The following is a 144,179-nucleotide window of genomic DNA, read 5'->3' on the forward strand; positions in this document are numbered from 1 at the left end:
ACCGCTTGTGGGGTGGTTCTCCATCTGCAGGGGGTGGGGTGGTGGTGTGGTGGTCCTGTGATGGTGCCTCCTGTCCACTAGCGCCGGCAGAGGTGGTGGGCAGCTCATCCTCCAGGCTAGTGTCAGGGGCCCCTTGTTGTGCCACAGTGTCCCTCCTGGTGTTGACGAGTTCCTTCAGCACCCCTACAATGGTGCCCAGGGTGGTATTGATGGATTTGAGTTCCTCCCTGAACCCTAAATATTGTTCCTCTTGCAGCCGCTGGGTCTCCTGAAACTTGGCCAGTACCATTGCCATTGTCTCCTGGGAATGGTGGTAGGCTCCCATGATGTTGGAGAGGGCCTCGTGGAGAGTGGGTTTCCTGGGCCTGTCCTCCCCCTGTCGCACAGCAGCCCTCCCAGTTCCCCTGTGTTCCTGTGCCTTTGTCCCCTGAACTGTGTGCCAACTACCACTGCCCCCAGGTCCCTGGTGTTATTGGGGTTATGGGTAGCCTGGGTTCCCTGTAGTGGTGGACACACTGCTGCTTGACGTGTCCTGGGGACAGAGGTATGGGCCCACTGGGTGGGTGATGTGCTGGTGTTTCCAGAGGGGGGAGGCTCTGTTGTGGCTTGTGCCAGTGTGAGGGGAACCGACTGTCCTGAGGTCCCAGATGGGCCGGGCTGGTCATCTAGATCCAGTTGGACAGAGCTGCTGTCATCACTGTGGGCCTCTTCTCTGGGTGGAGTGGACATGTCTGGAACATCCTGTCCGGTGACGTTGGGTAGGGGACCTGCAGGGGTGTAAAGGCATGATTATTGCATCTGTGTGTGCCATGGTGTGTAATGGGTGGGTGACCCTGTACCCCAGTGCTTACATTGTTGTGTAGGACCTTGTGTGCTAAATGTTTAGGGGTGTGTGTGGGTATGTGCAATGGCCATGCATTGGTGATGGGTGTCCATGCTTTGTTGTTGCATGCAGGGCTTGTGTTGGGATGTGTGGTTTTTGATAGTGGGACATGTGTGAGGAGTTGGAGTTATGGGGGTGAGGGTGGGGGTATGTGATAGCATGCAGGTAGGGTGGGGGATGAAGTATTTAAAGATTTGCCTTACCAGAGTCCATTCCTCCAGCTACTCCTGCAAGGCCCTCAGGATGCAGTATAGCCATGACCTGCTCCTCCCATATTGTTAGTTCTGGGGGAGGAGGTAGGGGTCCGCCTCCAGTCCTCTGAACTGTAATCTGGTGTCTTGAGACCACGGAACGTACCTTCCCCTGTAGGTCGTTCTACCTCTTCCTGATGTCATCCTGTGTTCTTGGGTGCTATCCCACTGGGTTGACTCTGTCCACTATCCTGCACCATAGCTCCATCGTCCTAGCTATGGTGGTGTGCTGCACCTGTGATCCGAATAGTTGTGTCTCTACCCGGATGATTTCCTCCACCATGACCCTGAGCTCCTCCTCAGAAAACCTGGGGTGTCTTTGCAGTGCCATGGGGTGGTGTGGGTGATGTGTGGGGTGGTGTGTGTTGTGATGTGTTGGGTAATGTTTAGGGGTGTGTGGTGTTTTGTGCGTGGATGTTGTGTGAGTGATGGTGTTGAGTGCCTGTGGATGCTAGTTTGTGGATGGTGGTGTCTCTCTCTGTCCTTCTGTCGCAATTGTGGTTGTAAGGGTTTGTGGGTGATGTGGGTGTGTGTTTTATATTGTATTGGATGTGTGGGAGTGGTATGTGTATCAGGTGTGTGTATTTGTAATTGTCCAATGTGGTTGTGTTTTGTAAATGTGTGTGTATTTTGAGTGCAGCAGTGTGTACTGCCAATGGAATACCGCGGTTGAAAGACTGCCGTGTGGATTCGTGGGTCATGATAGTATGGGCGTATTCCTGTTTGCGTGATGGTGGAGGTTTTGTTATCGGCAGTTTATCACTGACCTTTGGTGTGGCGGACTTGTGTGGGTATCTAGATTTTGGTGGATTCCGGGCTGTGGGTCGTAATAGCTGTGGTGGAATTCCGCGGCCGTGTGTTGGCGGTCTTTTGCACGGCGGTAAGCAGCATTTACCACCAATGTTGTAATGACCCCCAAAGTTCTTAAACTACTTAATGACAATAGGGGTGGTTTGGAGTCTACAACTAGCGAGGAGGAGGAAATTCTAAGTGTCTCCAATGTTTCTAAATTAAGCGAAGGTAGTAATCAAGGAATATTTTCCAATAAGTCTAAAAGGCCTTCCTGCAAATTATTAATCAATGGCTGTAAAGTTGTTGTTGTGGCTGATTCAGGTTTGCCCTTGAGTGAGAGGAAATGGAAGGAGTGTGTTGGCCATATTGAGCCTAGGAAGTCTCACATCAGGCCAGTGGGTTATGGAGGAAAACCTGTTGAGGTCTTGGGTGAATACGAAGTTGATTTCAGTTTTCAGGGAAGCACTGCTAAAGGTATAGTGCATGTGGCAAAGGATGACACATGCTTGTTGGGTTGGGAAGATCAAAAGAATTTAGGAATTTTGTTGGATCCTAATAACCCTGAACAAGAAATTTAAAGCAAGAATTATAAACGTGCTGTCGGTCGGATCTACATGGGTTGATACTTTTCCTGATGTTTTCAAAGAAGGACTTGGAATGTTCATGGTTTTTTCTCACAAGATTAAGTTAGCAGATGATGCTGTTCCTAAAGTTCATAAAGCACGTAGAGTACCTTTAGCGCTAAGAGTGGAATTGAGGAAGGAACTTGACAGGTTGTATGAACAGCACATAATTGAGAAAATTGAAGCGTCTGATTGGGTCGCTCCCATTGTGCTTGCTCATAAAGCTAATAGATCGATGTACATGTGTGTGGATTTGTGTGCTCTCAATGCACAAATTTGGGTGGATCGCCGTCCCTTGCCTAACATTGCTAAATGTTGTCTACACTGGGCAATGCTAATGAGTTCAGTTTGTTGGACATGACTTCAGCTTATCATCAAATCAATTTGCATCCTGATTCAGCTTTTGTTATGCCTAAAGGGTTGTTCCAATTTAGACGCATGCCATTTGGCTTAGCATCAGCTTCTGCTGTGTTCCAAAGAGTGGTGGATAGATTATTCAAGGATATGGAAGGAGTTATTGCTTTCCAGGACGATATTTTGATTTTTGGGAAGGATCAAGAGCAGCATGATGAAAGGATAAAACAAGTGTTGTCTGTGTTCAGTGATAGAGGCATCGTTCTCAGTGCGAACATATGTAAGTTCAGTACTTCATGTATTGATTATTTAGGTTTTAAAATTTCAGAACGAGGGGTGGAACTGAAGGAGAGTTTGATTAAAGCCATTGAGGATTTTCAGTCACCATGTAATAGGGATCAAGTTAGATCTTTTATGGATCTGATTGAGTTTTATTCCAGATTTATTCCCAATTGTGCCAGTAAAACTGATAACATTAGGACTCCTTTAAAAAAAAAAAAAACGCTAAATTTGATTGGTGCCACCAATGTGAACAGGAGTTGGCAGCTATTAAAAAAGAAGTTGCACTGGCCATTCCTTTGAAGGTGTTTGATACTAAGGATGAGATTATAATTATGACGGATGCCAGCCAACTACGTTCGGGGGCTGTTTTGCTGCAGAGGAGGAATGGTAAGGATGAAGTGTTAGTTTTTGTCTCACAAAGTCTTAGAGGGGCTGAAGCTACTTATTCAAGTATAGAAAGAGAGGTTGGTGGGGAATTATGCACTTCAAATCTTATCTTTGGGGTGTGCATTTTACGGTCAGGATGGATCATAAAACTTTTGTGCAGTTGTTTTTTACCACAGGTGCTCAACGTGCTACTCCAATAATTGTCAAATGACAATATAGATTGCAGATGTATGATTTCCATGTGGAAAATGTGCCCAGTGTGAGAAATTTGCTTGCTGATTGCCTTTCTCGTCTTCCTCATAGAAGTGTGCATGATGAAGAGGGTGCGGATGAGGATGATGTTTTGGTATGCTCCCTAGAGGGTGCGGTGATGGAAATTGAAAGGAAGGAAGCATGCGGAAGAGATGAACAAATAAAGGAGGTTATGGAGGGTATATTGCAAGGGTGGTCTACCTGCAAATCTGTTCGGTGTGAGGCATACAAGCAAGTCTTTGAAGAATTGTCTGTAGTGAACAATATTTTTATGCGTGCTGGTGTTCTGGTTGTGCCGGAAGGGATGAGGAACAAAATATTAACTTTGGGACATGAAGGACACATTGGAATGTGGGTCATAAAGAGGAGGATTCAGGAGAATGTTTGGTGGCCTGGGTTGGATAAAGGAGTGGAACACTTTGTGAGAGATTGCTCGGCCTGTGCGATTAGTGACAAATCTCAGGTCACTCTGCCTTCTCATGTTGAGGCAACTGAGGTGCCCAATAAATCATAGAGTAAGATTGCTGTGGACTTGATTGGTCCTGTTAGCCTGTCGGATGGGGTGGTTGAATATGGCATAGTGTTAGTTGACTTTTATAGTTGTTGGCTGGTGAAATTACCTAATTTACAAAAAGTCATTGAGTTTTTAGAATCTGTTTTTGAGAGGGAAGGTATTCCTGATGAAATACTCACAGACAATGGAAGTCAGTTCATGTCTGCTCAGTTTTCTAGTTTTCTGGTGCACATGGGAGTTAGGCATGCTAAAACTTCACTATATTACCCTAGGAGTAATGGACCGGTTGAACTTTTCAATAGGATGATCAAGGAGAATGTATAACTGGCTAAGGCAAGGGGTTTGAATTGCAAGGTGAAGTTGAGGAAGATACAGGTGTGTCCCCTTTTGTGTTTTTGAGAGGTAGAGTTCCTGCAACCAAGTTGACAAGACAATGGATGGGTGAATTCCCATTTAAGGAAGGATTGATTGAGAAGGGGAATGAGAAAAGCATGTCTACTCAAAATAAATATAAGGGGGAACTGAGGAAAACAATTTGTGTTGAGGTGGGAGATTATGTGAAGATTAAAAGTGTTCGCATTGTCCAGAAGGGTAAATCTACGTTTTTTCGTGCCCTAAAAAGGCCATCAAAATTTGCAAAAATACATTCAAATTGGAAGATGGTAATTGGTGGAATAAGGAGAAGTTATCCTTAGCTCATGATGTGGAGCTGTTGGGTAAGGCATTGGATGGATCTACCATGGTGAAGCATGAAACAAAGGACATAATACGAAAGACTGCGCCTAGGAACAAGATGCTTTCTAGCAAATACTGTGATTATGTACTTTTTGTATGAAAGTAGGATTATTATTCCCTGTTGTGTCCGAGTGTTGATGTTACATTGTAGTGCAATTTATTTTTATTGTTGATAAAGGGGAATATGTGTTGGGTTGTTCAATCGAGTCTCATGCTTATTGTAGAATCTTAATGGCACGAGACTCGACGGAATGGAACAGACGGGAGGACGGTTGGGCGAATCGGATGGAGATGGATGCAGGAGTTGTGCTGTCCTGCTGATGAAGGTAAAATTAAACTTACCTGGTTAAACCAACTCAGTAGAGGACACTACAACTGGTGACAAGATAGAGGATATGTAACCTGAAGAAGAAAGTGCTCTCCAGAAGAGTTTCCTGTGGTCCAAGCAAACTGCTCATGTGTGACACGTGCTTTTGTTGACGTGCTGAGTAACGGTTGGTGTATGTGGAGGCAAAGTGCAACTCTAGCTGGAATGAAGCTTTTGAATCAGAATAAAGCTTGACTAAGAACTCTATGCATCATTGGTCAAGATGCTATGACCAAGAGCATACTAAAAGTTACAGTGCTGCCATGCCAAAAAAAGCATACAGTGTGCAGAGTGTTAACATTCAAGGTGGATACAACCAGGCTTCCAAAGCGCTGCAAGGCAAAGATCAGCCAAGTGTCAGAAAATGTAAACTGATGTATGGGAAGGAGGAAACAAATAACTCACCAAGCATGCTAAAGAGAGTCATAGTGCCACAGCATTTGACAGAGTAGCTCAAGGAGAAGTGCTCAGGGTTGTGCTTAAGGAGCTGTCCACACCCAAAGCAGCTGTGCACCTGGCTGCTGAGTGGGGCTCAGAACAACTTCATAGGTCTTCAAAGAACAAAGAGATGAAGGCAACAGTTATTTTTCTTTTAAATTTCGATGATGACTTCTGTGAGAGAAGACCAATGAATGTGAAAGATGATCCTGTGGCTCACACATCAAAAGACTTTAAAGAAAGTTTGCATAAACATGATCATCCAACAGCATCAGGAAGCACACTACTCTCAATGTCAGAAAGTTCCAAACTGGTTTCTAATGCTGCCGCCTTCCTGAACCCACCTCTCAATACCGCCAAATGGCAAAATGTTGGCGATAGATGGACTGCTTGGATAGACATTTGAAGATTTCATTCAAGCACTTGAAGAGACTGATAATAGAAAGGTTATCAAATATATTAAAAGTCTTGCTGGTGATGGTGTGAGGGAAGTCAAACAGAAAATGCTGGGATCTGATGAAGAAGTCACATATTGTCAGATCAAAGATGCTTAGAATCTCAAGTTCAATACAATTCCTAAGAATAAATATGAATGACACATTTTCAGTCAAGAACGTCAAAGATTTGGTGAAGCTATCAGTGAGTTTGTGGAAAAACTCAATGCACTCTTCAAACACTGTAAGTTCAATGAATTTAATAATGAAGAAGTTATGCGTCTTAGAATTACTGATGGATGCTTGTCTGAGTCATACAGACAATGAATGCTGAGTGAAACACTAAGCCTGGAGCAAGTGCTAATGGCTGCCAGAGCTGAGGAATGTGCTGAGAGACAAGCTGCTGACATATAGGTAGGAGTTGCCCAAAGCGAGTCAGTCATGAGTGTGAAACGTAGTAAGAAGCAAAAGACTGAATAACACAAAGTGATGTCTGCATGTAAAAAGAAGCGGTGGTTTAGATGTGGATTTGAGACAGTGTGTAAAGCAAAGGAAAAAGTGAGTGCAAAATGGACAAAATACAAATTGCCATTGCCATTGAAGACCAAAGTGTATACATGACTGCATCGATGCCCATAAAGAGTCAAGGTTCATTTGTAACAACAATAAAACATAAAAAAAACAAAGAAACAAGCACCGATCCATGTGCTTCAAGGTACAGCGTCAAGTGCCCGTTTACTCAGCTTCAACAAGGCTGATGATAGGGGACTGATCTCTGTGAATTACAGAATTAACGGTTGATCACACAGTAGTACGTCAATTCCCTTTGTTGTTTCATGGTTTAGGAAAGTTAAAACTCTGAAAGTAAAACTTCATATTAATGAGGATGTCCATCCTGTTGCTCAGAGTCATTTACAAATGGCTTTTCATTTACAAGAAGCTGTTGAAAAAAACTTGGATCTTTCCCGAAACATGACATTATTGAGCATTCCACGGGTCCAACACCATATTTTTTTTCCATAGTAGTAGTGCCTAAATTGGACCGTGAAGAAGTTGCGTGCATCTGCATAGATATGCGTCAGGTAAACCTGGCAAATGAACGAGAATGACGTTCAGGTCCACATATTGCTAACACAAATAAATGGTGCAAAGGTTTTCTCTCACCTGTACTTAAATAAAGGTTTTCACCAGTTGGAACTTGAAGAACCTTTTCTACACATGTTAGTTGGTTTAGATACAGAAGCCTTAGTGCCTGATTTAGATTTCAGCAGATGGATGATGTTTTTTGTAACATCAGCCAAAATCTAAATCAGGCCTTCAGTTTTGGTGTGTCATTGGCTGCAGCTCTTTTCCAAGACGTCTTTGGACATATCATACAGCCAGTTGTGAATGCATTCAATTACAGTGATAACATATTGTTTCTCAGAGCTACACAGAAGGAGCATGATAGACCTCTCACACAAATATGTTGTTTAGCCGCTGATGCAGGTTTGACTTAGAATACTGCCACACGTAAATTAAACAAGACAAAGTTCTTTGGCCACATCTTTTTTGATGGGGGTGTGACTCCTGATCCTGAAAATGTACAGGCTATGTTAAATGCTGATCCCCCATAAGATGTTTCAGTGGTACGTTCTTTTCTTGGCGTAGCCAAATACTATTCAAGACACATACAGGACTTTGACACTGTTAGTACTCCATTATAAGAGTTGATGAAGAAAAATGCTCCTTTTCAATGGTTACAATGTGAGAGAAGTTTCAAGTGGATTAAATAGGCCTTTGAAAATGAACTGAAATGGCATACTTCAATCCAAAACTTCATACAGAGGTTGTGGTTGAAGCTAGCTTGGTTGGGTTAGGTACTAGCCTTGCACAGCATGATGGATGCCTAAATGTTCAACGGCATATTGTGGCCTGTACTAGTCGAAGCTTGTCTCATAGAGAACATGCTTAAGAAAGAAAGCTTGGCTGTGGTGTGGGCTTGTGAACATTTCCATGTATTCCTGTATGGAAGCCTTTTACGCTGCTAACTAATCATCAGGTTTTGCTGACCATTCTTGCCAACCCAAAAGCCAAGATGCCTACTCGCATGAAAAAATGGGGACTAAGATTACAGGAGTACGATTATACAACTGTGCATCATATAGGAAAAGACCAGAATTTTACTGACTACTTTCTGAAGTGTCTATACACGGTGAAGGTACTCCACCCATGATGGCTGATGCCTACATTAATTCCATCGTCAAGTCAAGCACACCAGCTGCTATATCGTTAGCCCATATTATCACTGCCACAAGCCGTGATAGTGACATGCTGAAGTTAAAAGACATATTGACATATTGGTCATAGAAAAAACACACCTGAGCTCTCAATAATGATGGTGAATGTCAAAAATACAAACATTTCAAAGATGAATTGTCCATAACTCAGGATGGGCTTACCCTGTGGGGGTCACAAATCCCAATTCCAGAGAGTCTGCAACAGAAAGTAATTGAACTGGCTCACAAAGGACATTGTGGTATTGTTGCCCCAAATAGAGCTCTCTGAGTCTGAGTTTGGCTGATGAGTGTTATGTAGGATATGTTACCACTAATATGTCATTAATTGTTGGTTATGAGTTCAAGGTGACTTGTGTGTGGACTACACAAATGTCTGACATGTGTATATATTTGGTACATACTGTGTTTGACACACTGTGCCTCAATTCCACCAATAAAATGTTTGGTACACGCCAGTTTGACTCATTACTATTAGCTATGTTACTTGTGTTGCTGTGGTGGGCCTGCTACCCTGGCTGCATATGTTCACATATTTGCAGATGTGCATTCCACAGAGGTTTCCAGTTCAAGTGTGTGGGCATGTGTACCCTGTGTCAGGAATAGGCTCCATGGTGTCACGGTTTCAGGCGGAGTGGGAAAGCACCCTCCTGCCTGGCATGTTACCCCCATTTGTACATGTATGTCACTTTGTTTTTGCCTGTCTCACTGGGATCCTGCTAGCCAGGTACTGCCAAACCAGCTCTCTGGGGTTTTCTCTGCAGCTATCCGCTGCTGCTACCCCACAGACAGGGTTCTGCCCTCCTGGGGTCTGGAAAGCCCAGTCCCAGGAAGGCAGAACAAAGAATTTCCTCTGAGGGGGGGTGTTACACCCTCTCCCTTTAGAAATAGGAGTTAAAGGCTGGCGATGGGTAGCCTCTCCCAGCATCTGGAAATGCTTTGAAGGGCACAGATGGTGCCCTCCTTGCATAAGCCAGTCTACACCGGTATAGGGATCCCCCAGTCCCTGCTCTGGCGCGAAACTGGACAAAGGTAAGGAAAGTGACCACTCCCCTGTCCATCACCACCCCAAGGGGGGTGCCCAGAGCTCCTCCAGTGTGTCCTTGACCTCTGCCATCGTGTTTCTAGAAGTGTGAGAGCACTCTGGAGGCCTCTGAGTGGCCAGTGCCAGCAGGTGACGTCAGAGACCCCTCCTGATAGGTGCTTACCTGACTAGGAGGCCAATTCTCCTCTCAGGGCTATTAAGGGTTACTCCAGTGGGCTTTTCCTCAGATAACAATGTGCAAAAATTCACCAGAGTTCCTCTGCACTTCTCTCTTCAACTTCTGCCAAGGATCGACCGCTGACTGCTCCAGGACACCTGCAAAACTGCAACAAAGTAGCAAGAAGACTACCAGCAACATTGCAGCGCCTAATCTTGCTGGCTTTCTCAACTGTTTCCTGGTGGTGCATGCTCTGGGGACTGCCTGCCTTCACCCTGCACTGGAAGCCACAAAGAAATCTCCAGTGGGTCGACAGAATCTTCACCCTGCTTCAGCAGGCACCAAACATCAGCTTTACTGGTACTCTGGGACCCCTCTCATCCTGACAAGCATAGCCCCTGGAACACAGGTGATGGACCCAAGTGACCCAGACTTTCCAGTGGTCAAACTGTCCAAATTTGGAGGAGGTAGGTCCTTCCTTCCCCATGCTGTACAATAATCCTGTGCACCATGCGAACTACAGCTACAAGGGCTTCTGTGCACATTTTCAAGAAATACTGCAAGCACAGCTGAGCCTAGGTCCCCAGCACTTTGTCCTGCGATGCTCAGCTCCCTGAGTTTATCTCCTGTGTTGTGGGACCTCCTTTTGCAGTGTTGAGATGACTGCTGTGTTCAGACTTCTTGAACCCATGTTCAAGGACTTCTATGGGTGCTACCTTCTTGTGCGTGGGCTCTCTATGTTGCTGAGAGCCCCCTCTGTCTCTTCTGCCAAGTGGTGACATCCTGGTCCTTCCTGGGCCTGGGCAGCACCCTTTTTCTCTAACTGTGACTCTTGCAGCTATCAAGGCTTGTTTGTGGTATTTTGCCAAGGAAACAACACTGCTTCATCCACCATGTCGTGGGACATCTTCTGTACAAAGGAGAAGTTCCTAGCACCTTTTGTTGTTGCAGAATCTTCAGCTTCTTCCATCTAGAGGCAGCCATTTTGCACCTTCATCTGAGGTTTAGTGGGCTCCTTCCCCCGCGGGCTCTTTCGCGACTCTTGGACTTGGTCTCCTTCCTTTGCAGGTCCTCAGGTCCAGGAATACATCTTCAGTGCTTTGCAGTCTGTTGTGGTCTTTGCAAAATCCCTTATCATGACTTTAGTGTGTTTCTGGGGAAATAGTAGTACTTTACTCCTACTTTTCAGGGTCTTGGGGTGGGGTATCTGTGACTCCCTTAGTGTTTTCTTACACTCCCAGCGACCCTCTACACACTACACTAGCCTATGGGTCCATTTGTGGTTTGCATTCTACTTTCTTAGTATATGGTTTGTGTTGCCCCTCGGCCTATTGCATCCTATTATATTCTACAGTGTTTATACTACTTTCTGATCGTGTTACTTACCTGATTTAGTTTTCTGTGTATATTTTGTGTATTTTACTTGCCTCCTAAGGGAGTATATCCTCTTAGATATTTTTGCCACATTGTCACTAAAATAAAGTACCTTATTTTTAGTAACTCTGAGTATTTTCTTTCTTATGATATAGTGCCTATCTGATATAAGTGGTATAGTAGGAGCTTTGCATGTCTCCTAGTTCAGCCTTGGCTGCTCTGCTATAGCTACCTCTATCAGCCTAAGCTGCTAGAACAATACTACTCTAATAATAAGAGTAGTAGAGACCTGGCAGAAGGTGTAAGTACCATTGGTACCCACTATAAGCCAGGCCAGCCTCTTACAGGCGGGTCTAGTCAGGACTCTGTTAGGGGCACCCCTTGAGCTCACAGAGTATCTCCAAAGGAGGTAGTGTACCAAAGCAGAAGTGCAGCTAAAGGGATACAAGGGTAAAGGACAGCTATGGTGAGGCAGAGAAAACAGGAAAGTAAAGGCAGAGCAACCTCAGTGTGAACAAACAAGGAATGGATCAGTAATGGCAAACACACTGGGTTTATCACTAAGGTTGTACACAGGGTAGGGCTCAGAACTTCCCACAGCAACAGGGAACGTCAATGCCTCTGTGCAGATTACTCTTACAGATAGTCACCCTGCAAGCCCCATAGAAAGGAGGCAGCAGAAGTGATTTTGTCTCTGGACCCTTAGGGCACAAACAAGGATTGCACTTACATACACAAGACTAGCCCTTGTGGGTCCAGCTGGAGACACAGTGGCAATTCCTGGAAAAGAGCAATGGCACTCTGTCACTGTTTGGCAATAATGACTACATGCAACACTAGACAAAGGATGGGGGCTGGAATTGCCCCCTGGAAACCAGGAGCCAACCCCAATACAAAGGAAAACACTACTACACTTTCAGAAAGGCCTTCTGGTTCACCACAGACCTCCAAGAATCTAAGCAAACATGTTGAAGACTCTAAAAGAAGTGGCACCAAGATCAGACACTGGACAACCACACAACCTTCAAAAAAGCCATCTGCAGACACCACCATCTCATCTGAACCACCAAGAGAACCACCTTCAAAGAACGCATTAACAACAGTGCACACAGCCACAAGTAGCTCTTCAACATCGTGGAGGAGCTCTCCAACCCCGACTCCAACGTCATTGACATTCCACCATCACAAGACCCCTGCGACTCCCTAGCCACCTTCTTCCACCACAAGTTCGCAGACATTCATGACAGCTTCCGCACTCAGACGCTACGCTACCGAACTTGCTCCAGGGAACCTGGCTAACTGCCTTGTGGGGGTGGATGTATCTGTGCAGGAAGGGCCATCTCCCTGTACATATGCTATTTTGATGGACAATTGTCTCTTTCAGTGTGTGCAGCAGTGTGCAGTTTGCATTGGTGGCACAATAATATGTGTTCATAGCACAGTGCACTTCCTTATTGCAACCTGGAAACGGCACCCCAGGAGTGATGTATGATGTTGGGACTGACTCAGTATTTTCATGCCACCTACATCTGAGTCTGCATCATCATGCAATGTGCCTCATGGTGTAAGACCTGCTGCAACACACATTGCACACCCCTTCCACACTACATGCTGCTTAGGAGGGTGGCCGATTGACTATGTGGCCTACTTTAATTGTAAATGGTTCATCTTCCAAGTTGTACTTACAGTGTAGGCCATGTCATTGCCACTGTAGACTTTGACATTGGTACTAAGGCCCAAATTTACCAGAACTGATGCACAACTGTGCTAAGGCAGTTGTTCATCAAAAATGTTAACGCCGGATACCATCACTTTATACCACCATGCTTGCGCCATATTTATAAAATGGTCAACATGGTCGTAAGAAATGCTTATCATTTAAAAAAATGACGCTAACCCTTGTGACATGTTGCAAAACAAATTACCCTAGTGTCGGAAAAGTGCCACTAACACTATTTGGGGCATGTTTTTTTTAAGCTAATCGTGCTAGTGTCACTTTTTCCTTAAAGATGGCAAAGAACTCTAGCAAAAATGTCAAACAGAAACCATGAGGTAGAAAAATTAAGAAATCAGGACAGGAGAGACCTAATCAGCCCAGTACAAGCCAGGATGGACAGACAGACTCACAGGAGAAGGGAAAAGGAAGAGGAAGTGTAGGTTCAGTGAGGAAGACAACATTTCCTCCTCAGTGAACTATTCTGTTTAGAGAGGTGGCGGAGAATCAAGACCAGCTCTTTGTCACCTCTGAAGGGCCAATGGGTAGGAAGAAGGACATATGGCAGTCCATAGTCAATAAAGTCAACAGTGTGGCACAGGTGAGGGGGACTATCATCAATTGTAAGAAGCGCTGGCATGATTGTAAGTACAGGACTAAAGAGAAACTGGCCAGCAACCGAAAGGCAGCACTGCAGACTGGAGGTGGAAGTCTGGAACCCCAGGAGGGGCTGGATGAGCTGAAGGAGATGGTGGTAGCAGTCATCCCAGAGGAGGTGATCACTGAAGTCCATGGCTCTTGATGAGCGACAACAAACACAGGGTAATTTGCAGTGGGGTGGAACCTAATGGCACATAGGAGGCACTATATGCATGTGAAAAATGGTTGCATGGGGCACAATAATGGTGAAACGCCAGACAGATGCATTGTGCACTGACCCCCCCAAATATGTACACACAACCTCACTACCATCACACAACTCCCCTCACCATATCAGCTGAACCACCTGGTCAAGCTTAACTTTCATATGTCATCATGTTCCAGGCTTGTTGTGCAGGATGGGCCACAAAAGACAGAGATATGCCTTCCTTCGCCACTGGGACAGGCCACAAATGTAATATTGACTCAACATATGGGGCATTTCTTTAATTACTGTTAAACTGGTGCAAATGTAGCTGCCATGTGCCTACGCAGGCACACCTACACCATGCTGAAAGGGTGCCTGTGAACTGGGGATGATTGATGTTGGCTATCAAGGCCACATTCTGGCACAAAACACAATCAAGAGAGGAATTCACCTCTTTCTGTGTGTGCTGTAGAATGCAGCACACATAGGGCCAGATTTATCAGGCCCTACTGCCTATTCGCTCAACACTAGTGAAATTTTTTCCAACGTGGCATTGAGGAGGCTTTTCTCTGCACCATAAATACAAATTGGTGCAAAGCTAGTTTTATACAACTTTGTAATCCCTTCCGGCACATTATACATGCGCTAGGTATAATGTTGCAAGGAGGGTGTTCCCATGCAGGGGAATGGCAAAAAATGGCGCAGTGAAATACAGAATGTTCCTCTGCGACAACTTTTTCCATTATTTTAAATGCCTGCTTGGGAAGGGGTTGAAGTGACTGGCCAATAGGAGCATGTGGGCCTCAATATTGCTTTGCTGCACTAGTGCCATAAGTTATGGCACTTATCTAGTAAGGCACCACAGTAGCATCATAAATTATGATGCTATTGTGGAGACGCGATCCATGGTGCTCCCATAGTAAGATGCAACCACCTTCCTGCATGACATCCCTGCAACAGAGCAACACTTGCACCAATGTTACAAGAAGGCCTGTGATGCAGGGATGAGTGTTGTCATGCAAGAGGGTCATCCTTCCTGTATAATCCCATACATGAGAAGTGGTTGCATCTTACAATGAGCAGTTCAGGATGTAGCACACATGGTAAGAGGTACAAGGAGAATGCATGTGGACAGTTTCACCCCTTACATCACTGTTACAACACACATGGGTTGGCTAAAGATAGTGACACACTAAAAGTAACTGATCTGGCAATGCAAATGAATCTGTAAGTTTCTGTTGGTGCTGCATAGGAACATTCTAAGCAACACCCATGCCACACAACTGCCATGCAGTGTAATGCATGTAAGAGGTCTACATGCAGTTGTGCCTAAAGAATAATTACACAACATGTCTTACATTGGACTATGAATCCTGGTCTGAAATATTGTTCTAACAGTGTGTTAAAAATATCACAACCTGATGGCATATTATGCCTCTGGGTGCCCTGAAATGAGGGAATCTGATGTGTGGCTCTGCACCATGTCATTGAGGCACCATGTGTAACCATCTATTGACTCATGTGAACCATTAACACTGATAAACATTGTAAGGAAATTCCATCCTTGGCATGGTTACCCCTTGACTTTTTGCCTTTTGTTGATGCCAATTATGATTGAAAGTGTGCTGGGAACCTGCTACCCAGGCCCCAGCACCAGTGTTCTTTCCTAAACTGTACCTTTGTTCCCACAATAGGCATAGCCCTGGCACACAGATAAGTCCCTTGTAAATGGTATCCCTGGTACCAAGGGCCAAGGGAATGTATCTAAGGGCTGCAGCATGTCTTATACCACCCTGGGGACCCCTCACTCAGCACATGAACACTGCCTCACAGCTTGTGTGTGTTGGTGGGGAGAAAAAGTCAACATGGCACTTCCCTCAGGGTGCCATGCCCACCTCTCACTGCCTGTGGCATAGGTAAATCAGCCCTCTAGCAGGCCTTGCAGCCCTAAGGCAGGGTGCACTATACCACAGGTGAGGGCATAAGTGCATGGGCACCATGCCCCTACAGAGTCTAAGCAAAACCTTAATCATTGTAAGTGCAAGGTAGCCATAAAGAGTATGTGGTCTGGGAGTCTGACAATTACGAACTCCACAGTTCCATAATGGCTACACTGAAATCTGGGAAGTTTGGTATCAAACTTTTCAGCACAATAAATGCACACTGATGCAAGTGTGGGATTTATTGTAAAATACATCCAGAGGACATCTTAGAGATGCCACCTGAATACCAGTCCAACTCCTAGTGCTAGGCTGACCAGTTTCTGCCAGCCTGCCACAACCAGCCGCATTTCAGGCCACATGAGGTGAGCGCCTTTGTCACTCTGTGGCCAGGAACAAAGCCTGTACTGGGTGGAGGTGCTTCTCACCTCCCCATGCAGGAACTGTAACACCTGGCAGTGAGCCTCAAAGGCTCATGTCTTTTGTTACAGCACCCCAGGGCATCCCAACTAGTGGAGATGCCCTTCCCTCCGGCCACTGCCCCCACTTTCGGCGGCAAGGCTGGAGGAGATAATGAGGAAAACAAGGAGGAGTCACCCACCAGTCAGGACAGCCCCTAAAGTGCCCTGAGCTAAGGTGACTCCTGTCTTTAGAATTCCTCTATCTTGAGTTTGGAGGATTCTCCCAGTAGCAATAGGGATGTGCCCCCCTCCCCTCAGGGAGGAGGCACAGCGACGGTGCAGCCACCGTCAAGGACAGTAGCCATTGGCTACTGCCCCCCTGACCTAAACACACCACTAAATGTTGTATTTAGGGGTGTCCCTGAACCCAGGAAATCAGATTCCTGCGACCTAAAACAAGAAGAAGGACTGCTGACCTGAAAGTCCTGCAGAGACGATGGAGATGACAACTGACTTGGCCCCAGTCCTACCAGCCTGTCTCCAGACTCAAAAAACCTGCACATCGGCGCGTCCGTCAGGGACCAGTGACCTCTGAGGTCTGAGCGGACTGCCCTGCACCCGAAGGACCAAGAAACTCCCATGAAAAGCGGCACTGTTCTAAAACTGCAACAACATTGCAACTTTAAAGCAACTTTTAAAGAACTCTCTCTTCCTGCTGGAAGCGTGAGACTTCTCACTCTGCACCCGACACCCCTGGCTCGAGTTCAGGAGAACCAACACTGCAGAGAGGACTCCCAAGTGACTACGATGACGTGAGTACCATGAGTCGACCCCACTGCACCCCTACAGCGACTCCTGCAGAGAGGATCTAGAGGCTCTCCAACCGCGACTGCCTGGTAATAAGGAACCTGACGCCTGGACCAAGCACTACACCCGCAGCCCCCAGGACCAAGAGGAACCACCTTCCAGTACAGGAGTGACCAGCAGGCGGCCCTCTTCCTAGCCCAGTCAGTGGCTGGCCCGAGAAGCCCCTCTGTGCTCTGCCTGCATCGCCTAAGTGACCACAGGTCCCTCCTTTGCTTTCAATAGCAAACCCAACGCCTACTTTGTCCACTGCATCCGGCCGCCCCTGTGCCACTGAGGGTGTGTTTTGTGGGCTTGTGTGTGTCCCCCCCTGTGCTTTACAAAACCCCCCTGGTCTGCTCCCCAAGGATGCAGGTATTTACCTGTGAGCAGACTAGGACCGGATCACCCCGTTCTTCACAGGCGCCTATGTGTTTTGGGCCCTCCTTTGACCTCTGCACCTGACCGGCCCTATGTTGCTTGTGCGGTGGCTTTGGGGTTGCCTTGAACCCCCAATGGTAGGCTGCCTATGCCCAGGAGACTGACTGTGTAAGTGCTTCACTTACCTGAGAAACGTAACCAATCTTACTTCCCCCAGGAACTGTTGAGTTTTGCAGTGTTTCCACTTTTAAAATAGCTTATTGCCATTTTTACCAAAACTGTGTGTACTACTGCTTTGAATCAAAGTTCTATACTTACCTGTGTGATGTACCTTGCATTTTATGTACTTACCTCAAATCTTGAATCTTGTGGTTCTAAAATAAATTAAGAAAATATATTTTTCTATATAAAAACTATTGGCCTGGAGTAAGTCTTTGAGTGTGTGTTCCTCATTTATTGCCTATGTGTGTACAACAAATGCTTAACACTACCCTCTGATAAGCCTACTACTCGACCACACTACCACAAAATAGAGCATTAGTATTATCTAATTTAGCCACTATCAATCTCTAAGGGGAAACTTGGACTCTGTGCACACTATCTCTCACTCTTGAGATAGTATATACAGAGCCAAATTCCTACACTGACGGATCAGCGGTGGGGTCTGATACTTTGCATTTTCTGGACTACTGAGCTAAAACCTGATCACATGACTAAATTCCAAAAAATGTCCTTAGAAACTGATTTTTACAATTTGACTATTTTTCTAAATGTTTTAAATGTCCTGCTAGGGCCTTGTGTAAGTCCCAAGTAGCATTTCTTTTAGAACTTAAAAGTTTGTAAACGTTTGGATTTTATTTCTAGAAATAGTTCTTAGATTCTTAAAAGGTAATCCCAACTTTTAGAGTGATAATGTCTAGCACAGATGAGATGGTGGTGAAACTCAACCTCACCCTTTATCTGCATCAAGGGATATCAGAGTTAAGGATTCTCTGTAAGCTAAAAAAGATAAAAACTGGGTCCAACCCTACCAAAGTAAAGCTCCAGGAGATTTTAGCAGAGTTCACAAGGGACCACCCCTCTGAGGATACTACTTCAGATGGGGAAGTTAGTGACCAGGAGGAAGATCTTCCCCCTCCTGTCCTAACCAGGGAGAACAGGGTTCCTCAAAACCTGACTCCACAAATCATAGCAGAGAGACTGGTTCTTCCACAGGGGAAACCAGTACCTCTGGAAGCATTGAGGGCAGCCTCAATAAAGAGGGCCTCCTGTTAGCCAAAATGGCAAAAAGATTAGATTTGGAGAAGCAACTCCTAGCCATAGAAAGGTAAAATTAAGAGATGGGTTTAACTCCCATCAATGGTGGCAACAACATAAATATGGTCAGAGAGAATACTGACATCCTAAAAATCCCCAAAGAGATTGTAACATAATATGAAGATGGTGCTGACATCACCAAATGGTTTACAGCTTTTGAGATGGCTTGTGCAACCAGAAAAGTAAGCAGATCTCACTGGGGAGCTCTCCTTTGGGAAATGTTCACTGGAAAGTCTAGGGGTAGACTCCTCACACTCTCTGATAAAGATACAGAATCTTCTGACCTCATGAGGGCTACCCTGATTGAGGGTTTTTGATTCTCCCTGAGAAGTACAGGATTAGGTTCAGCGGGGGCTCAAAAATCCTCGAGCCAGAGATAGGTTTATTTTGTTGAGTTCTCAGTCAAAACACTAGATGGTTGGATAACTGCCAGTGGTGTAAATGATTATGATGGGCTGTATAAATTGTTTAGGAAAGGAACATCTGTTAAGTAATTGCTTCAATGGCAAACTGCATCAACATCTGGTAGACCTAGGTCCAATTTCTCCCCAAGAATTGGGAAGAAGGCAGACCACTGGGTCAAGACTAGGGTGGCTAAGACTTCCACAGGGGGTGACCAAAAGAAAGGGGTCACAAAGCCTTCCCAAGGGAAGAGTGGTGAGACATCCGAGGGCAAAAGTAAAGAGTCTTCTACAGGGCCCCAAAAACCTGCTTAGGAGGGTGGGCCCAAGCCCCTTCACAGTCCACAAATGGGTATAAGGGTAAATACTTTCATTCCAAGAAGGCCTGGTGTCGAATCTGTAGTCAGCATGGACACCAAACTGGAGACAAGGCCTGTCCAAAGAAAAGTCCCACAACAACAACTACTCCGGCTAGTACTGGAATAGTCAGTCTCCAGGTGGGATCAACAGTGTGCCCAGAGCAAATCAGGGTTCACACTGAAGCTACATTAGTCTCTGAAGGTGGGGTAGATTTAGCCACACTTGCTGTCTGGCCGCCTAACATGCAAAAATACAGGCAGCAGCTCTTAATCAGTGGGACTAGAGTAGAAGCACTGAGGGATACAGGTGCTAGTGTCACCATGGTGAAAGACAAACTGGTTTCCCCAGGACAGTACCTGGCTGGACAGACATATCCAGTCACTAAAGCTGACAAACAAACTAAAGTCCATCCCGTGGCTATGGTAACTTTAGAATGGGCAGGGGTCACTGGCCTGAAACAGGTGGTAGTCTTCTCTGCAATTCCAGTAGAATGTCTGCCAGGGAATGATCTGGACTCCTCAGCATAAGCTGAGGTAGAGCTCAAGACCCATACAGCCATGCTGGGTATCCCTGAACTGGTGTGTGTCAAGACAAGGGCACAAAGCAGGGCTCAGGGTGAAAAAGAAGTGTTGGAGTCTGGAATAATGGCCCTACCTTCTAAGAGAAAAAGAAAGAAGACTGGGGAACCAGCTTCAACACAGCAGAAGAAACAGAACTCCTCTTCCCAGGAAGATGTTCTATCCCCTGAAGGAACTGAGTCCATGGAGCTGCAGCCTTACCAGGTTGAGCTCTTGAGCCCAGGGGGACCCTCAAGGGTACAGCTGTGTAAGGGGCAAGAAACTTGTCCCTCTCTTGAAGGCCTAAGACAGCAAGCAGCTGAGCAAGAAAAAGTAACTGTCAGTAGAACCCACAGGGTCTATTGGGAAGATGGACTTCTTTACACTGAGGCAAGAGATCCCAAACCTGGTGCCTCAGGAGTTTAGGGAGTTCATTCTGACCTTAGCCTATGACATTTCCCTTGCTGGGCATTTGGGACAAACCAAGACATGGGAGAGATTAGTCAACCATTTCTACTGGCACAATTCTTAAATAGGACTGCCACTGCAGCCTGAGTGAAATAACGTCCACGTTATTTCACAGCCATTTTTCACTGCACTTAAGTAACATATAAATCACCTAAATGTCTAATCCTCACTTAGTGAAGGTTAGGTGCAAAGTTATTTAGTATGTGGGCACCCTGGCACTAGCCAATGTGCCCCCACATTGTTCAGGGCAAATTCACCGGACTTTGTGATTGCGGGCACACCATTACACGCGTGCACTACATATAGGTTAATACCTATATGTAGCGTCACAATGGTAACTCTGAACATGACCATGTAACATGTCCAGGATCATAGAATTGTTACCCCAATACCATTCTGGTATTGGGGGGACAATTCCATGTATCCCCGGATCTCCAGCATAGAGCCCCGGGTACTCCCAAACTAACTTCCCGGGGTTTTCTCTGCAGCTACCACTGCTGCCAACCCTCAGACAGGTTTCTGCCCCCCTGGTGCCTGGGCAGCCTGGTCCCAGGAAGGGAGAACAAAGGATTTCCTCTGAGAGAGGGTGTTACACCCTCTCCCCTAGGAAATAGGTGTGAAGGGCGTGGGAGGAGTGGCCTCTCCTGGCCTCTGGAAATGCTTTGAAGGGCACAAATGGTGCCGTCCTTGCATAAGCCAGACTACACCGGTTCATGGATGCCCCCCGGCCCTGCTCTGGCGCGAAACTGGACAAAGGAAAGGGGAGTGACCATAGCTCCTCCAGTGTGTCCCAGACCTCTGCCATCTTGGATGCAAATGATGAGGGCACAATTGGCAGCTCTGAGTGGCCAGTGCCAGCAGGTGACGTCAGAGACCCCTCCTGAAAGGTGCTTACCTTTCTCTGTCGCCAATCCTCCTCTGAGGGCTATTTAGGGTCTCTCCTGTAGGTTTCTCACCAGATAACGAATGCAAGAGCTCACCAGAGTTCCTCTGCACTTCTCTCTTCGACTTCTGCCAAGGATCGACCGCTGACTGCTCCAGGACCCTGCAAAACCCCAACAAAGTAGTAAGATGACTACCAGCAACATTGTAGTGCCTCATCCTACCGGCTTTCTCGACTGTTTCCTGGTGATGCATGCTCTGAGGGCTGTCTGCCTTCACCTTTGTAGGAAAGTACCATCTTGCCTGGCATGTTACCCCCATTTTCACTGTTTGTATGTTTGTTTTTGCCCTTGTGTCACTGGGATCCTGCTAGGCAAGTCCTGCCAGTGCTCATAATGTATGCCCTATATGTGTTCCCTGTGTGGTGCCTAACTGTATCACCGAGGCTCTGCTAACCAGAACCTCAGTGTGTATGCTCTCTCTGCTTTATAAAATTGTCACTGCAGGCTAGTGACTAATTTTACCAATTCTCATTGGCACACTGGTACACCCATATAATTCCGTTGTATATGGTACCTAGGTACCCAGGGCATTGGGGTTCCAGGAGATCCCTATGGGCTGCAGCATTTCTTTTGCCACCAATAGGGAGCTCAGGCAGTTCTTACACAGGCCTGCCACTGTAGCCTGAGTGAAATAACGTCAACGTTATTTCACAGCCATTTTTCACTGCACATAAGTAAAGTATAAGTCACCTATATGTCTATCCCTCCCTTGGTGAAGGTTAGGTGCCAAGTTACTTAGTGTGTGGGCACCCTGGCACCAGCCAAGGTGCCCCCACATCGTTCAGGGCCAATTCCCCGAACTTTGTGAGTGCAGGGACACCATTACATGTGTGCACTATACATAGGTCACTACCTATGTATAGTGTCACAATGGTACCTCTGAACATGACCATGTAACATTTCTAAGATCATGGAATTTTAACCCCAATACCATTCTGGTATTGGGGGGACAATTCCATGATCCCCTGTATCTCTAGCACAGAACTCGGGTACTGCCAAACTGCCTTTCTGGGGTTTTCACTGCAGCTGCTGCCAACCCCTCAGACAGGATTCTGCCCTCCTGGGGTCTGGGCAGCCCCAGCACAGGAAGGCAGAACAACGGATTTCCTCTGAGAGGGTGTTACACCCTCTCACTTTGGAAATAGGTGTGAAGGGCTGGGGAGGAGTAGCCTCCCCCAGCCTCTGGACATGCTTTGATGGGCACAGTTGGTGCCCATCTCTGCATAAGCCAGTCTACACCGGTTCAGGGATCCCCCAGCCCTGCTCTGGCACAAAACTGGACAAAGGAAAGGGGAGTGATCACTCCCCTGACCAGTACCTCCCAGGGGAGGTACACAGAGCTCCTCCAGTGTGTCCCAGACCTCTGCCATCTTGGATTCAGAGGTGTTGGGGGAACACTGGACTGCTCTGAGTGGCCAGTGCCAGCAGGTGACATCAGAGACCCCCTCTGATAGGTTCTTACCTCTCTTGGTAGCCAAATCTCCTTTCTTGGTAGCCAAACCTCCTGGAGCACAGGAGCTAGATCGAAGTGACCCCCACAGTCCAGTGATCCTTCAGTCCAAGTTTGGTGGAGGTAAGTACTTGCCTCCCCACGCCAGACTGCAAACCTGTGTACTGCGTGATTTGCAGCTACTCCGGCTTCTGTGCACTTTTCCAAGGATTCCTTTGTGCACAGCCTAGCCTGGGTCCCCAGCACTCTGTCCTGCAGTGCGCTACCCTCTCAGTTGGACTCCGAAGTCGTGGGACCCTCCTTTTGTGACTCCAGTTTCACAAATCTTCTAAGTGCCTGCTCTGGTACTTCTGTGGGTGCTGCCTGCTTCTTTGGGGGCTTTCTGAGTTGCTTAGCGCCCCCTCTGTCTCCTCCTCCAAGGAGCGATATCCTAGCCCTTCCTGGTCCCCAGAAGCACCCAAAAACCTCTACAGTCACCCTTGCAGCTGGCAAGGCTTGTTTGCAGTATTTCTGCATGGAAATACTTCTGCAACATCCAGCACACCGTGGGACATCTTCCATCCAAAGGAGAAGTTCCTAGCCCTTTTCGTTGTTGCAGAATCTTTGGCTTCTTCCACCCAGAGGCAGCCCTTTTGCACCTTCATCTGGGGTTTCCTGGGCTCCTGCCCCCCCCGGACACTATCGCGACTCTTGAACTTGGTCCCCTTGCCTTGCAGGTCCTCAGGTCTAGGAATCAGTCTTCAGTGTTTTGCTGGTGCTTGTGTTTCTTGCAGAATCCTCCTATAACGGCTATTGTGTCTTTCTGGGTTAGTAGGGTAACTTTACTCCTACTTTCTAGGGTCTTGGGGTGGGGTATCTTGGACACCCTGACTGTTTTCTTACATTCCCAGTGACCCTCTACAAGCTCCCATAGGTCTGGGGTCCACTTGTGATTCGCATTCCACTTTTGGAGTATATGGTTTGTGTTGCCCCTAGGTCCATTCTTCCCTATTGCATTATATTGTGTTCTACAGTGTTTGCACTACTTTTCTAACTGTTTACTTACTTGATTTGGTTTGTATGTGTATATTTTGTGTATATTACTAACCTCCTAAGGTATTATATCCTCTGAGATACTTTTAGCATATTGTCAGTAAAATAAAGTACCTTTATTTTTAGTAACTCTGAGTATTGTGATATAGTAGGAGCTTTGCATGTCTCCTAGTTCAGCCTAAGCTGCTCTTCTATCGCTACCTCTATCAGCCTAAGCTTCTAGAACACCTCTAATCTACTAATAAGGGATCACTGGACGTGGCACAGGGTGTAAGTACCACAAGGTACCCATTATAAGCCCGGCCAGCCTCTTACCGGCATCTACTACTGGGCAGGGTCCTGTGGGTTTCAGGTGTGCTGCTATTGGCGTTAGCCATTGTACCCCATGGCCTGGTGACTAGCATTGTAACTAGTAGTGCATGGCCTAGTGCATAGTGCTGTTCCCTGTGTGTTGTGTACGCCAACGGTGGTGTTGTTGCTGGCATTGACCAAGTGTATCCTGTGTCTCTTCCCCCCCTTTTGTGTTTTGTCACCCTGTCCTTTTGATGCTTCAGCATCATCTGGTGGAGGAGCGGAGGCACCAGCAACGTAGGGAGCTGCATCCCACATGACCCATGAGGCTGAATCCACCAACGGTGAGGGCACCAGTGGGATCACCACAGCGGAGACTGGGGAGGACAGGTCGGACAGCGACACCTCCTCCGATGGAAGCTCCCTGGCGGTGGCGAACACCTCGGTGCCCACCCCAACTACAGGTACAGCTACCACCCCTGTACCAGCACTGCCCTCCCAGCAGCCCCTCAGCATGTTTTCCGTGACCGCTCACCCAGGAGAGTGGGCATTTCCTTCGCTCCAGACACCTGAGGCCCGGCCCCAATCAGCCCTGCTGCCCTCAGTGAGGAGGCTATTGACCTCCTGAGATCCATATCCGTTGGGCAGTCAACCATACTGAATACCATCCAGGGTCTGGCAGGGCATTTGAAACAAACAAATGCATTCCTGGAGGACATTCACTCTGGCGTGGCGTGGTGGTCCAACAGAGATCTGTCCAGGCTCTGGCCAACTCACTGATGGCAGCCATTGTCCCTGTCTCTAGCCTTCCACCTCCAACTTCCTCTACCCACTCCCAATCCCCTCACCCCCAGCCTATCCCAAGCACACCTTCATATGAGCATGCACCCAAATCAACACACAGAAGTGGCTCAGGCAAACACAAGCAGCACCCAGATGCAGACACACCAACATCCACTGCCTCCACTGAGTCCCTCTCCTCTTGGTGATGGGGTAGGTGGTTACACCCCAATGCAGTAGAGGTAGGTGAAACCCTGGTCCTGTTGGAGTATAGGGTGATGGGAGTATGTGATTACACCCCAGTGATGCGTATCAATCCTTCCTATGGGGTTAAGGATGTGGGAGCAGTGTGTTAAGCCCAATGTTAAGGGAGGTACACCCCAGTGATATTTGTCAATCCTTCCTATGGGGTTAAGGGTGCAGTAGCGTCTCCACTCATACCTGCATGCACTACATTCTCATCTACTACCTCCATCACCATCACGCTTATCACTGCACGCCCCTCACTGGCAGTCACCACCCCCACATCCATGCACATAAGCCCTGTGTCCTCTCCCACTGTGTCTGTGGCCCCTCCTCCCAAAGTATACAAACGCAAGCACTCAGGCACCCAACAGTGATCCACCTCACAACAGCATCCAGCCCATGCACATGTACCCAAACACAGCAGACAGACACCTCCTACAACCACTCCCTCTTCCTCCACTCCCACACCTTTACCCTCTTTAAGCCCCAGTGTCCCTAAAAGGCTTTTCCTCTCCACCCTTGACCTATTCCCTGCCCCTCCTCCCCGTCCTTCACTTTGGGCCAGGGTGGGCAGAACCCAGGCCAGCATCTCAGCCACCCAGCCCACGGCCACTGTAGTTTCTGCAGCTACTGCAGGTGTGAGAGGCTACAAGGAGACACCCTTCAGCACTGCCAGTGTGCCTGCACCACCTACCAAGGGCAAGAAGGGTCCACCAGCTAGCAAGGGCAAGGAGGCACCACCAGCTAGCAAGGTCAAGGAGGCACCACCAGCTAGCAAGGGCAAGGAGGCACCACCAGCTAGCAAGGGCAAGGAGGTACCACCAGCTAGCAAGGGCAAAAAGGGACCACCAGCTACCAAGGGCAGGAAGGGAACACCAGCTGGCAGAAGCAAGCATGCACCACCAGCTGCCAAGGGCAGGAAGGGAAAACCAGCTGCCAAGCGCAATGTAAAAGGCACAGACGCCGCAGGCAGGATGGATCTGGTGCCTAGTGCTGGAGTAGCATCTGAGCAAACAACACCAGGCATGGCACTTCAGCCATCCGCCACCACTGACAGCACCGCCACCTGCACCGCCGTCAGCACCGCCACCACCGCCACCTGCACCGCCACCTGCACCACTGTCAGCAGCAGCAGCCCCAGTGGGCAGCCATCTGAGGCTGTAGGGGGAGGGCTGGAGCCTCCCCCCACCACTGAAAGCCCCGCCACCTGCACCACTGCCAGCAGCAGCAGCCCCAGTAGGCAGCCATCCGAGGCTGCAGGGGAAGGGCTGGAGCCTCCCCCACCACTGACAGCCCTGCCACCTGCCCTGCCACCTGCACCACCACCTGCACCACTGCCAGCAGCAGCAGTCCCAGTAGGCAGTCATCCGAGGCTGCAGGGGAAGGGCTGGAGCCTCCCCCCACCACTGGCAGCCCCACCACCTGCACAGCCACCTGCACCACTGTCAGCAACAGCCCCTGTGGGCAGCCATCCAAGGCTGCAGGGGAAGGGCTGGAGCCATCCCCCACCACTGGCAGCCCCGCCACCTGCACCGCCGCCTGTACCACTGCCAGCAGCAGCAGCCCCAGTGAGCAGCCGTCCGAGGCTGCAGGGGAAGGGCTGGAGCTTCCCCCCACCACTGGCAGCACCGTGGCCAGCCCCGCAACTGCCATCACTGAGCAGCCGTCACCGCCGGCGAGCAGTATGTAGTCACGCCTACATGGGCTGTAGTGCGTCCTGGCCCCTGCAACAACTTTAGGTGTGACACCCTTGTGAGAGACTGTGACCTTGCCCCACCCAGGATCTGCATCGCTGGGCACAAGGCCCCCTCCAGAACAAGTGGAAGAAGGCATCCAGTTACCCCCTCCTTGCCACGATGAAGCACACTGGGCACAAAGCCCCCTACAGAACCAGTGGAAGAAGGCATACACTCACCCCCTCCTTCCCAGGATGAAGCACACTGGGCACAAAGCCCCATCCAGAACCAGTGGAGAAGCCGTCCACTTGAGAGACTGTGGCTTTGCACTCCCCAGGACCAAGCAGTTGGCAAACCACCCACTAGAGAGACTGTGGCTTTGCACTCCCCAGAAATAAGCAGTGGCTTTGCACTCCCCAGGACCAAGCAGTGGGCAAACCACCCACTAGAGAGACTGTGGCTTTGCACTCCCCAGGACCAAGCAGTAGGAAAACCACCCACTTTAGAGACTATGGCTTTGCACTCCCCAGGACCAAGCTGTGGGAAAACCACCCACTAGAGAGACTGTGGGTTTGCACTCCCAAGGACCAAGCAGTGGGGAAACCACCCACTTCAGAGACAGTGGCTTTGCATTCCCCAGGTCCAAGCAGTGGGAAAACCACCCACTTGAGAGACTGTGGCTTTGCACTCCCCAGGACATCTCTGATGGCATGTAGCCCCCTCAAGAAGCAGTGGCATTTTACCATCTTCCAGCTGAGGTGCCCCCCTTCGCCTTCCACCTGAGGTTCCTGTGTATCTTCGACCTGATGCCCCAGCAGTGTTCTCTCCGTATTGAGGCAGAAGTCAAGTGTGGCCTTTGCCTATGATTTATGGCCCTGTGGGCCACGGACATTTTGGACTGGGCATTTTCCCTCCATTTGTATGTATTGTAGATACTGTTTTGTGCTTTAAGGATGTATTTCTCGAAATGTACATTATTACACTGTCTTTACTCACAACCTTTTGCCCTTGCGTTATTCCTGAGTGGTACGGGTTGGATATGTAATGTTGTTGCTTCTGTTTGTGTGTATGGTGTTGGGGTTGGGGGTGTTGTGTGTTGCGTATGTATGCAGAAAAGCTGGTGGATTGGCCTCTGTTAATACAGTGGGCGGTACATTGTCTTCCGCCTGGCTGTTGGCGGTTACCGCCGCAGTGCTTGTTGCTACTGCCGTGGCGGTCGGTGTGTTAAAGTGGCTGTCTGTGTTTCCACTGTGGTCAAAATTAAAAAAATGTTACCGCCGGCCTGTTGGCGGTATCACCGCCGCTTTATCACCGACCACCAGGGTTGTAATGAGGGCCTATGGAACATAAAACAGTTGTTTGACATTTGGGGGAAGATTTACAAGCCTCTAGCGGCACAGTACACCACCAAAGCATATTTTTTCTTGATGCTCCGATGGCTCCATGTTCCATTCCATAATTACAAGGCCATGCAAAGCCTCCTTATGTAACTTTTCATGGCCTTGAATGTATGGGTCCTTTCACGCACATTACAGCCTAAAAGGGGCATCCCATGGGTGTTGCTGTGTGTTCCCATAGCAACACCCATGGAATGCTAAAGTATCTCACACATACCCGGATTAACAATGCTGGGAAAGGGTCAGATTTCTACACCACCTCAGAGGTGGCATAGAAGCAACGCAGTGGGGAGACATTTCTCTGTCTCCTTATTTTTCACACTTTCTGTGTGTGCTGAATTCTTCCTGCACAAAAACAATTATCCCCACAAAGCAGGCACACTTGTACCATGGTGCAAGTGTGCTTGCGTTGGCACTATGCAGCAACTTGTGTGCCAGAGCAGAGGGTAAGGACAGGAAGTCACCCTATCTTGTAGATGCAGCGCGGACCTGCCCTTCAAAGGTGGTCCAGCACAGCAAGACACTTGCTGCACTGCACCACCTGGGGTTTTAAAGCTGTCCCTAATCCTCCTTTTGTCTTCCCAGTGGTGCAGTGTTGCTATTGTCATGGTTGCTCTTTTTTCCACCAACTCCATACTTACAACCCTGCCCTTTGCCTTGATTTGCCGAAGGCCAACAGACACGTACCAGCAATTGCGCAGCAAAAAGTCAATCACAAAGTTTGTTTACTCACCAACAGTTCCTCAATGCCAATGTGGTCCAGAAGTCCTGCTCCCTGCTGACAATGTTTGACCAGCAAAGTTTCAACTGACAGTCAGTCCACTCCACCTCAAAGATACGGGTCATGTGGGAGAGGACCTTCCCCTACTGCAGCTTCCTCGCATGGGTCATGTAACCCTCTATCACTTACCCACCCATAGCCACCATGTTGGGCTGATAATGAAACACCAGCCATAAAATTCCTCCTAACTTCCCTGTGCTGAGGTGATGTGCTATTTCCCCCCAACATATTGTCACACACACTCCGTACAATAACCCTACAACAAAATGTTACCCCTACAAACCCTAAATATCCTAAATGATTATGCCACCCCAGAGAAAGACAGCCAACAATAAAATGACACCACAATATGAAAGTATAATGGACAGGAAAATACAGAGGTCAAGGACAAAAAGACACAACAGCAGACAGCACAAAATTACAGCTCCAAATAAAACTCTCTCAAAATCAACTTCTCTCACCAACACAGACAAAAAGCATGTGCTTGTAAGAGAAAGTGGTTTTGCAGTTCCTGGCATGCCTGGTAGATCCATTACCTCACTCCCCACGATGATGTGTCATGTTTTTCAGGATGTGTTATTTTTTTTGCGAAAAACACACGTGTGATTTTTGGTTGCATGTCAAGACAACATTAAAAATTTTTAGTGTATCGCATGGTATGCGTAATTTTTAGTACACACAATGCAATAGAAAATTGACGCATATCAGAAATCTGTTGATTTTGTTTATGTAAGGTATGTTAAATTTGCTAAAATGTATGGTATGTTAAGAAATATTTTGTTTTTCCATTTCATCAATCATGTGTAGTGTTGTGTTACTAGCGGATATGTAAGATCAACATCGAACTCTCTTTCCATGTGTCTAAGGAATGCCTTCATATCAGTCATGTCAATGTCAGCTGCATTGGGGTTGCTTTATGCGGCTACTTTGTGGCATGTATAAAGGTCTGTGTGCACATTTGTGCTTGTTTTGCCACACAATTTTATATAGCACTGGCGCTAAACAGGGCCACACCGTGGATCATTTATGTTTGAACTGGCTCAAGGCTAGCATTGTGCCAATTTGTAAACCCATTGTGACACACCATACCTGTGCAAGGTATGATTTGTTTAAGATGGGCATACCTCCGCAACAGCCATAGCATTGTGAAAGTGACTAACTCTCTTTGCAACAATTTTTACTATATTTTGTAATGGATAGGCACAGCAGGTGTAAGACTGATGCTACTGCTCTTGACTATGGGTTGTCCTCACCTTTCATAAGTTAGTAGAACAGATTTGAGTGTCAGTCCAGCGAAGCGCCACAACTGCGTCCATTGTATTTATCAAACCTGTGCTTTGGTATGCCATGGAGTACTGTATTTGGATTACCCCACTACCATGGTGTGGTTTGGGGGTCGCTGGGCAATCCAATGACAGTTAGACATCATAACCAATGAATTAGGTTCATTGGGATTATAGCTGTATGTGTGGTGACCTTAGATCATTGATTAGTTCACACCCAGGGTGTGCATGGAGTCACCACAGAATATGGCCCATCCAACAACATGTAGGACTAGACACATGTCTGACAAAATGCGCTTGGTCAAAATGTACAGACAGCAAGCTGTCATGCAAGGGGTGGTGTTTTTGAACTGTATTGTCTTAGCAAGTGTGGAGATCAAATTGTCCAGCCACTTGCATCACTGGAACTTCACTATTTCACACCTACCTGTTGTCCCATGCCCTCAATATGTTTTCTGTAAGTGCCTCTAAGTGGAGGTACATGCATTTTTGGGATCTGACTACACGGATAGGGCATTTACAATGATGATGTAGCTATACTGCTTATGATAGTTAGCCAATGTGTTCAACATGTTCACTCACATGATATCCTTGGTATATGTTCATCCTGGGATGCATTTGACTTTACCTAGATCGTGAACACCTACGTGCATTTGTGTGCTACTTTGATGTGTGTCCAAAGGAGGAGACATCAGCCTGTCATGCAACATGGATACAGAACAGTTCCCCATGCAGGCAAGTGTGGTGATGTTTACGACAGGCATGTCCTACAGATGTTTTAGTCATGCCATGAATGTGCTTGGTTTGTGTTCTTCATGAGTGATGTCTTCAACCAAATATAGTGGTATGTCAGGGACACCAGTGCTACAAGCTTTGTGATTCTTTTTGACTCATTCTGCTCCTTCAGAACAATATACTTACTCATATGAGTGACTAACATGTTACACTCTGTACATACATTGCTATTGCTTGCCAGTTGTAGGAGGCTGGCCTGGCTTGTAGTGGGTACCAGAGGTACTTACACCCTGTGCCAGGTCCAGTTATCCCTTATTAGTGTAGAAGAGGTGTTTCTAGCAGCTTAGACTGATAGAAGGTAGCCATGGCAAAGCAGCTTAGGCTGAACTAGGAGATATGCAAAACTCCTACTATACCACTTGTGTCATATGCACAATGTCATAAGAAAACACAACACACAGAGTTACAAAAAATAAAGGTACTTTATTTTTGTGACAATATGCCAAAAGTATCTCAGTGAGTACCCTCAGTAAGAAGGTAAGTACTATACACAAGTTATATGTACACAAACCAAAATTAGGTAAGTAAGAGCAATAAAAGTAATGCAAACAGTGTAGAATTACAACAGGTTGCAATAGGAACACATAGGTATAGGAGCAACACAAACCATATACTCCAAAAGTGGAATGCGAACCACGAATGGACCCCAGCCCTATGTGAGATTATAGAGGGTCGCTGGGACTGTAGGAAAACAGTGAGGGTTAGAAAAATACCCCACCCAAGACCCTGAAAAGTAGGAGTAAAGTACACCTACTACCCCCAGAGAGCACAGAAGTCATGATAGGGGGATTCTGCAGGAAGAACAAACACCAGCAGTGCACTGACAACGGATTTCCGGACCTGAGTACCTGTAAGACAAGGGGACCAAGTCCATTAGTCGCAACAGTGTCCAAGAGGGGCAGGAGCCCAGGAAACCCCAGCTGAAGGTGCAAGGAAGCTGCCACCGGTTGGAAGAAGCTTAGAGTTCTGCAAGAAAGAGGAGGACTAGGAACTTCTCCTTTGGAAGACAGATGTCACACGTCGCGATGAAGCTTGCAGAGGTGTTCCCACGCAGAAACACCGCAAACAAGCCTTGCTAGCTGCAAGGGTCGCTGTAGAGTTTTTTGGGTGCTGCTGAGGACCAGGAAGGACCTCCGCCTTTTGGAGGAGAAGACAGAGGGGGCGCTCAGCAACTCAGAGAGAACTCACAAAAGCAGGCAGCACATGCAGAAGTACCCCAACAGGCACTTAGAAGAAGAGTGTACCGGAGTCCACACGAAGTCACAAAAGGGGGTCCCACGACATCGGAGGACAACTCAGAAGGTTGTGCACTGCAGGACTGAATGCTGGGGACCCAGGCTAGGATGTGCATGAAGGAAATCCTGAAAGAGTGCACAGGAGCCGGAGCAGCTGCAAATCACGCGGTACACAGCTTTGCAGTCTAGCATTGGGAGGCAAGGACATACCTCCACCAAACTTGGACTGAAGAGTCACTGGCCTGTGGGAGTCACTTGGACAGAGTTGCTGTGTTCCAGGGATCACGCTTGTCAGGATGAGAGGAGACCCAGAGGATCAGTGTTGCAGTCTTTTGGTGCCTGCGTTAGCAGGGGAAGATTCCGATGACCCACGGGAGATTTCTTCAGAGCTTCTGGTGCAGGATCAAGGCAGGCTACCCCCAGAGCATGCACCACCAGGAAACAGTCGAGAAAGCCAGCCGGATTAAGCGCTACAATGTTGCTGGTAGTCGTCTTGCTACTTTGTTGCGGTTTTGCAGGCGTCCTGGAGCAGTCAGCGGTCGATCCTTGGTAGAAGGTGAAGAGGGAGATGCAGAGGAACTCTGGTGAGCTCTTGCATTCGTTATCCGAAGAATTCCCCAAAGCAGAGACCCTAAATAGCCAGAAAAGGAGGTTTGGCTACCAAGTTAGGAGGATTGGCTACCAAGAGAGGTAATAGCCTATCAGGAGCCTCTGATGTCACCTGCTGGCACTGGCCACTCAGAGAAGTCCAGTGTGCCCCCAACACCTATGTTTCCAAGATGGCAGAGGTCTGGGACACACTGAAGGAGCTCTAGGCACCTCCCCTGGGGGGTACTGGTCAGGGGAGTGGTCACTCCCCTTTCCTTTGTCCAGTTTCATGCCAGAGCAGGGCTGGGGGATCCCTGAACCGGTGTAGACTGGCTTATGCAGAGATGGGCGCCATCTGTGCCCATTAAAGCATTTCCAGAGGCAGGGGGAGGCTACTCCTCCACAGCACTTAACACCTATTTCCAAAGGGAGAGGGTGTAACACCCTCTCTCAGAGGAAATCCTTTGTTCCACCCTCCTGGGCCAGGGCTGCCTGGACCCCAGGAGGGCAGAAACCTGTCTGAGGGGTTGGCAGCAGCAGCAGCTTCAGTGGAGACCCCGGAAAGGCAGTTTGGCAGTACCCGGGTTCTGTGCTAGAGACCCGGGGGATCATGGAATTGTCCCCCCAATACCAGAATGGTATTGGGGGGACAATTCCATGATCTTAGACATGTTACATGGCCATGTTCGAAGTTACCATTGTGATGCTATACATAGGTAATGACCTATGTATAGTGCATGCGTCTAATGGTGTCCCCCCACTCAGAAAGTCCAGGGAATTTGCCCTGAACGATGTGGGGGCACCTTGGCTAGTGCCAGGGGGCCCACACACTAAGTAACTTTGCACTCAACCTTCACTAAGTGAAGGTTAAACATATAGTTGACTTATAAGTTACTTATGTGCAGTGGTAAATGGCTGTGAAATAACGTGGACATTATTTCACTCAGGCTGCACTGGCAGGCCTGTGTAAGAATTGTCAGATCTCCCTATGGGTGGCAAACGAAATGCTGCAGCCTATAGGGAGCTCCTGGAACCCCAATACCCTGGGTACCTCAGTACCATATACAAGGGAATAAAATGGGTGTACCAATATGCCAATGTGAATTGGTAAATTTAGTCACTAGCCTGTTAGTGACAAATTTGGAAAGCAGAGAGCAGAACCACTGAGGTTCTGGTTAGCAGAGCCTCAGTGAGACAGGTAGCATCACACAGGGAACACATACAGGGCACATACTTATGAGCACTGGGGCCCTGCCTGGCAGGGTCTCAGTGACACATATACTAAAACAACAGATATACAGTGAAATAAGGGGGTAACATGCCAGGCAAGATGGTACTTTCCTACACCAGTGTTAAAGGTGGTTCCCCCACACACCATGTGCTATGATGCATCATCGATTTTGGATGGATATGCTCACAATTGTGGGCCACACAGAGCCAGGGACACATGGGGGGTAGTAAGGTCACAATTTGTGTCAATGTATTTTCAACATACAACCTGACAGCACAAATCCTCACCAAATCATTCAATTCAAGATTGCCTTCTAGCACACGCTATGCATGGCAGAGGTGCAATCAGATAGGGATGTGTGGCTAGACATCAGTACACATACAAATGCAGATTTCCTAATGTCCATCTACACTCTCCTGTCCTATTATCTGCTAGGGTCTTACAGGATTTAGAGGTCAGCCTTCCACAATTATCAACTAGGGACTTACATGGCATTTCTGTCATCCTTGCCTGTCATACATAGGTCTGTGCACAGATTGACACATGGATTTTGTCAAGGAAATGACGGATGAAATAACATTTTTAGACATACATGGGAGATGATTAGTTATTTGAGTGGGACAGGCCTAGATATTGGTGCTTAGTCCTTTGACTTCTTTACATGCATCTGTGTGTCACTGACGAATATGTTCTAATTTTTGTAATGTGATTGGGATGTGAAGAAATTGTGTTGTCACATTGCTGACAGTGACCAAATGTTGTGGGCAATGACTACTCTTGTCCTACCAGGGGTGACATCTAGATGACATTCATCACAAGGCATACCATTGTGACTGCTATGATATTTCAAGCCAACAGACTTGCGTATATGTTTCAATGCAACATGTTTGTGAAAATGGCAGATCAAACATGACACACACCATATCCATTCCATTGCTGTGTGTGTAAATGAACGGTCTTGCTGAGTGTGTTCCTACTTCTTTTAAAACTGTTTTGGTGTAGTCTCACTTTCCACAATGTATATAATTAGCTTTTGCATTTGCATGTGACAGATACTCCAAGAGACTTGTGTGATTAAGGCCCTCATTACGACACTGGCGGTCGATGATAAAGTGGCGGTAATACCGCCAACAGGCTGGTCTAACTACCTCCAAATTATGACCATGGTGGAAAGATCTCCGAAAAATAGCCAATTTACCAGGTCCGCCAGGTCGGAAACAATAGCCACCACGGCGGTGGCTGCCTACATCCAAGCGGAAGTCAAAGTTCCACCTACCATATTGCAACTACACAATCTGGGGTTGTACCAACGACATCAAAAGCCTGCGGAACCAGACCTTAGAAGTGAAGGCACTCACCATTGGAGACAATGGGAAGAACCACACTGCAGTGGAACCCGAACTGCATGTTTTTCAGATGATATTCTACGTTCTGCTCCATCACGAACGCGGGCGAATACGACGAAGGTGAGTACAGCCACCCAGCACACAAGGGAGAGGGGAGGAAAACAAGAGTGACACACACACGCACAAAACACACCCATACACACACTCCATGCACACAACCAGCTGCACAAGAAAACAAGTTAATCCCCCTAAATAGGCAGAAAAATGCAAGGACAAAACGATTTCGCTAAAGTGTTTATAATAAGATCAACACAGTAGAAATAATAATTCAGGCAATATAAATATATATACAAATTTACAGAACAAGGGACACAGCCTAGTCCTCATTTTGTGTAGGCCACATGGCCACAGGCCAAAGTCCAAGGCCCCACTTGTCACCTGCTTCAACACGGAGAGAACACTGTAGGGGCATCAGTTGGTAAATTGGCAGGCACCTCAGGGTGAAGTGGGGCACCTACGCTGGGAGCTGAAACAAGGCCACCGGTTCTGGAGGGGGCAACATGCCCTGTGCTTGATCCCCGGGAGTGCAAGGCCACAGTCTCTCAAGTGGGTGTCTTGCCCACTGGTTCTGGAGGGGGCAACATACCCTGTATTTGATCCTGGGGAGTGATGAGCCACAATCTCTCGAGTAGGTGTCTTGCCCACTGGTTCTGGAGGGGACAACCTGCCATGTGCTTGGTTCTGTGAAGTGCAAGGTCACAGTCTCTCAAGTGGGTGTCTTGATCACTGGTTCTGGAGGGGCCGGCCCACACAGCAGCCCATGGAGACAGGATAACATTGCGTCAGCCGGCGGTGACGGATGCTCTGTGGTGGTGCTGCTGGTAGTGGGAGGCTCCTGCACATCCCCTGCACCCTCAGACTGATGCACTGTGGTGGTACTGCTGGTGGTGGAAGGCTCCTGCACATCCCCTGCACAACCATGGTTGGTGGTGGGGGCTCCGTCACAGCTGCTAGTCCAGGCTCCTCACACTTCCTGCCTGCTGGTACAGGCTCCTTGGCCTTCCTGCCAACTGGTGCAGGCTCCTTGGCATTCCTGCCTGCTGGTGCAGGCTCCTTGCCCTTTTGGGTGGCAGGTGCAGGCTCCTTGGTCTTTCGGGTGGCAGGTGCAGGCTCCTTGCCCTTCCTGCCTGCTCGTGCAGGCTCTTGGCCTTTCGGGTGAGAGGTGCAGGCTCCTTCCCCTTCTGGCCTGCTGGTTAAAACTCCTTCCCCTTTAGGCTGGCTGGTGCAGGCTCCTTCCCCTTCAGTAAATGTGGCGTAGATCTCTTTCCACCATGGGTAGGTGTGGATGGAAGCCCATGGACTGTGTGGCTGAGGTGCTTGGCTTGGTTTGTGATACCCAGGCCATACGTGGAGAACAGGGGGGGCATGGGTAGGGAAGAGGTCAATGGTGGATAGGAACAGTTTTTTAAGAACATTTGGGTGGGAAGAGGGAGAAGGAATGGGAGTGGAGGATGAGGGAGTGGTTGTTGGAGGTGTCTGTCTGTTGGATTTGGGTGTAGGTGTATGGGCTGTATGCTGTTGTGAGGTGGATGGCTGTTGGGTGTCTGAGTGCTAGTGTTTGTGTACTTTAGGAGGGGGGACAGACACAGTGGGAGAGGACACAGGGGACATGTGCATGGATGTTGTGGAGGTGTCTGCCTGTGAGTTGTGTGTTGTGCTTGGTGTGTTGATGATGCTGGTAGTGGATGATGATGTAGTGCATGTGGGTGTGAGTGTGGAAGTAACTTGGTGGGAGGAGGAGGAGGAGGAAGAGGGGGAGACAGTGGAAATAGTGGATGTTGTTGTGTCTGCAACTGGATGGTGTTTGTGTGAGTGCCTGTGGGATGAAGTGTGGTGCTTGTGTTTGCCTGTGTGCATGCTCATCTGCATGTATGCCTGGGATGGGTTGGCATTGAGTGGAATGGGACTAGGCAGTGGAAGTTGGAGGGGGGACGGTAGAAACAGGGACATTGACTGCAATCAGAGAGGAGGCTAGAGCCTGGATTGATCTCTTTTGGGCCACCGATCCAGTGTGAATGCCCTCCAAGAATGCATTAGATTGTTGCATCTGGGCTGCCAGCCCCTGGATGGCATTCACAATGGTTGACTGCCCTACAGACATGGATCTCAGGAGGTCAATAGCCTCCTCACGCAGGGCAGCAGGGCTCACTGGGGCAGGGCCTGAGGTGCCTTGAACGAAGTAGACGCCCACCATCCTGGGTAAGTGGGCACAGGCAACTGAATGAGGGGCTGCTGGGAGGGTGGTGCTGTTACAGAGGTGGCAGTTGTTCCTGTAGCTGGGGTGGTCACAGAAGTGTCCTCCACCACCTGGGATCTTCCATCTGAGGAGGTATCTGTCTCTGAAGTGTCCCCTCCAGTCTCCGCTGTGGTGCTCTCCTCGCCCTCCGTCCGACTAGTGCCCTCACCATCAGTGGACTCTGCCTCCTGGTTCCTGTGGGATGCAGCTCCCTCCGTCGCCGGTGCCTCTGCTCCTCCACCAGATGATGCTAATGCACATAAGAACAAGATGACCAAACAAGAAAGGAGGGAAAGAGACAAAGGATACACTGGGTCAATGGCTGCACCAACACCACCATTGGCGTACACAGCACACACACAGGGAACAGGCCTATGCACTATGCATTGCACTACCAGTGATATTGCTAGCCACCAAGGCATGGGGAGGGGCACACACCGGCAAATACAGCACACCTGGGACCCACGCAGCCCTGACCAGTAGCGGATGACTACGAGCTAGGTAGCAGGATTATCCCTTCAGAACCCTAGCCACCAGGGGACCTACGATGCAATGGCAGGCCTGGCTTAGGGGCACCCACTCACGCACATCCACCACCCGGATACCACCCTACCATGCATACGTTGTAATGATGGGCACTGTACTCACCCCTTTGTGGCTGCTGTGATGCCCTCAAGCACCCATCCAGCTCTGGATAGACCACCACTAGTATGCAGGCAATCAGGGGGGTCAGGGTTCGACCATCTTCCATGCCCAGTGTCTCAGTTCCTCCCACCCTTTGCGACAGTGGGTGCTCCGCCTGCCATAGACCCCCAGGGTCTGCACCTCCTTGGGGATGGCACACCATATACTCTTTTGATGGGTGCTGACCTGCAGAAGCAATACACACAGGAACATAATATTATACAAACAGTCCAGCCTGTAACACATATGGCCTACTATACCCGTTCCTATCACCACTGGCACACACATGGCCCAGCACACAACCTGTATGCTGCCAAGAGGACATCCACCCACCCCCCCTTACACAAGGCCTTCACAAACTCCACTCATATATCCTTGCCACATGCATCGTGCCCACAGTGTACTCACCTGTTGGTCTGGAGGCCCATACAGCAGTCCGTACTGGGGGAGGACCCCATCCACCAGTCTCTCCAATTCCTCTGAAGTGATGACTGCGGCCTTTTCCCTGGTCACACGGGCCATGGTAGGTTCCAGACACAGGTCACAGCAGCATCTGTAGTGTAGGTCCTCTCCTAGGGAAGGTCAGGTAGCAAGAGAGGAATATGATAGAAAATGGCGGTCACGTCCACAGCGGTGCATACCGTCACCTCTGGCGTAGATCACCATTGGCCACTGTAACCCATAGGGTCCAATGTTAACCAATGAGGAGTTGCACGGCGGTTCACGACTGCCTCCCGCAACGGCACACAATGTCAGCAGAATTACCTCACTTCCACCTGTCCCTCCACACAGGACAGGCGGATGCCATTTCAGGAGGGGGGCAGGCCTCTGGAATAATACTGCATCACAAGAGATATTATCACATACTGGACAAACCACCCTGACCCATTATATGTTTACAGGATACAAACTACTGTTGTAGCTCCAGTGTTCAGTTTGTGACTGTCTCCTCACTCTTTTGTCCCCTAGATTCCTACTGCTGTGAATGAATAGGAGATGGAGACATACCTCCATGCATTGACCCCTGGTGGACTTGGCAACACTGTAGGACAGGCACATTATCCTCGCCTATAGACTTGACTGGGCCACAATCACAGAGCTGTGTGCCCAATTGGAGCCTGACCTGATATCTGCTGTCCGTCACCCCACTGGGAGCCCCCCACTTGTGCAAGTGCTATTAGTACTCCATTGCCTGGCAACTGGTTCTTTCTAAGTGACAGTGGACTTGGCAGCAGGAAACCCACACAGCCAATGTTCTCATTAGTGCTCACAACAGTGTTATCTGCCCTGATTAAGCACATGTGCAGCTACATTGTTTTCCCCCAGGTTGAGCATTTGGCCATGGCGAAGGCCCAGTTTTATGTAATGGGACATATCCCGAACATAATTGGGGTGATTGATGATACATTCTATGTACAGTTAATTTACAATGGTTGTACCTGTTTCAAACAATACATATTGGATATACATGACATACTCCAAATGACTTTTTTTCAAAGAGTGTTCATTGAAGTGCTAACATAAAGGATGAAAGTGCAATGGAATAGGGTGATGATGGAGGAAAGTCCAAGGTATTGTTCCAGTCTGTTTGTAGCACAGGTGAATTTTCCAAGGGACAACAGGAAGGATAGCAATGGCAGTTCAAGGTGGAGAGGGTGACTGAGTGGGACACAAGGGTGACAATCATGAGAGTCTCATTTCCTGTTAGGGGTCTTGGCAAGTGTCTCTGGCTTCTGTCTAGATCACAGGGAACGTTTGAGGGGTGGTTCACCTTCTGCAGGAGGGGTGCTGGTGGCCTGTGAGTCCTGTGGTGGGGCCTCCTGGCCACTAGCAGCAGCGGAGGTTGAAGGCTGTTCAGATGTCTGGCTAGTGGCAGGGGCCCACTGGTGTGAGACTGCCTCCCACATAATGTTGGCCATGTCTGCCAGCACCCCTGCTAAGGAGATCAGGGTGTTGTGATGGCCTGCAAGTCCTCCCTGATCCCCTGGTACTGTCCCTCCTGCAGCCCCCTGTTCTCCTGTACGTTGTCCAGGATCTGGCCCATTGTTTGTTGGGAATGTTGCTAGGCTCCCAGGATCTCGGAGAGTGCCTCCTGGAAAGTCAGTTCCCTGGGCCTGTCCTCCCCTGGTGCACAACAGTCCTCCCAGTGCCCCTGGTGGCCTGTGCCTTTGTCCCATGAACTGTGTGCCCACTGCCACTGACCCAAGGTCCCTGATTGTCTTTGGGGCAAGGTGTGCCCTGGGGTCCCTGTAGAGGTGGACACACTGCTGATTGACGTGTCCTGGGGACAGAGGTATGTGTACGCTGGGTGGGTGCTGTGGTGGTCTTTCCTGATGGAGAGGCTCTGCGGTGGTGTGTGACTGGGACTGGGTAGCTGGCTGTCCAGTGGTCTCTGATGGGCCAGGTAGGTCATCCAGATCCTGAAGACCAGAGTTGCTGTCATCACTGTGGGCCTCTTCAGTTTGGGGACTGGATAGTGCTTGCACCTCCCCTCCGCTGACATTGGCTGGGGTACCTGTTGGGATGTAAAGGATGTGTTATGGTTTCTGTGTCTTACATATTGTACTGCCGTGGCTTCCCCTCTGTGGTTGGATTTGCCCTGCCAGCTTTCACTTGTGTATGTTAGTGTATGGTGGGGTAGTTAATTCTCTATGCTGTGCATGCTTAAGTGATGAGTGTCCATGCATGGATGTGAGGGATGTCAATGCATTGGTATATCATGCAGGGATTTGCATTGGGATGAGTGAGTTTTGATGGTGGAGTGTGTGGGATGGCATGCAGGTAGGGGGGTGATAATAGTAGAGTTGACTTACCAGAGTTCAGTCCTCCTCCAACTCCGGCCAGGCCCTCAGGATGCAGTAAGACTTGCTTCTCCCATGCTGTGAGTTGTGGGGGAGGAGGGTGGGGTCCACCGCCAGCCCTCTGGATAGCAAGCTGGTGTTGTGCTGCAATGAAATGTAACTTCCCCTGTAGGTCATTCCACCTCTTCCTGATGTCATCCCTAGTTCTGGGGTGCTGTCCCATAGCGTTGACCCTGTCCACGATTGTCCGCCATAACTCCAGCTTGCTGGCTGTTGAAATCTGCTGCACCAGTGCTCCAAATAGATGTGTCTCTACCCTGACGATTTCCTCCACCATGACCCTTAGCTCCTCCTCAGTGAAATGGGGGTGTCTTTGTGGTGCAATGGGTGTTTTGTGATGTTTGTTGGTGGGGGGGTGTTGGGTAATGTGTTGGGGTGCGTGATGTGGAGTGCGTGAGTGGTGTACAGGTGTGAGTAGTGTGTGGCTCTAGTTGTGTCAGTGGTCTTGGTGCCTCATGGTGTCAATGGTTTGTATTCGTAAAGGGTTGTGGGTACTGTGGGTGTGTTTTATAGTGGTGTGGGTGTGGTGTCTGTATGGGTGTCAGGTGTGTGTTGTTTGAATTGTCCAATGTGGTGTTGTTTTGTTTGTGGGTGTCCATTTTGAGGGTGGAGGTACATAATGGTTTATCGCTGTTGAATGTCCGCCGTGGTGATTCTTGGGTCATAATGTGGTGGGCGTTGTTCTGTTGGCATACCGGTGTGGGTTTTGATACTGACACTTTATCTCTGACCTTTGTTCTGGCAGATTTGTGTGTGTGGCTGTATTCTGTCGGATTGGTGTGTGTGTGTCGGTAAGTTAGCAGCCGACAGCATGTTGGTAAGCGGCATTTACCGCCAATGTCATATTGAGGGTCTAAGTGATTTTTGCACAAATAGATGCGCGATGACACATCAATGAGTTGCATCAGGATACAAAATTGGCTACAATTTGTGCACGCCTGCATTCCCCAGTACTGGTATGAGGTCCATCCCTATCTTAAGGTGGGTCATCATTGTCCTCATCCTCCTCCCAGGAGTCCTCCAACTGTTCCTCTCAGACATTAGTCTGCACAGATATATTGTGCAAAATCGCACCAACAGCGATCATCTTACACACTAGTGGAGGTGAGTACAGTAGCCTACCTTCTGAGATATCTAGACATCTGAATCTTGCTTTGAGCATGCTCAACTACGTTCCTGGTGTGGTCTGTTGGCTTACCTAAGAGCAGGCTATTTCCATATAGTCCATCCTGGAAACGTTGATTGATGATAGAGTCCCTGAAGAGGAAGGCATCATGAATGCTTCCATGATATTTTTCAGGACATTTATGGAGAGTGCCCAATGGTCCACTATGGCCTGCACATTTATAGAATATGTATGATTCCTGTTTTCTGTAACAGCAGGAGGTACAAGTTGCACATGTGTACTGTCCATGACACCCAAAACATGAGGAAACCCATCAAAGACATTGAAGCCATCTTTAGCCTCCTGCTGGATTTTTTGGGTGTTGGAAAAGTGGATATGGCAGGAGTTAGGGTGATGATGACATCCAGTACAGTAGGCAAGGGATGTGAAAAGGAGGACTGGGATATTCCACCCACTTGTGCTACAGTTGTTTGGAAGCAGCCAGAGGTCAGCATCTAAAGCACAGTCAGGAGCTTTGTGAGAGGTGGAATGTTAGTTTGCCTTCCTGCTCTTGCCGTAATGGTGGGTGCAATTTCCTGGAGCACCCGAATGATTGACTCTTGCCTCAGTCAATAATATCTTATGGTGTCTTCTTCTTGGACACCAATGATTGTTTCCCTTTGTCAATATATGCGCTCTCTCCTCCTTTGCTGGTTTTCTGGTTGCTTAGGTGGTGATGGTGAGTGATGCAGTGGTGCTGGTGGTGCCTGGCATCGTCACTGGTATCATCTAAGGGTTCCAAGTTGGAGCAGCAGCTAGTCCATGGTGTCCTGTGGGTTGCCAGAGTGTTTTGTGGGAGTTCTCCTTATATACCTGTGTGTCATTTTAATGCTTGGTCTGGCCCCTTATTGGGAACCAAGCACCCCTTTGTAGTGGTTTACTCTCTCAGGATGCAGAGCAGCCCAAGACCAACTCAGGGGAGGCAGTGTGGCCTAGTAGTTGCCATTCACTGGCATACATTATTAACACTCAATAAATGATTGTCCAGTCAGTGCTTTTTCTTTATAAAATGAAAAGAACTTTTACTACACACACTACAAAATACTACACATTAATTTACAAATATGTGCATAAGGCTGAATAAAACCACCTTAGATGACATTATGAAATCACATTTGTCCCCTAAAGGATAATGACCCCATAAATCTCAGTAGCCCTCCCCACCTTTACCAGAAACACATCACAATATATGGAGTATTACGTTAAATAAGGCAATCCCACCACCTCTGTCAAAGGATCCTCACCTTAAAAGACAAGTAATCCACATGTTAAAAAAAACACAATTTCACTGAAATCAATAAACACATGTTAATGGAATAATTATTGCCAGTAAAGCATTTGAACAGTTACAGTCAGCATAAGCAGATAATAAAGCTTTGAAAATAAATGCAATGTGTGCCTGTGTTTTTTTTTAAAGAACTTTCATGCCACAAAACATGCAACCAAAAGAAAACAATGCCTAGAGGACACTGCACTCCTAGCAGAAGAACAATACCTCAAGCCTAGGGTCACTCTTGAATTTCACTGATGGGGAGGCTGATGCTCCTCGTGCAGTGAACACAACATTGTGCTGAACTCCTTGGGCCACCACACGCACCAAACCAACATAGACATATAAACTCCGGAGGTCCTTATGGGGTGCTCCCAGCCAGAAGCTCCCAGACACAATCTCAATAGAGGGTCTGGGTTTTGACAGGGTGGACAATCTCTGGCTTGATAGGGGAGGAGCTGTCACTTGCTTCACTTGAACTTTAACATAATTGGCTTAGCTCATACACAAAGGACTTCACACTAACCTTTTATCCCCCAAACAGATGGGGGCCAGGACAGGGAGGTACACAATTCCACACACCTACATATGGGGAATACTTCAGAAGCTTCTCCTACTTTAAAGTGGGCACCAGGAATAAAAAGGGGACCCTCAGACCCACTCTTTAGTACCCTTCTGGAACTGTGAATAATACTGATGAAGGACACCCTACTACCCTGCTGCTTGGGGCCTGCCCTGCTTGCTGAGCATTAAGACTGGACCTGCACCCTTCATCCTAGGGTGAAGGGACTCCAAGAGTCAGCTGACAGACCTCCTGTTCTGAGCTACAGGGACACTCTGAACTTGTCCAACTGACCTGCTACATCTGAATCTGCCTGGACCTGCAACTGGACCTGCCTGACCCCTGCTGGCCTCTGCTAGAATGAGTTCCTGAACCTTGGTCTGGCATTAGTTGAGCTCATCCTTGATGAAAAGGACAAATACTTATGTTTTGAGCTCTTCAGGACTGTGAATGGGCCAGTCACTCCACGGTCTTGCCATCCACCAACAATAAGTTCAGGTGGTCCTGACTCTTCATGCTACAGTGACCGCCAGCAATGACTAAGAACGCAAGATTGTCACTTCACTTTACTCATGAACAGACCCCATTGACCACCAATGCAAATGCCCAGCAACAACCATCCACAAGGCCTGGATCTTCATGCAACAGCAATGACCGTCTGAGATGCTCAGGATGCACTTTGCACTACAGCAAAAACCATCTGTGGCACAATCCCTGTTCCTCATGGCCTTCTCCACCACAAACTGAACTCTTCATGCTAGACTTTAAAGGGGGCCTTTTTCAGAATGACTAACCTGGTCCCTGTATCCAGCCCAATGACTATGTTGGTCAGCCTGAGCCTGTGACTTAAACCCAGTGTTACATGACCAGATAACCGTGAGTAAAGTTTTGTACTTTTAGGAGCTATACTTACTTTAAACCTTTGAAACTGATTATATCCAGTTCTACTGATTGGAATTTTGTCATTTTAGCATCAAATAATTTAGTAAATTTTTCTTGGTGTGGTTATCATTGTGTTGTGTTTCCACTTTACTACTGTTTATGTGCTGCATATGTACATTGCCTCTAAGTTAGGACTGACTGCTTTTGTGCCAAGCTACCAGAGGGTTAAGCACATGTTACTTTAATGACTTTTGTGGTTCATCCTAAAAAGAATTGTGTCTGTGCTTGAGAAGGGTTCACAACTCCATCAAACCAATTTCTCACACAGGGTCATCCTGCAAGTAGGGTTAGCTGGAGCAGTTCCCTGCCCCACTTACATTTCAAAGTGCTGCCTCCAGCACACATACCAAGGATCTTGACACTAACGTTTTGTGAGCCTAGACCGCTTGGAGTCTGAGCAGGTAAAGAAAGGTGGAGGAAGGAACTTTCCAGAATCAGATTGGGTGTTGACTAAAAGATCCCCCCCTCTTCAAATTGTGGCACCAGGTATAAACATTTGACCTCCTGGGCAACAACAGTTCCCTCCTGGACCTGCAGAGTACCCCCAGAAGGACTGCCTTGTACTTCAGAGGACTACCATGCTGTCTGAGGCCTGCTTTGTACCGTCGAGGAGTGAGCTTTTGTGACCAGGTGACAGACCTTCCTTGTGCCCTCAGAGGATTGCCCTGTTGCTTGAAGCCTGCCTTGCTGATTGATCACAGGACTACCAGATTGACTCCAAGGGTCAGTTTACTGACCTCCTGTTCTGAGCTACAGGTAAATAAAAAGCTCCAACAACATTGAACAAGCACCTTGATACTGTCTGAAGTGAATCCTACCCTCCAAGCGGATCCCACCCAGTTCTGGAGACTTGAAAGTGGTGCTAAAATGCACAAACAGTCAAAACCTGGGACTTTTCCACTAAAATCGCTGACAGGAGACCGGCACTCACTTGCTCGCTGAACTAACCAAGGTAAATCACCGGTTGGCCTGACTTTGTGGTCTCCTTCATGCACCAAAATAATCCTTAGAGGCATTTTCATCTTTCTAAGTATGCTGTAAAATGATGAAAAAATTAAGAGGAATAAAAAATGTTCTCCTTGTTGCCCCTCTCTTTGGGAAGGTGTAGCATTCCAAAGATTACCGGTCCAGGTAATTCTGGGAATATGCGAAATACAAGGGTGGATGTGTGGGAACACCCATGCTCCATCCATGCAACACCTTTCTTGGTGCTGGGTAACTCAAGACTACTCAAGGGGGCCTTGCGTGAGTTGGTACATCTAATTGATGGGTTGCTGCGTTGCCACTGGGTCACTCACAAGAGCAACACAATCCTATGAAAAATCTGGGCCTAATTCAGAATGTTAAAATCTTCTCTGCAACTTTTTCCAGTGGCTCCCTGACAACATTCCTCCCCTGCGGATAAGGCCGGCTGCCTTTTCCCATTGAACTTTACCTTCTTGAACATTTTTCTTCAACCATTCTTACAAGTCCAAATATAAGTGGGGACCAAGCCCAATCCTCCTCATTTATCCAAACCGCGCTCTATTGAGAACAGCCATACCTTTCAACTTTGCTCCAGTCTTAGGCAACTAAGGGCTAGATGTATGAAAAAAGCCTTTTGCGATTCGGTAATAAAGATTTTTAAGAAATCGCTATTTCTGATTCGCAAAATGCTATGTATCATATTTGCGATTCAGTATTAGCAATTTCTTAAAAATCGCAAATGCTATTACCAAATCGCAAATTGCGATACCGGCCCCGTTTGCACCTTTGCGATTTATTTGCATTTCCCAATTTGCGAATTCATAACTGGAATTCGCAAATTTGGGAAATGCAAACCCCAGGGTTCTAGGGGCCTAAGGCCCCCTCTGCTGCACCCCAAGAATTCTTTTAAGGACATTTAAGGCACACACATGCCAAAGGGGCATGTGTGCGATACATGTAAATTTTGATGCATTTTTTATGCATTTTTAAAATTTGCACATAGTTACCACCAAATTCAACTTGGTGGTAATAGTGAGTCCTTAATGTCAAATTCGCATTAAGGAATTGCTTGTTACATGTGGTTTAGAAATCGCAAATAAGGATTCCTTGTTTGCGATTTCTTATTTAGAGAATCGCAACTTGCGATTCTCTAAATGGGCTCGCAAATTTAAGGAATTGCTATTTTAGCTATTCTTTAAATTTGCATTGCGAATGCCTTTCATAAATACTGAAAGGCATTTTTGCATTCGCAAATGGGCATTCGCAGAGTTTGCGAATGCAAAAAGGCTTGATACATCTGGCCCAAAATGACCATGGTAGATTCTTTTATCTTTTAGGCACCAGTTTCTACTAAAGTTTAGAACTCGAGTTCTACTGATTGTATTGTTGTTCTAGCGTCAACATATTTACTACATGTTCTCTATTGTTTAATTGGTGCCGGGTTTTTCTTGTGTTTAGTTTCACTTTATTACTTGATTGCTGTAGAAAAACTCAACACAGTGCCTCTTAGTTAAGTCTGACTTTCATGCCAAGCTACTAGAGGGCTAAGCACAGGATAATTTAGTGACATTTGTGGTTCACCATGACTGGGATTGTGGTTTCTGCTTGAGAAGGATTCTCACTTCCTTCAACCTAAAAACGAGTCCCCTACAATGGTAATGAAGACGCTACAGTCAATTTATGCTTTAATTTGTAAAAATATAAGATAGAGCACTCTACGCTTGATATAAACCTACTTTGAGGTACGGTGTATATAATTTTTTTTTTATCGCATCCAAATTATAGGGATATTGAAATATATCAACACTACATAAATCAGCTACTTCAGAAACAAAATATGACAATTTATATTTATAGATTTATCGAACTGTTAATAACCGTTCCTTTGAGAAGGCACATTCGGTATGTACTTGTGTGCTATTTACTTCTTTACATTGTATGGCAAAATCATGCAACGCTGCACTTTGATGGACTGCTGGCGATGTATAGGTCTGATTTTATTTATTTGATTGACCATTACATAAGCAAACACAACGCAGCCCAGCAATATATACATTTCTCAGAACTCCATAGCAGACAAGGTGAGGTGATATAGAATTATCTTTCCTAATTTTCTAAAAGTGAACACAAATGCTGAATTACTTTTTCTTGCAATAAAGAGTGGTACATTAAGTACATGTATTTAGGGGTTGACTTATCAACACCCTGAACTTGTGTGAAGTCACAAAAAGTGATGCATGCAGATGCAAATTATTGATAAAGTATTTACTGAAAGTAGATTTATACCTAAAATGTTGCGCTACTAATGTTACTTTGGGTCTGAAAGAGCATAACTGGGCTGTGCCATTATCCCTCACAGCATGTAAAATAGGGGAGTGGTCATTTCCTTATGTAAACTTGTTGGAAATGGATTACGCCATTATGTCGTTGAACGGAATGCATACAAGTAAAATGCACAGATTATAATAATCCTACATGTAGCCCTCATGTATTCATCGGTTGCAAGTATATTCATGTACAATTATTTTAGAAAATGTTATTTTCATCATCATTTTATATTCACTGAGAGAAATGTGCTTAAATTCATTTTACTAAAGTACAATCTATATGAACGTTAGTTTGGCCAGAGTGAAGGCATGCTATTTGTTGTGTTTAATCTTCAATCTGTACGTTTTTTAAAATTTTATTTTGTGCTTCTCTCAGCTGCAGGTGCAGTGGCATGAGTTTCAGACTAATAAGGATTTGTTAGACCTGACAGCCTTAGAGTCGTCACCCCTAACTTTTTTGCCTGCCTCCTTCCATTTTTGGACATTGGGGGTCATTACAACATTGGCGGTAAAAGCCGCTTACCGCCGTGCAGAAGACCGCCAACACACCGCCGCGGCCGTGGAATTCCCCAGCATCTATTATGACCCACATCTCGGAATCCGACAAAATTCAGACACCCACACAAGTCCCCCACACCAAAGGTCAGTGATAAACTGGCGAAAACAAAACCTCCACCGTCACGGCAACTGAAAAACGCCCACACTATGACAACACACGAATCCATGTGGCGGTCTTTCATCCGCGGTATTCCATTGGCGGTACACACCGCCGCACTCAAAATACACACACATCTCCAAAACACCACCACATTAGACAAATCGAAATACACACACCTGATACACATACACACACCACTCCCACACACCCAATACAATATAAAACACACACCCACATCACCCACAAACCCCTACGACCACAATTACAGAGAGAAGGCCAGAGAGAGACACCACCATCAACAAACTAGCATCCTTAGGCACACAACACCATCACCCACACAACTTCCACGCACAAAACATCGCACACCACTACATATCACCACACTTGTCACCACACACACCACCCCACACATCACCTACACCACCCCATGGCACGGCACAGACAGGCCAGGTTCTCGGAGGAGGAGCTCAGGGTCATGGTGGAGGAAATCGTCCGGGTAGAGCCACAGCTATTTGGATCCCAGGTGCAGCACACCTCAATTGCAAGGAAGATGGAGCTATGGCGAAGAATAGTCGACAGGGTCAACGCAGTGGGACAACACCCAAGAAATCGGGAGGACATCAGGAAGAGGTGGAACGACCTACGGGGGAAGGTGCGTTCCGTGGTCTCAAGACACCACCAGGCAGTTCAGCGGACTGGCAGCGGACCCCCACCTCCCCACCCACAACTAACAACATGGGAGGAGCAGGTCTTGGCGATTCTGCATCCTGAGGGCCTCGCAGGAGTCAGTGTAGGAATAGACTCTGGTAAGTCAAATCTTAACTATTACATCCCCCACCCTACCTGAATGCTATCACATACCCCCACCCTCGCCCCACACCTATCACTCCAACTCCTCACAAAGGTACCAATATCACAAACCACACATCCCAACAACAAGCCCTGCATACAACAACAACGCATGGACACCCATCACTAAAGCATGCCCACTGCACATACCCATACACCCCCTAAACCATCATCACACAAGCTCACACACAGGAATGTCAGCACTGGGGTACATGGTCACCCACCCATTGCAAACCATGACACACACAGATGCAATAATCATGCTTTTCCACCCCTGCAGGACCACTACCCAACGTCACCAGACAGGAGGGTCCAGCCATGTCCACTCCACCCACAGAAGAGGCCCACAGTGATGACAGCACCTCTGTCCACCTGCATCTAGATGACCAGCCCGGACCATCGGGGGCCTCAGGACAGTCGGTTCCCTTCACACTGGCACAGGCCACCACAGACCTTCCCCCCTCAGGAAACACCAGCACAGCACCCACCCAGCGGGCCCATACCTCCGTCCCCAGGACACGTCATTAGCTGTGTGTTCACCACTACAGGGAACCCAGGATAACCCACCACCCCAACAGCAACAGAGACCTGGGGGCAGTGGCAGTGGGCACACGGTCCAGGGGACGGAGGCCCAGGAACACAGTGTTGTAGTTTAGCAGCGATTAGATTAAGCATTAGCAGAAGACATCTTGTATTTGTAACTATTGTGAAAATTTTGCCTTTCTGTTAACTACTCTTGAAATCTGCCTAGTGACAAGTTATATTTAGCATCTCCCACTTTCGCACATGCTCAGTAAGGTCTGCAGCTGTTAGTCCTTGAAAACTGTTAGCTCCTCCTACCTGTCGACTGTGCATTTTCCACATGACCTTACATGTATACAAGTCTTGCTTCTATAATTGTACCACCTCCTTTTAGCCCCTGCGTGGGTATAAAAGGACCATGCTCTCTCAGTTCAGTGTGCTACTTCAGACATTACCTAAGGGTGCTGTTTGAACTGTAGTACCACCTCATGAGGTTAATAAACTTTGTCTTTTATTTCAGTTCCTGTGCCAACTTCTTCCTACATGGTCTGAGGACTTTGAGCAGAGAAAGGTGAATCCCTTGCACTAGTAGTCCTTGCTGAGGCTTACTTCAACAAATTGGCGCCCGAACAGGGACTCATCGGTGACTCGGATGCCCAACGGATTGGTCGCGACGAAGGATTGGGATCTCGCTGTGGACGATCAATGCCTGAGGAGACTCGAGTCTTCGCAACCACAGCGTTTTTCCCATCCTTCTGATTTGACCATCCAGGTGGCGCCGGTCCTCGACTGAGATCCTTTTTGTTCATTTGTCATGCAGTGACCATTTGGTTGATTTAAGAACTTGGCAGTTGGAACCTGGACACCCTGTGATTGGTAAGAGCCGTTTTACGGCACTTGCTGTGGGTTTTGATGTCTTTGTTTGGTAATGTAGTGTAGCACTACTTACTGTGGCTCTCGTGTTTTGGGTGACTAGTCAATTTGTGTCTTTTGAATTGATATATAAATTGCAATTTATATAGGCAGGTAATGAGGAGAATTTTCTCCACTTTAATTTTGATTTGAACGGCACCTTAAGTGCTACTTTGATTATAATATTGCATATTTTGCACTATTTTTGGCATGCCTGTTTTTAGCGCACTTCGTAGGATGTGTTGCTTTTGTAATGGTACCAATTTGAGACTGGAAGAATCGCAACCGGCACCCCCAGAGGGGACTCCAAATAGAGATATGTATGTTAAACATGGTCTTTCTTCTATAATGTACAGCACATTATGGAATAAATACACTCGTGCGGATCCTGAGTTACGTTGGCCTATGCATGGGCCATTTGATTTGCGAAAGATTGAGTATGTGGAACAATGACAACAGTCAAACTGCGGAGCACCCTGTCTTCCATTCCAGCATTTGTGACCCCAAGGCATCATGGTAAATGCAGTCATTAGCACGAATTTGAATAGAGTTTTGAAAGTTTTTAACCATAAGTTGGTGCAGCGAGTGCCGTATCTTCGGACACGTGTTTCTGGCTATTTGGCCGTCATCAGCGAAGAGCAACGTGTAGATTGCGGGGTTGCTTGAAATGCCGCCTTGAAAGTATTCACAGGTTTAAGTACCACTCAAGAAGGCGCACAGGTGCTTCACCCAAGCTCGTCAGCTCAGAGGCTCACGGGAGCCTTAATTACAACAGTCAAAATGGGGAGCACCCTGTCTTCCATTCCAGCATTTGTGACCCCAAGGCATCATGGTAAATGCAGTCATTAGCACGAATTTGAATAGAGTTTTGAAAGTTTTTCACCATAAGTTGGTGCGGCGAGTGCCGTATCTTCGGACACATGTTTCTGGCTATTTGGCCGTCATCAGCGAAGAGCAACGTGTAGCTTGCGGGGTTGCTTGAAATGCCGCCTTGAAAGTATTCACAGGTTTAAGTACCACTCAAGAAGGCGCACAGGTGCTTCACCCGAGCTCGTCAGCTCAGAGGCTCACGGAAGCCTTAATTACAACAGTCAAAATGGGGAGCACCCTGTCTTCCATTCCAGCATTTGTGACCCCAAGGCATCATGGTAAATGCAGTCATTAGCACGAATTTGAATAGAGTTTTGAAAGTTTTTCACCATAAGTTGGTGCGGCGAGTGCCATATCTTCGGCCACGTGTTTCTGGCTATTTGCCCGTCATCAGCGAAGAGCAACGTGTAGCTTGCGGGGTTGCTTGAAATGCCGCCTTGAAAGTATTCACAGGTTTAAGTACCACTCAAGAAGGCGCACAGGTGCTTCACCCGAGCTCGTCAGCTCAGAGGCTCACGGAAGCCTTAATTACAACAGTCAAAATGGGGAGCACCCTGTCTTCCATTCCAGCATTTGTGACCCCAAGGCATCATGGTAAATGCAGTCATTAGCACAAATTTGAATAGAGTTTTGAAAGTTTTTCACCATAAGTTGGTGCGGCGAGTGCCGTATCTTCGGACACGTGTTTCTGGCTATTTGGCCGTCATCAGCGAAGAGCAACGTGTAGCTTGCGGGGTTGCTTGAAATGCCGCCTTGAAAGTATTCACAGGTTTAAGTACCACTCAAGAAGGCGCACAGGTGCATTCTTTTGAATTGATATATAAATTGCAATTTATATAGGCAGGTAATGAGGAGAATTTTCTCCAATTTAATTTTGATTTGAACGGCACCTTAAGTGCTACTTTGATTATAATATTGCATGTTTTGCACTATTTTTGGCATGCCTGTTTTTAGCGCACTTCGTAGGATGTGTTGCTTTTGTAATGGTACCAATTTGAGACTGGAAGAATCGCAACCGGCACCCCCAGAGGGGACTCCAAATAGAGGTATGTATGTTAAACATGGTCTTTCTTCTATAATGTACAGCACATTATGGAATAAATACACTCGTGCGGATCCTGAGTTACGTTGGCCTATGCATGGGCCATTTGATTTGCAAAAGATTGAGTATGTGGAACAATGTATGTGTAAGCGAAAGTCTAGGCAAGATATGTTTGACTGTGTACGAATGTGGGAGAAAGAAGTGCGTGGACGAGTGAAGCATGAGCAAGCCTTGCTTGAGAAAGAGCAGCGGAAGAATGTATATGTGAAAGCATTGGAAATTAGAAAGAAAGAAATAAATGACTTAAAGGAACTAGAAGAGAAAGAATGTAAATTACAGGTAACTGGCCAATACACCATTAGGCAACCTCTCTATCCTATCCTTAATAAACCACGTGATGATTTATTGTTACTAGATCGCCCTCCACCTCCGTATGTCGTCCCTTCTGCCCCTCATGAGTTAGCTAAGCTCTCCAGTTCTGAGCAACAGAAGATGCGAGACAGTCGCTCTATGTTGCCTGCTGACCGTACGTCTGAGCTTAGATCTATTGCTCGTAAAACAATTTGTAGCGTTGTCTCTGCTTCTGAACTTTTAGACAACATGAAAGGGTGGACGGAAAAGGAGCAGCTATATTTTACTGAGGCATTTGGCTCAGAAGTTATTGAACTATATCGGAAATATTCTGATGAGTTAGAGCCCGATGATGTAGCAGCTGACCATAAGCAAATGCGTGATGGTCTTTTTGTTTTCTCCCAGGTGGCTGATGCAATCAGGCGTTTAAAGAAATTATGTGTTACGGCAGTCCGTTTGCAAGAGGAGAAAAGGGCTGTGGACGTAGTTGCACGGACATCTCAGACCGATGGGGTGCAAGCTTCCATCTTCGGAACAGATAAGACTATGATAGTTCACGCGAAACCAATGTGGGAGGCCGCGCCTTTGTATGTTCCTCCTAAAGGATTGGGTACAAGTGATGATAAAACTTCTGTTGATGCTAAGGGTTATTTTATTTATAATTGGGTGTATACTCCTTGGAATAGGGCAGATGTAATGGCACTTAAAACACCATTACCTGACCTGCGGAAAAATCCAGCCGCCTTTTATGAGGAAGTTGAGGGAGCAATTAGTTCTTGTATTATGTCTTTGGCTGACATTGATTTATTTTTCGGATTGATATTACCACCAGATATGTGGAGAACTGTTCGTAAAATTGATGATCGTGCAGTTTTTGGGGCGTCATGGAAAGAATTAGAACAGATAGACGGGGATAGGGAACCTGCGAAAAAGCCATATCAGTTGATTCTAGATCTTCCTGCAGCCATATTAGTTAAGTTAAAAACGATTATTCCCCCTAAAAAGATAGATTGGACTGTTTTAGCGTCTTGTAAGCAAAAGGCAGATGAATCGGTCTCTGATTTCTTTACACGCTTTGAAGAAGCATTTCATGATTTTAGCGGTCAGTTATTGTCAGATGATACGGGCAGACATTTGTTTGTCGATAAATATGTCGCAAATCTGTTACCAGGAATAGCTAGTCATCTAAATGCTAGTGAAAGTTCATGGACTACCTCTACTCCGGTTTCTCTTTTGACTATTGCTCAGTATTATGAACGTCAGGAATTAGAAGCAAAAGGTAGTGAGGACAAATAAATTAAAGAATTAAAGACAAAGGTTATGTTGGCTCAAGCTTATGGTCCGCCTTTTAGAGGTAGTGATAGAGGTAGACGTGGATCTTATGGTTCTTCTTACACTCGTTCGAATTTGTCTGTTGATCAGTGTGCGCATTGTAAGAAATTTGGGCATTTGGCTGCTGATTGTCCAGCACTACGTGTTCAGCAGTGTTCACGTGGTCGGGGACAAATGAGAAATCGCTCAGGATATTCAGGACCTAGAAGAAGCACGAATGATCATGCTAGGGTTGATGCTAATGTACGAGGGCAGGATGGGTTTAACACTTTTGATAGACGGAACCAATACCAGATGTCTAACTATGTGCAGCCTGATTTCCAAGACTCTGCTTATGCATAGGATTGCCTAGGATGGGGTAAGGAATCAGTTGAAGTTCCAGTAGATCAGAGGGGTCCCTACGTTACAGCACATGTTTTGGGTTCTACTGATCAGTTTCTGGTTGATACAGGAGCTACTCGTAGCGCCTTGTCTAAACAATTGATTCCAAGGGCTCCCCTGTCTGGCTTAACCATTATATCGATAGGTTTCGATGGAACACCTTCCCCTAGCCCATTGTCACAACCACTTGCATTCCATGTTGATAAATTTACTGCTCCATGTCCATTTTTGCTTTCTCCAAATACACCAGACAATATTGTGGGTCTTGATATGCTCAAGTATTTCAGGGCTACAATACGATGCTCTCCTGAAGGGGTGCGTGTTATTTTAAATGATAAGCATCCTGTGATGGAAAGAGTTTGTCTTGTTAAAGAGGATATTGCATTAGCTTCACTCCCTAGTACTTTGTGGGCTACTTCAGATACTGATGTGGGACAAATGATTATTCCACCGGTACATATTAGTGTCAAGGAGGGAGCTGTATTGCCACGTTTGCCTCAATACAAAATTTTACAGGAGGGCGAAGAAGCAATCACGCGAATTGCGCATGATCTTATTGCAGTTGGAGTTGTTGAGGAAGTTCTGTATAATGTTTGTAACAGTCCGATTCTTCCTATTCTGAAAAAGGATACTGATACTAGGATTTACCGATTCATTATTGATTTACGAGAAGTCAATAAGATTGTGAAACCACAATATCCTGTGGTATCTGACATCACGACACTCCTCACTTTGGTTCCCCCGACAGCAAATACGTTCTCTGTGATAGACTTGAAGAATGCTTTCTTTTCAATCCCTATTCATCCTGACAGCCAATATTTGTTTGGTTTTACTTTGAATAAACGATCATGTAGATTTTGCAGAGTTCCTCAAGGCTATACTGAGAGTCCAAGTATTTATAGTCAAGCGTTAAAACGACAACTTGATTCTTTTGTTTTGCCTGAAGGTGTGGCTCTCATACAATATGTCGATGATATTTTGTTGGCGGCTGATACCCCTGAGCAATGTGAAAAGTGCACTTTGTCCTTACTTTCTTTTCTTGCTTCACACCATCATAAAATGTCACGAAAGAAATTGCAATATTGTAGACCAAAGGTAACCTATTTAGGTCACCTTTTGTCTAAGGAGGGCCGGGCACTTACATCAGATCGTATTCAAGCAATTTTAGACACACCAGTACCCTCTACTCAGAAAGATGTTCGGGCATTCCTTGGTCTTACTTCTTTTTGTAGGCAATGGATATTAGGGTTTTCACACATTGTCAAACCTTTGTTACCACTTTTGACTAAAGATACTCCAATGCCCCTCCCATGGACGGATGAATGTGAGACTGCTTTCAGTCAGCTGCGACAAGCCCTTTGTTCCGCACCAGTGTTAGGTACTCCAGATTACATGAAGCCTTTTGCACTTTACGTACATGAGAAAGATGGATGTGCATTGTCAGTTTTAGTACAGACACATGGCGATAAGCAGCGTCCCTGTGCATATTTTTCATCAGTACTTGATCCTGTTGCTCGAGCGTTGCATGGGTGTTTTCGTTCAGTTGCCGCAACAGCTGTATCAATACGTCAGAGTGAAGGGATAGTTTTGTCACATAAGCTGTTGGTGATAGTACCCCATGCGGTTAATGCTCTTTTAAATCAAACAAAGACACAACATTTAACTAGCGCCCGTATCACAGGATATGAGTTGACATTGCTGGCTCCTCACATTACACTGAAGAGATGTACAACACTAATAAGGGGGTTATTACAACTTTGGAGGTGGTGTTAATCCGTCCCAAAAGTGACGGTAAAGTGACGGATATACCACCAGCCGTATTACAAGTCCATTATATCCTATGGAACTCGTAATACGGCTGGTGGTATATCCGTCACTTTACCGTCACTTTTGGGACAGATTAACACCTCCTCCAAAGTCGTAATAACCCCCTAAATCCAGCCACTTTGTTGCCATATCCGGTGACTCAGCCTCAGTCACAAGAAAGACATGATTGTATATTCCTTACCGAAGAAAAGACAAAGGGTCGTATTGATTTACAAGATACGCCCCTTTTAGATGTAGACGGGGAATTGTGGGTTGATGGGTCTTGTTTGAAGTTGCCAGATAGTACGACCTCAGCTGCATATGCAATCACCACAATACACGCGGTAGTGGAGACAGCTCGTATACCACAGAAGTCAGCTCAAGCAGCTGAACTCATAGCTTTGACACGAGCATGTGAGCTTAGTACTGACTTAAGTGTGAACATTTATACAGACAGCCGCTATGCTTTTGGAGTGGCTCATGATTTTGGTTTGCTTTGGAAGGAGAGAGGCTGTCTCACATCCCACGGGATGCAGATAATGCACAGGGAATTAGTGCATAACCTCTTGACTGCATTGACATATCCAAAGAAACTAGCTATTGTCAAATGTAGTGCACATAAGAAAGTGACCGATAAGATCGGGCAAGGTAATGCTCTTGCAGACCGCGTATCAAGTGAGACTGCGATGCAGCGAAGTACTACTTCTATGTATGTAGTGAAGTCACAAGCTGAACGTTGGCATAATGCTAGACAAGACGTATTAGATATACAGAAATCTGCTTCTGTGAAAGAACGTGAGCAATGGTCTGAAGAAGGAGAATTGGATGATGAGGGCTGTTGGCGGAATAAGCAGATGGATAAATGGAAATTGCCTATAGCTTTTGTACAACCTATGGTTCAGATGGCACATGGGCTGGCACATGTTGGAGCTTCAACAATAACGAATTTGCTTACGCAAGTTTGTGAGCATCCAGAAATTTCCAGTACACCTAAGAGAGTAGTACAGTCTTGTTTGATCTGTTTACAATACAATTCTGGAAAAGGGACACGTACTCCTGCGGGAGGGTTTGCTACACCAACTGCACCTTTTGAAGTTCTACAAATGGATTATATTCAGCTTGAACGCTGCAACAATTTAAAGTATGTCTTGGTGGTGGTATGTGCCTTCAGTAAATGGATAGAGGCGTATCCCACAAAGGATAATACTGCCATTACCACAGCGAAGGTGCTTTTGAAAGAATCTTTCCCTAGGGTTGGTGTTTGCAGACTTTTATGGATTGATAACGGACCTCATTTTGTTGGGGAAGTTATTAAGTATGTCTTGAAAGGATTAGGGATCAAACAGAAGTTCCATGCGGTTTTCCACCCACAATAAGCAGGGTTTGTGGAAAGGTATAATGCTACTTTGAAGCTGAAGTTAGCGAAAATACAGGCTTCCACATCCTTAACTTGGCTGGATGCATTACCATTGGCATTATTGTCTATTAGGTCAGTGCCACACTCCTGACTTGGCCTTAGTCCTTATGAGGTGGTATTTGGGAGGCCAATGAATATTTGGGGAGTTCCTAAGCCAAAATCCATATATGATGTGCCTTGTGTCCTGATGAATGATTATTTGGCACAGTTAACCGACAATTTGGTTTCTATTCATCAACAAGTTCGAGAAGCACTTCCTGACAGATCTACAGGTGAAGGCCATGAACTCCGACCTGGTGACCAGGTGTTGATTAAGTCTTTTGAAAGATCAAGCAGCTCGAAACCAAGGTGGCGAGGCCCAGAACAGGTGCTCCTTACGACAAGGACAGCAGTTCGAGTGACGAATCGAAAGAATTGGGTCCATAGTACTCACTGCAAGAGAGTGCTACCTACCTTGCTGTGCTGACCGATCATCGAGAGATTTTGACTACGGAGAAAGGCCGTGCTATATCACCTGACGAATCTGCAGAGGTCTTCCCGGACCATACGACTTCTGGAGTGTCGCGATATAATTTGAGACCGAGGAAAGAATCTGATTTTTTTTTTAAATAAACTGGTTGAGCTACCGCCCTGGGTTAGTGAAACGGAGAGCCAATGTGGCAAGGGGGTGGGGGGAGATCAGCCATGCATTAGAGTAGTGACACCCGTCTTGGCCCGTGGTGAAGAAATCAGCGGCTGCCCAGGGATAAGAGCTCCAACAATTGTTTTTAATCCATTTCTGAAAGGGTCGATTATCACTGTTGCTAAAATGAATAACAAACTGATCATTAGTACTATGGGGTTTGTTGTTGTTTTGGTGGTTACAGCAACAATCACCTGGTTTGTTTGAAAAGAAGGCTCCTGCTCGTGAGTTTTTTGTTGCCACTACTCCAGTACCAGAGGATCACTATTACTTTACACTTCCCTATCAGGAGCAGAAGCACCGTCAATCGTACTTCAATAATACTTTCATTCAGATGTTGCATCATACTCATAATGCTACAAATACTACTAACTGTTGGGTATGTGGAATGATACCTGCGCATCAAAAGAAAGGAGGAACACCTTTCATTACTCTTCCTTTTTCACACAACGGTTCTTGTCAAGCTTGGTACACGCTTTTGTTTGCATCTGGAAAACGTACAGAGGGCGGACTTCTTTTTCGCCTCAATAAAGTATGCTACCAAGACTAATATGGGTATCCCCAAGCCAAAGGAACTAAATGGGAATGGGAAGAGTATCAACCGGACAATGTTTCTGTACCATATGTCTTCACAAATATAAGAGACTCTGACGAGAAAGAACAATTTGTGATTTCTGTTACAAAAACTAAAGCAGATTTATGTATACGTAGCATTGGGCGAATTCCAGTAGGGATAAGCGATTGTACCTTGATTTTAACTATTGAGGGTATAAATAATAGTAGTTTTACAGCTTCACATAATACATATTTTGTTTGTGGTAACTATGGATATTACCAACTACCTGTTGGGTGCTCAGGTATGTGTTATGTATCGTTTCTATTACCCCCTGTGTTTTTGGCCCCTGCATCATATCACTGAGATTTAAAACTGTTCAATGACATCATTAACCATAGATATAAAAGGGAAATAAGAACAAATGAGGTAGACCAAACGGATACTAGCCTGCAACAATATGTTGATTTTAATTCAGGATTGTTCCCCTTTGTGGGTGCTGCGTTAAACAGTAGGAAAGTGAGACGATTGACTAGGGCTGTGGAAGCTGTTACCAATCAGGCAGCTCTGGCACTTGGGAATATTACTGAGGAGCTCCAAATTGCGAGGATTGTAGCGCTCCAAAATCGTATGGTACTAGATGTGATATTAGCTGACCGAGGTGGTGCATGTCGCATCATCGGTAGTAGTTGCTGTGTTTTCATTCCCGATCACTCACCTTCAGTATATGATGCAATATCTAAATTGCATAAAATTGTTGCAGAAATCCATACAGAGACTGGTACTTGGACTTTTTCTGGATGGTTTTGGGCTCTTGTTTCCACCTGGGCCTGGAAACTACTGACTATCCTGTGTGTAATGATTGCAATATTTTTCACATGCTGTATCTGTATTCAGTGTGGTCCAATGTTCTGCTCCATGTGTATTACTGCTTGTATGCCTACCAAAAGAAATATTACAGAAATTAAAGCACAACATATGTTAGATAAGGAAATAGCTGAAATCATGAGCATAAATATACAAGATGAATATTTAGATTGTTCCAGAAAGACGAATGTCTTCAGCTAATGCTGAAAGGGTCGTCTGTTGTAGTTTAGCAGCAATTAGATTACGCATTAGTAGAAGATATATTGTATTTGTAACTATTGTGAACATTTCGCGGAATCCATTTTGTATTCATGGCAGCCATTTTCTCTGCCACATGCTGCCATGTGCTCACCATGTGCTCTGTCCTACCTTTCTGTTAACTACTCTTGAAATCTGCCTAGTGACAAGTTATATTTAGCATCTCCCACTTTCGCACATGCTCAGTAAGGTCTGCAGCTGTTAGTCCTTGAAAACTGTTAGCTCCTCCTACCTGTCGACTGTGCATTTTCCACATGACCTTACATGTATACAAGTCTTGCTTCTAAAATTGTACCACCTCCTTTTAGCCCCTGCGTGGGTATAAAAGGACCATGCTCTCTCAGTTCAGTGTGCTACTTTAGACATTATCTAAGGGTGCTGTTTGAACTGTGGTACCACCTCATGAGGTTAATAAACTTTGTCTTTTATTTCAGTTCCTGTGCCAACTTCTTCCTACATGGTCTGAGGACTTTGTGCAGAGAAAGGTGAACCCCTTGCACTAGTAGGCCTTGCTGAGGCTTACTTCAACAACAGGGGAACTGGGGGGGCTGCTGTGTGACAGGGGGCGGACAGGCCAAGGGAACCCACTCTCCATGAGGTCCTCTCCTCCATCATGGAGCCTACCACCACTCCCAGGAGACAATGGCAACGCTACAGGCCAAGTTTCAGGAGACCCAGGGGATGCTGGAGGAACAGTATTTGGGGTTCAGGGAGGAAGTCAGAACCATCAGCTCCGCCCTGGGCACCATCATAGGGGTGCTGAAGGAAGTACTCAACACCAGGAGGGACACTGTGGTACTACAAGGGGCCCCTGACACTAGCATGGACGATGAACTGCCCACCACCTCCGCCGGCGCTAGTGGACAGGAGGCACCACCACACCAGCACCCCCTGCAGAGGGAGAAACACACCGCAAACGGTCCCTGAGATCCGGAAACAAGACAGAGCACAATGCCAAGACCCCCACCAAGAAATGAGACCACCCTGATTGTCATCCCACTGTCCCACTTTGTCACCCTGTCCATATTGAAACTGCCCCAGCTCCACTTCCTATGCCCATATGGGCAATGCACCTGTGAGACTAATAGACTGGACTCTGCCATGGACACTCCTTCCACCATCACCCCTCACCATTTAACTTTCCACTCCAATATTTTGTATTTAAATAAACACACCTAAAGCACCAAATGATCTGGAGTCTGTCTGTGATTTCGAAATAGTGTATTTGCAATTACAGTGACAATATGTTCTTGAAATAGTAATGTCAACATACCTATGTCACACAGCTCGAGTCCATGAGGAATCTAAGCAGATGACACACATTGGGACCCACACCTGTGAAACCGTAAGGGAAAGTGACACTCAGTGACCATGCACTGGGTAAAAACGACAGACAGGATAGAGGTAGAAGTGTAAAAGTACATGTAGTAGGCAGGAATGTATTCTCATCTGTGTTTCACTGGAAATATTGCTGGATCACTGAGTCCCTGTTCTGCATGTCTTCTTCCTCTGCTTCCTCCTCATCACTGTCCACAGGCTCCACAGCTGCCACAACACCTCCATCTGGACCATCCTCTTACAGAAAAGGCACCTGTCGTCGCAAAGCCAAGTTGTGAAGCATACAGCAGGCCACGATGATCTGGCACACCTTCTTTGGTGAGTAGAATAGGGATCCACCTGTCATATGCAGACACCTGAACCTGACCTTCAGGAGGCCGAAGGTCCGCTCGATCACCCTCCTAGTTCGCCCATGGGCCTCATTGTAGCGTTCCTCTTCCCTTGTCCTGGGATTCCTCACTGGGGTCAGTAGCCATGACAGGTTGGGGTAACCAGAGTCACCTAATAGTCACACACGGTGCCTCTGGAGTTGACCCATCACATAAGGGATGCTGCTATCCCGCAGGATGTAGGCGTCATGCACTGAGCAAGGGAACATGGCATTCACATGGGAGATGTACTGGTCTGCCAAACATACCATCTGTACATTCATGGAATGATAACTCTTCTGGTTCCTGTACACCTGTTCACTCCTGTGGGGGGGGACAAAAGCCACATGGGTCCCATCAATGGCACCTATGATAGTGGGGAAATGTCCAAGGGCATAGAAGTCACCTTTCACTGTAGGCAAATCCTCCACCTGAGGGAAAACAAACACTCTGGACAATACGTTGGAAAACATAGGCTGGGACATCCCTGATGCCATGGCCACAGTTGTTTGAAAAGACCCACTTGCAAGGAAATGGAGCACTGATACCACCTGCACTTGAGGGGGGATTCCTGTGGGATGGCGGATTGCTGACATCAGGTCAGGCTCCAACTGTGTACACAGTTCCTGTGGCCCCCCACCCCACCTCTGTAGAGTGCCAAGTACAGCTATTCATGCACCTGTGTCATCTATGTGTGCAGATGTCGTCCATAGCCTTGTAGGCCATTTCACATGAATTGCACTGTAGAGCCCAACAGAGCGTCGTAGTGCAGGGGGCTTCTGTGTCTGTCTTGTCCGCCAACGGTAGGGGTAATCCATGCACTCAACAAGTCTTTCTTCTGTTTCCCACCCCCCTTTTTTGTGGTCTCCCTGTTCTTGTGTGCATTAGCATCATCAGGTGGAGGAGCAGTGGCACCGGAGCACGAGGGAGCTGCATCCCACATGGCCATGGAGGGCCACACTACGGACTCAGAATACACCAGTGGGACGGAGTGCGAGGGGAGCACCACGGCGGGGACAGGAGCTGAAACCAGCGACACAGACTCGTCCTCTGATGGGAGCTCCCTTGTGGTGGCGGCAACATCTGTGCCCCCCGCATCTACAGGTACAGCCGCCACCCCCCTACCAGCACCGCCCACCCAGCAGCCCCTCAGCCTTTGCCCGATGCCCACTCACCCAGGAGGGTGGGCATCACCTTCGCCCCAGGCACCTCAGCCCCTGCCCCTGTCACCCCTGCTGCCCTCAGTGAGGAGGCCATTGACATCCTCAGGTCCCTCACTGTTCGGCAGTCTACCATTTTGAATGCCATCCAGGGTGTAGAAAGGCAGTTGCAACAAACCAATGCATTCCTGGAGGGCATTCATTCTGGTCAGGCGGCCCTTCACCTAGCCTTTCAAACTCTGGCCTCAGCACTGATGGCAGCCACTGTCCTTGTGTCTAGCTTCCACCCTCCAACTTCCTCCACCCAGACCCAATGCCCTGTACCTCTGCCTATCCCAAGCACACCATCAGACCAGCCTGCACACACCTCACCACACAAGGGAAGCTCAGGCAAACATAAGCACCACATATCCCACAGGCACTCACGCAAGCATCACACACATACAGACATACCAACATCCACTGCCTCCACTGTGTCCCCCTCCTCGTCGTCTCCCTCCTCCCTCTCAGTCTCGTCTACACTCACACCTGCATGCATTACCTCTACAGCTACTACGTCCTGCACCAGCACACCCACCAGCACACCCCGCTCACGTGCAGTCACCACCCCCACTACCATACACACGTCCCCTGTGTCCTCTCCCAGTGTGTCTGTGACGCCCCCTCCCAAGATACACAAACGCAGGGACACACCCACCCAACAGCCATCCACCTCATGACATCCTCCAGCGCATGCACCTGCACCCAAAGCCACAAAACGTACACCTCCTACAACCACCACCTCTTCCTCCACTCCCAAACCCCCTCCAGCTACCCGTCCCAGTGTGTCCAAACAACTTCTCCTGTCCAGCCTTGACTATTTCCCACCACCCATCCAACTCATTGGTCCCGAACTTGCACCTCAGCCACAACATCTCCGGGACCAGTGGTGCCTGTGGTCACAGGTATGTGGAGTGCACTGGCCACCAGGACAGCCAGTGTGGCACAGAGCCACAGCACAGCCAGTCCCCCCCCTGTGAAGCACCAGAAGTTGGCCAGTGCCCGGCGGGAGAGGGGGAAGACTCCAGCCACCGAAGCCGCTCCCAGGGGTCCCGGTGGGAGTGTGGACTCAGCTGTGACTCCTCCCAAGGTGGGGAAGGGCCACAAGAAACCCGGCAAGTCTGGGAGGAGCATCCCCGCTGCCCAGGAGGCAAGCGCCAGCCCCATCCTCGCTGCCCAGGAGGCCACCGCCAGCCCCATCCTCGCTGCACAGGAGGGCCCCGCCAGCCACAGCCCAGCTGCCCAGGAGGCCACCGCCAGCCCCATCCTCGCTGCACAGGAGGGCCCTGCCAGCCACAGCCCAGCTGCCCAGGAGGACCCGCCAGCCACAGCCCAGCTGCCCAGGAGGGCCCCCCCAGCCACAGCCCAGCTGCCCAGGAGGGCCCCACCAGCCCCATCCTCGCTGCACAGGAGGCCACCGCCAGCCTCATCCTCGCTACCCAGGAGGGCCCCGCCAGCCACAGCCCAGCTGCACAGGAGGGCCCCGCCAGCCACAGCCCAGCTGCCCAGGAGGGCCCCACCAGCCACAGCCCAGCTGCCCAGGAGGGCCCCACCAGCCCCATCCTCGCTGCACAGGAGGCCACCGCCAGCCCCATCCTCGCTACCCAGGTGGGCCCCACCAGCCACAGCCCAGCTGCCCAGGAGGGCCCCGCCAGCCACAGCCCAGCTGCCCAGGAGGGCCCCGCCAGCCCCATCCTCACTGCACAGGAGGCCACCGCCGGCCCCATCCTCGCTGCCCAGGAGGGCCCCGCCAGTCACATCCCAGCTGCCCAGGAGGGCCCAGCCAGCCACAGCCCAGCTGCCCAGGAGGGCCCCGCCAGCCACAGCCCAGCTGCCCAATGAAGGACCGCCAGCCCCAGCCCAGCTGGGCAATGAAGGACCGCCAACTCAGGCACCGCTGAACTGGGCACCGCCAACTCAGGCCCGCTGAACAGGGCACAGCCAACTCAAGCACCGCTGAACAGGGCACCGCCAACTCAGGCACCGCTGAACAGGGCACCGCCAACTCAAGCACCGCTGAACAGGGCACCGCCAACTCAAGCACCGCTGAACAGGGCACCGCCAACTCAGGCACTGCTGAACAGGGCACCGCCAACTCAGGCACCGCTGAACAGGGCACCGCCAACTCAAGCACCGCTGAACAGGGCACCGCCAACTCAGGCACCGCTGAACAGGGCACCGCCAACTCAAGCACCGCTGAACAGGGCACCGCCACCTCAAGCACCGCTGAACAGGGCACCGCCAACTCAAGCACCGCTACCCCATGAGCGGCAGGGCCACTGATGCAACTGGGACTGTCACGGGGTGCGTGATGCACTCTGGGCACCAGTCCCCCTCCAGAACCAGTGGAGACATGCATCCACTCCGTCTGTCCTTCACAGGATGAAGCACTCTGGGCACCAGTCCCCCCAGAACCAGTGGAGAAAGGCATCTACCTGAGAGACTGTGGCTTTGCACTCCCCAGGATGAAGCAGTGGGCAAACCACCCACTGTAGAGACTTGAGAGACTGTGGGTTTGCACTCCCCAGGATTGAACAGTGGGCAAACCATCCACTGTAGAGACTTAGAAGACTGTGGCTTTGCACTCCCCAGGATTGAACAGTGGGCAACAACCCATTGTAGAGACTTGAGAGACTGTGGCTTTGCACTCCCCAGGATTGAACAGTGGGCAAACCACCCACTGTAGAGACTTGAGAGACTGTGGCTTTGCACTCCCCAGGATGAAGCAGTGGGCAACCCACCCACTGTAGAGACTTGAGAGACTGTGGCTTTGCACTCCCCAGGATACATCATTGGGCATGGAGCCCCCTCGTGGATCTGGCGTCATGCACTCATCTGGCTGAGGTGCCCCCCTTCCCTTCCCCCTGAGATGCCTGTTGTATTTCTATCTGTTGCCCCTGCAGTGTTCTCTCTGTTTTGATCTGGTATCGTGTGTGGGCCTCGCCCATGCATTTTGGGCCCAGTGGTCCACGGACTATAAATGGTGCAGTACCTGGACTGCTATTCTTGGTGTATAGTGTTTATATGTATATTTTTGCATACTGCATTTTGATATATTACAATGGTTACACTCATTTCCTTTTGTCTTTGCATTCTTCTGGGGGGGGTTGAGGGTGTTACTATGATGTATAGATAGGAATTGGTGTGTGTGTTGTAGTGGGTGAGGGTGGGGGTGGGGGTGTTTCGCGTGAGTGTCCCTGTTTTTTGCCTCCCCTGTGTCGCAGGTGCAGTACTCACCGTGGTCTTCGCCGCTGGCGTTGGTGCTCCTGGTACAAGAGCAGGAAGAGTATCGCGGGTAGGATTTGGAGTTCCGGGTCTATGGTGTCATTCCTCGTGGAGTGTGTAGAGGTGAGCGTTTTCCCTTCAAAATTCCTGTTTTCGTGCGGTGAATCTGCCCCGGAAAAGGTGGCGGATTGGTAGGTTGTGATACTGTGGCCGGTACTTTGTCTTCTGCCTGTCTGTTGGCGGTGACCGCCAAGCTGTTTGTCTGTACCGCCGTGGCGGTCGGAGTGTTAAAGTGGCTGTCTTTGTTGGCGGTTTCCGTCACGGTCATAATTCCAATTTTTTTACCGCCGGCCTGTTGGCGGTCTTACCGCCGCTTTAACACCGACCGCCAGGGTTGTAATGAGCACCATTGTTTTTGCTGGTTTTAGGACTCTGCACACTTTACCACTGCTAACCAGTGCTAAAGTGCATATGCTCTCTCCCTTAAAATATGATGACATTGGATCATACCCAATTGGTTTCTTTAATTTACTTATACGTTCCTAGTAAAGTGCACTATGTGTGCCCAGTACCTGTAGAATAAATGGTACTAGTGGGCCTGCAACACTGATTTTGCCATCCACTAAAGTAGCCCCTTAACCATGTCTCAGGCCTGCCATTGCAAGGCCTGTGTGTGCAGTTTCACAGCCAATTCGACTTGGCATTTAAAATTACTTGCGAAGCCTAAAAGCCTAAAACTCCCCTTTTTCTACACATAAGTCACCCCTAAGGTAGGCCCCAGGTAACCCATAGGGCAGGGTGCTGTGTAGACAAAAGGCAGGACATGTACCTGTGTAGTTTGCATGTCCTTGTTGTTAAAAAATCTCAAATTTGTTTTACACTGCTTTGAGGCCTGCTCTTTTCATAGGCTAACATTAGGGCTACCCTCATTTGCTATTTGATTGGTAGCTCCTGATCTGAACGGAGTAACAAGGTCATATTTAGTATTGCCAGAATGGTAATACAAAATCCTGGGGACTGGTGAAGTTGGATTTAATATTAATATTTTAGAAATGCCACTTTTAGAAAGTGAGCATTTCTCTTCACTTAAATCCTTCTGTGCCTTACAATCCACGTGTAGCTAGCTTTAGTTGATAAGTCCCTTGTGTATTCAGTCAGACAAACCCCAAACACAGGATGCTCAGTCACACTTGCATACATCTCCATACTGAATGGGTCTTCCTGGGCTGAGATGGTGGAGGGCCTGACACTTACATGTCAAAGGACAGTAGCCTGCCCTCACACAAAGGTATCTGGGGGAGGACACCCATAAAGGTGGTCAGGGTTCCCATTAGAAGAAAGAGGGGGGAGGAAAACTTAAAAACAAGGAGTTCTCAAAAGGCCACCAAAAGAGTTCCCAAGGGAATAGTGGTAACCAGTCCCAGTCTGATTCCAAAAGGAAAGGGTTAACTGACCATAGACAGGGAGTTTTGTACCCCAGGCATAGAGCACAGTAAGTATGGTCACTCTAAGGGTAACTCCAAGTGTCCCAAGAAGGCATAGCCCCCCACTGGAGGGCAGACACCTGGGTTGGCTAGTGTAGCGCTCAGGGAGGAGGTATTTTTGGGGAACAGATAGAGGTAACCCTAGTATCAATGGGAGATGCAGAGATGGTTCCAAAAATCCACATGCCTGCCAATACTTCCAAGTATAGGCAGTGGGTCACCATCAATGGGCAATGGATGGAGGCTCTGCGTGACACAGGAGCCAGCATGACCACTGTCAAGGGTCAGCTGGAATCAGCAGAGCAGATCCTCCCTAATACATTCCACGAGTCATAGTCGCCGACAATTTTTAGAGCCACCTACCGGTATCTCTGGGTCCCTTTGAGTGTGGGGGGGTCACTGGTACTCTAAAAGTAGCTGTGAGTCCTGGTATGCCTGTAGATGGTCTGTAGGAAATGACCTTGAGCATACTGCCTGGAAGAAGGTAGAGCTAAGTTCCCACTTGGAGATGTTAGAATTGCCCAAGTGGGTCTGCATGACCACATGGTCCATGGCTGCCCGGGAGAGAAGTCAAGGGCGTCTGGAGCCTGGAAGAATGGAAGAATGGCCCAGACAGCTGCCAAAGAGAGGGGCAAGTGGTGTGGGAAACCGGTCCCAGAAATTCCCACAGTGGTTGACGAGGTTCTCGAGGAGAAGCCACTGAGCCAACTGGGGAAGACATTGCCGCCCTAGGTAACCTACCTGACCTTGCTGGCTGGATAATTGAGGGTGGGCCCACCAGGGAGGAGTTCTGCAAGACACAGAAAGAGTGTCCCACTCTGGTGGGCTTGAGGCAACAGGCCTCAGCCCAAGCAGCGGGTTAAACGTCTGGTGATCACCTGATCTATTGGCAGAATTATCTCCTTTACAGTGAGCCTAAGGTTCCTGAGTGTGGGGCAGCACTTGTGCTGGTGGTCCCCTAGTATTACCGAGCCTCCCTATTAGGTCTGGCTCACAACATTCCCCTGGCAGGACATTTGGGGCAAGACAAGACCCTTGCCAGGCTTGTCACCCACTTCCATTGGCCCTGGATGAGGACAAACTCAGATGCGTTCTGTAGGTCCTGTCCCACCTGCCAGGCCAGTGAGTAAAACAGGGAAAAGGCTAAGAGTCCCCCTGATCCTACTCCCTGCTGTTGGCACCCCCTTTGAAAGGGTAGGCATCACCATTGTTGGTCCATTGGACCCCAAAAGTGCTCTAGTCAACAGGTCTATCCTGGTTGTGGTGGACCAAGCCACCCGCTACCCAGAGGCAATCCCTCTGAGGATGGCGATTGCACCGGTGGTGACTAGAACTCTGATGGGGATATTTACCCATGTGGGATTTCCAATGGAGACTGTGTCTGATAGAGGCACTAATTTCTTGTCTACATACATGAAGTCCACGTGGGATGCGTGTGGGTAACCTACAAGTTCAGTACACCCTATTACCCCCAATCCATTGGTATTGTGGAGAGATTCAACAAGACCTTGAAATGCATGATCACAGGCGGGGTTGGAGAAAGCTCCCAAGGCACCCCCTCAGGATGTGGTCAGCTACATGTTGGCCATCCGCAACCAGATGCACTGCTTCTTGAAGACGGCCAAAAGTAACCTTGAGGCCAGTCAAGAGGTAATGAGATGCTGGTATTCAATTGTGTAGAAAAGAGAAGGGATCCCGAGAAGACTTGTTACCAATGTCAAAGAGGAGTAACATAGAGGCGGCAATCAAACACCCCTCTGAATTCCTGAACACAAGAGTGAGCCAAAGTATACTTCAAGGATTAGTTGCCAATTAGGTTGCTGATAGAGTTGTTGTTCAGACGAACATTTCATTTGTGATGTCACTCTTTAGTATAATTGAGATTTAAGAATCGTAGTTACCTCAAGGGCAAATTCCCTTTTCCCTTTGAACAGAGTGGACCCCTCTGAGGTATAGACCTCTGTTTCTAAAGACTTAGCAGCTTTATGCTGCACACACCTCTCTTACATTTGTGTGTGACATTGCTAAGCGAGTATGCATGCAGATTGTAAAGGATTGCTGCAATGAGCGAAGTCAACGTCACAGTGTGCCACACTGGTATAGGTCAGTTGGTTTGGTGCTGCACTGCTATTGGTTAACAACTTCATAGAGAGCTGTGCTGCTATTAGTGATTACTTTGGAATAAGGGATTGTTAATATAACATTGTTCTGAATTGAACTGAAGTTTTATGGTAGTTGTTGAAAAATGAAATGTTTTAGGATGATGCAATATTTGTTTAGGGGTGTTGTTCATATTCCCAGTAGGTAAAAAGTGGCGCATCATGAAGATACACCAGGTCATTATATGGCAATTAATTTAGGGATTCATACATGTGTTTGGCTTGGTCAATGGCACAAGATCACAGAAAAAGAAGGGTCCTTAATTTTTCCACAATGTGGCACATTTAATTTGCGGATTATTGAGAATTTGAGGAGGATATTATATGAAATGAAGCTGCCTCCCAGACCTGCATCATATGAGGCACTTAATGCTTGGGAACATGCTTGGCACCATGCTGTTTATGCCAGAAAAAAGGAGAAATATGAGGATAGAGCAAAGAAAGCTATATGATGTAGAACAGAAAGAAGGAGAACAGATATGATAGAAGGGCGTAGGTTGAGGAAGAGTGAGAAAGTAAAATGAGTAGGGAATCCAAAGAGAAGAAACAAAAAGAACCGGATGATACCAGCGTAGACAGCGATGAGGACTCTGAAGACTGTCTTTTGGATGTATTCCTTTCTGAATATCCACCTCTGTATGATGAAACTAGAGGTGAAAGCAGAAGTTAAGACACTGGTTCTAGTGGCCCAAGTATTTTTGCAACTTACAGTCCCAGTAACAATTGGCCTGGAAGTTCCCATTTACAAATCAGAAGGTTCTGGCAAAAATACTTAAAATCTTGCTCTACCTAATGATATAGAGAGACATAGTGCAGGTCCAAATAGTACAGATATCAGGTAGTTTGTTCCTTTTCTTCCAGCACATACTAGCACTCCATGTGGAGCAAATGCAGATACAACTCTGAATATTTCAGGATGCACCTCAGTAGGTACTTATCAGAAGATACCCTCCTGTTCTACCCTGGATAGGAACCGCCTTTGAATTTGGGAAATTGTGCTTAGGGAAATTATTCCACACCTAGGATTCCTGTGGTGACTCGGTCCATTCGTGCAAAATAGATAGATGAATTGTTACAATTCTTTAATGGAGGTACTCTAACTAGAGAAAGTACCAGTACATAAGTGAGTCAGGGAACAAATCCATCAAAACTTAGAGAGAAAACTTTGGATGTGGCAAGGTTGACAGTAGAATTATATGAAATGATTATTGGAAATCTGGGCCTGGAACAGCTGGAAACGTCAGGAAAATGAGCTTGCATTTATGTGTAGGGACATTACTTAGCCAGCAGGCCAAGTTAACAACAAATTGGCAGTGTCGGCTGAAAAACATGAGGTAGACTTAAATAAAGCTAAAACTCTGCAAATGAGCTATTTGGTGTGTTTCGTGAAAAAGAGATTCCTGATATGAGGACTCCAGGATCGAAAACTCAGATCAAAGAACTAGTTCAGAATATTAGCAAATGGATTGAATTTGATAAGTGGGAAACTAAATGGGTAAAAAGGGAGGCAGAGAAACTTTCAGGGGGACTGCCTCCAATTGGAGCAGAGGGAGGGGTTACCACCTTCCCCTTGAGAGAAGTGCCTGGTGGAGGATATGTTAATGTGCTGTGGAGCAGAAGTGATCTTGTGTCATTCTCCAATGATTTCCCTAAACAAGAGTGAAGCCAGTGGAATGGTATAAACAGGTTGACCGGTTTGTGAACATTTCACAGGTTTTGTGGATTAATTTAAATACATTGTTCAGCATTGTTGTTCCAAGCGATTTATTGACTGAGTGTAAAATAGCTATTCGACGGCCAGAGATGGAACCAACTAGAAATTTCATAATTAAGGGGCATTGGTATTGGAAATGTATCTGCAGGTCATGACATTCATGAAAAGGAATGTGCCTCCTCAAGATGTTGATTGGGTCAACATTGACAGAATGACTTAAGACTCAAAGGAGTTGATACATGTTTATTATGAGAGGTTGTTACAGGCATTTAAACAGTACAGTGGTATGGATACATTAGAGGCCAAGGATATGGGACATTTTAGGTATGGGTTTGTGACAGGACTGAGGCCAGATGACAGCATGACAATTCAGCAACATTAGAATTGTTGGCAAAATATGTCAATTGATGACATTTTGTGGTACACCAAGTACTACCACAATGAGATAGAGATGAAATATAAAAAGCTGATGTTTGCCCAGATGAAAGAAGCCCAGAGAACTAGCCAGATGAACCCAGCTGTAAACAATGTATTAACAATTCAAGGTATATGTTAGCAAACACCAAATCTGATGCAGGGGAGAGGTCGAGGAGTTCCTATAGATCCCATTATGGGAATGGATGTAAATAGTCCTAAACAGTCAATTCCTTGTTATATTTACAATAAGCTGGGACACTGGAAGTGGCAATGTTGTTAAACTGGTGCAAAAAGGATTTGTGCCTTCTCAGAATAACAATCCTAATCTGCTGCAGGGTGTCCAAAAACCCAGGAGTCAAACTTTTAATGTGCCCCGGAACCAATAATGCAAGTTCCCCAACCTCCAATGCCATACCAGAATGATGTTGGTCCGGGTAAGAATATGAATAAAGACTTGAGTATGAATGCAAGTGTAATGTAGGATAATAATCCATTCCAAAAGTTCCCTTTAGTTGATATGGGTGAAAGAAGTGGCTCTGATCATTCAGCTTGATGGTGCATTAGGGGGAAGGAAGACTGCACACTTGGCGTAGACTTAGAGGTAGATCAGAGTAGGCCATTCATAGATAATCAAGTGGATGGCCATTCCGTGTCATTTTTTGGTTGACACTGTTGCTGCCTGCTCTATTCCAAGAACACTAGAGGCTCCCAACCTACCAGTTCGGGAAAAACAGTGTAAGATGTTAGTGTAGAGAATAGACTAATGACAGCTTAGGAAACTGCCCCAGTCACAGTGGCGATAGGATCCTTTTAGGATAAACACAAGTTCATAATGTGTGATTATAGTCCTGTGAACCTTTTGGGAAGAAATGAACAGGCAACATTGAATTGTGTACCTCAGCAGGAATAGAAGTACATACCCAAGACGAGAATGCTGTATTTAAGTTAATGAAAAATAAATCACATTGCATGTTATTAATGTAGTTAACAATTTGTCTCCAGATTTGAGATAAACTGTCAAGCATGAAGTGTGACATTTTTCAGGAAAATATATTGGACTGTCAGAAGGTGTAGAACTTTTCTGCATTACTGTTAAACCTAATGTTGACTTCCCAGGAGTCCCACAGTACAATTTGGCCCCTGAAACAATTACTGGAATAACTCCTGTAATCGAGTCCATGATACAGAAGGAAATTCTAATGGACACCTTCTAACTTTCCCATTATGGGTCTTCAGAAGCTGATTGATAAATATGAATCATACAGGACGATAGGAAAATAAATGACATTGTTGTTCCTGGTTGCCCAGTGGAACTGAATCAAGTTCTAATAGTATTTCAGACTCCATGTGAGGCTGAGTGGTGCAATGTCATTGATTTGTGTAAAGCCTTCTTTTCAAAACCATTGCAATAGCATAGACAATTCCTCTTTGCATTCCAGCTTGGAAATAGGGTTTTGGTATGGTGCTGAGTCACACAAGGGTATCCCGAATTTCCATCTATTTTCAACCAGTTTTTAAATACAAATCTGAAATTTAATGGTTTTACCTTGCAATCCAGTCTTGATTTAATACATCAGTGACCTAATGGGGGCATCAAATACTCAAGAAGCTTGTAAACAGTACACCATTGTGTCATTGAACCACTTGGCTAAGAATGGACATAATGTATCACCTGGATAGGTAAAATATTGTCAAAAAGAGGTCCAGTATCTTGGATATCACATTGAAAAGGGAGAGAAAAAAGTGTTGCGAAATAGAACTTCACCCATACTGAAAATGAGTCCGCCAACCACACAGAGAGAAGTCAGGATGTGTTTGGGAATGAAGGGCTACTGTAGACAGTGGACACCAAACTTTTCTCTTGTAGCTAACCCTCTACAGAGGCTGACACACAAGAATGTGTCTGATCTAGTACCATGGGATGACGATTGCCTTGTAGCATTTCTGGAGCCGAGAGAATGTCTTTGGCTTTAGGGATGCCCGATTATAACAAATCTTTTTCACTTTTCTGCAGTGAGAGGGAGGGCTGTGCTCCTTTAGTACTGGCTCAAGCGCATGGAAGAACTAAGTAACCTGTGGCTTATTTTTTCACCGTGTTGGAAGCTGTTGCTTCTGAATTGCCTGGCTGCCTTAAATCTGTAGCAGCAGTCAGGATCAGCATAAAGAGTGTGAAAATATTGTTATGATTCACCCACTAACTGTGTATATACTGCCTTTGGTTGAGCTTTTGCTGACTAGAACAAGAACCCAACAATTAACAAGTGGTTGACTTACTAGGTACAAGCAGATCATCTTGGCAGCAAAAAATGTGACTATCAAAGATTGTGGGATTTAGAATCCTGCCACTCTGTTGCCAATACTGGGTCAGGGAAGAAATGAAGAGTGTGAAGGGGACCATGATTGTCTTGATGTTACTGAACTGTGTACCAAACTGACACCATTACCTGAATTTGATTATGTCCTTCATGTCAATGATTCATGTTTGAGAGATAATGAAGGATGTCTGAGAGCAACCCATGCAGTAGGTATTCCTTATGTAGTTATCAAAGCTTCTTGAATCCAAAGAATATGATCTGCCTAAGTTGCTGAACTGATTGCTCTTACTAGAGCATGATGTGTCTCTGATCAATTGAAAGTGACAATATTTACTGATAGTCAATAAGACTTTGGTGTCATTCATGATTCCAGACAACTTTTGTCCCAGCGAGGATTTATGACGTCCTCTGTGTTGGAAAATGGGTTATTGGTAGGGCAGGTAGGTACCTACACCTAGCAACAAGCCACTAACCTCCACCTAGGTACAGTTAGGTCTCAGTAAATTAATCCCAGCTCAACCCTTGGTAGCTTGGCAACGAGCGTCAAGGCTTAACTTAGGAGACAAAGTGTAAAGCATTCAAATATCACAAAACAGTAATCAAATAAAACACAGGAAACAGTTTAAAAATCCAAAACCAATTTATAAAAATAGTTTATATTTTTATCTTTAAAATGACACAAAAACGATTAAAATCGGTTCAGGGGAACCGGAGATATGAATTTTTAAAGAATTACTATTTTTCTAGCGCTTAGAAACAAAAAGCGCCAATCGGGTCATCTGGTTGCACCAGGACCGGGGCAAAGTCAAAGTTTCAGGCCGACCGCGATGGAGCCCTGCTCGGCTACAGGTCGCGGGAGGCCTCGGTTAAAAAGTTACCTTCTGACTTAGGCCCTCATTCTGACCTTGGCGGGCGGCGGAGGCCGCCCGCCAAAGTCCCGCCGTCAGATTACCGTTCCGCGGTCGAAAGACCGCGGCGGTAATTCTGACTTTCCCGCTGGGCTGGCGGGCGGTCGCCTTCAGACCGCCCGCCAGCCCAGCGGGAAAGAGGCTTCCACGATGAAGCCGGCTCGGAATCGAGCCGCCGGAGTGGAAGCTGTGCGACGGGTGCAGTTGCACCCGTCGCGTATTTCACTGTCTGCGCAGCAGACAGTGAAATACATGTAGGGGCCCTCTTACGGGGGCCCCTGCAATGCCCATGCCAGTGGCATGGGCACTGCAGGGGCCCCCAGGGGCCCCGCGACCCCCCCTACCGCCATCCGGATCCCGGCGGTCCGACCGCCGGGATCTGGATGGCGGTAGGGGGGGTCGGAATCCCCGCGGCAGTGCAGCAAGCTGCGCCGCCGCGGAGGATTCAATGGGGCGGCGGTACACTGGCGGGACCCCGCCAGTGGTACCGGTCCGACCGCGGCTTTACCGCCGTGGTCGGAATCCCCATTGGAGCACCGCCGGCCTGTCGGCGGTGCTCCCGCGGTCCTCCGCCCTGGCGGTCAAAGACCGCCAGGGTCAGAATGACCACCTTAGTCTTTATTTTGAAGTTTTTCTTCACCGGGACGAACCTGCTAGTTGAATCCTACCTCCTGGAGCCCGTGTCCGGATACGCGATGTGGGTTTCCTCGGTGGAGACTTTTACCTTCGGACTTAGTCGTTTTTTCAAGATGAAAATCCTTCGACCGGGGTAAACCTGGATCTTGATCCGACGTCCATGGAGCCCTTCTCGGATACGATGGCTGGGAGGTCCCGGTCAACTTTTTACCTTCGGACTAAGTCTCTTTTTTGGATGTTTTTCTTTACCGGGACGAACCACGAAGTCAGGCCGGGTCGCGGTTGAGGCAAGCCGGCTAGAATTTCCGCGGCGGGTCGGTCCCTCTCTGGAGCTTTTTTCCAAAAATTCTCAAATCTTTTCCAAACTTCTGGGGCTTCACCCAGATGTTCTTTTAAGGTTCTTTTGGGTTCCACAGCTCATCCCAAGGGTCCAGAAGTTCTGTGATGGTCCCTGGGGGGTGCGGACTTCAACTCCCAGAATGCACCTGGCGCAAACTCCTTTTTGGCCAGTGGTCAGCTGGTCGCTTTCTTCAGGAGTTGGTGCAGGGGACTCTGGTTAGCAATTTTTCACCTGTAGCAAACAGGGAGTCCCTCTTTGAACCAGTTGAAGCCAGGCAAAGTCCTTCTTGTGGTGAAGCCCAAGTGTTCAGCTGGTGCAGTCCTTCTGAGTGCAGGTTCCAGGTGCAGGCCAGGGGTCCAGCAGGGCAGTCCTTCTTCTCCTTTAGTTCCTTCTTCTTGAAATTTGGTGGGGATCTGAGGTGTGGGGGCAGGTCTGCCAGTTTTATCCTTGCTCCTGGGTGAAAAGCAGGGGGGTCCTGGTCCTCCAATCAGGTACAGGGTCGTCCCCCTGTGATGACCACTTCCTGGGAAGTGTGGCAAAAATCCATCCCAAATGGCAACAGTCTCTAAAAATCCAACATGGCTGAATCTGATTTTTGGAGGTTACATCTGGCTGAGCCCACCCACTGGTGTGGCTAAAAATCATAAACACACCCCTCTCCTGCCCTCTCCTAATCTAATCAAGGGGGCACCTAGCTGTCTGGGGTTGCAGGATGTGGGGGTGTTGCTGGGTGCTCCAGATGTCCTTCTCTGCCTTTGAAGACCAGTTTGGCAGCCCTCCCCCTTCCTGCCTCACCATCTGCTGAGGGGAGATTCTCTCCCCCAAGCACATTCCTTTGTGTGAAGCCAGGCCACTTCACACCTCATCAAGGCAGCCTGGCAGAAGCTGCTGCAGGCTGGCCAATCAGAGCACAGCAGCAAAAACAATGCAGAGCTGAAATTGGCAACTTTTTAGGTAAAGTCTAAACTTTTTACCTGAACAAGTTATATTAAATCCAACAACTGGAAGTTGTGGGATTTATTACAACAATTAATTTGATACCAAACTCTTGGTATGTAACATTTAAGGAGACTTTAAAATTTAAAATTAAATCTGCCCATTCTAGCCTATGAAGGCCATTTACTTCAATGAGGGAAAAACTAATTTGGCTGTTTTTACCTCACCAGGGCTTATAAATCTATTTTTATAAAGTCCCTGCTTATAGTTACATGGCACCCAGCCCTAGGGGCACATAGGGCACACCTTAGGGGTGACTTATATGTAAAAATAAGGTAGTTTAAGACTTTGGAAGTACCTTTAATTCCAAAGTCAAATTTGCATATAACTTTAATTTAAAAGCAGCCAGCAAGGCAGGCTTGCTTTTAAAATGACACTGGGCACCTCAGCAGTGCATCTAGGTGTGCACCACCTATGCTGTGGTCCCTAAACCTACATGCCCTACCATATACTAGGGACTTATAGGTAGGTTAACTTAGCCAATTATAATTAGCCTAATTTGCATATCCATTTTACACAGAGCACAGGCCCTGGGACTGGTTAGCAGTACCCAGGGCACCATCAAAGTCAGGAAAACACCAGCAAAAAGAGGAAAATGGGGGCAAAAAGTTATGGGGCCTCTGCAATCAGCCCTGTTTTCTCACACTCTGGATCTCCGATCTGAAATGCCGAAGAAGTGCAAAACCTTCTTGAGGCATTGCATATGTCTTAATAAGTCACAGTGATCAAGTGTCCTGCACATTGTTCTGGAGATGATCATGTGACTATGGGCAATAGACATGCTGATGAGGTTCACAAGTACTTTGCTCATTATGTTTTGTACATTTAATGGGGAATTCACAAATGAGGGAATGGATGAGACTAAATTTAACTTCATGTTGACAACAGCTGATACTTGTGGTGAGGGGAAGAGGTTTCAGGGGGAAGTGTCTAAGGAAGAACAACAGAGCGGAGTCAGAGCAGGTTGTGTCAAGGAGATGATGACATTTGGGTTTCAGTGGATGGACGACCCGTGGTGCCAAATAGTTTGTTACCTCCTATGGCTAGGCATTTCAGTGGTCCAGCTTAGATTGGCAGGGATAGCATGGTGAGATTGTTCAGACAAGCCTGGTTCAATCCTAGGTTCATATTGATGGCTGAAGCATTGTGTCACAGGTGCCTTGTGTGTCAACAACAAACATAGGCAGGAGAACTGCAGTTACATTAAGTCACATAGCGAGGTCAGGTGGACCTTTTGATAGGATATAGGTGGATTTCATTGAGATGCATGTGTGAAATGGGTTGAGGAAAGCTCTGGTAATTGTGTGCCTCATTTCCCATCGGGTTGAGGCCTATCCAACTAGAAAGAACAATAGTCTCATAGTACCTAAGTTGCTGTTAAGAGAGCTCCTACCCATATTTGGCTTATCAACTTCTTTGGAATCAGATTGAGGTACTCAGTTCAATAATGAGGTTTTGGGATTGTTGTGTGCAGCATTGCAAATGGAATAAACACTACATTGCAGCTATCGACCTGAGCCATCATGTCTTGTGGAATAAATGTATGGCACACTGAAATCAAGACTTGCAAAGTTGTGTACTTCAAAATCTTTAAAGTGAGCTTATGCTTTGCCTCTTGTGTTGATGAGTCTTCAGAGTATACCTTATCAAAAGACTCAATTGTCCCCTCACAAGATGATAAGGCTGCCAGCGATTCCTGCAAATGCACTTGAGAAGTTTACTAATAATATGGTCTTCGATTATTGCTGATGTGGTGTGTTCTGTGTTTCATCAGGTTGGGGATGCCCCTGCTCCTCCACAACAGGAACAGTGCCATGACCTTAGTCCTGGCAAGTGGGTCTTGGTAAGGAAACACTTTCAAAAATGTGTCTGGAACCTTCTTGGTGTGGGCCTTATTGGGTGCTCCTGGTAATAATGATTGATGCACAGTGTGGAGGTCTCGACAACTTCAATCACACTTCCCATACATTCAGAGTTGAGTGTCCCCTGGATGCGGCAGCCTCTGTTCCATAAGAACCAGTGGTGCGACACAGATAGCAGGAGCAGGGTAGACAAGCTATTGGGGACCATACTAAAGCTGACACTGCACTTGAGCAAAACAAAGGGGGTCTAAAACAAGTCCCGACTGAACCTGAATCAGAAACAATTGAGTCTTTTCCTGTGATGAATGAGTCAGACTCATAATTAGACCCTGATGAAGGAAGGAGTGCTTGAAAGTGAGTAGAAGCAGGAGAATGATGGGCCAGAAGAAAGGAAAGAAGAAAAGTGAGTCTGGCTAAAGAATGTGTGCAACCAACAATTGCTGAAGAAACTGAGAACTCTGATTTAAAGGTGCAACAGTCAGAAAATCAAAAAGAAGGAGAGTGCCTAGTTGTAGGTATTCTTCACCAGAGTGAATGTACTTTGCAATTGACATACATCTAGCGTTCTTGAAATATTGGGATCAACATACAAGTTTGGCTGAACCTTCATTATCTGAACATTGTGGTTGAATTGTATCTTGAATTTTCATTGTGATCTATGAGCTTGGTTTTTGTGGACATTAGAGAAATTTCCATTGATTGGGATCAAAAAGTTTGGAAGAATTCCTAGGCCCCAGTAAAAGAAGAAGGGTTGTTCTTTAGAAGCACACGGAGTAGGGCTATGGAAGTCTCACAAAGATTTATGGCATATTATTGAATGAGTGTTGCATTTTTTAGTTCTTTTATTCTACTTGTGGTGAAACTGCTGATGAAACATTGCTGCCGGTGTACTTTCAGGTGGTAGATCTGATTCTGAAGAAGTGATCGAGCCAAATCAAAGAAATACGTGTAGATACATAAAAGGTGCCTTAGTGCTAATCTTTCCTATAATATTAGTGTTGTTGATGGGAGCATTTTTCCCTACATTCTTTGTAGATAAAGAATTATCTTCTAATTTTATCTCACAATCTTTTAATCCTCAGGAAAGTAAAGTTATATGAGAAAATATTACATTCAGGTGCATCTAGTGGAGATTATTCTGCAATTGTATATTATTGATTGCTATAGGAATATGTTGATACCATGAAAGCAAGGGAATGTTACATGTGCACTCATTTGCCTGTTTCAGTTTCAGAAGATATCTCCTATCATCATATTCCTGTGACTTATAAGATTTATGTAGTCTTTTGCTGAGCTTGTTTTATGGGACATGACTTAATCAGTATTACTTTTTTAAATTTATGATTGAGTTCTTTCAGAAATCTCTATCAGTGATCATTTAAACAGTCGCCCAACCCCGGTGGAAATAATGATAATTGCAAGATTCTTTAAACCTGTTGCCACTTTAGAAACAATGTATATACATTAACTCAATTTAACATTTATGCTGTCAGAAGTTGAGATGAAGTTATTAATCTTAGTTGAGGAACGAATAAGGGAATTGGAAGCTAGTTCAAAATGAGATAAGCATTTTCAAAGTCAAAATAAGTGTACTAGAGAAGAAATCGAACATCAGTTAGCAGGAAACCTGGTTGTGTTAGCTCTTAATTGGAAACATAAAGGAAAATTGTGCATTTGGATGGAGAGATTTGATAGTGACAATGCATTTGTGGGAAAGGGTGATGGAAAGGATGCTATTATTGTTAGAATGTTTATTTATTAGTGGAGAGCGTGCTTATTTTAAATTGCCAAAATGATGATATGGTGTTATTTAAGGATTGTTTTCTCCTAAGACTTATGACATAGAACATCTTAACAATTTTTTGGGGACTCTAGGTTTTAGACCTAAACATGGTTTGAATGCAGTAGAATGTGTAGGTGACATCTTTGGCTCTCTAATTCCATCTGTGTTAAAGATCAGAAGGCTGTCACCTATAATGGATAAATTAGCCACTAGTATTGATGGAGCAATATGGGATGTAAATTCAGAGATGATAGCGATCAGATCTGTGGTTTGCAAAACAGGCTTGCTTTGGCCATTTTACTCGCAAAAGAAGCTGGGGTCTGTTGGATGCTGAAAGTTCAGCAATGTTGCACTTATATACTGGGTAATAGTAAGGATTTGGAAACGTGCATTCAGAATATTCCAGGGCTGACAAAAGACTTGAAGCGGTTGGAAGCAGCAGGTGCTTGCACATCTACTGGAGATGGATTTTCTGCCATAAGCAAATGGTTTGGGAACATAGGAAGTGAAATTGTAGGTTTTATTTTAAAGCCGTTGTTGATTATTTTGATAGTGGCAAAAGGTCTGCTGGTTGGATACCAGATTTTCCAGTGAATGAGGATTCAGAAATGCATAAAGAAAGCATCAGTTGAATTGGAAGACAGTCTGTGTAAATATTACGATGATATGAAAAGTGTGGAGGAGTCCAGATGAAAGTTGTTTAAAACAACAAGGTTTTAGAGAGTCTAATTCGTGAATAAAGTGGGATTTTGATTACTTAATATGTCATCAGACGGAGGGTTGCTAGAGCCTAACTTGGCTGTGCCATTCTGCCTCACAACATGTGAAATAATTTGCTTATGTAAATGTGTAGGAAATGGATTTCCCCAAACCTTGGTGCATCGGATTGCATACCAATAAACTGCATGGATGAAAATTTATTATACATGTAACCCACATGTATTCATCAGTTTCAAATATATTCATGTTAAAGTACTTTATAAAATGTTATTTCTAATGGGTGAGAGAAATGTGTTTAAAATCATTTAACTAAAGTCCCACCTGTATCTCTCCCCCCAACTTTTCCTGTGTGTATTCTTTAACATGAATGTTTGTTTTATTTAATGTAACTAATAAGGATTCCACTGTGTAAAAGAGATAAGGGGGTCTGATAAGACATGCTACCAAGGTTGAAGAGGGGTAACATGGAGACGGCAGTTGAACCTCTGAACTCCTGAGCATGGGAGTGAACCAAAAGATACTTCAAGGATTAGTCACCATTTAGGCAGTTGATAGAGCTGTTGTTTAGTGGAAAAAATCTTCTGTGATGCCACTGCCAAGAATTGAGACTTAAGGGTAGTATGTGCAGCATCCATTTTCCCTTTGAACAGAGTGGACCCTTCTATGGCAGAGACCTCTATTTCCAAACACTTAGGACCTCATTACGACCCTGGCGATTGGTGTTAAAGTGGATTTAATACAGCCAACAGGCCGGCGGTAAAAAAAATGGGATTTTGGGTGGTAACGGCCGCCGGGTTGGAGACTTTGGTCTCCAGCCCGGTGGCCGTCACAATCCCACCCTCAGGATTATGACCCGGCCTACCACCATGGTTTTCATGCCAAACTTACTGTCATGAAAACAATGGTGGTAGGCACTATCAGTGCCAGGGAATCCCTTTCCTGGCACTGATAGGGGTCTCCCCCGTCCTCCCCTCCACAGAGTGCTCCCCCACCCTCCCCCTCCCTCTCCTGGCCCCCGCACATGTACACACTCACACACACACCCATATACACACAAGCACACAAGCATACCCACCACCACCCAGGCATGCACACATGCATACCCACACACCGCAACACACACCAACATACCTTGTTGCACACATGCATTCACAACACACAACATACACTCATATTCAGTCATTCATGCACGCATTCAATGTGACTCACACCCGCATGCACGCATACCAAACATACACACACACACACCCACATACACACAACACCACCCGCATACACACAACACCCCCCACCCCCCCTCCTGTCAGAGAGCCCAACTTACCTGCTTGAAGGGGGTCCTCCGGCTGGAGAAGGTCTGCAGCACTGCTGTCAGCAGCAGCGTCCGCCAGCAAAACACCGCCAGGCCGTATCATTGGTCCTGATACGGTCATCAATGTTTTGCTGGCGTGGCAGTACTGCTGTCAGCAGCGCCACCTTACTGCCGTCCGCCACCATGACCTTCGGCGGTATTGCGCCAGCATTCAGGCGGAATATCGTCCGTGGACATAATATGCGTAGACAGCTGGTAGCCACGGCGGTGGCATGTTGGCGGCCATCGCCATGGCAGTAGGCAGCAGTTCCTGCCAAAGTTATAATGAGGGCCTTAGTGGTTTTATAATGTACACACCTTTCTTGACAGAACGTTCTCCTGAACTTCTGTTGTGCTACCACTTTTTCTCTGAACTCCAGTTAGATGTTGGGATAATTAGCTAGCCAAGTCAAATGGTTAGGCAGGAAGATTTATCTTTGAATCCAAAGCATCATACACTTCTCCTTCTGTTTTGTATTGCTGTGATTTAAATATTAGTTTCCTATATGTTGTTTAAGTTTAAAGTAGCTTTTCAGTTTGATTCTCTTTTGGTGATGCTTTACATTTACGCTATGGTTTTGAGACTCATTTATGTAAGTTTGGCTTTGAGACTCCAATAAACTTTATAACTTAAATTTGGTCTCCGATATTTAATGTATGGCCCACAGGTTGTACTCTGATTGATAAACTTGTGGAAAAATGATCTTCTCACCCCTCGGAACAGAGAAAAAGATTAATTGAACTCAAGGGTTTAGAAATATGTAATGAATGGTGTATTAGAATCTGTTTCTGTCACCTGGAATCGTGTGACATCCCCTTGATTGAAGTCACAGGATTCCGAAGCGTCAACTGGCAGTAGCGACGTCTCTTCTCTGTGCTCCTTTACTTCTAAGGAAACTAAAGTTTTAATGCACTTTCAGTCTTTATTCAATAAAACCTGCAATTACCTAAGGACCCCACGTGTACTCTTTTCAATGTGGCGATGAGGGAGAGGAACTTCGGAGAAGATGCTGTGCTGATTATTAGAAGAGAGACGTGTTTTGTCTTTTCTATATTCAAAACAACTGCCACAAGTATTTGTTTCCACTGTGAGTCTTTCGTGTTACTTTGGGGGCACAGAGTTTACATTTTGGGCAGCGGTTACCATATTTTTTCAGGTGCGTGTTCGGCACCTAGTGCACGTGCAGTAACGTTTCTGCAGCGTTGTTGCTTTAATGGGAGACGTCAGCAGCTCAGCTCACTGTTGCCAGTACGCATACGTGGTACACGTGCGTTATCACTGACTGGTTTTGATAATGAAATCCTACGCGTGTATGAGGATGGGTACACATGAACATTCTGTGTATTTAAATGTTTTTCCTATGAATACTCGATTTTTAAAGAAAAAAGAAAAGAAGAGAAACGGAAAAACTTACCACAACAGCAGGACTCCGGTCTCTCGTGTTATCTTCTGTCTTCTCCACAAATTTTATTTTCAAGTGATGTGTGGGCAGAACAGAAGAAGGACTTAAGGTTTTGTTTCCTGCAGATCGGCCATCTTACCTTGGGAGGAAGAAGAGGAGAGAATACATAAAAAAAAAAAATCTTCTTTCCTTTTTGCTTGTTCTCCCAGTTTTTTGTTTTTTTTAAAAGAAGAAAGAACGCTTTTTTTTGTCTTGCTTTTGGAAGAAGTTATTTTTGGTATTTCTGGACTTTGTGGACTTTTCCAAGCTTTTAATAATTCGACAATGCAGAATGTTTTACCACCTTCTCCTTTCTTGCAAGATCCTGGGGACCCTCCTTTGGAGTGGAAATTGTGGCTGCGCTCTTTTAAAGCCTATTTATAGAGTCTATTGATGGTCACAAATTCGGACCCGAAAGGAAAAAAGATTGATGTATTATTATTTAGGTGTTCAAGGACAAAATTTATTTGATCACTTACCAGCAGATGAGAGGGGAGAATAAGAAGAATTGAATACATTTGACATGGCAGTTGCACAGTTGGACAACCATTTTATTAAAACTAAGAACATTGTGGTGCATAGATATAAATTCTTTACTAGATTGCAAAATCCCAATGAGAGCATTGATACATTTATCACAGCACTGAAGGTGTTGGGTGCAAAGTGTGAGTTTGAGAATGTCTTGCAATTGATTAGGGATCAATTAGTAGCAAGATGCTATTCTAAAAGAATTCAGGAAAGATTACTTACATGTAAAGACTCTTCTCTAGATAAGGCGGTTGAGATAGCAAAAAGCATTGAGTGTTCTCTAGAAGATGCTAAACAACTGGAATCTTCTTCAGCCAATACAACAATCTTAGGTGTGGTAACAAATGTACAGAGTAGTGACAATAAGAAACATTAATCTATGGAGAAAAAACAAGATAGTTCTAGTTTTAGAAACATTTCTATATTTAAATATGGTCAGAAGATCTTTTGTTATAGATGTGGTGCTTCATCTCATGTTTCTTCGTTTAAGAACTGTCCTGCACTTGGTCAATATTGTAGGAATTGCAACAAAATAGGTCATTTTTCATGAGTTTGTAAAAGTGCACGGAAGAATATTTTTCAATGTGTGCTTAAGGATGATAAGGAGAATGTATAGCATGATGAGAGTGAATTTGTTTTGGTGGTCAAAGATGCTATGTCATGAGATAACAAATTGGTTGCAGATCCTGATAGCGATGTGTCAATAGAAGGGGTTACAGTTAAACTGCTCGTAGACATGGGAGCTCGTATTACTACTGTGTCAAAGGAAAAGTTTGATGATTTTTGGGGCAAAATCTCTTTTCAGTCTTGATGTTTCCACAGTTGCTTTTAAAGGTAGCAGAATTGATTTAATTGGTTACTTCTCTGCATCATTGTCTATTATTAATGAGACTATTCAAGGAAAAGTTTATGTGGCAAAAAAGGGAATCAACATTCTAGGTTTGATTCACCAAGCTGAATTTAATATAGTTATCTAACCAGGTCGAGAGAAACCAGTGTCCATTGAAAAAAAAACTTACGTTGTGTAAATTCTGTTGCGGATGGTGTAAGTACTTGGCAATAAAAATTAAAAAAAATATTTCAAGGCAATCTGGGAAAGATAACTAATTTTACACATACAATTCAACTTAAACAGGGTGCAGTGCCAGTTAAACATAAATTAAGGAATGTACCTTTCAGTATAAGGTCCAATTTATTAAAAGACATGTGTGAGCAAGGTGTAATAGAGAAAGTAGAGGCAACTCTCTGGTTGTCTCCCATTGTTTTAGCCAGAAAAAGTTCAGGAGACTTGAGAATGTGTATGGACTTAAGAAGTTTGAACAAGGAAATTTGGGTAGATAATTTTCCTTTACCAAGAACTGAAGATACAATCACAAAGGTTGGTTCATCTAGCTGGTTTACAAAGCTGGACTTAAAATCGGCATATCATCAAGTAGAACTGGATGTCAATTCCAGGCACCTGATCACTTTTGTTGCACCTGACGGTACATTTCAGTTCTGTAGGTTGCCCTTTGGGTTAGCCTCGGCTGCGGGAGTCTTTCAGAGACTAATGTCTGACATGTTCAGCAATAATCCTAATGTTGTAGTATTTCAGGCCGATATTTTGGTTTTCTCTGACACTGAAGTGGCACATGAAAAAATTTTGGAGGATGTTTTAGGCACATTGGAAGATTGAGGAGTCACTTTAAGGGAAGAAAAGTGCATATTCAAGACAAGAGAAATTGAGTATTTGGGCCACATTTTATCAGATCAAGGTATTAAACCAAGACCGGGCCTGGTAAGAAGCATTTTAGAGGCGCCTGCTCCAAAAACCTAAGAACAATTATTGTCATTTCTGGGGTTATGTGAGTTTTATGTAAAATTTCTGAAAGATTTTTCATTTTAAAAACGGATCATCGACCTTTGCCAGGTTACCTGCTAAACTGTTAGAATTCAATTTTTCCCTTGAGTATATACCTGGTGGGAAAAACTGTAGGGCTGATTTTTTCTCTCATGTACCCATTAAAGAGGATGATGAACAGGAGTGGGAAACAGTGATTGAAGAATGTTTTGTGGCTTACATTACTGAGTGAGATAAAACTTTAGATGAGGAAGGTTGGATCGAGTCAGTGAAGAAAGATAATTTGTTAGTTTAAGTGATGCGTTTAGTGAAATCTGGCTGGCCTAAAGAAAGAAGTAATTTACCTGATCTTCAGCCTTGAGAAAAGATTTAATTGTTAGAGCGCATTCTGGTCATTTAGGTGCAACTATCACTAAGAGGAAGCTAAGAACTGATTTTTGGTGGCCTAGAATGGATAAAGAAATAGAAGATTATGTCAGAAGTTGTACAAGATGCTCCACAAGTGACAAGGTTTTGATTACAGGAATAGACACAGAATTATTTGTACCATCACCGGGTAGGGCTTGGCAGAAGCTAGGTTTAGACTTCTTGGGTCCTTATCTTGTGTTGCCACCTAACATGAGGTCCTTTATAGTGATCATTGGTCATCTTTCAAGATGGGTTGAGGTAGAATTTCTGAGGTTTCCTACCACCCAAAGTGTAATCAATTGCTTAATTTTTTTTTATTTATTTGTAAGGGTTTTCCAGAACAAATTTTGACTGATAATGGTGTTCAGTTTGTTTCAATGGAACTGGTACAATTTCTAAGCAAATGTGGCATCAAACATGTTAGAACTCCATTGTACCATCCTCAAAGCAATGGAATGGTGGAATGGTTTAATCGGGTGTTTTGTGGATTGTGTCCAAGCTGCATATGGAAGCAATGTCTCAGTGGATCAGGCCATTAAAGACCTGGTTTGGTCTTATTGTACGACATCACATGTGACCACTGGTAAGAGTCCATTTGAGCTCATGAGAGGTAGAGTTGCAGCTACTGAATTATGCCTGTTTTGGATGGTTAAATTGTTTCTTGATGGTTCTGATTTGAAAGAAACCTGGCCAATTTCAGAAACTAATTCAAATAGAGTAGGACAAAGAAAACTGAGCAGGTTACAAGACAAGAATTAGAAGCTGCATGTGGGAGATTGGATGAGGGTAAAGAATCCTTTGTTGCTAAGAAAAGGTACGTCAAAATTCTGGGATTCTCTACAAATTCAGGAATTGCAAAGGAATGCAGTGAAATTGTCAGATGGCAACTGGTGGAGTACTACTACAATAGCTCTAGATCCCTCTATGATGGTGCAAGGTACACAAAGGCAATCCATGGTTGCTGATTCTGATGAGATTGGAGAGTGTTTTAGGAGAAAAAGTGTGAGAGTTGGTTATAAACTTGCAACATTTCGAGATTATGTCATGACATAAAGAGCTGCATTATAGAATTTAAATTTTAAGATGTCTGTTATAGATGTTACTTTTGCCTATAGGATTGTTCTAGTTTTATTCTCATTATCACTCTGTATTTGTTTTTTTTTTGCATTATTTTTCAAGGCGGGGTTGAAGTGTAATGACATGGGGGGTCATTCCGACCCTGGCGGTAAATACCGCCAGGGCCGGGGTCGGCGGTAGCACCGCTTGAGGCTGGCGGTGCTCCGCCGGGCATTCTGACCGCGGCGGTACAGCCGAGGCCAGAAGCGGAAAGCTGGCGGTGTACCGCCGACTTTCCGCTGCCCATGGGAATCCGCCATGGTGGCGCAGCTTGCTGCGCCGCCATGGGGATTCTGACACCCCATACCGCCATCCTGTTCCTGGCGGTTCGCCCGCCAGGAACAGGATGGTGGTATGGGGTGTCGTGGGGCCCCTGGGGGCCCCTGCAGTGCCCATGCCAATGGCATGGGCACTGCAGGGGCCCCCGTAAGAGGGCCCCACAAAGAATTTCAGTGTCTGCTTTGCAGACACTGAAATTCGCGACGGGTGCAACTGCACCCGTCGCACCTTCCCACTCCGCCGGCTCCATTCGGAGCCGGCTTCCTCGTGGGAAGGGTGTTTCCCACTGGGCTGGCGGGCGGCCTTTTGGCGGTCGCCCGCCAGCCCAGTGGGAAACCCAGAATGACCGCCGCGGTCTTTTGACCGCGGTACGGTCTTCTGGCGGTTCACGATTGGCGGGCGGCTCCCGCCGCCCGCCAAGCTTAGAATCAGCCCCATGGTGTATTAGAATCTGTTTATGGCACCTGGAATTGTGTGACATCGCCTTTACTGATGTCACAGGATTCCGAGGCATCAACTGACAGTAGCGATGTCTCTTCTCTGTGCCCCTTTACTTTTAGGAAACTAATGTTTTAATGCGCCTTCAGTCTTTATATTCAATAAAACCTACAATTACTTAATGACCAGACGTGTGCTCTTTTCAAAATAGTATCTAGAGCCAGACCAGGCCAAAAGAGTGTGATAGATGGGCATTCCTACACAACATTCGGTTTTTGATGCTAATCCTATCGATTAATACTAGTTGAAAGGACTTGCACCCAAAAATACCACCTCCTTGAGGCAGCTGCTAAAAAGCAGAAATGTTTTCATTTCTCCTCAGTACACATGATGCATGTGAGCTTCAATATACAGCACACATTTAATGCGGACAACTTGTAAAGTATGTGTAAGACAGTCAACCTGTTAGATTGTTCACCCCAATGTTTCTGACTGATACTGTTGGTAACTGACGCTGACTGTGTCATGGGTTCTGCTAACCAGGCCCGGAGCCAGTGCTAAAAAAAATGGTATATGGTTCAAAGATACAATGTTATAATTCAAATTGGCAATGACGGACCCTAAGTCCTAGTAGATAAGGGCACTGGTATTTAAACTACCTATAGTTCCCTAGTATATAATAGGACAGGGAAGTTTAGGATCCCAGTAGATTTCCTGTACTGAAGTGTGCACTAGTGTAGTGCCAGCTGTCATTTTTAAAGGCAGACCTTCCTTGCAGACTGTCTTTAAAAATTAAAATGTTTACAAATTCGACTTTGGAGCTTAAGGTACTTCTCAAGTTATAAACTACCTTATTGTTACATATAAGTCACCCCCAACGTCTCTCCAAGATGCCGGGGGGGGGGGGGGGTGCCATGAACCTGTAAGCAGGAACCTTATAAAATATGTTTTATATCCCCTGGAGAGGGAAAAACTGCACCTTCCATTTTTTCCCATTGTAGATACTCAGCTCTATAGGATAGAATGGGAATATTTTACCAAAGCATAAGTGTTAGAGATGGGGTCTCTAGTTGGCAGAGGTATTCACCTTTGTCCAAAAACTGGTCCACAATCCTAGTCAGGGTAAGTCACACACAATCCAAATGATCCTGTGCCCACTCTCTGGTTTCTTGGCACTGAGAGGTCATGCTTACCTTAGAAGGCAATGCGTTAAGAATTTGTGCAATAAATCATACTGTAACACAGTGAAAACAGCACACAAATACACCACAGAGCTTCAGAAATATATAAGATATTTATCTGGTTAAATTAAGGTCAAAACGATAAAGATTCAGTAAGCACAAGTAGAGATATCATTCTACCTCATCCATCTTGAAAGATGATCAATGATCACTCAAGATCAAAAAGAGTCTTAAATTATTGGAATGAACAGTTGTTTGCACAAAGTACCTGGTTTGCGTCACAAAATAACATGTATGAAGACCACAGAGGAGGAGATGTGTAGAAAGCTAGGGTGTGCTTTGGAATTTCGGGCGCAGTACAGACGATGCCTCATTTCTTTTCATGCTGCAAGGGGATTTGCGTTGATTTCCGGGACACAGTCTTGGTTCCTCATTGTGATGCGGGGATCTTTTTGACACCCAGGGACGATGCAGGGAAAATCCTGGGAATATGGGAAGAAGTCACAGGCAGTGCGTCGATCCAGTAGGTGATGCGTCAAATTGTCTGTCACACGGCAGGCGCTGGATTGGTTCTTCACTCTGGAAGTCTGACTGCATTGTTCTGGTTAGACTGTGCATTGATCTGGTAGGGGGGTGTGTCAAATTTAGGGTCGCAAGGCAGGCGCTGCGTCAAATCTTCACTCTGGAAGCCAGGCTGCATCGTTCTGGTTCAGCTGTGAGGGCAATTTTCTCATCGCAAGGCAAGCTGTGCGTCGTTTCCGGAAGGCTGTGCAACTATTTTAAGTGCACCAGGAGTTTCCTTAAGAAATTAAGGCACTCATTACAACCCTGGCAGTCGGTGTTAAGGCAGCGATAATACCGCCAAGAGGCCGGCGGAGATAAAAATGGGATCACGACCATGGCGGAACCCGCCAACATAGACAGCCACTTTAACACTCCGACCGCCACGACGGTAGAAACAAACACCGCAGCGGTAACCACCAACAGACAGGCGGAGGACAAAGTACCGCCCACTGTATTTCAAAACACCTATCCACCACCTTTTCCAGTGCGGAACCAACGTGATCAAAATCATAGTGGAAACAGTACACAGAAAGGAAAACACTCACCACTCGACACCCAACAAGGAACCAGGAAGCCGTGGAGCCCGAGTTACAAGTCCTGCCCATGTTGGTGTATCTTCTCAGCTACCAGGAGTACGAACGGCGGCGGCGACTACCACGGTGAATACTGCACCTACAACACAGGGGAGGGGGGGAAAGAGAGTGACACACACACGCAACACGCAATACCCTCACCCACAACACCATACACACAAATACATGAAGCAACATTACATATACATCCCCCACCCCCTGGAAGAATGCAAGGACAAAAGGAAATTATTGTAACCAGTGTAATCATGAAAAATCAGATAGTCAAAATTCCAAATTCAGTATATACAAATATGTACACCAACTACACAAGTCCGGATAGTGTACCAATCATTGTCCGTGGACCACAGGGCCCAAAATGCATGGGCGAAGTCCACACTAGATACCTGACTGGAAACGGAGAGAACACTGCTGGAGCATCAGATCGAAAATATACAGGCACCTCACGGGGTGTGGGGGGCACCTCAGCCAGATGAACGCACGACGCCACTGCTGCACGAGGGGGCTCCATGCCCATTGCTGTATCCTGGGGAGTGCAAAGCCACAGTCTTTCAAGTCTCTCCAGTGGGTGGTTTGCCCACTGCATTATCCTGGGGAGTGCAAAGCCACAGTCTCTCAAGTCTCTCCAGTGGGTGGTTTGCCCACTGCATTATCCTGGGGAGTGCAAAGCCCCAGTCGCTCATGTCTCTCCAGTGGGTGGTTTGCTCACTGCTTTATCCTGGGGAGTGAAAAGCCACAGTCTCTCAAGTCTCTCCAGTGGGTGGTTTGCCCACTGCTGTATCCTGGGAGTGCAAAGCCACAGTCTCTCAAGTCTCTCTAGTGGGTGGTTTGCCCACTGCATTATCATGTGGAGTGCAAAGCCACAGTCTCTCAAGTCTCTCCAGTGGGTAGTTTGCCCACTGCTGTATCCTGGGGAGTGCAAAGCCACAGTCTCTCAAGTGGATGTCATTCTCCTCTGGTTCTGGAGGGGGCCTTGAGCCCAGAGTGCTTCATCCTGCCAAGGACTGAGGTAGTGGATGTCATTCTCCACTGGTTCTGGAGGGGGCATGGTGCCCAGAGTGCTTCATCGTGTCAAGGACTGAGGTAGTGGATGTCATTCTCCACTGGTTCTGGAGGGGGCATGGTGCCAAGAGTGCTCCATGTGCAGTGTGGCTGGTACAATTCCCTCACCTGGGTGTGCGTGCCATGATATTGGCGAGGTACAGGTAGCATGATACGCCATGGAGGCAGCGACATACCCCACACAGCTGCGGCTTTGCCTTCCACCTGCAGGTGCAAACAGTGATGGAAGTCATGCCTCATGGAAGCTGCCCAGGGTCCAGGGACTCTCCTCCAGCCTTGGACAACTGACCACAGTGGATGGTAGCCATGTAAGCGGTGGTACAACTGTCCGAGTATGTCGCGGAGCCGGTGGCGGTGCTTGCGGCGGTGTCTGTGGCGGCGGTGCTTGCGGCAGTTTCTGTGGCGGCGGTACTGACAGTGGTGCATGGGTCAGCACCTACTGAGGGACACAGCAAGGTGTCTCCTGCAGCCTCGGATGGCTGCCCACTGGGGAAGAGGCTGGGGACTGTTGCTGAGGCTGTAGACGTGCCGGTGGTGGTGCAGGTGGTGGTAGTGGTGGCAGGGCAGCTAACGGTGTTCGCCGCTTTACAGGTTGGTGTGGTCGTGGACAGAAGGTGTGACACTGGTCCCTCAGTTGGTGCCACCATGCCCTCTCCTGACCTGCTCTTCTGCTTTTGGCCCTTCCTCACCTTTGATGGTGCTGCAGTTGTTTTGCTACTACCCCCTTTTGTTTTTGCTGAGCCCTTGGTGGCTGGTAGTTTCGGCTTCTCTCTCCGGGATGTGGGCACCTTTTTCACCTTGGCAGCTGTCGGAATGTCCTTGCCCTCGCTATGTGGCACACTGGCAGCCCTGATGGGTGGCGCACTCGATGACCCCGCAGTTGCTGGCACCACTGTGCCTGGGGATTTGGTGGCTGAGGTGCTGGACTAGGACCTGGAAAGCCTGGCCCTAGGGGAAGGACGGGGGGAGGTGTAGGGAAGAGGTCAATGTTAGCCAGGAACAGTTTTTTAGACACACTGGGACGGGAAGATGGCGGGGTTTGGGAGTGGAGGAAGAGGTATTGGTTGTAGGAGGTGTACATCCGTTGAATTTGGGTGAAGGTGCATGGGACGGAGGCTGTTGTGAGGTGGATGGCTGTTAGGTGGGTTTGTGCCTGGGTTTGTGTACTTTGGGTGGAGGGCTCACAGATACACTGGGAGAGGACACAGGGGATGTGTGAATGGTAGTGGGGGTGGTGATTGCATGTGAGCGGTGTGTGGTGATGAGCGTGCTGGTGATGGAGGTAGTGGCTGAGGATGTAGTGCATGCAGGTGTGAGTAGAGACAAGACAGGGAGGGAGGAGGATGTGGAGGAGGGGGACACAGTGGAGGCAGTGGATATTGGAGTGTCTGCATGGGGATAGTGCTTGTGTGAGTGCCTGTGGGATGTGTGGTTTGCCTGAGCCACTCTTGTGTGTTGATGTGTGTGCATGCTGGTCTGATGGTGTGCTTGGGATAGGCTGAGGTACAGGGGTGTGGGTCTGGGTGGAGGAAGTTGGAGTGGGGAGGCTGTACACTGGGACAATGGCTGCCATCAGTGCTGAGGCCAGGGCGTTAAATGCTCTCTGCTGGGCCGCCTGCCCAGAATGAATGCCCTCCGGGTATGAATTTGTTGGTTGCAAATGCCTCTTGACACCCCTGATGGCATTCAAATGGTAGATTTCCCAACAGTGAGGGATCTCAGTAGGTCAATAGCCTGATCACTGAGGGCAGCAGGGCTGACTGGGGCAGGGCCTGAGGTGCTTGGGCGAAGGAGATGCCTATACTCCTGGGTGAGCGGGCACAGGACATACGCTGAGGGGCTGCTGGGAGGGCGGTGCTGGTGGGGGGGGTGGCGGCTGTACCTGTTGATGCGGTGGGCACAGAGGTGCCAGCCATCGCAAGGGAGCTCCCATCAAAGGAGGAGTCGCTGTCACTGGTGTATGCTCCTGTCCCCGCCATGGAGCTCCCCTCGCCCTCCGTTCCACTGGTGGCTTCAGACTCCATTGCTTCACCCTCCAGGGCCAAGTGGGTTGCAGCTCCCTCCTGCTCCGGTGCCAATGCTCCTCCGCCTGATGATGCTATTACACACAAGAACAGGGAGACCACAAAAAGGGGGAGGAAAGACAGAAGAAAAACATGTTCAGTGCATGCAACACCACTACCGTTGGCGGACACAACACACATGGAGCAGCCCTCTGCACTACGCCATGCACTAACAGTTTCTAGAAATGTCACCTGACCATGGGGTACGAGGCCTAAGCCCAATGCTGCACACCTGGAAGTCACAGGAGCCTGACTAGGTGTAGATGGCTCTTACCACTAGTGGGGTTGGGGTACCACATAGCCTGCCTCACAAGGGACCTTGCCTACCAAGTTCACCCTGGCCTAGTGGAACCCACTGAAGACACCTTGTTATGCATGCAGTGTCAGCTGAATGAGAGTGTACTCACCCTCTTGTGGCTGCTGTGATGCCCTCAAGTGCCCATCCAGCTCCGGATATACCACCGCCAGGATCCGGGACATCATGGGACCCCTTCCACGTTGGGAGGCCATCCCCAGCTGGGCCTCCGCCGTCTTCTTGCTCCAGCGGCGCAGGTCCTCCCATCTTTTACGGCAGTGGGTGCTCCGTCTGTGGTAGACCCCGAGGGTCCGGATGTCCTTGGCGATGGCACTCCAAATACCATTCTTCTGGTGGGTGCTGACCTAGAGGAATGGTACAGGGGGAAAGGAAATTACTCACCCATCCGGACCATCATACTCATTGCCCACCAGTTCCCACCCATGCCCTGACGCACATACACTCACCATCCGCACATGCAGGCCTCAGCCCCTCCCCCATGTATGTTCCATCCAAACCACTCAAAGCATGGGCCCATGCAGCATGCTCACAGTGTACTCACCTGTTTGTCTGGAGGACTGTACATTTGCGTGTACTGGGGGAGGACCCCATCCACTAGTTTCTCCAACTCGTCCGAAGTGAAAGCAGGGGCCTTTCCCCAGACACTGTGGCCATCGTCGCTTCCAGACACAGGTCACAGCAGCACTTGCAGTGTATGTCCTCTCCTGTTGAAGGTCAGGTATCAAGTGAGTGAACAGACAGAAAATGGCGGTCACGTCCACGGCGGTGTGTACTGTCACCGCCGGCGTACATCGTCATTGGCTCCTGGGAACCATAAGGCCCAATGTTAACCAATGCAGAATTGTGCTGCGGTCTTTGACCGCCCACTGCGATGGTGTACAACGCCAGCGCAGTTACCTCATATCCCCTTGTCCCACCTTACAGGTCAGGCAGCTGCCATTTCAGGGGGCCACATGGGATGGACAATAACTGCGTCACACCTATCTAGGCCAGGAATACAGATACCGGCACATTGCGGATTAATAACGTTTCTGCAAATAACACATCGTGATACCTCAGTGTTGGATGACTCTCTGCTCGCTGTTCTCCTCCAGAGGGCACGTCTGCTGGGGCAGGTGATGAGATGGCGGCATCCTCCGGTGTACAGACTGGTGGTGGACCTGTCGACAATGGAAGAGAGACACATCATAATCACATACAGACTTGATCATGCAACAATCCTGGAACTGTGTGCCCAGTTGGAGCCAGACCTGATGTCAGCTATCCGCCATCCCACAGCAATACCCCCTCTAGTGCAGGTCCTGTCTGTACTCCATTTCCTGGCCGGTGGGTCTTTTCAAACAACAGTGGCCATGGCATCAGGGATGCCCCTGCCAATGTTCTCTAACATGTTGTCCAGAGTGTTGTCTGCCCTGCTGAAACACATGCAAAGCTACATCGTTTTCTCTCAGGTGGAGGATTTGCCCACAGTGAAAGGTGACTTCTATGCCCTGGGACATATCCCCAACATCATTGGCGCCATTGATGGGACACATGTGGCATTTGTCTCCCCCCTGCAGGAATGAACAGGTGTACAGAAACCGCAAGAGCTAACATTAGATGAATGTGCAGATGGTGTGTTTGGCAGACCAGTACATCTCCCATGTCAATGCCAAGTATCCTGGCTCTGTGCATCATGCTTACATTTTGAGAAATAGCAGCATTCCTTATATGATGGGGCAACTCCTGAGGCACTGTGTGTGGCTAATAGGTGTGGCCAAGATCCCAATACAGTTGACATAGGTGTCTGGGTATTGGGTTGTCCCTAAGGGTTAGTGTGTGTCTTACAGTTGTCCCTCAACATTTGCAGGTGACTCTGTTTACCCCAACCTGTCATGGCTTCTGACCCCAGTGAGGAATCCCAGGACAAGGGCAGAGGAACGCTACAATGAGGCACATGGGCGAACTAGGAGGATAATCGAACACACCTTTGGCCTCCTGAAGGCCAGATTCCGGTGCCTCCATCTGACAGGTGGTTCCCTATACTACTCACCGAAGAAGGTGTGCCAGATAATCGTGACCTGCTGTATGCTGCACAATCTGGCTTTGTGACGCCAGGTGCCTTTTCTGCAGGAGGATGGGCCACATGGTGGTCTTGTGGCAGCTGTGGAGCCTGTGGACAGTGAAGAACAGGAGGCAGAAGAAGAGGATATCGACAACCAAAACAAAATCATCATGCAATACTTCCAGTGAGACACAGGTCAGAAGATGTCACTGCTTCCCACATCTCATTCTATTGTTGGAGCTAGCATAAGTCTGTCATTTTTCACTCAGTGAATGGACACTGACTTGTCATTTTGACCTTCCATTTCACAAATCTGGGTCCCACTTTGTGCCCTCTGCTATGTTTATTCTGGCCTACAGCTCTGTAACATTGGTATGTGCACAAGTACATTGACATTGCCATATTTCAGAGATGTTGCAATTACACATTAGTGAAAGCACAGACTGACTCCAGATTGTTTTGTGATTGCAGTGTGTTTATTCCTGTGCAAATAAGTGGAGGGTGTTGTAAAATGGGCTGGGGTGATGGTGGAGGTATGTCCATGGCAGAGTCCAGTCTATATGATTCACAGGTGCATTGTCAAATGTGGCATAGGAAGTGGAGCAATGGCAGTTTAAGGATGGACAGGGTGACATAGTGGGACAGAAGGGTGACATTCAGTGGGGTCTTATTTCCTGGCAGGGGTCTTGGCAATGTTCTTTGTCTTGTTCCTGGATCACAGGGACCGTTTGCAGGGTGGTTGTCCATCTGCAAGCGGTGGGGAGCTGGTGTCCCGTTGTTCCTGTGGCGGTGCCTCCTGTCCACTAGCGCCGGCAGAGGTGGAGGGCTGTTCATCATCCAGACTAATGTCAGGGGCCCATTGGTGTGCCACTGTGTCCCTCCTGGTGTTGAGAAGGTCTGCCAGCACCCCTGCATTGGTGACCAGGGTGGTGTTGATGGACTTCAAGTCCTCCCTGATCCCCAGGTAGTGTTCCTCCTGCAGCCGCTGGGTCTCCCGAAACTTGGCCAGTACCGTGCCCATGGTCTCCTGGGAATGGTGGTAAGCTCCCATGATGTTGGAGAGTGCCTCGTGGAGAGTAGGTTCCCTGGGCTTGTCCTCCCCGTGTCGCATAGCAGTCCTCCCAGCTTCACTGTTATCCTGTGCCTCTGTCCCCTGTCCCTGATCGTCCTGTGTTAGTGGGGTTGTCTGGGTACCCTGTAGTGGTGGACACACTGCTGCTTGACGTGTCCTGGGGACAGAGGGATGGGCCTGCTGAGTGAGTGCTGTGCTGGTGTTTCCTGAGGGGGGAGGCTCTGTGGTGGTTTTTTACTGTGTCAGGGGAACCGACTATCCCGAGGTCCCTGATGGGCCGGGCTGGTCGTCTTGATCCAGGCATCACTGTGGGTCTCTTCTGTGGGGGGACTGGATATGTCTGCCACCTCCTGTCCGGTGACGTTGGGTAGGGGTCCTGTTGGGGTGTAAATGCATAGTTATTGTATCTGTGTGTGCCATCTTGTGCAATGGGTGATTGACCCTCTACTCCTGTGCTTGCATTATTGGCTTGGTCCTTGTGTGATTGGTGATTTTGGGGCATGAGTGAGTCTCTGTACTGGACATGCTTTGGTGATGGGTGTCCATGCATTGGTGTTACATGCAGGGCTTGATTATGGGATGTGTGGGTTGTGTTAGTGGGGTATCTCTGGGCTGTTGGGGTGATGGGTGTGAGGGTAAGGGTGGGGGTATGTGATGGCATGCAGGTGGCAGCGGGGGATAGAGTAGTAAAGATATGTCTTACCAGAGTCCAGTCATCCTGCTACTCTTGCAAGGCCCTCAGGATGCATAATTGCCAAGACTTGCTCCTCCCATGTTGTTAGTTGTGGGGGAGGAGGTGGGGGTCCACCGCCAGTCCTCTGTACAGCAATCTGGTGTCTGGATACTCCGGAACGTACCTTCTCCCGTAGGTCGTTCCACCTCTTCCTGATGTCATCTCGTGTTCTTGGATGATGTCCCACTGCGTTAACCCTGTCGACAATTCTGCACCATCTTCCTAGCTATGGATGTCTGCTGCACCTGTGATCCGAATAGCTGTGTCTCTACACGGATGATTTCCTCCACCATGACCCTGAGCTCCTCCTCAGAGAACCTGGGGTGTCTTTGAGTTGCCATGATATGGTCTGGGTGATGTGTGGAGTGGTGTTTTAGGTAGTCTCTCTCTCTGGCCTTCTTTCTAAATTTTGGTTGTAAGGGTTTGTGGGTGATGTGCGTGTGTGCTTGATATTGGATTGGGTGTGTGGGTGTGGTGTGTGTATGTGTATCAGGTGTGTGTATTTTGAATTGTCCAATGTGGTTGTGTTTTGTAAATGTGTGTGTTTTGAGCGTGGTGGTGTCTACCGCCAATGGAATACCGTGGTTGAAAGACAGCCGCGTTGATTCGTGGGTCCTGATACTGTGGGTGTATTCCTGTTGGCGTGACGGTGTCGGTTTTGGTATCGCCAGTTTATCACTGACCTTTGGTGTGGCGGACTTGTGTGGGTGTCTGTATTGTGGCCGATTCCGCGCTGTGGGTCGTAATACCTGTAACGGAATTCCGCAGCCGCAGCGGTATGTTGGCGGTCTTCTGCACAGCGGAAAGTGGGATTTACCGCCAGGGTTGTAATGAGGACCTTAGTCTTTTTGGCCCTGAGACTTCAGAAAACAGGAGGCAAGTGTGAAGCCCTCCACCCTTCCAGCCCAGAAAGACCCATTAAGTATGCACATGAGTGCAGGTGTGACTGAGTGTTCTGTGTTTATGGTTGCCTGGGTGAAATGCACCAAGAAGCTGTCAACCAGCCCAGCCAGACGTTGATTGGAGATAGGTTGCAACACACAGATGGATTTTAAGTGCAGAGGAATGCTAACTTTCTAAAGTGGCATTTCTAAAATAGGGTTAGAAATGGGGTCCTTGGTTGGCAGTCAGGTTACCCCCTGTCCAAGCAAGGACCCTCACTATAGTCAGGGTAAGTCACACACAATCCAAATTATCCTGTGCCCACCCTCTGGTAGCTTGGCAGTGAGCAGTCAGGCTAACTTAGAAGGCAATGTGTAAAGTATTTGTGCAAGAAATCATGCAATATGTCAAGGAGACCAGATCCCCGGGGCTTGTGCATGTTCCCAACACTTCCACCTCATGGCAGCTCCAAACTCCACTAGTTATTATAGCACAGAGTTAAAGAATGACCAAGTGGGGGAATGGGTTTTGGGTTGGGAACAGCGGGGAAGGAGACCTGTGGAAGAAAGAGTTAAACAACACAATTGCAAGATTAATCACAATGACTTTCAATAAGCTTTGTTTCAAATAACACTTATACTGAAAACATGAATGGCCTAAAGCTTCACTATAACTAGGCCTCAGGAATCTAGGTACCTGGAAATCAAGAAAGGTTATGCAAAGTTTCATTTGAACATTCCAGAATTAACAACAAAAATCAAAGAGCACCTGGTTTTCTCTGCATGAATGAACTGTACTAGAATCATGAATAACACTGCTACTTCACACTCTGATTAAGAGTTCCAAGACTCAAATGTTCAGGAATTAGTATGCACCTTAATCAAACTGCACATCAAGATTTCAATGTCTAGAAATGATCGCGCACTCTGCTAATCTGTATTTCAAAAGTTAAAACGCCAGGAATGAATTGCACACACTGTTGCCGATTCGAACATCACAATTCAAATGCAATGAAAAGATCGCTCGCACTGCCGATCTGTAATTCAAGAGTTAATTGCCTGGAATGAATCACGCACACTGTTGCCGATTCTAACATTAAGAACCAAATGCCATGAAATTATTGCGCACACTGCCGATCTATACTTCAAGAGTTAAATGCCAGAAATGAATCGCGCACACTGTTGCCGATTTGAAAATCTAGAATCAAAGGCCATGAAATGATCGCGCACAATGCCAATCTGAATGCCAAGAATTAACTTCCAGGAATGAATCGCGCACACTGTTGCCGATTCGAGCATCACGATGCAAATGCCATGAAATGATCGCGCACACTGCTGATATGAATGCCAAGAATTAAATGCCAGGAAAACAATTGCACGCATGATTTTATGTTTAGGCCCAAAACTCGAATGTCACTGGAAATGGAGTCGGGGCCTAACCCGACCTCTGCCTTACCGCCCTGCTTGAAGATCACCAAATAAATGAGGGCAGGCCTGGAAATGACTTGATAGTCCGCCGGGACAGGAGCTCAGGAAAATGCTGCTGCTCTGCACCGAGACCTCTGAATAGTGAGCACGTGGAGCTGGGCTGGCTTCCTTATATAGAGTCAAGCCCCGCCCATGAGCCACACCCAAGCATGCTGCAGGAAAGGTTTCTAGAATGTCTTAGAATAAGGACCACACCCTGTAATCCTGCAAATAAGCCTTGGAAATTAACAATGTATTACAAACAGCATTAATTACTTTTCAAGGTAAAAGCTCTGCAATGCAAAAGGTTAACACACTGCATAGAAACACAATGCATGAAATATGCCCTTGCATAAGGACTGGGTTTTTGCATTTACGTCATCCGTAGAGCGTGCACTGTCCTAATGTTGACACAATAACACTGTGAACACCACAAAAATACACCACACAGTGTTTAGAAAAATATTTATCTGATAAGATGCAGGTCAAAACGATCAAGATGCAATAAGTGTATGCTGAAATATCACTGTAAAAATGATATAAAGTGTCTTTAGTCTCTTAAAAGCAACAAATGTCTCTTGCAAGCACAAAGTACCTGGTTTGCATTCAAATTCTCCGCAAGGAACTGCAGAGGAGGAGATGTGTGGAAAACAGGGAGGTGTGCATCGATTTCTCCAGACGCACACAGACATTGTGTAGTTATTTCCACGCAGGGAAGGATTTGCGTTGATTTCCGGCATGGGGACTTGAATTCTCTTTGGGTTGCGGGGTTTTTGGATACCCCGGAGACATTGCGTTGAAATACGGCGCTTGCAGGATGAAGTCACAGGGGCTGCGTCGATCCAATGGGTGATGCGTGGAAATTTCTACCTCATGGCAGGCACTGAGTCGATTCCTCTCATGAAGCCGGGTTGCGTCATTCCTGCTTGGCTTTGCATTGATCCAGTGGGCTGTAGGTCGAATTTCCAGTCACAACGCTTGCGCTGTGTCGATCTTCTCCTTGCGAAGTTGGGCTGTGTCGTTCCAGTTTGGCGTGATTTTCTCACTGCGATGCAGGCTGTGCATCGTTTCTTACAGGCTGTGCGTTGATTTTTGCCACACAGGGAGTTCTTTTTCAGTAGTGAAGTCTTTTTGGTCCTGAGACTTCAGGGAACAGGAGGCAAGCTCTTCCCAAGCCCTTGGAGAGCACTTCTCAGCACAAGCAGAGAGCGGAAAGGCAGCTGGGAAACAGCAAGGCAGCAGTCCTTCTCAGAAGAGGAGTCCAGGTGAGTCCTTTGGGCGGCCAGTCAGTTCTTCTTGGCAGGTTGCAGGTTCTGGTTCAGGGTTTCTTCTCCAATGGTATCTTGTCCAGAAGTGTCTGAGTTGGAAGGGTCAGAGACCCTGCTTTAATACCCCCAAATGTTCCTTTGAAGTTGAACAGTGGCTTAGAAATGCACAGGGCCCCCTTTCAGTTCCATCCTGTCTACAAGGGTCCCAGTGGGGAGTGTGGCAATCCTCTGTGTGAGGGCAGGCTACTGTCCTTTGACATGTAAGTGTCAGGCCCTCTACCCTCCCAGCCCAGGAAGAAGCATTCAATATGCAGATGTATGCAAGTGTGGCTGAGCATCCTGTGTTTGGGTTTTGTTTGAGTGAATGCACAAGGGCGCTGTCAGATAAACCTATCCAGACATGGATTGTAAGGCACAGAAGGATTTAAGTACAGAGAAATGCCCACTTTCTAAAAGTGGTATTTCTAAAATAGTAATATTAAATCAAACTTCACCAGTCAGCAGAATTTTGTATCACCATTCTGGCCATACTAAATATGAACTGGCTACTTCTTTCAGATCAGGATCTACCACTCAAACAGTATATGAGGGTAGCTCTAATGTTAGCCTATGAAAGGAGCAGGCCTCACAGCAGTGTAAAATTAATTTAGGAGTTTTACACTACCAGGACATGTAAACTACACAGGTACATGTCCTGCCTTTTGTCTACACAGCACCCTACCCTATGGGTTACCTAGAGCCTACCTTAGGGGTGACTTATATGTGGAAAAAGGGGAGCTTTAGGCTTGGCAAGTACTTTTAAATGCCAAGTCAAATTGACAGTGAAACTTCACACACAGACCTTGCAATGGCTGGCCTGAGACATGATTAAGGGGCTACTTAAGTGGGTGGCATAATAAGTGCTGCAGGCCCACTAGTAGCATTTAATCTACAGGCCCTGGGCACACATAGTGCACTTTACTAGGGACTTATAAGTAAATTAAATGAGCTAGTTGGGTATGATCCATTGTCATCATGTTTTAAGGTGGAGAGCATATACACTTTATCATTGGTTAGCAGTGGTAAAGTGTGCAGAGTCCTAAAACCAGCACAAACAGTGTCCAAATAGTGGAGGGATGCAGGCAAAAAGTTAGGGGTGACCACCCTAAGGCTGTCAGGTCTAACAAATAGTAATATAAAATCCAACCTCACCAATGAGCAGTATTTTGTATTACCATTTTGGCCATACTAAATATGACCTTGTTGCCCCTTTTTGATCAGAATCTAACATGCAAGTGGTGTATGACGGTCTCCCTAATTCTATCCTATGAAAGGAGCAGGCCTCACAGCAGTGGAAAATGAATTTAGGAGTTTTGCACTACCAGGACATATAAACCACACATGTACATGTCCATCCTTTTACCTATATAGCACCCTGCCCTATGGGTTACCTAGGGCCTACCTTAGGAGTGACTTATATGTAGAAAAAGGGGGGTTCAAGGCCCCCAAAGACAACGCCATCATCGCCCCCAAACTCCGCGAGATCATCAACCTCTCCTTTGACTCCGCCACCTTCCCAGACAGCTGGAAACACGCAGAAATCCAACCCCTCCTCAAGAAACCCAAGGCTGACCCCAACGACCTCAAAAAGTTCCGACCGATCTCTCTCCTCCCTTTTCCAGCAAAAGTCATCGAGAAGATCGTCAACACACAACTCGCCCACTTCCTCGAAGACAACTCCATCCTAGACCCCTCTTAATCCGGTTTCAGACGAAACCACAGCACCGAGACTGCTCTCCTCGCCGCCACAGATGACATCAGAACGCAAATGGACAACGGCGAAACCTCGGCCCTCATCCTCCTCGACCTATCAGCCGCTTTTGACACAGTCTGCCACCGCACCCTACTAACCCGCCTCCATGGAGCCGGCATCCAGGATAAAGCCCTCAACTGGATCTCATCCTTCCTCTCCGACAGAACCCAGAGAGTCCGACTCTCCCCTTTCTGCTCCAAAGCCACCAACCTCATCTGCGGCGTCCCCCAAGGATCCTCCCTTAGCCCTACGTTGTTCAACGTCTACATGGCCCCCCTCGCCAAACTGGCCTGCCAACATCACCTCAGCATCATCTCCTACGCCGACGACACCCAGCTCGTCCTCTCCCTGACCAAAGACCCACTCACCGCCAAAACCAACCTCCACGAGGGACTAAAAGCCATCGCCGAGTGGATGAACGACAGCCGCCTGAAGCTCAACTCCGACAAGACGGAAGTCCTCATCCTCGGACGCACCCCTTCGGCCTGGAACGACTCCTGGTGGCCCACTGATTTCGGACCCCCACCCACCCCAGCCAGCCACGCAAGAAACCTCGGATTCATCCTGGACTCAGCCCTCACCATGTCCAAACAGGTCAGCGCCGTCTACTCTTCCTGCTTCAACACCCTTCGAATGCTCCGCAGAATTTTCAAGTGGATCCCAACAGGAACCAGAAAGACGGTGACCCAAGCCCTCGTCAGTAGCAGACTTGACTACGGCAACGCACTCTACACAGGCATCCCAACAAAAGACATCAAACGACTCCAGCGTATCCAAAATGCATCCGCCCGCCTGATCCTTGACATACCCCGCCGATGTCACATCTCCCCTCACCTGAAGGACTTCCACTGGCTCCCCGTGGACAAGAGGATCACCTTTAAACTCCTCACCCACGCTCACAAGGCTCTACACAACACCGGACCTACCTACCTCAACTCCAGACTCAACTTTTACGCCCCCACTCATCAACTCCGCTCTGCCAATCTCGCCCTCGCCATCGTCCCCAGGATCCAGCGCAAGACCGCCGGCAGCAGATCCTTCTCCTTCCTCGCCGCCAAGACCTGGAACTCTCTCCCCACCTCACTGCGCCAGACCCAGGACCTCCTCGCCTTCAAGACCTGGCTCTTCGACCGCTAACAGCTCACCCACCCCCCCCCCCCCACCAGCGCCTCGAAACCCTGACGGGTACATAGTGCGCTTTACAAATGTTATGATTGATTGATTGATTGATTTGCAAGTACTTTTAAATGTCAAGTCGAAGTGGCAGTGAAACTCCACATACAGGCCTTGCAATGGCAGGCCTGAGACATTGTTAAGGGGCTACCTATGTGGGTGGCACAATCAGTGCTGCAGGCCGACTAGTAGCATTCAATTTCCAGGCCCTGGGCACATGTAGTGCACTTTGCAAGGGACTTATAAGTAAATCAAATATTCCAATTGGGAATGAACCAATCTTACCATGATCAAGTGAGAGAGCATATACACTTTAGCACTGGTTAGCAGTGGTAAAGTGTGCAGAGTCCTAAAACCAGCAAAAGTGAAGTCAGAAAAAGAAGAGGGGGAAGGCAAAATGTTTTAAGGTGACCATGCAGAGGGGCCATTTCCAACAATTATTATGGCTAGGAGGTAGCTAAATCTGTCATGAAAGGGCTCAAACGAATGGTAATGATAAATACAACTGCTTACCCCTGTTGAATTCATGATAACCAGTACAGAAAAGAAGTTATAAGACTTTCTTTTCTGCAAGTCAAATTCCAGCCTGCTAGTGGTCTCTCTTGATTGATCAGCCCTAACAGGATTAGCCTAACTGCATTGATGAGGTAATAAGTGCCTGCCCAGAGCAAACGCTATCTGATGTGTGAGATTGTCAGATGCTAAGGCTAGGTGTAGGAAGCTGGTCTGGTGTATGGTGGGTAACTATGGTACTTACACCTTATTCCAGGTCCAGGTATCCCTGCTTAATAAAGTGTAGGCAGTGTCTAGAAGCCAGGCTCTCTAAAGGTAGCTGTGGTTGAGCAGCCAAGGCTTATCTAGGAGACATGCAAAGCTCATGGAATGCCACTTTAGTCACACAGCACTTACACACATGAAAGAAAACACTTGGGGCCAGATGTAGAAAGATTCCAATTTGCGACCTGCAAATTGCGAGTCAGAGTGACTCGCAATTTGCGACTCGCAAATTGGAATGTAGGATGGTGTCCCTGACACCATCTGCGACTTCCAAGGGGGTCGCAAAGGCCCACTTCATTAATATTCATGAGGTGGGTTGCAATTTGTGACCCCCTTGCAAGTGGCGGCATTCACAGGGATGGTGGCCTGCTGCGGACAGCAGACCACCATGTCTGTGACTGCTTTTTAATATAGCATTTTTTTTTTTTTTTGTAATGCAGCCCGTTTTCCTTAAAGGAAAACGAGATGCATGAGAAAAAAGAAAAATGAAACTTTTTTGTTTCATTTTTTCAGAGCAGGCAGTGGTCCATAGGACCACTGCCTGCTCTGAAAAAAATGTTTGCAGTACCATTCACAAAGGAGAATGGGTTACCACCCATTTCAAATGGGTGCAAACTGCGATTGGGTCGCAACGCGTTCGCGGTCACAAAGCAATCTGGCACTGCACTGCGACTCGCAATTAGGAAGGGGACTCCCCTTCCTAATTGTGACTCGCAAACCGTTTTGCGATTTGGTAACCAGGTTACCCAATCGCAAAACGGGTTTTGTGCATTCCATAGTGCAGTTTGCACGTCGCAAACAGCAAAAATTGCTGTTTGCGACGTGCAAACTGTTACCTACATCTGGCCCTTAGTTGTATAAATATAAAGGCACTTTATTTTGGGAACAAATTACCACAAAATACTAGACAGGTGACCCACCCTTAGTAGGTAAGTAATACACTAAATATATACACAAGCAATTAGAAATAGGCAAGGAAATGGTTAGAAAACAGTGCAAACAGTAGTAACCAATAGTGATCCTAGGGGGAGCACAAACCCTATACTAAAAGAATGGAATGCGAACAAGGTGTCCCCCACCTAGGTAACTAAAATGTGTAGAGGGGATTGGGAGTACTAGAGAACCACAAAGGTAAGTAAAACAGTACCTCCCAGCTACCAGGATTGCAGGAGTAAAGCACTGGATTTTCCCCAAACCACCCAATAGGAGGAAAAGAGGAAAAAGAAGACACCCAGAGAAGACTCTAGATAGCCCTGAAAGGGGGATTGGTCACCTAATTAGGTAAGCACCTATCAGGAGGAGGCTCTGACATCACCTGCCTGGCCTGGCCACACAGATGCTCCCAGAGTTAACTGCCAACCTTAGAATCAAGATGGCAGAACCCATGGACCCTCTGGAGGAGCTCTGGGCACCACCCCTGGGGCTGTGATGGACAGGGGAGTGGTCACTCCCCTTCCCATTGTCTAGTTTCATGCCAGAGCAAGAAACTAAGGGTCTCTGAACCTGTGTGGACTGGTTTATGCACAGAGGGTGCCAAATGTGCCCTTCAAAACAAACCAGTGGCTTGGCAAGGCTATCCCTCCCAAGCCAGTCACACCTATTTCCAAAGGGAGAAGGCATTCCTTCCCTCTCCCAAAGGAGATAATTTGTCCTGCCTCCCAGGGCTTGATCAGATCAAGTAGCAGGAGGGCATAGGGGTGGCAGCAGCTGGGCTGCCCAGAAAACCCTGTAAGACTGGTGGTAGCAATGCTGGGGGTCCTCTAAGGTGTCCCCAGATTGCATGCAATCATACTTCCAATAATTTCAACATTATTGTGGTATGAATCCAATATGTTTGATACCAAACATGCCCAGGTTCAGAGTTACCATTATGTAGCTGAACATAGGTAGTGATCTATGTCCAGTACAAATATAAGATGGTGTCCCCACACTCACGAAGTCTAGAAATGGGGCTAGAGTTCATGGGGGCACCTCTGGTAGTGCAGAGGTGCCCTCACACACAGGTACCTGCACCCTGCCCTTTGGGCTGAGAGGGCCTTTCATAGGGGTGATTTACAGTGACCTGGTGCAGTGACCTGTAGTGAAATCGCGTGTGTGCACCCGGTTCATACAGATTGCACTGGCAGGCCTGCAGAACTCTTTGTATGGGCTTCCTATGGGTGGCAGAATAACTGCTGCAGCCCATAGGGATCCTCTGGAACCACAATGCCCCAGTTACCTAGGTACCATGTACTAGGGACTTACATGGGGGGACCAGTATGCCAATTGTGGGAAGAAAAAGCTACAATTCAGAGGAGAGAGCAAAACAGGAACCCAGTAGACACAGTCAAACACAGTCAAACATACTGACAACAAGCAGAAAATGGGGGTAACCATGCCAAGAAAGAGGGAACTTTCCTACACTAGGTAAATAGGGAAAGGGGCTGGGTAAATCAAGATGAGGATTCTAAAAGACGCCAGTCCCAAAGGAATGTGGTCATGCTTCTCCTCTCACCATGTACCCCACAGATAGATAGTGGGCTCACGAAAGGAATGTGCAGATTTCCAGAGGGGAGTTCATGGAAATGAGCTACACCAGTGGGTTGGTTTAGCTCCTCTGGAGCAAAAACCATCCATTTTGAAATGTTAAAGTGCAGTGCTTTATGGGACAAGAAGATGCTACAATTTGGAGGAAGTTGTAATGCTTCTGGGTGGCACCCTGCAGCGCACTGGATAAGAATGACCACTGACTGTCCCCCCAAGATGATTGAATAAATTGGCTGATCTACATTGGAATTCAGATCTGCTGCCTGGCCCACAGGAAGAAGAAGGACTGCCCTGCTGGAACCATGGTCTGCAACTCATAGGAGTGCATACTGAAGTATTGCTCCTGTTGCACACTAGAACAACAGTCCAAAGGACTTTGCCTTGTATTTTAAAGGACTCAGGAGTGGACTCCCTGAAAGCAACTGGTTTAAAGGGGTTTCCCTGCACCAGCTTCCACCTTCCACAGAAGTCCCCAGTCTGGAGTTCATTAAATGGACTTGCAAGTGTTTGGCCAGGTGCATTGTGTGAATGAACTTTCAAACTTCCAAGGACCATTTCAGTGCTGCTAGACCCTTGGATTTGTGTTTTGACACTTTGAGACCCAAAGAAGAACTTCTGGAGGGCGATCCAGAAGTTTGGAGACATTTGGAGAACTTTTGTGAAAAACCTCCATAAGGTGACCGACCTGTCAATGAGAGTCAAGCCGTTGATGATGACCCATGACCCTACCTGGATTTCAGGTTCAACCCACTGAAGGCTACAGAGTTCCAGGATTTTGACCAAGGCCTCACTGGAAATCAAGCCATCATCATCAGATCTCAGCCCCACGAAGATCATAGCTGGACAATGAGAGGAAAAGCTCTGAGAAGCTTTTAAGTGCAAAAGTAAAATTTTGACCGAGGCCTCCCGCTCCGTGTATCCGAGCAGGGTTCCATTGCAGTCAGCCTCACAATTTGGCTTTGTCCCTGCCAAGCGCATACAGATATCCCTGGTTGGTACTATTGATTTCTGAGATTTAGAAAACACATTTTTTATTTCATCTTTAAAAATTCATATCTCCGGGTTCCTATATTGGATTTTTGTTGTTTTGGTGTCATTTTAAAGTCAAAAATATTTACTAGTTTTATAAATTGCTGTCGAATTTTTATTGTGTGTTGTGTTATTTAATGTATTGGTGTATTTAAATGCTTTACATACCTGTTCCCTAAATTAAGCATGCCTGCCCGTTGCCAAGCTACCAGGGGTGGAGCCAGGGGCTGATATTTTTGAGAGGTTGACCTAACCTAGCATTGTCTGGGGGCATCATTGCTGGTAGTAGTTTCTTACTTACGTCTACTAATAACCAGCATCCAACAGTATGCCAAAGCATGTCTGTGTATACTCTTTTGTACTGGAAATGCACTCTTCCAGCACAAAGACTATGCTAGATATCACACTTATGCCTTTACATTATGGTCTAAATTTAATTGTGTGAATGGGGCTAGGCACTTCAAAGAGCGTCAGAAGGGAGCAGCACCACTATATCTTATCTCTTACCAAGTGCAACATAGTAGAGGATCTTTGGCTTCTGCCCCTTTTTAAAAAAAAACTGACTCTCCATAGATATCAACAACTCCGTTATTTGTTAGAAAACATAAAAGAAAAAGAAAAAAGGAAAATATAATAACCTTGTTAGTATACCTATTGAGTAATTCCTCCAATCTGGTGGTGCGTCAACTTTTTTGTGGCATAATTGTGTTTGCTGTGTTTGAAATGAGGGGGTTGAAAGATCAAAACATTCAGCTAAGGTTATTAGTAAATGGCCAAGTACGCTGACGCTTTTCTGCCAACAGGGTATTTTCAAATACCAGTTTATTTTTTTTTATTTGCCTGTGACTGTAGGGAATTGAACTACAAGTCTTTTGAGGCATTGGGCCTCACATTAATATACCAATGTATGTAGAACTATTGATAATTTAGAGCAATTTGCTTATAAATGTTCTCAAATGTCAAAAGTACTTCATTTTGACAGCTCCGTAGGAAACGTGCGTGTTCTAGAACTCTCTTTCTCTTGTGTGTGCATTTTTCATCATGACCGATGACATCATAACACTCCAGTCTCACAGATTGATTGATTTGTTTGATCCTCTTCCACGGGCAAGCAATCATTTGGGCATATGAAGATAAACCTCTTGCAGTAGATATTTCAAGTAGTGATTTCGACACTGGTCCCCATCATTCAGCGAGAGGGTGTGGATTTAAATTGTCTTTTGGAAAACAACTTAATGCAAGGTGAATAATTCCCATTTTCATGACTCACTCAGAGCCGGGTTTTGTGTACAAAGGGGTGTTAAAGTGGCAAAATGAGTGCTACTCAGAGCAGCTAATCTTGTGAATCTCTGTGTCCAAAGCACAAACTTGGGCCCATATTTATACTTTTTAGCGCCGCATTTGCATCATTTTTTGACGCAACAGCAGCGCAAACTTCCAAAATACAATTGGGGCATATTTATACTCCGTCTGCGCCGAATGTGCGTCAAAAATGTTGGCGCACGTTCAGCGCAAAACTTGCCCCATATTTAAACTTTGATGCCCTCGGACGTCAAAATCCCACTGTGCGCGTCATTTTCTAGATGCGGGAAACCGCAGTGCATTAATCATGTGCAAGGTAGGCGTTCCCGTCCAAAAAAATGACTTAAACGCTTGTTTAAAATGCCGCACGTCTGGGAGGCGGAGGCGGAAAATGACACAGCCCGATTTGCATCAAAAATTAACGCCTGGGTCAGGGCAGGCGTTAAAATGGGGCAAACACACCTGTATTTAATCAGAACACACAGAAGCAACAGCAGAGCAGCAAAAGGGAGACATGGAGGTGCTTCTCATCCAGCGTGCATGCAGACGTAGGGTCCAGCAACAACAACAGCAGCTACCACAACACCAGCAGGGACACCAAAGGCAGCGCAGATGGCAGGAGAGGATATTCCACACCAGAACAACCCTTCATGGCCTCAGGGAATATGACATCATCCAGAGGTACAGGTTGAACTGGCAGGCCATTCAGCAGCTGCTGCGCAACATAGAGCCAAAGTTAGCACCCACCTTTCTGACACCCCGCACCATCCCAACAGAAATTAAGCTGCTAGCTGTACTTCACATGCTGGCAAGTGGCTCCTTTCAAAGCACTGGCGCCCTGGTTGGCAGAATATTACAGCCATCATTCTCTGCCTTCTTGCCCAAAGTACTGGATGCCATCATTGGACTCACACCCCGCCACATCTGCTTCCCAAACACACTGCAGAAGCAGCAGGAGACACACCAGGGGTTTTACCTCATTAATAGATTCCCACATGTCCTTGGTTCCATCGACTGCACACATGTATGCCTTGTGCCACCTGCTGCAACTGAACACCTCTACCGCAACAGGAAGCACACACACTCCATCAATATGCAGGCCATTGTCGATCACCGAGGACTGATCACCAACATCGTGGCAAAATATCCTGGGAGTGTACATGACTCGTTCATCTTCCGTCACTCTACCATCAATCAACACTTCCAGCATGGACGATATGGAAATGGCCTACTTGTTGCTAAGTACAGAAACCTACTTATATACACACACCACAGCAACCCTCTAGGACACACAACACATACACCACAACAGCAGCATGTGGACAGGAACACACATCGGTCGTAACATCGCTAGACATGTTTGATAGGTCTTCAGTGAACCTGTCACACATCTGAAATTAGTGTACAGTCAAATGTTAAGACGTCAATGATCACAACATATGGAGAGGTTTAGCTAATTGTCACCTTGCAAAATGTAAGCGTCTCACTGATGTTTAAATTAATCCATTGCATAGGTCTAAAGGTATGGGATGACCAGGGTTCATAGGTGCTAACGTGTTACCACCACTGTCAAAATTAATCTTCGTATGGAACTATCATCTCACCCCCAGTGAAGACACAGGGACACCTGTATCACAAGTCACAATGCTAGGGAGTGCACACTGTACTGCAAATACCCAAACATACTGCTGACAACCGGTCATCAGGCAAACACTCGTTCAGCCAAGGAGACAACACAATGCAGATGGTACATCCTACAAGCCTAGGAAGGAACACAATAACACAAAAGAGTCACAGACAACACAAGACAACTACTGCCATGCAAGGTGATATTAATGGGGCAAGCTACATCAACATGATCATATTCATTTTCTTTTTCAGCTGATCAGGGGTATGGGATCCATCCATGGATTATGACACCATTTGGCAACCCAAGCACTGCAGCAGAGCGTGCCTACAATGAGACACATAGGAGGACACGCACCATAGTTGAGAGGACCTACGGCATCCTCAAGTCGAGATTCAGGTGACTCGACATCACTGGTGGCAACCTCCTATATGCACCAGAAATGGTCTGTAAGATCATTCTAACATGTGCCATCCCGCACAACATTTGCATACGAAGGAACATTCCCCTCTTAGAACCAGAGCCACAAATGCCTGAAGAGGAGGAAGAGGAGGATGCTGGCCTGCAACATGAGGGGGAACAACAAAACACAGCTGCTGGATTGCCTAGGCGCCAACATATTGTGAACAATTTTTTTTAAAACAACTCACCATCACCACTGTATAAACTAATGTAAATAAACACCGATAATAATCACCATATCATGGTATGGCTAATCATTTGTGCTCACCTCTATCTCTATCAGAATAAGAGTGTAGCCTCATGGAGCATTGCTGATATACCGATCAGGACACAGAAGTTTCCTGAGCAATTGTGATGCGTATTGTACAACAGTCACAAACACACACACTGTAAATTACATATATCCTGTACATTTCACCTTTGAAGGGCAATAGCAGAGGACCACACCTATTTCACACATACATGTTGGCAACATGGTTCATCGCAGCATATGGCACACAACTAAGACACCATCAGTTTATAAGGGAAAAACATACCTCATACATGAGGCAGTGGATGTGCTATTACATTGGTAACAGGAATGTATGTCCAGACCCTTGACAACAGTAAGTCATACAGCACCTATCTTTGGAAGGACAATCTGTGACTAGAGTTCCCTCGAAGCAGAACATAGACAGCACAAGAGCCATACCTATGACAAGCATTGTGCACATGACATTCCATGTACATGTCAGTCCATTTCGTAACTCCTGACACACCCATGCTCCTGGTCTCAACCCACTTGTCTGAAGAGGTCCCTGGAATGGTAATATGTGTACCCCGATATTCCCTCCTCTACACACACAGACTAACAAAAGTAATCCAGTGTGCTACACCCTTTCCTATGGTGTGCCATTGTCACAGTACATCTGGCTGCATGGACATCAGGTCAATTAATACACTGGCTTGTAGTTTCTAAGCCCTGTTATCACCTGTAGATTGCTTCCCGTGTGAAAGGTACTGTTGGCCATTTGAACTGGAATCTCACCTACAGGACTTGTGATAAACGGATGCAGCACACACCTGTGATCACCTCCATGCACACCATCCATTTGAATGTGCACTGCCCCTGCAGATGCTTGGAACAGCATAGAAGTTGCCATTTTGTCAAATACACCGTTATGCATTGCTAGTAATTAAGCCGTGTAACACAGCCCTTGGTTTTATGCGTCACCTTCAAAAATACAGGACAAACACAGTTTCCCATGACAACTGGCTTGTTCTTCCTCCGACCAGTGTAAGTCAGACCACTGAGTATGTACCTTGTGAAATTGCTGGATCCTGATTGGCCCTGCATCTTGTCAGCCTGACTGGCACCTGTCTGTGCGTTACCCTAAAGGTTCCTTGTGGCTACTCATGTACTACACTTGCGTTACCAAACCTCACATTCCTCAGGGGGTATTTTGTCATGTGCTTCCTCAATGCATACCCAAATACATTGTATAAAATAATCTGCTTTTTAGTCATACCATATTAGTAAAATTGTCTTTGAATACCAAAATCATGGCCTATCCCTTGTCTGGGACTCATTTATGCATGAACGACAAAGTGTGAGAGTGTACCATGGCCGTATGCAGGGATTGGTTATGGTGCCTCCAGCAGAACCAGCTACCTCTGATAATGTGCATGAAAAGTCCACACATGTTAGGACCCTGACAGTTCACACGCTGAACCACATTGCTCAAAACATATTGATGGGCTGTGCGTGCTGAATAGCTACAAGATTAATCAACACAGAGGCTATGATGTTCCCAGATGCAGTGGGAACTTTACAGGCCAACCTGTGTACAAATGTTGTAATGACACCTGCCGGAACATGACTCCTGAGATATGATCTCACTCAGCACACCAAGGTTGCCCTGTTGATAGTCTCATAGCACGTCTGCAGTGACAGGGTGGGACCATCCCCATGTAGGTTCTCATGTACTCATCGACTTTACTTCCACTGATATCCGAAGGATACTGAGTAGATACAGGAATAGCCACCACTGACTCATGATGAGACCTGGACGTAACTCTGACAACATAGACCCCTAAAAATATACAGGATCAACATTGGACCACACACATGAACCAGACACCTCTGTGCAATTGAGCACTGGAAATATGTGGCCCCGAGCTGCCTCGTCTGCTGGTCTACCACTGCCACTGGAGAGTTGTGGCTCAGCCATATGACCACAACTGTGGCATGATATAACAGTTGTGGGTCACCTTTGGCTGTCTGTGCCAATAACATGGTACCCACCTAGTCTGTACATGTGCCAGACTCACGGTGGGTTCACCAACAAGGGCCTAGGAAGCAGTTACCAAATTTCTAAGACATGGGATGGGCAACATTTGGACCATTGACATGAACAAGCGTCTGCCATCTATCCGGTGCATGCTTTGTCATTTGTGGTGTCTACGTTACCCAAAATCTTGGAAGTGCACACAACAGATGTTGCTACAAGTATGACTAGCACATGTCCTCTCTCATTTCCACACTGACTTGCATCTAAGGTTTGGACTTCACATTCTTACAAGCATATTTTAAATAATGCATCTTGTGATGCACACACACTGGGTCAACAACTACATTAGTAGCCAATGCACACACATTGAGCCATAGGCATTGAGGTATTGTACTTATGTGTGTCACCTTGCTATCCTCTCCTGATGCCAAAAATGCCCAATTTGTGCAATACAGATATGTAGGCCACACGTATGGCCACCTAGTTCGTCAGCCAAGAGTGAAAATCCTGTTAAGGAAGTAGCGGATCATGGTCCGCAGCAGTATGATGTCTCACATGTGACGATACACCGTCAACACCAAAGTGGGTGCAATCAGCCTATCTCAGTTGTGTCACAAATGTAACATTACATTAAAATGGCAAAATGACCCAAACCCAGTTAATGCCCTGAAATTTTTACGCACACGCGTCAAAAAATGACACTTATGCCTGAAAAATGATGTATTATGCCCTTAAAATTGGTTACGTGTTAGACTATTTCCAAATATATGGATGCGACCTAATTTTGACTCCTGTGCGTCAAAAAAAATGACGCACATACTGTATGCGTAAAAAAATTATGATGCATAATGATAAAAACGGCAACCATTTTATGCAGGAAGTGATGTAATAGGATATGCTGTTTACAGATTATGTACAGTGGGGGTACTTTCACTTTCACTTTGCAGTCTGTGATTCTTCTAGACCCTGTGGCTGTGTTCTGAGTTTTGTCCAGTGAAATTGTGCTTTTGTCTCCTGTGTGGTCCATTACTTGTTAGTTTGTGAATTAAAATTGTTGTTGTATACGGTCTGAGTGTTTATTGTGTACTATTGTCCAGTATTGTATTGTCTTTGTGGTTTGTGGGAGCCTGTTGTGGGAGGTGATAGTTTGGGGATAGTTGGGCTTTTTTAGTTGTTAAGTTTACTTTTTTCTTATTTTACTTTCCCCTATTCGCCTTTGTTCTTCTTTATCCCCTATTCCCCTTTTTCTGTGCTAAGATGTTGGGTAGGCCACGTCTTGGCAAGATGGGTGAGGAGGAGCTTGGGGGGTTCATATGGCTGGTGTTCCATTTCCTCCCACTTATGATTGAGACAGGGGGCAGGTGATACAGGGGTATCACACCAAGGCACGTAGAATCCGGTGGGGAAAGGTCCTGCATCACTTGCAACGTGTGTATCGGAGCCAGAGGAATGACCACCAGCTGAAGCACCGCTGGGCTGTCCTCATCTCCAGGGAGCAAGATCTGCTGGACCACCTGGGAATTATGATTGGTGGCCCTGTTGGTGAGTACAAATCATGTAAATGTGCACAAATAAAAGCTCTGTAGTGACATCAGATGATTTGTACAATATCTGCCGACTATGTTGTTAAGTGTGTGGAATGCTTTGGAAACATACAGGTTCATTGATGGACTATGTTAAGTACCACAATTGCTAGCTGTCAGGAAGCAAGTGCTCTGCAAACTTACTTAATAATTTTGCTTAATGTAAGTTGGTGCTGCCTTTGTGTCAGACAGCAACACAAATTAGGAGCCAAACATGTATATATAGGTCACATTTGCCAGTGAGGTATAGATTTTCCAAAACATTACCGACCTTTGTTGACACAACTGCTAGACTGACTTTAGAAACACTACATGATGCAGAAAATGAGAGCAGGCTTCACGTCAATTGTTGATAGCAATGTGGCCCAGACTTATGTCTCATGTGTGTCTGGTGATGTACATTGTACCTATGTGTCATACATTTGTCATGGCCACAGTGGCTGTTTGACTGGTAATGCACTCCTCAAGGAAACTGGCTTTGGATGTCTCCCTTGGATGCACATGATGAGACGAATACACTCCATTATTATGTCTGCTCACTAATGAAGGAGCATGTTTGCCACCACATGATAGTTAGGGCCACTGCATATGTGCAGATATGTGTGTAAATTTCACAGGAGACCCATGGTATGTAAAAGTCAGCCGTGCTATATCGGATGCAGTCATCATGTCTGAGTGGCTTTACTTACTTATGTAATCTGACACATAGTATTTGTCTTTGGAATTGTTGGTCAGTGCACAGAATTTGAGCACATTTCTTCCTTCCATGCCTTACAGGTGGACCCGCACCCTACACTGTGTGCGAGGTGGCTTCATTCGAGGGCCCCGACAACTCCAGTAAGTGTTGATAAGTCTGTTCTGCATTGTGTTTGCTGGTGATGTGTGATAGACTCCTGTGTGTTGAACAAATAGCAAGGTGTGATGCGCTGGCCCATCATTTGTCTTGTTCCATGAGTGGGATTTCATTTTCTCAGCATTTTGGAGTTGGCCAATGCTTATCCTATTGTCTTATTTAGGGATTCTAGGTCATTCCTGTAGGCTCCGCAATGTGAATTGGGATGAGTCATGTGGATTACACTTGTATCAGCAAGAGTCGCACTGGACCTAATCTCAGAGTTAGTCAGCCTGTCAGACCCACATTCTCCCAGAATGGGGCTGCAGAATGCTTACCCACAGACTTCTGCATGCCTGTTAACTAATGTACTTATGAAACTGTAGGTTGAACTTCCTAGCAGCATGTAGCTCCACATGTAGTGCTTCGAGTATGTGGCACTTGAGTGCAATGGCTTAGGTGTGCATGCAAATCATGGCCTGGGGTGTTCTTGCTACTCTCTGTTAGTTGTAAGTCATGGCTTACTGGAAGTATATGATGTGGACAATGGTCTGCATTGCAAGACATGTGTGGCACTGGGATTGGTCAAGGGTTTGCTGTCTCCTATTTGTAGATACACCTTACCTGTGGTGTGTGTGTTGAGCCAAACACATGTCCAGCTTTCATAAGCTTCCTGGGTGTCCATGTTGGTTGAAATTGTTTCTTCTTTCTCCACCCCCCACCCTCAAACACAGGCATGGGTTTGTGAATAGTGTACCTAGGACTGATGATACAAGTATGTTACACAGACATGTAAATCAGTGAACCTTTGGTCTGAACCTAGTATACACACTCAGGTTTAGCACATGAGTACTATACTAGCAAGTCCATTTACAACTTGCAGATTATGTGGCCCTAGATTTCCATCCCATACACTGACATTTGCAGCCCTGGCATTGGCGGAGGATGTGCAGCATGATTGTTAGCTGACAACTGGCAGAACTCTGATGCCAAAATCATGCCAGTTGTTACCCATCTTGTAGGGTTTGGATGTGCTATGTGTGATACGACCTTTGAAGGCTGTACTTCCTCAGGGACATTCAATGATCTGTATGATGATAGGAGCTGTTACAAGTACAGTAGATGTACAGTCTGATTTACTTCTTGCGCCATTTCACACAATGCAGTTCCTAAAGGAAGTTTTTTTATTTGTCTTCACAGCTGCTAATATGACACCCATCCAGGGCTGTGAATTCCAGAGGCGGGCAATGCGGTACCAGCATATCCTGCTGGTAGAGTCGGGGTCGGGGTACAGAAGGATGGCCCGAAGATACAGGACCGAACAGGCCTCCGGAGCCTGGAGGGCTTTCCCACAGGGTGGCCTTTCTTTGCCCACCACAGCCACCACCAGCACCACCACCACTACCACCCAGGTGGCACCACCCACAGCTGGGACCGTTGTGCCAACAACATCTGCAAGTGCTCCAGGCCCTAGCAGTGGACCACCTTCAGGGCAGCCCACAGGCATTGACCATACACAGCCACACACGTCCTCAGCTGGTACACAGACCACCCCAGCTACAACAATTGACCCTGCTGCTTTTTTGGACATGCAGTGCAAAATGGACCGCGTCCTCAGGGAACTGAGTCACCTGCGGTGGAATGTTCGCCATATCAACAGGTGTGTGCAGTCCATTAAGGGGACCCTCCGGAAGGCCAAGCTCTAGACTTTTTTGATGGAAATGATTCCCTCCCCTCCCTCCTCTTTCCTTATTCTTATACTTTGTGGGTTCAGGGGGCTTAGTGTTAGGTTTGTATAGGCTGTTAATTTAGTTAGTGTTAGTGGGTGGGGGTGGGGGTCCTGATTATTTCAATGTTTTCTTTTTAAGGTTGTGGGGGGGTGGGGGCTATGTTGGGGTTCTTGTGTGTTTTGAAAAAAATATATATATAAAAAAAAAATATATATATATTTGTTTAGGATAGGATAGTATGTGTTTAGGTTAGTATCTGTTTTCCTCCATGTGTCCCGTCTCATAAGGGGGGTGGGGGGTTGATGTTTAGAATGTTTTGTTGCATGTGGTAAGTTTAGCTTCGGTTAGTTAGGGACAGTAGTGGGTAATGAGTAGTTAGGGTAGATTAGGGTAGGTAAGACTTTTCCCCAAGTTTCCTCTTCTGTTATTCCCGTTTAATAAATATGTAGTGAACCCTTTACAGTATGTGTGAAATGCTTGTAGATCAGGGCCTTGGCATAAGTGTACATGCATTTTGTTTTATTACATTTGTGTCCTATGCTACGAACAAATCCCAACTGAGCTGTAAGATTGGCAGCTACCCCAGAGCTACCTTGCAAAGATTTGACCATTCATTGCAACCACCAATCACAGTTACTATGGATCCCAACATGTTTTTTTCATTAAGTATGTTTTCAATGTCACATACAATGCTTCCAGATTTATGATTGGGGACACTGTGTTATGTCTGACTTCAGTGTGATGTTCATTGAAACCCTTATTAGCTGAGTGGTAGTAAGCACTCTTGTAGTATCATGTTCATGACTCACATAGATCATTTGTGACACTGTACAGCATGATTACTTATTTGGATGTAAACTCAGACACCTTCATTTATGCAGTTTGTTGACTGTTTGCTTAGATTTCTGGGCAATGTTATATGTGTTAGTATTGCACGGTGGTAACATTTTGCTGCCACTATTTAATGGCTTAGCTATCCCTTGAGGAAGCATTCTTCTGTCCAACACAGCATTATGGTGTATGGTTTCTCTTTTCATCAGATATTACCCTCAGGAAGGGAAGAGTATGGTGCAATCCAGGCCACTGTGCATAGTTAGCAGACTACATAATTTCAGGACAGTTGTATTGACAAGCTTTGTAATTTGACAGGAGGCAAATTTCAGTGATCTACTGCACGGTTGATGTGTCACATTACACAGAGACAACGTGGTTGTGTAAGTGCTATTTATTGAAAAGTGCTGTAGTGCTATATGTACATTTTCCATGATTGTGAGTCCATTATAGTGACATCTTCCATTGTGATCCTACACACGTGCTAAACGAAAATGCATTTGAAATGCTGGGGTGATGTGTCAGACAGTGCAGAGGGACAGGATTTGCCAATGAGTAAGTGAGAGACAAGCACTGGGCAGGCTGACAAGATATACAGTGGTTTACAGAACAGTCATTGAGTACAGTTGTTGTAAGACTGGCATGTTACAAAGCGCTGGACCTTGGTAATAGTTGATCATGTGGCAGGGACTAGTGCACTTCTCCTTGTGAAGGTGATCTGTTCCATGTCTTCTTTGTCTGATGTGTGTGTTGCCTCCTGTGTCCTTGGTGGTGGTGGTTGTGAAGGGGGAACACACCTCAGTGTTAGAAGACGTGGAGTCACACATCCCGGTCGCTGCTACCTGTGAAGATCTTAAGGGCAGTACTGCTGCAAGGAGGATCTGCTGGTTCTTGAGAATAGCAGCCACATCACAATGGTAGGCAGCCAGGTCGGCCCTGAGAGGTTCAATGCTGCATTTGTGCACGCGTTGACAGGATTGCTGTTGTAGGTGTTGGGTCAACTGTATTACAGCTGTGCTGATTTCCTTCAGCCTTTTTTCAAGTTCCTGCAAGAGAGTTGTTCGCCCTTGCATAGCTGCTGCCTGTTCTTCAGTTGAAATCATGCATGAACGCACCCCCTCTAGGCTGGCTGCCATAGTTTGCATCCCCACCCGAATCTCCTTGGCCAGCTCCCGCTGTACTCCGACTACAGTCCTCTCAAAGCTGGTGCCTGTGTCATCTGAGCCCTCAGCTGTATTGGAGCTGGCAGGTCTTACACTTGAGGTGGTGGGTAGGTCCTCTGTGATGGCTGCTTGTTCTGAGCTCCTCCTTGTGACAGAAGGTGGGGTCTGGAGGGTTCCAAGGACATCATGGAGGGTCTGGTGGCTGATGTTTGTCAGCTCGTCATCCATGTCATCAGGGTAGTCCTGGACAGGCATATCTGCAGAAGATCCATTGTCCTCTGCAATGGAATAGGGTACAATTAGTGTGTCTGTGTTGTGGCATTGGTGATGTGACATGCCTGCCTTGTGATGATTTCACATTGTGATATTGTTTCCTGTTCATTGCTCCAGTCTTTCAGATGGGCATTCTCCCAGGCCTATGCCCCACCTGCATGTCACATGTATTGTGGTGAGTTATTAGAGTTGTCGGCATCATCTCCTCTTGTGTTGTTTTAGGCCAAATATTGATTTGCCACCTTCTTGTCCTACTCAACCCTCCTTCTATTGGTGAGGCCTTTCACTGGCTGTGGGTGCTCTGATGGCACTAGCAGCACACTTAACAATCTGGACCTGCCCCAGTCTCTGATCTTTCACATCCACTTATATGTAGTTGAAATGTAGCATATCCTATACATTGCATTCTTATGGCACAATATGAATGTTAGCATTGGTAATGTGTACACCTGATGTTGGGGAATGAGTGGAGATTGGATTGCCCTGATAGTCATAGCAGTGTCCTATTACCTCCTCTGACTGTGCAGGTGTATTTCAGTGACCAGTTGCATGTGTCCTCCCCCTCAATGCTGTTGTCTGAGCAGTATGACATTTGGGATGTTGCATTGTTACCCAGCCACAGGATGGACCCTGGCATATGCAGCATGGGTGTGGCCTTAGTGCTGTGTAGCTCCTAATGTTGATGAAATTGGCTGATGTTTGCGGAAACTATGGGCATTCACATTTGACAGGACTGGAACATTTGTCTTGTTTCAGGGGATTGTTAAAGTTGTCATCCTCAACCCACTAATTTAGGTGTGTATGATCCATGGGGACGTTAATGCCATTGGCTACTTGAGCTGCACACAGAGCGGAGGTGGTAGTGGCAACTGTTGTCACTGTTACATTCCAGTTGTGAGTATGGCTAGAGGTTGTTAATTGGGCCCTAGTTAATGTAGGGGGTATAGTGGATGACGTGTGACGGTATGTCAGTTTGACTTTGTGCCCTTCCCTCCTGGCGTGGTTTTACCTTTGCTGCATCGTTGGCATAGCAGCATACCCCCATGGGACTGTTGGTGTTGTGTTATGATGTGCCCCAGCTCCTCTCTGTACAGGTCATGCCCCCATGCCATACCCCTTTACCCATGCCACTCCATGTATATCATGGCTTCCATTAATTTTGTGGTCGGTATCCCCCACCCTTGCTTACAGTTCACATTAGTGTATTTTAATTCCCCATGTGACTTACCCTGCATGTGCGTTGTCTCCTGGTAGTCTGCGCTGTCCTGTCCTTGAATCCCTGTGACGATCTCCTCAGGGAAGACGGCTGCGACCATCTCCTCCATGCGGTCCAGGGCCTCCTAGTGTGCTGGACTCCCACCTCCAGTCTGCAGTGCTGCCTTCCTGTTCCTGGCCATCTTTTCCTTGGTCCTGCGCTTGCAGTCATGCCAGCGTTACTTGCACTCGATGACTGTTCTGCGTACTTCTGCCACACTGTTAATCTTGTCAACAATTTGTTGCCATATTGCCTCTCTCCTACTGATTGGCAACTTTGAGGTGACAAGCAGTTGGTGCAGGTGTTCCGTCACCTCTTTAACCAGAATTTCCTGTTCCTCTGCACTGAAGCGAGACTTTCTTTTCTTCTTCAAACTGACCTTTTGTGGGTCCTCCTGGCTGGTTCCTGGTCTGTTGTCATCTTCCTGGGGTCTGTAGAGGCATCTGGGATCCATTTTGTCTCTCCTCTGCTGAAATGGCTGTGTTCGAGGTGAATTTTGACGCTTTTGCGTCAAAAAACAATGCATATCTGGTTTGCGGTGTTGTAAATCGACCCACAGTCATTTCCGCTGCGTTTACGTTGTTTTGCTTTACGACTTGACGCTGCGGTGTGCGTAAAAAAAAAGAGTTACACCTGTGGTTTACAACGCCGGGCATCAACATATAAATTTGACGCCCGCACGGCTCACCGAAATGGTGTTAGCCGGCGGTAATATTTTTGACGCAAAACTGCTCGGGCGCAGTTTTGTGTCCAAAAATATGGCCCAATTGTATTTAAGAAGTTTGCGCCGATTTTGCGTCAAAACAACGCAAATGTGGCGCTAAAAAAGTATAAATATGGGCTTGGTTTTGTGGTCACTAATTGTATTTAAATGCAGAAAGTTCACATACAGAAATTTGACATTTACAAGTGGAAGGGGCAAAAGATTTGTATGCCGGCCTCAACAAAGTAATTCATTGGCGATTGTACCTCTTAGTACACGCAGTGATTATTTACAACTTTAAATGACCCATAAAAAGGGAAATGAGCTGTGTAAAGCATTTTGCCCTGACATGCAGTAGATGGCTGCACTAGGACAGCTTGTTCTTTGCAGACTGTAAAATGGTATAGTTGTAGTATTTCACAGTTAATTGTCAACAGCATCAGATGGGGCGTTTTGAAATTGTCTACCATGGTTCAAGTATCTATCCTTCGTTTAGGTGTTGTGTGCAGTGATGTGTACATTCAAAATGAGCCTGTTTTCATTTTTATGAGGTGGGCAGTGAGTGAAAAAATAAACTCAATACTTTTGCACATTGATTGCTCCCCTACACATCACTGTGCAAAGGAGAGGGGTCACTTTTTGAAGATTGCAGTAGATTAAGTTGTAATTCTGAGAACATGCCACTTACTACATGTTGTCCTGGATGTCTTTGGGGGCTATGTGTATCTACTGCACTCCTTTCATATGAATTCACTTAAAATCTAAGGAGCATATTTATAAGCCCCTAGCTCCACCTTGCACCACATTAGCGTTGTTGTTTTTTGCACTAATGTGGCCTAACGAGGCCAAAATCCTCATGCCACATTTACAAAGTGGTGCAATGCATGCATTGCACCACTTTGTAACCCTTTGCGCTACAATATGCCTGCGCCAGATATAATCTATGCAAAGGGAGCGTTCCCCGGTAGGGGTCCAAAAAAATGGTGCAAGGAAATCTAAGAGATTAGATGTAGATTTCCTTGCGTCATTTTTTACGGCACTTTTAAAACAGGGCTTCCATTATTTATAATGGGCCCCTATGTACTCTACAAGAGTAGCACCAATATTTTGGCATAACTCCTATACAGTACATAAATAGCGTCATGGAAAATTAAGCTATTCCTCCCTACCCTGTGCCATAGTGTGCTGTATTTTTAATATGGCGCACACATGGTGGCGGTAGTGAGGCAGTAAAGGGCTTCAGAAAAGTTTTGTTGCACTACTTTTCTTAAACATGCGCCTAAGTTAGGGAATTTTTAGTGAAGAACATATTTGTGGTAGACATACAGACATACATGCATATGGACACACACAACACAGACCAGCACACAAAGCCTGCTTCTTACTATGCTCCTGAATTTTTACTTTGAAATGTTCTATTTCAGAGTCTTATTGTAGTATGCCTCTTTTCATTGGCACTGGGGTTTTGTTCATCTCATTGTGAATCTTTTCATATTTTTTTAGAAAGCTTGCTTCCCCGGATGTGTAATAGATTGTTCAATGAAGTGGATGCCCAAAGCGAGAAAGCAATTGTCAGACTGTACTATACTGTTTATCGAGTAAGTATGTGGGTCTCTCCGTAAAATGCCAGCAATCAAAATTCCAAGCTTCAAGCTACATTGAAACTACCTAGCAGTATTTCAATTCTAAATGTTTACGTCAGACTTCTGCACTGTCAATACAGCTTCCTAATTAATAAGCTATCCTTTCAAGTCAAATGAATAGGTTTGAGATGCACCAAAACATAACATTCAATAAGGAGTCTTCAGGGTCACTTCTATCCCAACCTAAAACTTTTCAGAACAATGTGTGATCTGTCGAATGTGGTGTTATTTTCAAGAATTACTACAGAGAAAAAAGTCGCATTTGCAAAACCTAAACAAATACTAAATTTCAACTTCCGAAAAGTGAAAAATGTCATATGATCTGGTGATCTGCTGACAACCTACAAATGTCTACATCGTATTCATTATATATAATTGAGTTAAACAGCATTTACAGCACTCAACTTTCTAGCCCAGGTTGTTTAATGTTGTCAGTGCCAGGTAAAGTGCAGGGCGGCTCCGACTAGGCCTTTCAACTATTGATCAAGTATTTATTTTACTTCACTGTGTGCACAGTTACAGTCCGGTTCAGCAGACGTCCCCTTGTTTTGTCTTCCTGGATTTCATGTCTGCTTTCCACCTGTCTCAAGAGACAGCTTTTGAAAGACGCTGAGAAATCTAGGAATAGATAAAGGTGTGCTATTGATAATAAAGAACTACCTCACAAGTCAGCGTGAGGCAGAGTCGTATATTGAGTAAATCCTGATAATTATCAAGAGGTTTGATGCAGACCTATGTGCTCGCTCCCCTGTTGTTCTCGCTATATGTGCATCGTCTGTAGAAGGTGGCCCTGTCAGCGGCAATGCCTATGCCTGCAATTGAGGAATTCAAAGCCTCTCCGGACAACTCTGTTTTCAATGCTTGCACCCAAAAGGCCTACAAGCGCAGTCTCAAAGATTCGAGTTATGTTGTAAAAAGCAGGCCTTAAAATAAACATCACATATTCCAAGACAATGGTCTTTAGAGGGCGATATCTTGTACCTACATTTTGATTTTAAAATATCCAGCTTATTGGGCTGGAAATCATATGTCATAAAAGCCTTAAAGAAAACATTCAACACAGTCTTCCTCTTTTCTAAAGGGCAGGGTAACCCATTTTCTTCCCATGTCATCAATAAAGATATTGGCACTGGAAAACTGTGGAAAAATTCAGCCCTATTAAAACTGATCCTTCTACCCTGAGAACTTCAAACAGATGTCTTGAAAATGGATCCATGGAGAATGTGTAAAATTGAGTAAGCATTCAAGTTAACAGAAAGGTGGAAATGTGAATCTAGAAATATCATCGTAATAGAAATTTATATTAACATAATTTGAGCCAATGCGAGTTGTTGAAATTTAAAAAAAATTAATGTTTATTTTCTATGCAGCTTTGAGTACACAGTCCCCTCTTCAAATGTTTTTGCTAGTTTCTGTTTCTTCCCGAAAGGATGGTTACTGATTACCAGAACAAGTCCTTATGGTACAAGACACTGGGATAGAGTGGGCTGCAGTGAATGTTCTTATATTATGCTGTCTTACATACATTGTCTTTCTTCTAGAATATACAGGGAGTGCAGAATTATTAGGCAAGTTGTATTTTTGAGGATTAATTTTATTATTGAACAACAACCATGTTCTCAATGAACCCAAAAAACTCATTAATATCAAAGCTGAATATTTTTGGAAGTAGTTTTTAGTTTGTTTTTAGTTTTAGCTATGTTAGGGGGATATCTGTGTGTGCAGGTGACTATTACTGTGCATAATTATTAGGCAACTTAACAAAAAAAAATATATACCCATTTCAATTATTTATTATTACCAGTGAAACCAATATAACATCTCAACATTCACAAATATACATTTCTGACATTCAAAAACAAAACAAAAACAAATCAGTGACCAATATAGCCACCTTTCTTTGCAAGGACACTCAAAAGCCTGCCATCCATGGATTCTGTCAGTGTTTTGATCTGTTCACCATCAAACATTGCGTGCAGCAGCAACCACAGCCTCCCAGACACTGTTCAGAGAGGTGTACTGTTTTCCCTCCTTGTAAATCTCACATTTGATGATGGACCACAGGTTCTCAATGGGGTTCAGATCAGGTGAACAAGGAGGCCATGTCATTAGATTTCCTTCTTTTATACCCTTTCTTGCCAGCCACGCTGTGGAGTACTTGGACGCGTGTGATGGAGCATTGTCCTGCATGAAAACCATGTTTTTCTTGAAGGATGCAGACTTCTTCCTGTACCACTGCTTGAAGAAGGTGTCTTCCAGGAACTGGCAGTAGGACTGGGAGTTGAGCTTGACTCCATCCTCAACCCGAAAAGGCCCCACAAGCTCATCTTTGATGATACCAGCCCAAACCAGTACTCCACCTCCACCTTGCTGGCGTCTGAGTCGGACTGGAGCTCTCTGCCCTTTACCAATCCAGCCACGGGCCCATCCATCTGGCCCATCAAGACTCACTCTCATTTCATCAGTCCATAAAACCTTAGAGAAATCAGTCTTGAGATATTTCTTGGCCCAGTCTTGACGTTTCAGCTTGTGTGTCTTGTTCAGTGGTGGTCGTCTTTCAGCCTTTCTTACCTTGGCCATGTCTCTGAGTATTGCACACCTTGTGCTTTTGGGCACTCCAGTGATGTTGCAGCTCTGAAATAGGGCCAAACTGGTGGCAAGTGGCATCGTGGCAGCTGCACGCTTGACTTTTCTCAGTTCATGGGCAGTTATTTTGCGCCTTGGTTTTTCCACACGCTTCTTGCGACCCTGTTGACTATTTTCAATGAAACGCTTGATTGTTCGATGATCACGCTTCAGAAGCTTTGCAATTTTAAGAGTGCTGCATCCCTCTGCAAGATATCTCACTATTTTTGACTTTTCTGAGCCTGTCAAGTCCTTCTTTTGACCCATTTTGCCAAAGGAAAGGAAGTTGCCTAATAATTATGCACACCTGATATAGGGTGTTGATGTCATTAGACCACACCCCTTCTCATTACAGAGATGCACATCACCTAATATGCTTAATTGGTAGTAGGCTTTCGAGCCTATACAGCTTGGAGTAAGACAACATGCATAAAGAGGATGATGTGGTCAAAATACTCATTTGCCTAATAATTCTGCACTCCCTGTATTCCAATGCATCTCGGTAAATTAGATAATTGTATATGTTTCATAGTTAAAATGCAGCGTATCTTTTAACATAATTTAACTAATTAATTCACAAGTACTCAATTTGTAAGGTTCTCTAAGTGATGCTAATTGTTTTGCATTATTCAACACATCTCTCAAAGTTCACCTTTTCAGCTGATGCAGTTGCAGGGCCCAGGCTAGGAAAGGGGCTGGGTAAATGAAACCAGGCTTTAAAGAAAGCAGGACAGCTAGGAATGCCAGTCATGCATGCACCCTCTTCCTGTACCCCTTAAACAGATGTCAGGCCCAGAAAAAACATTTGCAGAGGGTCTGGATGGGAGTGTTAATGGAAATGAGCTGCACCAGTAGGTTGGTTTGCAGGTCTTACTCTGCTGCAGGGCAATCATCCATCTGGTAAAATGCAGTGCTTTGTGGGACAAGAAAATGTAACACTTTGGAGGAAGCTGTCATGCTTTAGAGTGGTACTTTCCATCTCATTGGGCAGGGGTGCTGTCCTGTTTGTCCCCTCCATAAGGTGACCAGCCCTTCGACAAGAGTCAAGCCGCTGCCGAACCGCTAGCCGGCCTGTATTTCAAGTTCATCCCACTGAAACTCCAGAGCTTTCCCCCATCAACGAGACTTCCAGGACTTGACTGGGGCTTCACAGAAACTCAAGCCGATGACGTTGCATTGGATCCTGCCCTGAAGAGGAGCATCGCCCACAGGGAGAGAAAAAGCTCCAGAAAAACGATTACGTTTGAAGGTAAATTTTGTCTGCAGCCTCCCAGTCAGTGTATCTGAGCTGGGTTCCAATGCAGTCGCCCTCACATTCTGACTTGGTTCAAGTCTAGCACAACCAAAGTTCCCCATTGGGGCTTTTAGCCCTTAAGCACTGGAACGCACATATTTTATTTATTCTTTAAAAATTCATATCTTTGGTTCCCTAAATTGGATTTTTGTCTTTATGGTGTCATTTTAAAGACAAACACATTCCCTATTTATACAAATTGTGTTGGATGTATATTGTATGTGGTGTATTACTTATTTACTGTATTGCTGTATTTAAATGATTTACATACCTGTCTCCTAAGTTTAGCCTGCCTGGTTGTTGCCAAGCTACCAGGGGTTGAGCCAGTTTTGAGACCTTGCCTGGACCATACAGTGGTCAGTGGCGTTATTGCTAGTGGTAGGTGTGTTCTAACTCCTACTAATAATCCACTTTCCAACATGAAACATGCGCCTCCTTGTCTTCTAGACAATTGTATTTAATTAAATACATAAAACTTTGTCTTTTACTGACACTGAGTGCATAGGCTTGGGTGATTGTGGCTGTGAAGGAATGTATATGCTGTAAATAGAAAATAATTCTGAAATATACTGTATGATTTTAAGTAATGTTTTTAATTATTTGTATTGTATGTTCTTTTGGGTGAAAGGTGAGACCGCCCAATGAAGTTTATAAATCTAATAGTTCCCAGGTAGGTTGCAGTCATCTGCTCTGAACATTTTACAAACCCTAACCCTAACCCTAATAAGTATCAAGAAAGTTATATAAATGTAATAAATAATTGCTTCTTCTACCCAGAGAACCTCACACTAATGCCTTGAAGATTGATCCAGATTAGATGAAGAATGGAGGTTTCAAAATATGTAGCCACACATTTGTCATTTTCATCCAATCATTTCATTGAAAGGGTCTTTAGTGAGTATGTTGTAGTAAATAAGCATTCAACGGAAGAAAAAGCTGGAAAAGAAAAAATAGAAATATCAAGATATTATATAAGCATAATTTTGAACCTATGTCAGTTGTGGCATTTTAGATGTTTGTTTGGCATGCCACAGTCCACTCTTCCAATGTTTTGCTGGCTTCCGGAAAGAGTGGATGCTGGTTACCTGAGCAAGTGTTCCAGGTACAGGGCATTGAGATTGAGTGGGCTGCAGTCAAAACAAAAATATCATGCTACAATGCATAGGATTTCTTCTAGCATCTATGCCAGTGCATTCTGGTAGTTGAAGTACTTTTATTGTTTTCCATAGTCGAAATGAACAAAGAAATGGGTTTGAGAAACACTGAACCAAATATAATATTAGCAAATTATCTCTTTTGTCCTCTCTGTTTACCATTTGTGGATCTATACTGGTAACTTTAAATGTGTCTAAGAGAAAAGTGGGCCATGTACGTTAAACATTTACTTAAATGCATTACCATGGAAGACTGAACAAACTTTATTTTTGTTTAAAAATGGAAATCTAATTCGATTTTAAAATGTAGATGTTAGGGCAGGACATTAACTGAGAAGATGTTTGGTTAGGGTTGACAGCTTGATGCCAAGAATGATTATGCAACAATCGCATTTATTTTTGGACTACAAACTCCAGACAACCATTAACAATTACAATAACATTAAACAATTATTTTGCTTATTGCCCACATTAATTCTGCAGCTCCTTTTCAAGCAGTGTGACATCCATGACAGCCTGACCTTTCTACTGTCATCCTGATGGACCACATCAAAACACTATTTTCGCTGACAGTTAATGTACAAACAGTGAATAGTGACATGTGGGTTAAGTCTGTAAGGAGGCCTGTCTCGCCTTTATTTAATGGTTTCCCTAGTTGATCTTGAAATTCTCTGAGCCAAATGGTATTGCATCAATAATGCTTCTCAAATATTAGTTCTAAAAATACACACTTAAAAAAAACACACTTCTAAAAGTGTTCTCAAATTATATTGTTGTTAGGGTAGTGTGAAGTGGGTTAAGGATTAGATGCTATAGGTGTAGCGGTTAAGGATATGGGGTTAATGTTTCAAAACATAAGGATAAGTGTTTTGGTTTTAGGGTAAAGGGTATGAGATATAATATTAAAGGTTGGTATTAACAGGTTAAAAATGTAGGCTTTAAGTGAATAAGTGTTATGAGTTAAGAGTTAGGATATCAGCATTAAGGGTATGGTGATTAAGGGTATGAGATTAGCTTTCATGTGTATTGGCTTGAAATTATATGGTTATGGTTAAAGGGCTAAGGGTGTAGAAGTATAGGGTAAAAACATTGGGATAGAGGATTCAGAGTATAGGCCTCAAGGGTGTGAGTAACAGTTAAAGGTGTAGGGTTAAGGGGTTTGGCTATAAAACCATGGTTTTGGGGGGCAGTTTTACAGTCAAAGTGTTACTGGTATGGTATTAGAATGTATAGGTATTGATGTGAGATTATAAATTATATAAAGTTATATTAACTAAAAAATATGCATGAGTAAAAGGTTGATTGTTTAAGGTTAGGGATGAAGGGTGAGGTATTGGGCTAAGGGTACAGGGGAATGCTAGACCTGGCATAATTGACATGGGTTCCTCCTAACATCTTGCCTTCAACCCTCGTGTTTGCTGACTTTGTTTTAGGCTTTAGGATTCTGCTAATCACAGCTAAAGTGCTTGTGCTCCCTCACTGAAACATAGTACGATTGGATTATACCTAATTGGTATAGTTATTCTACTTATAAGTCCCTAGTAAAATGACACTACCTGTGCCTAAAGGTGTACATTCAATACTATCAGTAGGTCTGCAGCACTGCTTTTGCTACCCCCTTAAATAGCACTTTAAACAAATCTCAGACATGCTATTTCAGCCTTTGTATGCAGTTTCAAACTGCCAATTCCACCAATTAACCTTTTGCCAGGTGAAACCTTCTTTATTTTTCATATGCTACCTGAGATTAGGCCCTGTACAGCCCAGAGCGCAGGATGTAATGTATTTAAAAAGCAGGTCTTGTACTTTTAAGTGTTTTCATGTCCTGGTAGTGGAAAGCTCCTAAATGTGTTTTTCACTACTGCAATGCCTACCTCTCCCTTGGGATAACCTTGGAGTTACCTTATTACATTAAATAAGCTGTAACGTCCAAATGGGAACAGGTAACATTTTCATGTTCAATGCATTTGCAATTGTAATGAACAATCCTAACTTATGGTGAAGTCGGATTTTAAACTATAATTTTTTGAAAGTTTCCTTTTTTCTGCTTTAGCAATTTAGTGCCTGAAGTCTGTTTCTGAGACATATGACCGAGTTTATTTGACAGCTGGGCTTTGTGTATACCTCTTATACAGAAACACACATTGGGGAGATGAGGTGTGCCTAGATGGGTCATCACTGGTAAGATGGGATGGAGGAGCTGGTCACAGCCCCACTTACACTTAAGTAGCCTGTGTCCTGCCTCCACACATAGGGCTGCATTTCTCCTGTAGCTAGTCTGGAGCCAGGGCAAGGAAATCAGCACACATGTGCACTTCAAATGCATGCCTCTAGATGTCTCAGTTTCAAAGGCACAACTGGGTATAAATAGTTGACCATAGACACCAACTCTTCAATACAGTTTTGGACCTGTCGATTATTTGCCAGGAACAAGAACTGGTGTGCTTCTGAAAGGACTGCAACTGTTCTGGACTGCCACTCTGAAGGACTGTTGCCCTGCTGTACTGACTTGCTGATTGCTGCCCTCTTGCCTTGGTGAGAAAGACTGAACCTGCATCTTTTGAACCCAGAGTGACTACAAGGGCAAATTGACCATTCTCCTAACCTGAGCATGAGGGACAGAAGCTTCCAACATCCTTGCCACCAACATCTAGACTCTGCCATGTTTAAATCTACCCTGCCAAGTGGTGCCACTCCATGTTCTAGTACTTGGAAGGGAAACCTAATGGCTTGGCCAGCCTATGTAGATCAAGCAGAACCGATGCATCTCCTCTGCTGCACAGAGCAACCCCAAGAAGAACTGACACATCACTACTGCTCAGCCGATCTCCTCATCACAAAGACTTACATCACAACTCACCACCTCATCAGAACCTCCACTGCATTACACATCCTTGGTGTCGGCCCTCCCATCCCTTGATGTAAAGCAAATTTCTTGCCTTTTTGTAATAGAAAAAAATGCAAGACCCAGATTTACAAACACTGCATTTGTGTTACTTTTTTAAATAAGACCTGACACAAATCCTAGGTTGGCATTTAGAAATCAAGGCAAATGGAGATTTGCATTGGTTTGTATCAAAAGTAACACCATGCAATGCATTGCACTGCTTTTTATTGCTTTGTGTCAAGGGTGTGTTCCATTGTGGTACATGGGCATTCATGGTACCTTAACATGCATTTTGATGCAAACCCACATCTACAAAGAATTGTAGACATGCATTTGTGCCAAAATCCAGTGCCCCCTTTGGTTGTCATAATGAGGAGAAATATTGTGCATTCTGCTGCACACAAGCAAAGAGGAAATTGCCTTAAAACATAGTTAATGTTCAGGAAAGGACCCCTGCACAGATAAAACTCTCTTGCACCGTGGCGCAAAGGTGCCTGCATTGGAGCATGTCTGCTGAATAATGCTACTTCTTTTTTAGCTGTGGCATGTTCCTGCTCTTGACGGGTAACACAATGTAGAACAGCACCTTTGGTAGCTGCTCTGCATTGCATCAATCTGGGTTGAGATGGTTTTGTTTCACAGTAACACTGCCTGTAGTTGATTTCTATAGAACACTCTTCTGTTTCTAAGTGATTAAAATATGTGTTAAAAACTTGATTTTATTTCTTGTGAGAAAATTATAATTAACAAGCAACAACCTTTCAAAATGCAAATTTTTTGAATTGCTCAGCTGTCTGGGTTAAATTTCTAGTTATCATCATGTTTCATTTTTGTCAATTAATATTTAGTACAGCATTTTTAAAGAACTTTGAAATATGAACTACATTATATACTATACTGAAAAGTGCCAGTTTATGTGGAATTACATCTGAATTCAAAGCCATAGTGTATTTTGAAATCCAAGAATTCCAATTCATCTCTCCAACATTTTAACAGCGAAAGTGTCTTATTACTTAACCCTTTAAATGCAGGCGTCGGCCACTGGCCGACGCCCACACTACCTCCCTGGTGCGGGTTACGACCAGTGGGCGACACCAGGGAGGGGGTTAATCTTTTTTTTTTTATTATTCCCCGGGAGACACGGAAGCTTTTCTGTGTCTCCCTCCGCCCCTTTGTGACACCTTGTTGATTTCCCCATTGGATCAGGAAGCGCCCGCAAGGCCGCTTCCTGCTCCGATGGGGAAAACGGCCCCAATCGGCCTTCCCCACATTCGGGAAGGCCTCGTAAGAAAAGGGGAGACTCTCCCCTTTCTTACGAGGCCTTCCTGAAAGTGTTTCCTGGCCCCCGATCGCAGCACAGCTGCAATCTGGGGCCAGGAAACACAACTAGACACCAGGGACTTCACTTGGGGCATATTTTTAAAAAAAGTAGGTGTCTCCTGGGGGGGCACAAAGGCTTGTGATCGCGCCCCCCCAGGGACTAAATTTTATTAAAAAATAAAAAAAAGAAAAAAAAAGAAAAAGAATAAAAAGAAATGGACAGGGGGTCGCCCCTGTGGGGGCAATATATATATTTTTTTGTTGTAGGGTTTCCTGGGGGCCATTTTGGCCCCCAAGGAAACCATACAACTACTAAAAAAATATAGATCTATATATATAAATACATCTATATATAAAGACACATCTATGTAGATATATCTATCTACATGAATATATCTATAGATATATCTATATATATATATATATAGATATATATATATATATATATCTATATATATAGATATATATATAGATCTATATATATATATATATATATATATATATATAGATCTATATATATATCTATATATATATATATTTATATAGATCTATCTATAGATATATCCATGTAGATAGATATATAAAGAGATAGATCTATATATATGTAACTGACGCATTTCAACTGTAGCTTTTAGGCAGCAATAAAAAAGTCAAGTAAGTATTGTGATTATGTTTCTGCTACAAAAGGATCAGACTTTTGCCTAGTTGCAGTTTTAGTGCCATAAAGAAGCGCAGAAGGTTTATATGCCTACTGCAAAGAGCAAATCTGTATTTTATGTAAATAGCTGAGTACATTAGTAAAGTCAGCCATTACCTGCGCTATAATACAAATTAAATGTATGTGCGGGGTGGGGGGTGGCTATGGAGAGATGAAGGGCACTTTTGCTGGGTGGTAATGAGTTAATCCGAGGAGAAGGGAGTGGGAGCACCAATAATGATTGTTGGACTGGGCGCAGGAGCTGCTAAAGACTGTGACGAATGGTATGTTACAAGGTGTTTTTTGAGTGTCTTGAAAGAACGTGCTGATTGAGGGAAGAAGCTAAGGTAAGGTGGCCTCTACTGTTGTACATATCTCACACACACCATCGATTTTGTGACTGTCTCCGTAGGCTAGTGTTTTAGAGCAACAGTTTAGCCAATAGCAGAGATGGCATCTTGGTGGATGACTGCTGCCGTCACTCGGGTTATAGAGGACAGCTCTGACATAGGATCAGAGACTGAGACATCAGATACTGAGACAGCATCTGTGGGATAGGACAATGGAGCAGACTCTGGGAGTGATTTTTCAGTCGGAGGAGTCCCATTTGATAATTCCTCTTCCATTAAATTATGAGGGAGGTGATGAGAACAGTCCCGTTGTATCTTCGCAAGCACAGTCTGTACAACGGGGTAATAGTGGGTTAGCCCAACCCAGAGAGCAGGTGAATGCGGCGGCAAGCAGAGAGGGAGAGTGCTCTCTTGGGAGCTCCCCAATTTAGTTCAGCCCCAAATTCCACCGCCCAAATCGTATTGTGGAGACATCAAAATTATCTATAACAAAACAAACTGGCTTTGTAAGGCAGGCACCAGAGTTTTTGGTCCTGGGTTTGGTGGCCATATAGAGAAACATACTAAACCCAAACATTTCTGGAAACTAGACATTCAGGGGAGTCCACAGTGGTGTGACTTGTGTGGATTCCTCAAAGTTTTCTTACCCAGAATACCCTGCAAAGCTGAAATGTTGAATAAAAACTCTATTTTTCTCGCATTTCTGTCACACAAACTACAGGAATTTGCTGAGATCCACAAAATTCCTACCAACCAGTGATTCCTCACCTATCCTGATAAAAACACTACCCCACTTGAGTGCCTATACCTAGTGCCTGCGTCAGGAATGGATCACCCCAGGGTCAACAGCTGCCTCATGTAAAGACCAACATTGACCGTTGTGTGATCTATTCCTGTCGCGGGCACCAGGCCTACCCACACAAGTGAGGTACCATTTTTATCGGGAGTCTTGAGGGAAAGCTGGGTGGAAGGACATTTGTGGCTCCTCTCAGATTTCAGAACTTTCTGTCACCGAAATTTGAGGAAAATGTGTTTTTTTGGCCACATTTTGAGGTTTGCAAAGGATTCTGGGTAACAGAACCTGATCAGAGCCCCACAAGTCACCCCATCTTGGATTCCCCTAGGTCTCTATTTTTAAAAAATGCACAGGTTTGGTAGGTTTCCGAAGGTGCCGGCTGAGCTAGAGGCCAAAATCTACAGGTAGGCACTTTGCAAAAAACACCTCTGTTTTCTGTCAAAAAATGGGATGTGTCCTTGTTGTGTTTTGGGGCATTTCCTGTAGCGGGCGCTAGGCCTACCCACACAAGTGAGGTATCAATTTTATCAGGAGACTTGGGGGAACGCTGGGTGGAAGGAAATCTGTGGCTGCTCTCAGATTCCAGAACTTTCTGTCACCGAAATGTGAGGAAAATGTGTTTTTTTAGCCAAATTTTGAGGTTTGCAAAGGATTCTGGGTAACAGAACCTTGTCAGAGTACCACAAGTCACCCCATCTCGGATTCCCCTAGGTGTCTAGTTTTCAAAAATGCCAAGGTTTGTTAGGTTTCCCTAGGTGCTGGCTGAGCTAGAGGCCAAAATCCACAGCTAGGCACTATGCAAAAAACAGGTCTGTTTTCTTTGGGAAAATGTGATGTGTCCACGTTGTGTTTTGGGGCATAACCTGTTGCGGGCGCTAGGCCTACCCACACAAGTGAGGTACCATTTTTATCGGGAGACTTGGGGGAAGCCTGGGTCAAAGGAAATTTGTGGCTCTTCTCAGATTCCAGAACTTTCTGTCACCGAAATGTGTGGAAAAAGTGTTTTTTGGCCACATTTTGAGGTTTGCAAAGGATTCTGGGCAACAGAACCTGGCGAGAGCCCCACAAGTCACCCCATCCTGGATTCCCCTAGGTGTCTTGTTTTAAAAAATGCACAGGTTTGGTAGGCTTCCTTAGGTGCCGGCTGAGCTATAGGCCAAAATCTACTGCTAGGCACTTTGCAAAAAACACGTCAGATTTCCGTGTAAAAATGTGATGTGACCATGTTGAGTTTCCTGTCACGAGCATTAGGCCTACCCAAGCAAGTGAGGTACCATTTTTATCGGTAGACTTGGGGGAACACACAATAGAAAAACAAGTGTTATTGCCCCTTGTCTTTCTCTACATTTTTTTCCTTCCAAATGTCCATCCATAGGATGTTGGGAAAAAAGGACACAAATTTGGCGTGGCTAGCTTATGTGGACAAAAAGTTATGAAGTCCTAAGCGCGAACTACCCCAAATAGCCAAAAATGGGCTCAGCACTGGTGGCGGGGAAGGCCCAGCAGCTAAGAGGTTAACATTGATCAGGCTGCTGAAGTAAACACAAGTACTGATGATCAGTCTGAAAAATGATACATAAGACGCTGGGAACTCATTTATTTCCCCACCTCTCCCAAGGAGACAGCCTTTCTGTACTGAAGGTGGGCAATCCTTTATCAAGGCGTTGTAAAACATACTCCAAACATATCCTTACTGAAAACCACGGCCCTTCGCCACTCCTACAAAACAAGAATATAGGCTAGGCAAGGCACGCAGTATTCCACCTGTGTTTCAAAAGCAGTTCTGCTCATATGAGCCAAACCTTTCCCGCATGTTTAGGCTCACGCCAACACTCTTCACCTCAATACCCACAGATTTTCTATGATGAAATCAGGTGTTTTCCCTGGAAGCTTTGTGCACCCTACTTTTTTCTTTGAGCTGAATAATTCCACATTGCTCATCCGAGAATAACTATGCTTACACATCTCTTAGTTAATGAAACAACCACAGGTACAAACCTGATTCCAGTCACCAAACATAGTAAAACAGTATGAAAAAAATGATTCTCAAACATACACAACAACACAATTATTTCAGCGGCATAATTAAAGCCATTCATTTCATTTGATTTTGCAGATGACTAATTCAAGCTCTTTTAGGATGAGTAATTTTACACTAGATGTGCTGTAATTTCCATCTTTCACTGTAATTCCCAAGTCCTTCTCATCGTGTTCTTCATTGCTCACATTTCGCGCTTCCCTGTCTTCCTTTTTATTCTTTCCTCCGATGCCTTCCTGAAATCCGATAGCTACTTCGAGCAGAAAAATGATATACAATTGATTTTAGGCACCAGCACCTCTAACTTTGTTTGCAACAGTTAAATAGACCCGAAGTCTAAAATGGCTGTGCATTAACTGTAATTGGAATATAACAGATTGGTGGTTGAATGCATTGAAATGCTGTTAAAGAAGCCAATAGCTGCTCTGACTGTGCCACATTTCCAAGTCATCTCCGTTTTTATTATTGTGTTTATTTCCAGCCAAAGGCAAATGTATATTTTCATAATTCTTTCTCAGCATAAATTCACTTACACTGCGTAGTGGTACAATATTCTATCCTGATTACTGGGGCATATAATGCCCATCAGCTATTCACCTGCGAATATCCTGCGGTGAACATTATGCATGTTAGCTCTCAATACTTCTTTTAAGATAAGACCCCCTTTTCAAAGCTGAAAGAAGCGTACACGCTGCCTATTTTTCGTCATGGAGTTATTATGCTTTCAATAGGCTGCATCTTGTTGGTACAGTCATATTAGAGGACGGCACGGTATTCTATGTCTGAATGACACAATATTTTCTTTCCTACTGAAAAGTGTTATGCACTTTTTTGCAACTGAGAAAGCCACCCTTAGCTCAAAAAGGGGTTTCAATTGACTAAAAAGGTCAGTCAGCATTCACGGCAGTGATATTAAATATATCCTCAAGTTTGCAGGCTCGGATTCATATAAAGAAAAAATGAAAAGATTATTTGCATGAAAGAAGAAGGTATCCAAAATCACCATTTAGTTTCGCTAAAAGTGAAGAAAGTACATTTGTTGAGGACCTTAACTATTTTAATTCTTAGGGTAGAGCAATTAATTTATCCGTCAGCATGGAAAGTATGCAATGTAAAAGTCAAATATTACTAGTGATATTTATATTTGATTAGGTGTGGGTGGAACTCGTGTAATTTGATGTAGTGTAATTACATGAAATCACAGCAAAATTGCGTGAGATGACGTTGAACTATACAAAGAAAGTAACTCAGCATTTAACACTGTTTTCCTCACTCAAGTTGCACCCAATCATCTTAAATGGATCCAAGGACGCATTTTGCGTTATTAAAATAGCACTAAATGGAACAGAATGCGAACAGCAGCTGCCCAAGTTCTTTGTTTGCTTGTTTGTTCCTTTTGTGCCAAATTGTGTATAATTATGTGAACTGGTGTAATCAGATAATTAACTGTAATTTCATGTTAAAACAGTAATAAGAAATTAATGAAATTACTCCAATTACCCTGCCATTATTAACATTTCACCCATACCTACTTGTAATTCCAGGGGTAAATGTACATTCGAATATACGAGCAAACGGTCCGACATTATGAGTCCTCTTTCGACCTCTCATAATTATTCAAGTTTGAAGTAAGTTCCTTCTAAACACTTGTGGAAACAGTTTTAACAACGAATGTCTCTGTGCAATTAATTAATGATAGATAGACATACAGGTTATCTTTGTGATGCTTTTAATTTAACAAAGCTCTTGAAGTTGACAAGAGTGGCCTTACTCGAGTTTTTAATTGCACTTTCAAATACGCTTGATGAAGAGTCAAACTCTCAATAGAGAATGAATAAAAGCTACTGTTATTTCACTATGTTATAAATTAATTACTAATAGTAATCAATGTATTTTTTCAATTTTTTAAATTGATATACTTGTCTCGCGAATCACATTATATACTCTTCTTGATTACATATACCTTCTATAAACTCAAATTATATCAATTTTGTTTTGCCTTCTGTAATGATTCATAGTTAATAAACCTTAACGGTTTCTACGTTGAGCTTTGTTTTTGTTGATTTTCTATTACGAATGTATTTGGTTTACATGAGATATTATATTTGTGACTTACATATAGCCCCAATTGAGCAATTAACCCCTTTAATGCTAAGAAACGTGAACACAGTGCAACATCACAATGTTTATTTATAGTGCTAACACCTTTTAGCATTGTACAAAGACTGTAGATTTGTTTAAATTAATATTCTCTTCCTGAGTGGTGAAGTGGAAAGGTGAATTTGGACGCCAGCTGTCATTTTATTTAAAATAGCTAAAGGAAATTCACTCAAAGCGCATGTCTGAACTGCGCTATATAAATGATTTACAGTTGGGAAAAAATTAGCCCTTCTATATAAATCACAATGATGGATCTCCTTCAATACCTGTCTGCTAATGACCTAACAGGTTTATTTTGATTGGTTAAGACCACATTATACGAAAGCAGTGTCATTAGATCATCAAAGGCAAAAAAGCTGTTTGTGCCTTATCACCATAACTAAATTAAGTTAGCTTTCTTGATGACGTTTAAACTGCCTCTCCTGAAAAACAAAGACATCAACCCCAATAACCTCAGAGATCAACACCCCTTCATACAACTGCTGTTCCCAGAGAGGATCACTGAGACGAGCTTCACCACTAAATTCCACAAAAGAATAAAGTACAATTCCTTTAATAAAAATGCTCTGCTAGTTATGGCACAGAACAGACAGGATTAACCTAGGGCAATGTGCAAAGATTTTATGCAAAACCAAAACAATAATACATTCAAAACTTTAAACGGCAAAAATCCCAAACTGAATGAGAAAAATAAATAAACAAAATGACACCAAAACAACATAGATCCAGTAGGGAATGAATATGAATGTTTAAAGTTGTAAGTAGAAATGGCACCAAAACGGCACAAAAATGCACTAGGTGCCAATGATAGTCTAAGCAAAAGTGGTAGACCGGACGTAGGCGTAACTTCAGGCCAACTGTGAAGGAGTATTTGTTAAACACACCAAGAGAGTTTGTCCAGCCCAAGAGAGTTTGTCCCCTTCAAAGCCTTTACCCGCTGACTTAAGGGCTTATTTAGAGTTTGGAGACTAGGATACCCTGTCCTAGAGAATATTCTATTGATCCACTCACACAATACAGAGGTGGGCAGACCACCAGGTTTATGCAGATTGAGGAAAATTTACTTTGTAGGTGTAAACCTTCATCCAGCGACTGTCAAAGGTAAGCCATTCAACCATTCACCCTATTTACAGTGGCCAAATTGATTGATTTTGTAACTGACTGTAACCACCAGGTATATCTTCCTGGTGAAGGACAGTAAACAAAAATCACCAATTCTGAATTTGTGCTCATCACCACCAACAGGACAAAGCAGGGTCAGAAATTGCTCAAAGAAGTGAGACTCAATAACTCCACACCACTGTGCCAAGATTCTGATGACTTTGCCGGTTCTGCATTGACACATACAGGAAAATGGATTTATATTTGGGGTGGGCAACCACCTCAAGAAATATTGACACTAACAGGGTGAACTTCAAAGTGACTAAATTATCCTAAGTACAACCCTCTGCTAGCCATGACACAGAGCAGACAGGCGTAACTTAGGGCAATGAGTAAAGCAAATAAAGCATTTTGTAGTACCAAAACAGTCAAATCACTAAATAACAAAAAATTCCAAAATAAAGTAAAATGTAATAAGCAAAATGACACCAAAGTAACATAAATCAAACAATGAAACTGGAGATATGAACGTTAGTGGCACTCTGACTAGTGTAGGCCTTGAGGCAAGGGTTTTCCATCATTGATCACACATTACACTAATGTATGAATGGCCAGGCCTTGTCTGCTTCCCTTACAAAGTGAAGAAGTTGATTGGTCTACACCAAATATTTTTTTTTCTGAGCTTATAAGGAACAAATACCCCAGACACAGTATATTCTGTCCCCAGGCCTAGGCTATCAATCTACTCTAGGAGCAGTTTTCAAACCTAATTAAGGTCAAGCACTTGCATACCAACTGTCAGTAATTCAGTGATAATTAGCCCACTTTGGGTTAATGCAGGCAACGGGTAATTTTCCAAAATTTACTTTTTCTAAATATTTATTAAAATCTGATTTTAACATTTGATTAGATTTCTAATAAATATGAAAACAGTAATTGGAGGACTTTTGTAGGTAGCTGTTTCCTGTCAAAAGTTACAGATTAAAGTTTATTATCTGCATGTTGATATTTTCAATGATTCAGCTACAACACTACCAGTGAAAATAGCTTTGGGGGTTCGCCACTGGATGAATATGCTGATGTTAATTTCTCACATTTTCCTCTTTTGAATATCCGGTACCCTACTACTCAAGACATGCATCAGCCTCATTCAGAAGATGTAATTCAAAAGATGGAAGAAGGCACAGGAAGTGAACATTCTCCTCTCGTGTGTCCACAATCCACTGTGCTCCATTCTTCCATTCCTCACCCACTTAAAAAAAGATTGAAACATCATTGTTTTAAGCAAAACTTCAACACAAAATAATTTGTCATAATGTCATGTTACAATGTTAGGTTACTGTGAGAAAACAGGGCTGATTGCAGAGGCCCCCTAACTTTTTGCCCCCATTTTCCACTTTTTGCTGGTGTTTTCCTGACTCTGATGGTGCCCTGGGTACTGCTAACCAGTCCCAGGGCCTGTGCTCTGTGTAAAATGGATATGCAAATTAGGCTAATTATAATTGGCTAAGTTAACCTACCTATAAGTCCCTAGTATATGGTAGGGCATGTAGGTTTAGGGACCGCAGCATAGGTGGTGCAACCATAGGTGCACTGCTGAGGTGCCCAGTGTCATTTTAAAGGCAGGCCTGCCTTGCTGGC

Source organism: Pleurodeles waltl, chromosome 3_1 (genome assembly GCF_031143425.1).
Source record: "Pleurodeles waltl isolate 20211129_DDA chromosome 3_1, aPleWal1.hap1.20221129, whole genome shotgun sequence".
Lineage (NCBI taxonomy): Eukaryota > Metazoa > Chordata > Amphibia > Caudata > Salamandridae > Pleurodeles > Pleurodeles waltl.